The sequence below is a fragment of the Furipterus horrens genome, unplaced genomic scaffold (assembly GCF_987537825.1).
Source record: "Furipterus horrens unplaced genomic scaffold, mFurHor1.1.pri manual_scaffold_15, whole genome shotgun sequence".
Taxonomy (NCBI): domain Eukaryota; kingdom Metazoa; phylum Chordata; class Mammalia; order Chiroptera; family Furipteridae; genus Furipterus; species Furipterus horrens.
In genome coordinates, this window is record NW_028327185.1 from 6,905,476 (window position 1) to 7,038,775 (window position 133,300).

The 133,300-nt window shown below is 47.9% G+C and overlaps 2 protein-coding genes and 1 long non-coding RNA gene across 6 annotated transcripts; 2 read left to right on the forward strand and 1 right to left on the reverse strand.

Annotated features, from left to right (window-relative positions):
* Nucleotides 1–11,231: 11,231 nt before the first annotated feature.
* On the forward strand, nt 11,232–27,360 carry RRP15 (ribosomal RNA processing 15 homolog). The gene is made up of 5 exons (XM_090263496.1): nt 11,232–11,416; nt 15,215–15,459; nt 17,852–17,949; nt 20,106–20,307; nt 27,223–27,360. The coding sequence occupies exons 1-5, from the start codon at nt 11,272–11,274 to the stop codon at nt 27,358–27,360; spliced, it is 828 nt and encodes a 275-aa protein (XP_090119622.1). The 5' UTR covers nt 11,232–11,271.
* Nucleotides 27,361–31,020: 3,660 nt separating this feature from the next.
* Nucleotides 31,021–39,503, reverse strand: LOC149992325 (uncharacterized). Of its 2 annotated transcripts, none has more exons than XR_016508267.1 (3): nt 39,015–39,503; nt 36,569–36,637; nt 31,021–31,119 (listed from the first exon to the last, which is right to left on the reverse strand). It is a non-coding gene; the product is annotated as an uncharacterized LOC149992325 (long non-coding RNA). The 2 variants fall into 2 exon arrangements; XR_016508268.1 differs by having other exon boundaries at nt 38,893–39,503.
* An 852-nt stretch (nt 39,504–40,355) lies between these two features.
* On the forward strand, nt 40,356–102,556 carry TGFB2 (transforming growth factor beta 2). Of its 3 annotated transcripts, none has more exons than XM_090263321.1 (8): nt 40,356–41,318; nt 55,302–55,385; nt 82,233–82,396; nt 94,275–94,407; nt 94,529–94,639; nt 96,397–96,574; nt 97,685–97,838; nt 100,705–102,556. In XM_090263321.1, the coding sequence occupies exons 1-8, from the start codon at nt 40,973–40,975 to the stop codon at nt 100,861–100,863; spliced, it is 1,329 nt and encodes a 442-aa protein (XP_090119447.1). In that variant the 5' UTR covers nt 40,356–40,972; the 3' UTR covers nt 100,864–102,556. The 3 variants fall into 3 exon arrangements, with proteins under 3 accessions (XP_090119447.1, XP_090119449.1, XP_090119448.1); XM_090263323.1 differs by having other exon boundaries at nt 96,512–96,574; nt 100,705–100,793; XM_090263322.1 differs by lacking the exon at nt 55,302–55,385.
* The last annotated feature ends 30,744 nt before the right edge of the window (nt 102,557–133,300 follow it).

Here is a 133,300-nt window from a genome sequence, read left to right on the forward strand (position 1 = left end):
TTAACAGGCAGCCTGTGCTTTGTAAAGTACGCGACAGTTGCAGTGAAGTTAAAAGAACATTTCAGATCTTTTCAGATGAACGTTTCAAACCGTTTCAGATGGCTACACCAACACTTTCATTTTTCAAATGCTTTGAGTTTGTCCTTATAGATGAAAAAAACCTGTCTGTATATATTTCCAGCCAGGTGTTGACTGGGAATAATGTAAGGTTATCGTTGCCCAACTAAGTAATTCATTCCAAGCCCCAAAAGAGAGAAAATGTTGGAAGCCTGAAAGAGCAGTAAAAGAGAGACAAGGAAATCTGCTTCTTCAGACATCAAATGCTTATCGTTTCTAGCTAAGATTATGCTGGCCAATAAGAGGAGGGCAATGCCAGCATCTGCATCCTTTGAAAGCCATTCTGAGCTAATAACGGTCCTCTAGTGCCTGGCACGTTAACTTGACCTGAATGGATGAGCATGGTAACGATTAGGTCAAAAGGATTTTGTCTGGATGTTACTCTGACCAACTCTTGTAATAGCTTGATGGAAATAGTTTTAAAATTGAAAAAAAAAAAAGCAAAACTGAATTTTGTCTAGGGTTGACTAAGCTAGGGAATCAAATATTTTGGAAAGTTTCGATACCAGTAAAGGTTGATAATAGCTATTTACAAGCATTGTGCAATTTCATCCCCCCCGCGATGCTAGGGGCATCAGTGTTGTTATTAGCCACACAGAGAGGATGCAGCAGGCCGACCGAGTGCCCACCTGGCAGAGTGAGTCATCAGCAGAGCTGCGGCTTGAAGCCAGGTGTGCGTTATCCAGGCCCTTCTCCACGCTGGCCTGACTCTTCCTACGCTACAGCCTGTTTCTCCATTGACTTCCTAAGGTTCTTCTATTTTGCTGATTCTGGTCATCGAACCCCAGGACGATGGCTTAGTTTGAAAAGATGAAAAGGGACTGAATCAACTGGGAGCAAAATGAAATACATATTAATAGCAAAGCCTACTTGCTTATCAATGGGGGAGTCCACTGCCAACCTGCGTGAATGGCCAGAAAGAGTACCAGAGCATTTCTTTTCAAAGGAGAAATTAATCCTCCAGACACACTTGAATTTGCATATGAAGATGTAGTATAAAGATGTAATATTGTTTGAAATAGTAAAAGAAAACATATTTAGTGGGGCCAAAGGAATAAATTACGACAAATGTATGTAATACTGTGCAACCATTAAAAGAAATTAAATAGATCAATGTGTGCTAACAGACATCAGTGGCAAAGACATACTGTTAAGTGAAAAATCAAGGTGCTCCCAGTATATCTAGCATGGTACCAAATAGAGAGAGATACAAATGTGTACACAATAGAATATCACTGGAAGGATCTACAGGATACGAGCCTTCATTGTCTTTGGAGAACATAACCATGAATCAGGGAAAAGAGACTATATTGTGTAACTATTTCTGTTGTTCTAGTTACTTCTTATCATGGGCATGAATGACTTAAAAGTATTTTAACATTGATAAAAAATAATAAGGGCTCAATCAGTGTTTGTTGACCTGAACAATGATTAGGACACAGAGATCGTGTTAATCCAGAAGCACTGGCCTTGGAGATACACACAGATTTTAAATCGGGTTCCGTCGCAGACTAGCAGGACGGTTTCTTTGTGTAAAGTACTTATTCATTTGTGACAGTTTCACTTATGGGAAATTGGTGCAACAGTATCTACCCTCCCCCTCACAGGGCTGGATAGATAACAGACAATAAGCATTCTCTAAAGTGTAAAAATACAAGGCATTGTCCCTGTTTATCGATGGGGCAGGCTCTGGTGCCAATAGGAGGCCATGAGTCACAAGGGGCCAGCTCAACATGTACAGTTTTGGACTCACTTCCTCAACCAAGTATTTCCCAAACAGCCACTCCCCTTGGTACCACATTCCCATTGCTCTACCACCAGATGTAGAAATATCATTTTCCTGTTCGACAGCGTAGACGTTTGTCTGGAGAAATGCTGGGGGGTCGTGCGGGGAGAAGGCCAGCCTGACAGGGCCTTGCTGAGGTAGAGGGACACGGTCACGTGTTCTGGGAGAGGAGAGACGAGATAAAGGCTGAGAACAGAAAAGATCAGGGCCTGGAATGGGCACCCGCCACCAGACCACGTTCCTTGAAAACCCACAGAATGGCGGAGGTGAGTAGAGCCCAGAGGAGGCCAGTAAAAAGGAGAATTGCGGGATTTCCAGGGACTCTCCAGGCAAAAGAGACAGAGAACGAGAGACAGAGAGAGACGCACAAGGAAGTCGAAACGCAGGGTCGCTCAGGAATGAAAGAGAGAGTCTTGGGCCATCAGCTGAGCGGCCCGCACTGAGACCTGGGCCAGCTTCACCTTAGATGTCTAAGCGGCAGGGGCCCCAGCTGACTTCAGTGCGAGCCATGACTTCCCCAAACAGAGAGGCAGCCATTGAAGTTCAGGACACGCTCATGTTAGACTGAGCTGACGGAACGACACGCCAGTGGACAGGTCCTCCACAATCAGTGGGATTGTTCCCAGGGGAAGGGCAAATAGCTTCCCGGGGGCTCGACCCTTCCAGATCATGACGATAACTGCCGCTGTGCCCTGAGCTGGGCTCATGAACCACTCAGGGGTCCACGCCCGCCCCTCAGGAAGGCTTCCAAGGCATAGGGGCTGCACACACCTGATTGTGACAAATGACTAGTTTACCTGCTAATCAGGGCACGCTAGTGGTACTCTGTCATATCCGTAAAGCAGAGAACACCACACTGCTCACCTAAAAAAAAAAGAAAAACAAAACAAAAAACAACAAACCTATAGCTTCTCTATATTTCTGGTGAGACATGAAATCAGTTCAATTTTAACCCCATAAGCAGTAAATCAAATATCAAATTGAAAACAATGAACTACAAAGAGCCTCCTCAAAGTCACTTAGCATTGATAAATTAGTAATGTATTATTAAATTATTCATATCTTTTTTTTCCCTCTGCACCGTAATGATCTACTGTACACAGCACGGATAATTTACTTAGGCTGAGTCCATTCATTTAATTATGCTGCTAAACTTGGTAGGCCAATTGGTCATCATGAGAGTTTTCAGGCAAGCTAATCACAAATATATAGAACATGTCCCTTATTGTCCCCAGCGGCTAAGTGCTGAAATGCTATTTAGTGCTCAGAAGGTTAATGCGCTGCTTATGTAAATTGTCCAATTTAACATTCAGCGGCCGTATCATAAATTCTGGCTCCAGAATTTCATTAAACGTATGTTCAAACTAGTTGACCTTAAAGGTTAACAAGCAGAAGTTGAACAGGACAATTATTTCACTCGCTTCTTATCAAGAGACCGGAGCGGACTAGCCATCGAATAGCTCCACATACTTCACAATTAGAATTCTTATAAGGTCTCCGGGAAAACTGCAGGTCATGAATCTTCATAAGGGTGTCAGATAATAACTATTTATCTGAACTTGTTTTTCTTTCCTATAAACTTAAACTTTGATCTCAACATTCAATTAGAAATGACTCTGCAGAGAAAGACTAGGTGACTCAAGGAGCCCGTGTTCGCTTTCTCGTGGGTTCGCGCAGGATTTCAAACATTGTATCTGCATTGTCATCAGTAGAATTTAATGTAAAAGAGTCAGACACTCTCTGTGAAGTGGGCACAGGTGCAGGGAAGTAACTGGCCCAATGCGGAGTTGCAATATCGCTTATTGTTTTTTGGACATTAGAGCAAACATTTGATTCTTTCTCTCTCTCTCTCTCTCTCTCTTTCATTTACTTATTTATTTTGTTGTTTTTTTCAGTTGTCACAATTTCCCCCTTTGTCCTCCTCCCCCCTCCCCTCCCCCTCCCCTCCCCTCCCCTCCCCCTCCCCTCCCTCTTCCCCACCATCAATCCCCACACCGTCGTCCACGTCCATGGGTCACTCATCCACGGTCTTCAACTAGTCCTTTCCCCTCCTTTCCGCCATCATGCCCCTTCCCTCTCCCCTCTGGCCACTGTCAGTCTGCCCCCCAGAAGTCTATTAACCTGCTGGAGAACATGCATTCTCCTTTGCATTTCTATTATTATGCGTTTTAATATAATATACAAGACAGGTTGTTCAAAGCATCCTTTTCCGCACCAGCCTGGCTTTTTCTCTTGGCTCTCGCTGAGCTTTGTGAAATACGGGCAAAGCTCAGGGGCGTGATGACCTCGGCCCTCCTACCTGTGGGCCAGGACGACGCACGGAGCCAAGTCCCTGGGCTGGCGTTTCCAAACACTGCTCGCTGCGGCAGGACCCGGCAAGGGCTCTCAGGAGACATTCAGTTGGCACCCACACACGAGCCATCGCAACAGCTGACAGTCACTGTACACCAGAAAAGGCGCAGCAAGCGTCCTTCACAGGTTCAACTGTCCAGACTGCCTGCTGTTGGAAAACCCCTTAGCGAGGAAGAGCGAACAGGGTTGTATTAATGACTCGCCAGCTGGCTTTCTGGTAGGAGCTGCAATGGAGCAAAATACGTCAACTGGGTACATTTATTGGGTACAAAATAAGTAATTTTAAAAACGTGTAATGTTCGTTAAAAGTAATGAAATGCAATGATAGAGAAGAAATAAGGAGATGATGAAGAGATAGATATAGATCATAGATAGATATTAAGTAATGCCTATCCTTAGCCCAGTTCCTCATTCTTCACTCCTTATTTCCCTAGAGCTTACTGGATTGTTAGGAACTTTTTAAAGAAACAGCATAAGAAAGAAATATTTTCCAGCATGAAAAAACGTGACAGTGTTTTATACCCTCTTCTGCTGCTCTTCATCCAAACTTCATCTTTTGAATATTGGCTTCGAATCCTGCCTGAAAGGGGACATAAATAAAGCGAAATGGCTAATGGACTAAAAACACTCATGATCAGGTTTTCATAACTAACATTATTGATAGCTTCTCTGGCACGCGCGCCCACGCACGGTGCAATATCCATTTCTAAAGTAAGATTTAGGGCCCTATTTGCAATAAAAGCTGAGCAGATGCAAATAAAGAACTGGGAAGTGGGGCCGGCGGGGCATTTCCCCTGGAGAGGGAGAAGAGAGCTTCTTGGGAAACAGAGCTGACCGCAGCAGGGCGCGGGGGTGGGGGCAGAGAACACCTGCAGATGCAGGCGCGGCTGGGCTTTCCACCTCCTTAAGGGACACACAGCTGTTAATCTGGGGAGGGCCACTCCTTTCTGCTTGATGGCATCAGTATGTGAACTTGGCCATGTAAATAGGTTTCTATGTCTGGCCATTAAAACAATAACAAGATTGCCATGCAGGAAATGTAACCATGCAAACAAGGAGGCCAGACGGGGATATTCTCATGGGGATCTGGTGCTCCCCATGTCCGTTTTAATGTGCTCTTCTGGTTTCATTTTTACCTCTTGAAGTTCTCGACTTTAGCAAAGGTGATTGAAGTGAAGCTTTTCCAATGCCTAGAAATTTATTTTGTGCTAAAAATTTCATATAAGTAACTCTCTCTTTAACGATATTTTAGCTGGAGTCACAGTGAAAAGATGTTAAGCATTTTATCTGCTTCTTGCTGCTTAGATCAAGTTTTGGGATCATAATTTTCTTCTATTTTATTTATTTTTTATTGACTGATTGAGAGAGAGAGAGAGAGAGAGAGAGAGAGAGAGATCAATTTGTTGTTTCACTTATTTATGCCTTCACTGGTTGTTTCTTATATGTGCCCTGACCTTGAACTCAACCTTGGCATATCTGTAAGATGGCATTACCAACTTAACCAGGGAAATTTTCTTCTATTTTCTTTAGTTCCTATTATTCTAATGTCAGCAAAAAGTTTTTTTTTCTTCAAAAAATTAAGTTCAGATTACACAGTAAACTGTAAATTATGGCTTTATAAAATTAAATCAATTAAAAGGAGCATATGACTTGTGCAATTGATATCATTACTCGTGTTTACAGCTTCTATTACAATAGGATCCCCCTCCTTTAATTATATCAACAATATGGAAACACTGGAATCCTGGCAACTGTCCCCCTTGGAACTGTGAATTAATGCTACAGATTGTCACCTCTATCCTGCCAAACTTGCTGGGATTGAGACCACCGGGCCACCAGGCCATTGCAGAGTCTTGTAGGCCATGTGAGGAACTGCCATATTTATCACTATTACCTGACTTGCATTTTGAAAAAAAATTGTTCTATCTGCTGAGTACATCCAGGGAGACCAACTGGAAGGGGTGGGAGGCTTTGCAGAAGGTCCACTGGAGGGCTAATGAAGGTTTTGACCAAGATAGTGACCCCAGCATGGAGAAGAACTGAGAGATCCAGGAGGGGTCAGGAAGCAGAATGCAAGGAGCGTGGACAGTCTTCTTTATGACCGTGTTCACGGTCTGCGTGACCCTGCGCCAGGCCTGGGAAGGCACCAGCGCTGCAAGGGCCCTGCCCTTTCCCGTCGGATTTCCATGCCTTGCATTCCCGTTCACACTCAGGAGACTTCTTTGCCTGTTACTTATTGCTCATCCCTGTAATTCCTCACTCAGCACTTCTTAGTATTAAGGTTGACCTTGGAACTGACTGTGTTCTGAAGGACGTTGTTTGCCTTTGCTCTTAAAGGGACATTCAGGCCACACCAGCCCCTTCTGATGATCCAGCACACTTGCTGGAAGCCCGCCAAAGCAGCTGCCACCCTCCATGGTACAAGGAAAACCCAGGGAGGAATCCCACGTTCAGAAGAAAAATATCATGATGCCTCTACTGCAGTCTGAGCAGCCGCTGAGGTCAACAGAATGGTCTGGTTGCTGCACAGAAAAACCAACAGCCGTCAGACTGTATTTATGACCGTCCTTAGTGAGCAGCAGTAACAGTCTCATTATGACCCCCTCCTCACACAGTGCAAGGCCTTTTCCATTAGCAAAGGAAGGAACAGAAGGTCAATGTTTCCCTGCAACTTCTAGGCACTAATTAGAGAGACCCTCTACTGGGGGAGGCTGAACATAATCGGGCCATTACTGAATCCCACCATGAAATAAAAACTATGCAGTTTCATTCTTGTTGGTTTTCCTGTGAGCGAGACCCAGATCATCAATGGATGTTCAAAGTGCAGCAAGAATATTACTGATGGGTTTTCTCAATGGGAGATCCTACTGCCTGGGACTCCATTAATAATCCTCCTGTTAAAGCACCTTACTGAATAGGAGGACCTGCCTACGATCCATTCCAAATATCCAGTCTTATGAACATCATTTCATGAGCTCACCAATTACTATTGACACTGAAAATTCATTTCTTTCAGGAACAACGCCAAGGTTTCCTTAAAGGCAAAGATGTTTCAGGGGCAATTTAATAAGACCCTTCCAAAAACATCCATGGGTATAATGCATGGAAACAGAGCGAGTGGGACCCACTTCCACCTTATATGTACAGATCTGGGTTAGCACCTCTGAATCCGGCCTGAAGTCAAGGAAAGGACCACCTGCTTCATGGAGACATCTTTTTTCTGAAGGTGAAGTTAGCTACCACATCCTCTTGCAAATGCCAATCTTTCCCACCCCTTTCTCTTCTCTCCTGTGCAATGCCAAGGCCCCAGTGCGAAGCATTTGATGTATAAGCCCAAGTTGTCCAGCTTGTCTTTAAAAAATTAAACTTCACATTTACCACTTTTGTATGCATGAGTCCACTTGAAATGACAAAATGTGCAACGCTTGAGAGAAAACTGGAAAAGCAACATGCTGCAGCTTCCTTTGAAAGTATTCGTTGTGATAATGGCCTTATTTCCATTTGTTGTCATGATGGCTACAATTAAGTTTGATAGAATACTTGACCATGCCCCTGTTTCATATTGATAGTTCTCTATCAATATCACAACAACTCCTCAAGGTAGTGGAGCCCTCCAAGAAAATGGAAAGTCAGTATTTCAAAAGCTTGGGTTCAACTATCACCATGGGAAGACAGGGGCAGTCCCCTGGATATGATTTGGGGTACACTTTCTCCTAACAGAAATGAGAATCTGAAGGTCTGGAAGGATCAAGGTAGGCCACTTCTCTGTTTTCTCGGTCATTCAGAAATCCTGGGCAAATCTTGTCACTGCTGCTGAATCCCACCTAAGAGACAGTCAGCTCCCATGGCAAGGTGAGTTTTCAATGAAAAGGTTTTATGCAAAAGGTGACATATACCCTCCTTGATGTATGCAAGTGCCCAGCTCACTGATGCAGGCTCCGGGGCCAGGAGTCCACGAGCAATCTGTTCAAAGAAATGGAGCCTGCTCATCTTGCCAGGATTCCCCAACCAGACGACGTCATCTGTCCCTTTCTTGTTTACAGGAATGTTTCTAAAGAGACAAACACTGCATCAGTCCGGTTAGGAATAATGGGGCCCCTGCCTGAATCTTAATGGTACCACAGGCAGGAGCTCAGCACTGGAGGAGGGAGAGAGAAACGGGGAAGTTTCCTCTTTGTAAGGACTGGAGTAATGAGGGATTGGCTAGTAAGAAGTTAAGTCTGGAGAATATAGTAACAGCAGATACAAGGAGCTGAGACTATTCCCAGAGTTGAGAATCAGCCTCCAAGGAAGAAGCTCCTGCCCCCCCCCCACCCCTTCAAACACACACACAACTGAGGTCCTGATCTGGTTGGACTGGGCATGGCCATGTCTTATTGATTTGGGGCATGGTTAAATGTTTATTAAACCAAGCTTTTAAATTACATCTACCTACAGTCTGTAAACACAGTACACATGTGAGGAAAAGGCTCTTCGATTAGAACAAGTGCAAAAGCTCAAGATCCATTTCTACACGGGTGCCTCACCACTTCCTGGGCTGATGTCATGTGATAATTAATTGAGAGGTCACTGAAAAACTAGGAGTTCAGCTCAACTCCACCTGCTAGCATGGATTCCAAGACCCACCCGCGTTCCGCGTTATGGTAGGCTGGGTAATAGCAAGGCAGCAGCACACTTTTTACACTCACAGATGGGCTGAAATAGTACAAACTAAGCTGCTTTTCTTGCTGTGTTCCTTCCCGTTACCACAATTAGTAAGAAATGTGATGTGTTATAAAAGAAGTGATGGACCACAGGTAGTTACAAAAATAGATACGCCATAGGAAAAACAAAAAACAAAAAACACCCCTGCAGATAGCAGAGCCCCGTCTTACAACATTTATTTTATAAGAACTTGCTGGATATCCAACCTCCAGCACTTTCTGGAAATCGATGCCCTTTCAGGTGCCAGAGGAAGTTGCTCCCTGGCAGGTGTCCCCCTGCAGGCACTCTGCTCTGACACTGCCTAAGGGGGTTGCCTGGAGAAGCTGCTGGCCGCTGGATGCTGTGGACCACTGTGAATTGTGGGAGTCAGATGCTGGAGAACCCCCTGTGCTTCCAGGAGGCTGCAAACTGAAGCCCCCTGTAACCAGGAAGAGGGGTCCTTCCTACAATGTCACTCTAGTGCCCTCTACTGACAAAGCTGAACATCCAGCCGGCCCAGGCAAAGGGAAAATATTGAAAGGACCCCACTGAATTTTCACAGAGCAGCCAAAAAGGATGAATGTGGCGCCGAGAGGCGACAAGCTGATGCCTAACACAGGTACTATCACACAGAAGGACATTCTATTTGCATCCCGTCCATGATTCTAGTTCATCGCGAGGGCAGGGATTTTCTTTCCAATGTACGAATTCCAGTGCTTGGCGGAAATGTCCAATTGTCTGTTTTCAGGATCCATTTGTTATTTAAATAAGTGCGACAGTCCGGTACGGTAGCTCTGGGGCTGAGCAAACCCTGGAGCGGGCTGCTTAGGTTTGAATGTGATGCCACCGCTTACTGTCTGTATGACCTTGAGCAATTATTTCATCTTTTCTGTGCCTCAGTTCCCTCATCTGTATAATGGGAATAGCACCTTACTCATCGACTTATTGTGATACTTAAATAAGCTAATACAGAAATGGCCCACTTAATTAATCCCTTTATGAAAAATCAGATTTCTGGAGGCACGCCTGGAGCCTCTGTTTTGTTATTTTTAAGAAGAAAAGCTTGAATGTATAACAAATCAACCAACCTTACCCCTCCAAGCAACTTCTTAAATTGAAACTAAACAGAGGAAATCCCTCGACATAAATGCTCAAGACATCACTGCTGATCTCACCTTAACACACGGTGTTTCATATGCAAGGACATCTTCCTTTCCTCTGAAATCGTTTATGTTTCTCACTTTGCTTCTTCTCTAAACATCTTTTTCAGTGCTTTCCCAACTTCGTTTTGAACTTTATAACGCCAGGCAAAAACAAGGGCTAAACAGGAAAGTCGGCAGGGCACAGGTTCAAGACCAATGTGCATTGGCAGGTAAAGGTTAACACCGAGCAGCGTGGTGAGGGCTTCCCGGCACCAGCAACATCCTAACGGCCCCCTCCTGAGCTGCGCCCCTTTGGTTGCCAACAATTCCAGTTTTCAAAAGGTTCGTGCTGGAATTTGGTATTTTGTCCACTGCATTTGAAATGAAATTTTTCCTGCACACGGTTTTGCTTGAAAAGGCATTGAATTGGGAGGCGGGAGGATGTAAATACTTTTTCCTTATATAAACAACTAAATGTGACCAGTGGAGAGGTTCCTACTCCATCAGAAAGTTTGGGTATTAAGAACCAAGAAACTCTCTACCGCTCAATCTGGAAGCTCAGGGTTAGTCTTTAGGGTCTGCCTGGCCTCCAGGACGCAATGCGAGGGTTTCCTTGTCTTATTCGTCTGACTCATTGACCTTATGAATAGATTCATTCATTCATTCATTCATTCATTCATTCACACCTTTCTTCTTTCCAAACACACGTGCGGAGCTCCTAATGCAGGCCCGGCCTCCATTGCTAGCCACTGGGGAGAGGGTGAAATGGTGGATGGGGCACGGTCCCTACTGTCAAGGGGCCGACAACTCAGCGGAGAAACAGGGGCCGGCGGTGGCGGCTGCGTGAAGGGAGCGCGGGCCGGCGGACGCAGGGGAGAAGCGGACCGCGGGGAGAAGCTGGCGGGGGAGCGAGGCAGGAGCAGCCACGGGGAAGGGACCGGCGGCCGCGCACCGAGCGAGACGGCTCGGGCAGGATCCCCCAGCACAAGGGACCCCGCGGGAGCGGGGCGACATGCTATTCGGTTCGCAGCTGGGAGCCAGACCCCCCTCCCCGACCCACGGCCGAGACCGCAGCCCGGAACCCCGACTGGAGGCCCCGCCCCGGAACCTTCGGTCGCCGGAACTCGCTGCCGAAGTTCCGTTCGCTCCCATCGGACGCAACTCGCAGGGGGACGCTTCCGGCGCGGAAACATGGCCGCGGCCATGCAGGACTCACGTGGGAATGTGAGGAAAAAGCTGAAAAACTCCCTAAAGAAGAAGAAGAAGATGAAAATGGTAGCGAAGGCTGCAGCCTCGGAGCTGGAAGCCGAGAACAGAGACCCGGACGGCACTGGAGGTAACGCACTAGGACCGAGCGCTGGCTGCCGAGAGGGAAGGCCGGGCTGAGTTTGCGGGAAGCCGGGGACGCGACTGCCTTTGCTCCGAGCCCCGAACGTCGTCTGCGCCTGGCGTCCAGGGGGCGACCTTGGCCGGGCGCGAAGGCTTGCAGGGAGTGGCGGTCAAGGACGGGACGCTGGCGGCTCTTCGAGCGTGCGCACATTTGTTCCAGTAGAGGTTCGCAGGGCCACTCTTACTAACTGACACGGACGGGACTGCTGCTTGCGGTGGCGAGAGGCGAAGGAGGGGAGGCGTTTTGACGGGACTAGACGGGGCCAGGTCTCATAGGGAGCGCGGGACCGAGGGCCAGGACAGGGGACCGAGGACGGGTCGCGTGCGTGCGTTCAGGAGGTAAGAGATCACGTAGCAGTGAATGAAAGAGTTAGATGGTTCAAGGAGAATAAACAGCGGTGGCTGGTAACTGTCTCTCGCGGAGACGCTTGAAAGAAAGGGGAGATGTTTTGAGGTCTTCGACCGTGCCGCGTCTGTCCTGCTCCCTCTTCATCCTCATTCTTGGCACTGCCGGTTTCTTAGGTGGCAGGGGATTGCGGACGACGCCTGACCTCCTGCAGCCAGGCGTTGCTGGAACAGCTAGAGCTCCTCTTGTCCTGTACGTCCGCTTCTGTCACTTATCTTCTCCAGGTGATCCGTTGGCTTCCTAACTCATCGTAATGTCCCAGATCCTTAGCCTGTGTGGTCTAGCCCAGGTCATCCCTCATCATCTGCCGCTCTGTTCATTACTAACCACTAACTGTGATCTAGCCATGGTGATGGCCATGTGCTTCTGTTGAACACATCAAACATGCGCCCACACCAAGGTTTCTGCACTTGCTGGCTTCACTGCCGAGAATGCTTTTCGGATGTGAGCATGGCTCGCTCTCCCTCCGTCCCTTTGTCCCTGTAGTCTCTGATCAGGTGGGTTATCAGCACGACTTGTCCTTGACCGCCCTGTCTACTGTACCAGCACTCCTCCTTGCCTGCCCGCCTTCACTTTTTGACTCATTACCTTGCTTCATTTTTCTCAGCATTGCCCAAATCGTCTGACATTTTAGAGTTGCTTTGTGTGTCTCTCCCAGCTGGGATTACGTTCCTTAAGAGTAGAGATTGCTCTGTCTCCGGTGCCCAAAACAGTGCCTTTGCATAGTGGATCATTCACAAAGTTTATGTAAACAAGTGAATAAACTTGAACTTCCAGGACCAAGGCGAAGAAACTGTGACATGCTGCTGCTGACCCTGCGTGCTTAGAGTCCTCGTTACCTGCCCATGGAAACGGCTATCCTAGATCAGATATCTGTGTACATGTGGCCGTGGCAGAACTCACATTTTTTCAGATAATTGACACTGAGAAACTAAAGGCAGAGGATTGAATTTGGCTTGAGACCCAGGAGGAATCAGTGTGCAAATTATGGGGTTATTGTGTATCTGCTTATTTTATCAAGAAATTGAATCAGAGGCTTATCTTTGAATTTTAATTGGACCCTAAAAATTGATAGGGCGCCGTCTTATTATATCCTTTTGAAAGTAACTTTTACAAGATTTCCTAAAGTTTCTTAAAAACATGCAGGTATAACCTGTGTGTTGTTTGAACTTCATTTTTCATCTTTTGCCTTTAATTAATTTCTTCTGACAGTTGTATAAGAAAGGTAAAGTATGCTTTTGTGGGTGTCACACTCTAAAGTACTGTATGTCGGACTGCAGAGGTTCTCCTCCTGTGCAGGGAGGCCTGTCAGCTTGGTGGTGGCTCTGCCTCAGGGCTTGGCGTGTAGCATGGAATGGCCACGTCCTCGTGGAGTCGACTGGAAACTTCTCTTACTCACATGTACCGGGTATCATTGAGGGTAAAACTAACAGAGGTTGTATGTGGTGTCAACTTGAATGATAGCACAATGATTCAGAATGGGTTTTTGGTAAATTGTCATGGTCTTCAGTAGGGTTTGAAATTTGTTCATAGCAAAATCACAAGTGAGCATGAATCAGAAATCTACAGAAGGTAAAAGGCATTTTAAGTAAAAAATAAATGTCAGGTGTTACCAGGCGAGATGACACCCGAGTTAAACTTGAACTGCTTAGCTTTATTAAACAGATACCTAGTTCCAGGTTTAGATACAATGAATATTTGGCTCTTAAGTTTGTAGCCGTTAAAGTACACATGCACAGCCCCCCTAGTCAGTAAATCAGCTCAGGTCAGGAAATACTAATATTGGTTGGTGATCGCAAGTGTTACAGTGCTACCTTCTCTACTTCTGAGTCATCCCGAGCTCCTTAGAGTTATTGAACTTACACATTGTTAGCGGTTTAGACACCATGCTAGCTTGATTCTAAAACTTGTAGTCTTGCAAAAAAAAAAATTATATAGTCATTAAATCAGTCCAGGTCCAAAAAGCCTTGGTCATTATCCGGTGCCATGAAGTGATTGGCCCATCCCATAGAAAACGCCCACGTATGTGACCATGAACTAGTAGGGAGGAATGATAATGACATGTCTTTTGGATTGTTCTGGTCACATGTATGCAAAATGGCCATACACTTCTAATTGGTAACAGTCTTCATTTTTGACAAACTACAAAGCTGTATTTAAGATGCAGTAACCTAGCAGGTAGATGTGCATTTCCTTAAATCGCAGCGTAGAGCCTCCATCATTTAAGTTACTTACAATAGCAAAGGGACATGCCTAAGGAGGAAGCCCGTCATGGTCCCACTTGAGTGGCTGAGCACTTTCTAGGACGGACTCAGGGAGCAGACCACTTTCAGGGTCCCTCTGCTCAGGCCCAGACAGCACGTGGAATCTCATCCGGCAGCTTGTCCCATGGCAGCAATTTTACTTTATTGCTGGTTATTTTTATGGAAACCTGGGATGGCTTCATGTTTTTCAAAGGTAAGTGCTTCTTTAAAAGTTTCAAGGCATCAGTTTCAAATGTTCTGCATTTAGTAGCGATCAGCAGGAAAGGCTGCGCAGCTTGAGCAGAACAGGTGACTCTCTGCCGGGGTGGGCGCAGCAGCTGCACAGAGCCCGTGGCACTTAATTTATATAAAAAGCATCATTTCCGTCGGCAGTGGATGCCTTGCTAAAAACTTCGGGGCCACAGCTTCTTTTAAAAAAATAAAATACAAATATGACTAGCAAATTCTTCCAAATTTTTTCTTTAATTGGTGGGGTGAGTGTTGGTTCATAAAATGGTGTTACAAACTTTTCTGCACAGTTATTGTTTCTGTAATACGCATATTGTGGTCCTCCAGCTGCGTAAGTAACGACAGCAACAAAAAGCCAGAGTCTGGAAGTGGAGAGTCGAGGGGCTGACACCTGCACGGAGCCTTTGGCCCCTTGGCCGTGCGGCTGAAAAAGGGGAAACCAGCTGCCGTGTGTGTGAGTCCCCAGGACAAACCACTAGATGTCAGTGTCGTGCCTCTGACATCTTACCTGTGGCTGGTCAAGACCTGCTTCCCATGCGCGGGGCATTCTTCACGGACAGGCTCTTAATCCTGCCTCTTTACACTTAGATACACGCTTCCGAGGAGACGTGCTCTCCAAAGAACTGTGTCTTCTTGCCAGTGCCTGTGCAGTGCGACGACCCTGTAGCACGCAACAGGTGTACTATTAAGACATTTATTTTCCAGTGACTACATTCCCCGAACTTTGTTTTGCAGTGTACTTTCCAGGGAACACTGATCATAGGAAGGTGATTCGGGGGAGGGCGGGGGTGGGTCCCTCTGGAGTCTGGCGTGTAGTAGACACACACATTTGTCTCGGGTTCTCCAGGAAGGTGTGGCTCTGATGATGAAGCAGGAGAGGCTGACAATGAAGACGAGGTCGAACCCTGTGGCAGCGACAGGGAAGATGCTGCGGACGCCAGGATGGGGACTGACGCGGGCTGGGCAGACGCCATGGCTAGAGTCCTGAGCAAGAAGACGCCCAGGAGGAAGCCCACCATCCTGGTCAGAAACCGGGAGCTGGAGAAGGAAAAAGAAAAGTTAAAGCAGGAAAGACTGGAGAAAAGGAAACAGGTGCGTCCTCCCGGCTCTTCCTCGATAAGATCCTGTGTCCTGTCTGCTCTGTTAGTCCTTATCTGTACCCAGGGTTCCCTGCGGCCTTTTTCACTTAACATTCCAGCGTTTAACTTTTTTTTTCACGTGGGGATGAGGAGCCACAGTTCTGTTCAGAATCCTGGTCTAAACTACTCTGGAGTATGTTCACTTTTTAATCTCCTATACGAAGCAATAGAAATATAAGCTCCAAGGACATTTCTCCTTTTAAAGTCAAGTAGTTACACCTGTGCCCAGCACCCCTGTCATTTCACTTAGCTGTTTCTGTGCTAACTTGACTAGGGACCGAACTAATAGTCATACTAGTTACTTTTGCTAAAACCTATTTTATAATAAAAATCTGTGATGCCGTCACGGTGAGGGGTTCTGAGCACCAGCTCTTCTCACTGCTGTTCAGTAGAGACACACCAGTAACACCTGTTGTTAAAGCTCTGCATGCACGTAGACGCTGGAGTAACACAGTCTCCATTAAAGCCCCAGAGTTAGACTTTAGTTTGCTGTTGTTTGTTACAAAGATAAAGAAGCAATAATAAGGTTTTTATATCCTCTCCACTTGAAGAAGTATTTTAATGTCTGAATTATTTGGTTATTGAAATAAGTATTACCTTTCAATGCAAGTAAGTAACTTTTTTCAATTTTACTGGCAGTACAAAACTGCTGATTTCCTAGAGGCTTGTGTTAGGTCAAAAAGAAAGAGAGCAGATAGGAGCTGGCATCTGTTTCCTTTCAAGTTCATCGTCCCCGTCTCTGTTTCAGGATGAATGCCTGCCTCGTTTCTCGCACTGCGCACGCTAGAAGGCCAAATAAGGAGGGGACTCCTCAAGCGTTGCTCTTAGAAAAAGAGCATACTCTGTTATTAGTTTATAATCTCATTGAACTTTAACATAAACCCTGGCTCCAAATCATAGTGAAAACTTCTGAACTGAAAATCCGATTCTCACCGTCTAGCAAAAGCTGGAAGAGGCCCTGAAGATATCAGACTCCTTAAGCCCTCGTCCCAGGGTCAGGGAGGGAGCCGCACTGGAGGCCAGGAGCAGTGAGGGCCTGACTCTGCGCCAGGCCAGAGCCTTGTTGAGGGGACATAGCCCACGCCATGCAGGGTAGCACATGCACTGCCCAGAGACACGGCTCAGCCCTGCAGACACCGTCGGTCTGTGTTCTGGGGAGAGTCTGCGGGAATTGTCACTGTTAATTCATGTCAGAGATCACCGGTTTGCTGAATAAACGTACTTATTTCTAATCACAAGTATAAAAATGTACTTACTACTTCAAAGTTTAAAAATACTTTGGGATTGTGCATGCCTGTCCCCCCTTGGGTGCTATAGATAATTCAGAATCAACTGCTTTAAACCTAAAAGTAGCTTTAAAAAAAAAATTTCTGGCATAATCTGCTAGTGAATTTCATGGCAGTTAAATCATCTGAAGTGGGGAAGAACCTATTCCTTTAGAAGGAGTCAGGCTAATCCTCATAGCGACAGCAGCACTTTGGTGTCACTGTGAGACATTCTCGTCACCGGAAGCTGAGAGAGTGGGTGAAGGGCGGGAGGAGCAGAGACAGGAGGCCTGCTCCCTGGGTCTGGTCCCACGCTCGCCAGCCCCTTGGTTAGTCGTATTCAGTCTGCTTGCTGTTTGCGGGCAGGTTTCACTGGGAAGAGGCAGTTTTATCACATTTGGGTGCCTAGGGTGGAGATTCCACCTGAAGACAATTTTGACTTAGATGATTTTATCTGTGGGGTTTCCTTATTTCCTGGCTCCCCTCCTGCTTCTCCTTGATGACAGACAACCAGCGTGCTGTGGTTGTGACGGAGAGGCCACGGGGGCAGGAGTAATGGTCAGATGTGCCATCAAAGGAGTAGATTTAAATGCCTGAGAAAAGAAAAATAGTCAGTGTGTCAGTAGGGTACATCTGGGTAGGATGCTACTCATTTAAACGCTGATAAAAATTCCTAGTAATTCTGACTGCCAAGGAAGTGGGTTCCTGGAAATAAAGAGGAGCAGTGCTTAAACTCGGGGTTACCGAGGAGGGCAGTTTGGGGTCCTGATGCCGCCTCTGCCGGTTGGAGAAGGCAGCTGAGGACCGTGGCTCCCGCCCCTCCCCTGTCCTGCCCACCGGCCACGCGCTGACCGCCAGGCCCCTGCGGTCAGAGCGCCCGGCAGAAACCCACGCCTGCCTCTCCCATGACCCGCTGAGTGCTGACTGCAGGCTACCCTGGAAGTGTGGGGCCTTCAAGTCCCCTGGACAGATGAAGCCAGACTGACTTATTACCTTCGTCCTCCCCCAGTGTCGTATCCAAGCGTGCTGCACTTGCAAAAATGCCTAATACTCTTCCCTATCACGGTATTTCTAACACAGCTGGATAAGAAGCGGGAGTGGGAAATGATGTGCAGAGTCAAGCCAGATGTCATCAGAGACAAAGAAGCAGAGCGGAATCTTCAGAGAATTGCCACGAGGTAAGACATTGGTGTTGCCCCTTAAAGTAAGTGGACCCAGCTCTGACTTGGCCGGTGTGTGAGCTGGGCCTCCTCAGCGCCAGGTGGCTCTGTGAGCTGGCCCGTGTGATGCCGAGTCCAGCTGAGCTGGCCCATGTGACGCCGAGCCCTGCCTAGCTTGCTTGTGTGATGCTCAGTCCAGCCGATCCAGCCTGTGTGACGCTGAGTCCAGCCGAGCCGGCCCGCGTGACGCTGAGTCCAGCCGAGGGTTTTGCAGCTCTGGTGCGATGAGAATAAAACGTGTCAAGTGTGTATTGGGAGCAAACTATTTCAGGTGTTGTCGCAGCCACAGGAACCGTGTACTCAGAGGGCTGCTGGTTCTCTGAGGACACCTGTCTGACTGTATGGCCCTAGATGACTGCGTCTGTCTGCCGTCATATTTGTGGCATAGCAGATTCTACATGATGGTGGCAGCTTCCTGCTGTCCTTCCATTCTGCATTTGCATCATCGACAGCAAACATAAAGATAAATAGAATCTGGTGGCTTTGGGGTGGTCCCTGCCACCCCTCTGGAGGGAGAGGACAGGCACGTGCCATATGTCAGGGGCATAAAACAGGGACCGGGGAAGGTTCACGGAGGCGGCAGCGTTCGGGTTCCTACTGACGAATACAAGGGGTAGCTAGCAGGCGTGCTCCAACTGCCTGGTTGCCACTCTGGCCGCTGGGAGCCGTGCGGGGGGCGGCCCAGCGTGGGGGGTGGGGGGATGTGACGGCAGAGACGGCTGGGCTCACAGGCAGCGCTGACTGCCGAGCTGCATGTCCAGGGCCTGCCACTCCATGTCTCCCCGTGTCAGCCCGGTTCCCTGTAGGACCAGGAGAACGCTACACTTCCCCGTCGGGTTCCTCTGAAAATCGGACAAACTAACCCACACGCAGAACTTGGGGCAGTGCAGGGTTGGGGCAGGAGAGTGAGCACCTCTTGGATTTTACACCCTGGGCCTTCTTCACCCGGCGGGGCCTGGAATCTGCCGTCGGTAACCTGACAGGGTGGCCAGGTAGTTTCTGGGTCAGAGACAAAGGCCCTCAGCACCCACGGCAGCGGCAGCGGCCAGAGGTCCACACCCACTGGCTCCCTCTGTCCGTCCGGGCAGCACAGGTGCTCTGGGTGGGTGTCCGCGCCGCAGCGGCTGGGCCCGGCGGGGCGCTGCGCCTGGGACTCGGCTGCCTGACGGCCAGCGGTGACAAGCCTGCTCCTTGTCGGGGGGTAGCCACTACCTCGCCTCCCAGCGCTGCGGGGCGGCCCGGGGCCCGGGCAGGCAGCGCCCGGCTTCTCCAAGCGCCCCGCCGGCACGTGCAGAAAGGGCCTGGCCCATCGCCTCTGGCCGTGCTCCCGTGACAGGAGGACCGACAGCTTACAGAGTCTGGGGGCTGGAAGGGTGCCAACCGCTCTCATCGGTGCTGTCCAGCAGAAAAGTCACGGGGCCACCCACCAGTGGGATTCTCCAGTAGCCGCATTGAAGAAACTAAAGGAAAGAGGAAATTAATTTCAGTAATATGTTTTGTTTTAACTAGTGCATTCTAATATCAGTATAAAATAGTTATTACTGAGATTCTAAAATTCCTTCTTATACTAAGTCTTCAAATAGATGGTTTTAACATTAGTTTTATGTCATGAGAGTTGCAGGTAGTATAGCTGACTACTTTTTAAGCTACGTGGGTATCACTTCTCCCATTTCCAGGTGAGATGAAGGACCAGAAAGTCATTGCCAGACGCAGGGGCGGTCAGACAGCTGGCTGTAGAGGCCCCGCCCTCTCAGGACACTGTGACGCCTTGGCCACTGTACAGTCACGGTGTGAGAAGTAGCAGTTGGTGTTAGAAGTAACTCTTGGTTCTCGTTGCGCAAAAGTTGATTCAGAAAGACCATTGCTGAGGAAAACATTATATACCAATGCACATACATTCATTCTCCTAATAAAGCCCTAAACTTACACTCATTCATTGAAATGCATGTTCGGTTTTCAGAAGCAGCTACCCGCTCCGCCGGCCTCATTGGCCTGCCGGAGTGCCCGCCCCCTCCCTAGCAGTAGGAACGCATGCCCCTGTCCTCAGGACATGTCCCCATGTCCCCGTGTGGCCGCTGCTTAAGCGCACTGTTCCGGCCCTTCTGTGATCGCAGGGGAGTCGTGCAGCTCTTTAATGCTGTTCAGAAGCATCAAAGGAACGTTGATGAAAAGGTGAAGGAAGCCGGGGGCTCCATTAGGAAGCGTGCGAAGCTGATATCCACCGTTTCCAAGAGAGATTTCATCAGCGTTCTGAGAGGCATGGACGGCAGTGCGGACGAGCCAAGTTCAACCGGAAGGAATCCAAAAGCCAAACAGGTGAGACTCCCGTGCAAGACCCAGTGCATCAGACTGTAGCTTTGCACGAGCGCACAGCAGAGGGGCAGACATTCCGGATTGCATCACCAGCTGACACCCCCCGCAGCCTGGCATAGTTTGGGTTCTTGAGTTCCGTGACGGTTTCTCGGTGTGGAAATGGCTGGCCGTGGCTGCCACAGCCTCGCTGTCAGCGCGCACCAGCCGGCAGACTCAGGTGTGTGTCTCGGAGGTGGAGCCACAGCTGCCCGTCCGCAGCCCGGCCCTTGGTGCGTTTTGGAGACGAGGAGCCTCCATGAGCCGTGCGGCCTCCGGGTGAGCTGTTCCCCCACAGGGGGGCTGTGGTGGTACGGAACTTCTAAACTCGGGGGGGTCCAGGGCTTTGGGGAGCAGAGCGGAGGGTCCCCTGGGCCGAGGCAGCCCGGCAGCACCGGGTCGGGGATGAGGAGCACTTCTCATGGTCTCTGGCATCAAGACGGCGCCTCTCCAGCACTCCTGACCGGTGGGCCCGGCAGTTGCCTCTTCTCAGGTACAGGTGAAAGGATCCGAAATGTGCTTTAATTGCAGAAGGACTGTTTTTTAAAAAGTCAGTCAAGCAAGGTACGTAGTTGAATTAGCTGGATTGGTTTCTGTTGCTGACACAAAGCACCTCAGTCGGGAAATGGGCGCCTCGCCCCAGTGGGGTTCTCTGGGGTGTTTTGGGAAAACCATTGAAACGCTGTCAAGCAGAGCAGTTAGGAATCTCAGGCCAGCCTTCGGTTGGCGTGTTTTTCAAGTTCCTTGACTTAGTGGCCATTTTGCGTAGTTTCAACAAGCGTTGGAGGACCAGGTGCGTATCATGTCACCCGGGTGCACACTGGCGCTGCTGTTGCACCGGCTCGTCGTAAACACGTGAACGCTGGGGGGGGGGGGGGTTACTTTGCAGACGGGCTCTCCCCAGGGACGGTCCAGCGGCGATGGGTGAGGGGAGCTCGTGGAACCAATGGCGTGGCGATCCTCTGTCCACTGCGGTGTCGGGGGACGTACCGGAGAGGCCAGCCCGGGCTCCCCCTGGTTGGGGACTGCCCAATGTCGGTTTCTGCAGCCTGCCTTCTGGCACCCTGCGCCCTCCTGGGGAAGAGTCTGTAGCCTGCGCCTGCAGTGAGCGCTTGCTGCTGCCCTGCTGGGGCAGATCGCAGGGACTGCCATGCTGGGCGCTGGTCCTCAGTCTGGCGACGCCCGACCACTGGTCAGGAGGCACCGCCTGGCCGTGAGCTGGTACTCTCCCGAGGGACAGGCTCTGTGCGCGGGTTCGTCGCCGGGGACCTGCCGGTGCGCCACGGCCGTCTTTTGTCCAGCGAAACCGCAGTAATCGGTCTGCAGGAGAGGGGACTGCCAGCTAGTTTCCATTAAGCAGGGTTTCCTTAGTGATTGCAGGGTGCCAGAGTCCCGTGGAAATCTCTGGGTTACACACGTCACTGGGAGAGGCCAGGCAGTTATTGATCTTGCTGCTTAGTGACAGGAGCTCTCTGAGAGTCAGGCAGAAGGGGGTCGGGCCTGTGTCCCTCACATTCCTCCCAAAGGGCAGCCACGCAGCTTCCCCAGAACCAGGCGTTTGGAGGGGGGCGTGCTCCTGGGGCACCCGGCTCCTGGGGTGTCTTAGTAACTCAGAGCCAGACTCACATCGCTACACCCCTGTGTACGTACGTGTTCCTCCTGCGCATGGACTTCCTGAGTCCCTGCTCCCGAAGGAGAAGCTGGGCGTGGAGGGACGCCCCACCCTGGTCCCCCCGGGGCTGAGGGAGGCAGGCAGGGTGCCCCGCACTGCGGAACGGGTGTCACTTGCACAGAAAGCTGCTCCAGCAGGAATGTGTGGGATCCTGACTTTGTAAATAACTCAGCTTAATGTTTGTTTATAGCGAATGCCCAAAAAGATGCGCACTGCGACAGAAGAGAGACCCCCCTGTGAAGGGCCCGCGGCTGCTGAGGAGAGCGCTGGGGAGCCGGTGTCCCGTGGGGGCCCCCCTGGAGGGGCCGCAGGCGGGTCCTGGCCTGGGCAGCGGCGGTCCCATGCGCCCCTGTGCGCAGCGGGGTGCGTGCAGCGTGCCGGCCGGTGGCAGTGCGGGGCAAGGGGAGGAATCAGAGCCGGGCACAGACTGACGGTGGGGATCTCGGTCGCTCTCAAACGTGGGTACAGGGGTGCCATGCGCCCCCTGGCCCTCCGTTTGAAGGGGCTGCCTGTCGAGGGTTCCCATCAGTGAGGACGAGGCCCTTTGACGAAAATTTAATAAGTGAGTCTTGTACCACGTATTTTTTGCACTTAGGGTGCATTTTTAAAATTTGGAAGAATATTTTACTATTTCTTGCTAAAAACAAACGTATTTGAGTGGCGGGAGGTTGAGCAGGTTCATGGCGCTGTCTGATGCGTTATACACACACCAGAGGAGGGGACGTGCCGCGCTCCCGTGTGGGGAGGGGCTCCCTGAGACGTCACCCCGGTCTTTCCGGTCAGTTTCGTCACCTCGGACTCACTAACGGTTCTCAAGGGAACGTAAACTAGGCGGGATCAGAGCTGCCTTGTGTCTCCCGCAGCCGCCTCCTGCGGGGCGCCAGGTAGCGGCGGCGAGTCAGGGGAGCCGTCACCGAGGAGAGCCCCTCGGAGCGAGGACCCCGGTGTGGAGCTCCCGGTGAAACCCAGGGCTGCCAGTGAAGTGAGAAGGAAGCGCAGTGCGGGCGTGAAAGCGGCCCGCGTGGCAGGAGCGTGTTCTTCGGGAGCATTGGGCCCGGGCTCTTGGGGAGCTCGGACGCTCAGGGAAGGTGACGCTGTTTCAGCGCTTCCATCTTCTGTCCTGGGCTCAGGAGGGGAGCTCAGAAGGTAAAGATCGTGGCCTTCGTTACAGTTGAGAGGCATCAGTGACTAACGCAGTTGCTGTTCCAGGAACCGGGACCCAGGCCTCGGCAGCGGAGCCTCTGTGCTCTGCGGGGTCTGCGGGAAGACACCTGAGCGGCTGGCTGTGTTCCCGGGAGGGAACGCCCCCGAGCCCGATAAAGAATGATTTCTTGATCAGTAGGCAAAGAAATGCTAGGAAAACCTCCGCAACTCTTATCTGATCAACCTTTTTCCAGACCGCTTACCTCCCCTGTTCTCCTTACTTAGAAAGTCAGCCGGTTCAGGAGGTTGTGGGTGCGTAACCCGCCCTTTTCTCAGGTCGCCCCCTCTGAATAAAGCGCCCAGGAAGACTCTGTCCTTGTCTCTCCCTGGACTTCGTAGAGACAGGCTGCACAGACGCCGGCTTACGGTTCCAGGATGTCCCGGTAAATGCTTTTCTAGTTTGCGTGGATCTCAGAAGTCACCCATCTGGGTTTGGAAACTGAACACAGAGCCAGCCGACCGGAAGCCCACGGGAAAGGCCCCAGTGAGACAGGAAAAGTGAAGCGGGTGAAGGAACGGACCCAGACCTGGAAGAGCCACCCGTTATGCGCGCTGTCAGGGTCGGAGATGGGCCGAGCTTGCTTTGGCGTGGGGTCTGCCCGTGGCCTTGGGCACTCCAGCCGAGAACTGTGAGCCCTTCGGGGTCACTGGGCAGGGGAGCGGCCCTGCGTGGTTAGGAAGCACTGACGTTCCTACTCAGGCTCTGAAGGTCCGGGGCTGGGTTTCCCTCCTGTTGATTTCTACCAGATCCCCTCTTTGAGGTGATGGGCTCCCCCACGAATCTTCCGTCCCCCAGGAGAGTTTTCAGGGGGCCTTAGTCACCGATGGCGGAGATGACCCACGACAAACAGCCTGCCCGGGCTTGGCAGCGACAAAGGTATTAACGTGCATTTAGCCAGAGTTCCAAACCTTTTTAAAATTTAGATGAAACTAAAAGTGAAAACTGGACACTCTTTTAGGGCAAAGCAAAGAAACCAAGTATTGCTGGTCACCAGCTGGAGGTGGGGTCATGTGGCTTAGTTTTCTAGCATTAGGCTTTCATGTCCCCCTTCAGAATCGGGATGAGGCTAGGCTTTTGTCCCTTGGTGCTAGACTCACGAACAATTCCAAGCCTGTTTTCAGTTCTCTTTGCAGTAGCTGCCAGCCAGGTTTGCACCTTCAGGTGGAGGCTGATGAGCCTCTCTAAGGGTTGTCTTCTGCTTACAGGCCCACACCGATGCTTCTGGGCGGGCTTGAGATAGTTACAGAAAGCGGAGCGGGGCTGCTCCCTTGCCTCAGGTGGTTTGCAGGAAGCCTTACGTTTCATCAGTTCTCCCCGTCAGTTTGGTGGGCATTGGCAGGTACCCTGAAGGTCGCCTAGGTCACTGAGCCGGCGCCGTCTGGGAGCCCTGCTGGCAGACCCCCCGAGCTGCTCAGCCTGACCATGTCCGTCTGTGCTCAGCTGGTCATGCACCATCCACGGGACGGTAGGAAAAGTGTGTAGTTGGGTGAACTGTCCTGCTGTGTACACACGGGTCGCCCCAGGCTTCAGCTGCATCAGCGCCTCGGGGTGCCTGATGAAGCCGAGGGCTGGGCTCTGCCCCAGCATCTCTGGGTCAGCAGGTCTGGAATGGGACCCAAGATGTCACAGTCCTAAGAAGTGGTGGCGATGCTGATGCCTGACCTGGGACCACATGGAGAAAAGCTGGCGCAGACTATTGATGCTCACAAAACAAAAGCACCTCTGCCAGGAGCCCCGGGAAAGCTTTTCTTCGTTGTTAGTCTTCATACTGGACAATTAACAGAAGCTTTGAATTTGTCCTGTTACTACCCTTCGTGCCAAAGATACGTGTTTACATAATTGCCTTCCAAGACAAGCCTGTGCGGCCATTTTAATGAATGAACCCTCCCCTCTGGCCCTCTGTCGTTCCCCTTTTCTCTCAGTGGCCCCACCATCCAGTCGCCTGCGGTAACCGAGGTCCGAGAATATCAAATGGAACATTCCACCTCCCTGCGCCCCGTCCCGTGGGCTCTGGATCAGCTCCCGCTGTCCCCTGGGCGCAGGACAGTGAGAGGTACTGAGAGAGACACTGCCATCACTTCCAGTGTGTGGTTGGAATGCTTCTGTTTCGTTACTAATTATTGTTAGTTTGCTACTGCGCCAGGTTTACCATTGAACTTGGTCCTAGACATAGATGTGAAAGAACGTAGTATGTCTTCAGTTCCAGGCATCCCCTGGGTCTCGCGCCCTGTGCCCAAGGATAAGGGTCCTGTGCTTGTTTGAGGGCTTGTCCCTGTTCGCCCCCCTCCTTTTTTCTGGGGCTCCCAGTAGAGGAGTGACTCAGAGGCCAGCAGGGGTAGCTGTCTGGGTGGGTGCCTCCTGTAGCCCCACCCTGCACTGAGGTCCGTGCTTCAGGGGCTGCCGACCCTGGTGGTACCATGTTGATAGCATGTTGTGTGTAGCCTCGTAAACATGGAGGCTGCCTCTGAGATTGCGCCTGTTCACGTGTAAGCGCAGACATCCAGGCTGGGACAAGTCTTGACTTGCCAGGAATTCGGGTGTGGGAGCGCGCACTTTGCAGAAGTTAATGGAAAGCTTTGAAGGACGGATTTGGCAGGAGAGGTGTTCTAATTGTTGCTCCAAGCGGATCTCTGCGCCTTGGGTGCAGCTCTTTCTCCTGTTCACGGTGAGAGGGGATGGCAGAGAAGCCTGGGGCTGGGTCAGGGCACGTGCCTTTTGTCCCTGGTGGGTGACTGACTAATCCAGCAGGAGTGTCGGGCGGGGGGCCGCGCGCCCGGGGGCTGTGACTGGCCTGCGTGCGTGTGTGCGGCCTCCGCGTGCGGCCCTGGCCGCTCCCCTGTCGGCCTGAGCGGGCACAGGCGGTGTGTTGGTTTCTCACGCGGGTTCATTACAGTCGGGGGCTGTGCGGCGCCCTGGGCCGGCTCTGCAGCCCGGCGGCCCGTCCTGGGTCACGTTCGGGCACGAGCTCGCTCTGGTCCCCATCTCGGGAGGACGGAGGGGGTGACGGGCGGCAGGGGTCCCTCGGTCACAGCAGCCTGAGGCTTTAAGTGGGGTGAGTGCTTCAGGGCCGCTCTTCTTAGTGCAGAGGCGGCTTTGGCAGAGCTAAGGCAGCGATCCCTGGGACCCCGCCGGGCGGCTTCCACGTCCTTTCTCGGCAGACTCGCTCCGCGTGGGGTTTATAGCCCCGTGAAGATAGTGCCGGCTTCTCACCAAATGCCAGGGGCCTTGCGGATTTGGGGAGACTTTCCCAACACTGCGCACTTCTGTGGCTGAGCGCCGTGAGGACGGGCTTTGTCTTGAACGGAGACGGCGCTCGGGAAGCCCCGGGCCCGCAGGAGTGCGTGGTGCAGGGCCCCGTCCGCACCGCCAGAGGGTGCCGTTGATCCGGGAACGCGCGCTGTCCCGGCTCCTCTCCCGAGCTCCACACACCCTGTGAGCCAACAAAAGGCGGTGACGCCTGCTCACGCTTACCGCCTGCTCATATACTTACGTTTTTGCATGTGACTAGCCTTCTGATTACACAGGTAGGTCAGGCAGTGAGGTCATCACCTAAACGAAGAACATTTGGTTCCCATTTTTGTCAACTATTAAATGAGATCACATCTGTGAAAACCTAGCACAGGGCCTTTAGCTTCCTTTTCTCTCTTTTCTTTTGGGTTAATTTGCCAAAAGTTTTAGTGAATTATCCATGAACTTGAAATATGACTGTTTTGTCCGAAGACTTTAAAAGTTGATATCAAGCCTAGGTCTCACTACATTTTCTCCCCATTGCAAAAATCATTTTGCTTCCATGATTCCTTTGTGAGGGTCCGACGTCTGTCGGGATGCAGCTCCGTTACCTGCCCGCGCAGGTGCAGTCACAGCGCACAGAGGAAGCCCGCCCAGCGTGCTCCTGCTTTCCCTCCTGCTGGAAAAGCTGGGTTGGCAGCGTGTTTTGTGGCTGGACTTTGCCCATTTCCCGTGGTTGAATCGGCTTCTGAAATGTTGCTTCTGTGATTGTCCTCAGACCGAAGTGAAGGACGCGGGCCCCGGCTGGACCATCCTCCGTGATGACTTCATGATGGGAGCATCCATGCAGGACTGGGACCGAGAGAGCGACGGGCCTGGGGGCTGCAGCCCGGGGCCGGGCAGTGACACCGCGTGAGGCCGGGCAGCAGGGACCTCAGGACGGTCGTTTCCAAGGGAAGCACTTCACGCTCCAGAGGTGGGGGTGCCGCGGGCTCCGTGTGTGGGCAAGCCAGTGGACCGACCCTGTGACAGCTCAGAGGGGTCCCCTCTCCGCAGGAACCTGGCGAATGCTCTGTGTTCATGCTCTGTATAGTTTAAAGCCTCGTAGCTGCTGGTCCAGCGAGATGCACACTTTGCCACGATTGTTTTAGGTTGACGTGTTAGTCATGGCCGTTCGCTGTTTTGTTTCATTATTACCAGTGCTTCTAGAAATGCAATGTTCTTTATAATTAAAATGGACTCCTTAAAGTTAATATTTTTCAGCTTATAGACCTGCCTACTTATAGCTTGGGGGGGGGGGGGGTGGCTGGTGTTCGTTCGGGTAAGCTAGTGAGAAAACTTATGGACTAAAATTTTAAATTATAGTATTTCTGATTTGGAGCGATTTTATTTTCTAAGACATTCTGGACAATATGAGATACGAAGTATTAACTTTTTATATTGTTTTTTATATGGTAAGTAATGTCTTAAACGTAAGCGTTGGGATAGTTTTGCCTGAGAGAGTTACTGAGGTGGAAATCTCGTTCCACTTACGCAACGAGGCGTCATTTGCAAGGCAGCATGTTCGTCACGTTTTAGTCCTCCTCCCTTTTGTGAAGACGTCGGTTCTCTGCAGTTCTCCTCTGTCTGGCCGACCCGGGAACCAGGAGGGTCAGCGCGCAGGCAGTCTGCGTCAGGATGGCCATCCGCCTCGAGACTTGGTTCTGGAGCATTGCCTTCAAGGTTCCTAACGTCAGTGAGTTGTAGGGTCTCCCTGTTACACAGAGAGGTGAGGCTGAGGCTGCAGTGACGTTCCGAAGTTTCTCTGAAGCCAGGCCCAAGCTCTGACTTTGTAGGGAAATCATTTAATAATTTGTGATCTGTTCCTTTTCTTTCTTTTTTCTGAAGGCTCCAGCCTCTGTCCATCTTTCTGTAATAGATTTCTCCTGCCGCCCACCTGCACACGCCGCCCCTGTCCCGCGCGAGGGGAAGGCCTCCGTCAGCGTCTGCCGGGGAGGGGTGTTCATGTTTCTGAACCCGGTTGAGGGTGGCAGGTGCTACATAACTAAGGCTGACCAGGTGCGGGCCGGGAAGGGCGGCGTGCCCGCCAGGTCCCACGTGATCAAGCCAGCGGAGCGCAGATGCATTTTCGTGTTTGTTCCGGCTTCTGAACTTGAGGGTCTTATTAAATTAGGGGACTGCCATTTTGTCAGCGTTCTGTAAACAAACGGGAACGAATATTCATCAGTAGTAACACAGGAGGCTAGACATCCCGTGACAACTGACCCAGGTAAATGTTCACTTCGTTATCACTTAACACACAGGTGATTCTGAAAACAAAATATTTGTAGCACCTGTAAGCTTTCTTCTCCCCCAAATTAAAGATTATGCTTCATTATGTTTTTCTTGTTGTTCCTCTCTTTCTGTATCATACTAAACCTTTGTGAATATTCTGAATAGTACCTTTGATTGATAGAAACTAGTAAATATTGTTACTTCTCATTGATAGTTTAGTTTTAAAAAATTGAACAAGATTTTCAAACTGAAGGTAAGGAAGAGAATATTTACAGATTTTTTCCTATCCAAAATTATTTTATTTCAAAATAAAATTGAATTGTCACTGTAAAAGGATATATTATGGTAGAGGCTATAAAGCTTGTATAAATTACATGAAATAAATTATAAAGATGGGATATTTTGTATGTATTAATATTTCTGCATCTTAGCTGGAAAATATTTAAGCAAAATACATTACTACCATATATGAATATGAATCTAAGGATGAGCATACTATTTTAGAAACTGTATCTTTAGGTGACTGGTTTTCATAATTTAACTGTTACCACGACCCTAAATTCTTCTGCTATCAATTAGATAAATAATCCTGCATCTGTTCCATTTTTCTACCTTGTCATTGAGTTCCTTGAGGGAAATAGAAGGAACTACATTCCCGCTCCCCCCCCCCCCCCAATTTATCTAAATATAACAATATTTGGATTTAACTTTGGCAACTATTTAGAGTAATATAGTAATAGAAGTTATTTGTTTACAAAGAACTATGCAAAATAGTACCCAGGTACCTAGTAACTGGACGTTATCTTATTCCCTTATCTGCATATTTAGATGGCTGGGAAGAATGTCTCACTCATTATTAGCATTGTTTAGTATTGGTTAGTAATTGCTTTTCAGCGTTGACACCTCAAAGTCAGAGATTATACCTGTTTTTGATGGAAAGTAACAATCATCTTAGTAGTTTAGCACTTCAACTTGGAGTTGGATTAATAGATTTATTTTCAAGTTACCCAGCATTCCTTTTAGATCAATTGTTACTCTGCTCCTTGAAACCCATACCTTGGAAGCCCTTTGAATGGAAGAGCTCGAAGGCTCTCCTTTAGCAGTTCAAGCCTAGAATGATTCAGTGGGAGGTTCTGGAAGGTTATTTGAGGGTAAGTCCAAGTTCTTCAAAATATTTTGTCTTTTACAGCAAGTGGATGAAAATGGACTTTAAATTCTGCAAAAACCTCTTAGGGCTTTTTAGTCACTGTTTTGCACATATGAATAGTCGTAATAATTCAGTGGCCGCAACTAAACTAACCCACATCCATGCTGGTTTTCGGGCCATGTGAGAACAGTACTTAGTGAAAAGCCACCTGGTTACAGCTCACAGGTGTCCTAGTTAAACATGCAATAGTTCTAAAGTCAGGGTGCAGAGAGAAATGACAAGCTGAAGACATAAATTGTGTTGCCAAGGAGTTAAAGGAATCACGAGACTAAGAAAAGGCCTGTGAAGGACTCTTCAAAGAGCATGAATAGCTCTACAGAAGAGACAGGAGAGGAAATAAATAAGTCGATACTTTTGCATCTTTTGGACAACTTTTTTCTCCATGTATGTATTATTTCCTGTACAATTTGAATAGTGTGGCAGTTTGGATTAACAGTGATAACTTGAAATCAATCAGTTACCTATATATGATGACTTAAAAAATATTTTTATTGTAGTGCAATCTAGGTTGTACATTAATAGGGGCCCGAGGAAAATGAAGGTTGTCTAGCACTGTGACTAGGTTAGTTTGTCGGCACTCTGTTGATGCGTTACCTCCGTCTGTATTTGGGGACACTGCAGAGGGGGCTGCGTTCGTTCTGCCCTTGCCGCAAGTTCATCTGTTGGCATCAGCGTGACTGATGCTCTGTCCCGTCTCCCCACGGAGCCTGTTAGTGACAGGGAGGGTGGGTCCGTGGAGCCCTGCAGATATTATGAGCATGAAGGCTATTTGAGGTGAGCTGCCATTAAGAACAAACTCTGGAAGCAGGAGAGAGAACCACTGCATGCCCACAAAAAGCTCTCTCATTCCTTCCCCAAGAAAACGGGCGTCTGAGCTCGGGCCAGCCAGCCGGTGCGTCCCCGATTCCCGCAGCGGAGGGCTGGGTGGGCGTTTCTGAGGCTCGGCCCTCGTACAGCAGCAGGGTCAGTGAGCAGACTGGGAAGTGGAACGGCATGGCGCTAAGCGCTCTTTGGGATGGTGGCTAATTTAACAAAGTCCTGGGAGTAGTGACGAACTGGGACGTGACCCCCATGCTTTGGACGGACGTTGGGAGCCTCCCTTCTACGTAACACCTGTCTTTGTACAGTAACCCCGGGAGCGCCTTCTGTTGTCCAGCTGACTCCAGCACGCACTCGACATCTTGCACGTGGAGGCTGCAAATTTGGGCAAAAAACAAACAAAAAACGGAGCACAGTGAGCATTATTATTATTATTAGCACAGCCAGTTTAAACTGGTGAGGTGTTAACCACATTTGTACAAATAACAGTTTCTCTAACCCTTGAATCATCCTGCGTTTTTAATGCAGTCTGTTCATAAACATCAAAGCAAGAACACCAAAGCGGTGTGGGGTCAAGGACGAGCTGGGGCTCTGCGTGGGGACATGGCCGTGGGCCGTGACCTCGGGTGGCCTCCCCCCTGTTGATTCACCCTCGGCTGCTAGACAGTTGCTTCTCTGCGCCTGCAGATTGAGGCTTCAGTCTTAGGTACAAATGTGCCCCCTCCCATGGAATGGACATAAACAACAGGTTGACATCAGCTCTCCAAACATCACGAGGCAGCCAGACACAGCAGTGACCCTGAAACACGGAGTAGCGCCAGGCGTGACATCAGGGTCCTTCCTACATAACAGTTGTCTTTGTACAACCGCAGCGGCTCTGCTAAGTATATTGTGAATACAAAAGCTCGGAGTCGGAAGGGTTCGGGGGCTCCTGCCCTTTTCTGCAAACGGGAGGGACTCCGAGGGGACAGACTGCACAGCCGCCCTGTTTCGGGCCTTCTGACAACTGAGTGACGTTGTACTGATGTCAGCCATTTTCAGAAATAGGATTTATTGTTCGATGATAAGGCATGATTTTGGAGTCATAGCTGATTCGGGGTTCAGTTTGGACTCTTAGCTACATCTCTCCTCGAAAATTTTTAAACTTTTTGAGACTAGCATGGAAAGCAGGCATGCGGTGCCTTCGGTCTCACATGGTAAGGGTTTGAAAAAGGTCTGTACAGTGTCCAGCACAGTCCTGAGACCTGGTAGGACCTCAGGAAGTGTCCTCTTACGCGTTTGGAGGACGGGGCGCTGGGCGTGGAGATGTGTCCATTCCCGACCCGTGTGATTGTAAACGTTCCTGTTCTGGATGAAGGAGCTTCCAGTCAGGTGGACAGTAGATAGTTAGAGGCCCACTAATTCTGCTTCTAGAAACCCTCTGTAGGAAAGACGCTAATTACAAAAAATCAAGCTGCGTGAACAGTATTATAGCCTTGTTTTTAAAAGCGAAGTTTTAGACAGCCGAAGTTCAGTGCCATGAAGACCCGTAAGGAGACTGGTACTTTCCCTTCCTGCAACCGTTGTAAACTGGTTATGAAGACTGGCGAAAACATACATGTCAGTGATACGTTAACTGAAGAGTGAGGTGAAAAACATGGGTAGTATAAGGAATTTTCTTTTAATTCTAAAAATTTACTACCGGAGTATAAGAACACATTCTTTAAGAAAACAGTTTTTGACAGCGTGCAAGGACAAGTCTCACACTAATTAAAAAGGGACCGACATTTATTAAAACTTTTTTGCCTACATAGGATGTTCCAGAACCCAAACTATAAATACTGCCCTGATAGAACACGTCAAGGGCTGATACGGAGAGGTGCAATGATGACTGTCTCAGTAGTCCTATTTGCTAGAATTCGAGTTTTTCTTTTCAATTTTAGTAATTACCCTACTTTAAGGATTGAAATAAAAAAAAAGGCCTCCTTCCCTCTCGTGTATCACCTGTTTGTCTTTTTTGACAAATAAAAATCTATTTTAAAGTAAACCCATTTTCTTGATTGACTAAGAACATTTTTTCCCTATGTTTGCTTTCAACCCTCTTATTTTGAGAGTCTCATCAATCATCCAAGTAAAATTTGGAACAGAAAGTGTCCTCACAGCAAACATTCAAACAGTAATTATTATGTGCCGGGCAGGGTTAAAGGTTTTTATAATGCCTTAATTCATCCAGGGAGGTAGGCGCTGTATGAAGCGAGGAAACAGACCACAGGTGAAATGACTCGCCAAGGTCACACAGAGCTGCTGTGCGCAGCGGTGATTCCTCACCTTTCAGATGACAGTCACGCCTTACAGACCTGAGTTCCAGAAACTGAACTTGGCTCTGGAAAAGTAGTGAAGGGGGCACATCACATCTCAGCCTCACTGACGAACGCCGTGACCCTCTTGTTTGTGACCAAGCGGCAGCCACCATGTGTCGCCCAGAGGTGAGCGTTTCTGGCAGCGGGTGCTGCGTTGTCAGCCTGTTGTCACTACTAGAGTGGCTTCCTGTAGCTCGTCTGTTGGGACGCAACTTGTCCTTTTATACTGCTCTTTGCGACTTCACGACGTAACGTACTAAAGTCTTAAGTGCTGACATCTTTTGCTGCTAAGAATTTAGATATTCTAAATATGCTTTACAAACGAAGGCTAGTTTTAGATGAGAATGTTATTAGCTATGAGATAGCAGGCAACCAAAACTTTATCGTTAAGAAAGTCGTTATGAATCTAGGATTTTTACTAAAAATACGTTTCCCAGTCTTTATACGGAAATGTAGTTTTCATTTTGTGTGCAGGAATTTGAGTTATCCAGTGCCTTGCCTCCAGCAGACCAATGGACTGCGTCCTTGAGGTGAAACTCAAAACTGTGAACTACAGTTTTAAGGACGGATTCACAGCAAAATGACGTTGTACGGTTGTTTACCAAGCTGATGAAGACACCCAGAGGAGAGCGAGCCTGTGGGTTTCTCCCAACAGGTCCTCCCCACTGCTGTCCTCTAGGTGGCAGGCGTTGGACTGTCATTGAATTAACCGACCCCGTTTTCTTCCCCTGCAAGCAGATGAGTGGCTTAGGTTCTGAACAGTCATTACAGTCGTGGCATTGATTCGATTTAATTGTTACCACGAGCCAAATAGGCAGATGGGTCTTCTAACTAGTCTGCTATTTAAGGACCTTAATTAACACCACAAACCTCTTTAACAAACAACAACAACAAAAAAAACTTACTTCTAATAACCAGGCAGCCAAAATCATTTCTCTGAATTCCTGAAGTTTCCTTGGGTCACAGCACACACGCGTTTTTAGGTTTATTTCTTTAGTTTATAGTGCAGAGCTTGCTATTTGATGGGAATGTAAAGATACTGATTTTGTGCTTTAAAGGACACATAGATCTAACAGATACTCTTTAAAAAAAACGAATTGTCGGGATCTCGGTCATAAAAAGATTCAAGGTGATGGGAAACGCAGCCCTCTCAGTTGGGTGATGCTCACTTCAGGTGTCCCCGCTGTTGTGCAGCCTTAAATGTTTACTAAACAGGAAGGGCCCACGTGTCAAAAGTCACTAGTGGGTGCCCCATAAACACCAAGGAGAAGCAGAAGGCCCCCTGTTCTCTCCTTCTGTTCACTAACATGGGAAGGGGGCGTTACTCATTGCCGCTTTTTGGATTCTTCATCTATTGTTAATGTTCCAAACTTTAAAAATGAATTTGGCTGAACACAGACTACATGAAATGCTCCTGAGTCCCCCGTCATTCTTACCTTCGTCCTCCCTCTCCCCCTGTGGCACGTTGGCTGTCGTGGAGCTGAAAAGAATCCTGACCAGGAACCTCGTAGGGGCGTCCGTTTGGGGGAGTTGCAAGGTTACACAAACGCTAGAGTTGTACAACAAGCGTTTTCAAATTACAGCTCTGGTGGTGATTACTCGACTGTGCCGCTTAGGCGGAGACAACAAAAGGCTTGGAAGTAGGCAAACGAGATCCCTGTTGTAACCAAGAAACTGTGAAAGTCTGGTGTGTTCTGCAGATTCCGATTTTGAAGGGGCTTCATTTTAAATCGAATGATGGGGGGGCCGTCCTGGTCCGCCCCTGTTGCCCTTCCACGTGTGTATTTACGGATCGTCCCCCCTTCAGTTCCGAGAGCACTCAGGCTGGTGTGATCAGTTCTGTGGTCGCCCTCGTGACAAGGACAAAGCTGGCCACCCATCTCCCGTTGTGTAAATCAGAACAACCCATCCAGCTCTGCTCTTTAAAGTCCTTACTAAAGCGTACGCACACGTGGCTTTTTAAGCTACTATGTACTCCTTTTTTCTTCTAACAAAAAACTACCTGCAGGTTTTTCCTTTATGTGCACTTACTCTGGCCTATTGGTTTTTATTTTTTCATCTTTTAATTGCAGAATAATGGAGGCAGCAGAAAGGCAAGGTTGTTTGAAATAAAGGTTGGTAGCATTGCTTATGGAAATTTATGCCTTGGGATTTTACACTGCTCGTAAAGCCCACTGAAATGATGGCAGAGAAATCTATTTAAAGATTGCGTACCTTAAAAAAATAAAAATTGCATTTTATGTGACCATATCACTAATTTTAATGTCACGCTCTTTTAATTATGAGAACATAATGTTTTTCTCTATCATTTGCCTTTTCCTTTCCTTCCTCCGTTTTTTATTTCTTCCTTGGAAGCATCCTTCTCTCTCTCCCTGTCTCCCCAGCAGCCTCATTCTGGCTCTTGCTTTGTGACATGTGTCTCTGGATCCTGGATGGTTAGCTAAGTGAAGCTAGAGCAGAGATTCTGTAAGGCTGGGTGTCAAATTGCCCTAAAAACTAAGGAAAACTGCTGCCGGCTTCTTATTAGGAACATTAGTATTTTATTAAGCTCATAGCCATATTATACTGTCTGACAACTGTCCCCAAAATGATGATGTATGTCAGTCACTAAATGCTATTTTCTTATATCAGTCACTCAAGCTAACGGGGCAAGAAAGCAGAGGCTGCAACTGATTTCAGTAGGCCTTGGGGCTGACAAAGCCCAGGCCACTGAGAGACACCTCCTAGAGAAAGACTTCCTTCTGAAATATCAAGACCTGCAGAGACCTGAGGGCCCTACAGTCACAGCCAACAATCCATCAGCTAATCACAGCCCCAGAGGTTAAGATAACTGTTCTCACGGTGTTACATTAAAGCCTCAAACCCGTGAGGCCCCTGCGTGGTCCTGTCCCATTACGTATCTTTTACCGCCTCTGATCTTAAGCCCCTCTCCTCCCTGCCTGCTGTCCCCTCCTTTCTCATCACCTCTCTCTTAGATTAACCTGCAGACACAGAATGGAAATAATAACTGGACTACTTTTCCAGGGCAAATCACTAACCTTGCCGCTTCATTGTCGAGAGCAGAAACTTGTTTCTCTAAAGAAATCTATAGAGAACCTGAGATAAAAGTCGTTACAGACCAAACATTGTTCTCCAGTTATAGCAAATATCAAATTATAAATGAGAACTTAAAAGGCTTTTGGTATATTTTCACATTAAAGGGTTATGTTGTTTTTCTCAAGCGTCACTATTTAGAGCAATATGTAATCAATCACAGTGGGTCCATATATTTCTCTCTCCTCATCCCTTGGTTTTTAAGGCTTGAAACCATTGCAGAAAGCTTTCGGCATTGTTCTAAATGAAGTTGCCCTTTCATCCGAGCTGGGAAGAACCTGTTAGACCTTCAGCTCTTATGATCCATAGACATGAAACTCCAGGACAGAAGGAGCAGTTGGCTTCCTAGCAAACATTTGTTTCGCCTCTGGTAGGAATTCCACATGACTTACGTGAACAGGCCCACGAATGAGCCGAGCGGGGCCAGTGGCCGAAACAGCTGCGCCCTCTGCTTCTGTGATCTGAGAAACAAAGAATTCCGTCTTAGAGGGTTAAATAATAAGAGACCTTCATCTTCCATTTGGACACAACTGGACTAGGATAGAATTCTATTAATCAAAAGTGTATTTTTTTTTTTTTTTTTGTCCTTTCTTCCTGCAATTACTGGGGGCAAAATAATTTTTTTTCGAAATATCATACTGTTTAAGAGAACTTGACCTTGTACTTGGAGAAATTGCTAGGAGGGATAACCATGAAGCAAATTCTTATTGGCAACTTGCCAGGCTTTTTCATTCTATTTACATCTGAGAAAGGGTGGAGGCCACATGCTTTATTCCACGTCCCTGACCAAGATGAAGTGAGAGCTTAAGAAACTGGGAAGGAGCATTTACTGAGCACATCGTAGGTGCCAGGCTGTTAGAAGTGCTTTCTGTACCTTGTGTGGTTCATTCCTCACAAAAACCTTACATTGTTGGTACTATAGTTACCCCATTTCACAAATGAAACTAACACAAAGAGCATGAGTCACGTGGCCAGGATCACAAAGTCAGAAAGGGACAGAAATCTGAACCCAAGAAAACTTGACTTTGGAGCCGGCCCTTTTAACCACTGTGCTCTCCTGCCTCCTTGAAGTAACCAGGTCTACCTGGGTTAAATACCCTTTTACCATGAAGACTGTACAAAGCCCCTCCTACATACTAAGATCTCATTAAATAGAGTGAATGCTGACTTTTTCGAATGTAGAGATGAAAAGACTCCAGAAGAGTTATTTAACCAAGAAAGGATTCATTTCTAGTTACAGGGAGAGAGCTCTTAACAGTCTGACCTGCTACATGTTCAGAGGATTGCTCACCTGAGAGGTAGAGAGGGGCTCACCTACATCAGAACATTTCACAGACCCCTCCCCTGTCCTACCTCCCTGGCCTTTGGGGAAATTAAATGTAGCCTCTTAGGAATAGACCGAGGGTCTAAGGAATTATAAACTGAGTGTCCAACAAACCAGGAATCATGGGCAAAAGTATATGTTCATGTTCGGAAGGGGTGGGGGGCGGGGTTTGCCAGAAGAATTTATGGCCTAGGCTGTTTTTCTAGAAGTGGCATAGATGGGCCTTCGCTGCTCTGACCCCACTCTGATCTTATTCCACTAACCTCAGGTGTGTGTGTGTCTGTGCCAAGAAGGGGGTCTCCCTGGCTTGAGGGGAGGCTCAACCTCCGTCATCAGCATTGGCCCAGCATAAGAATAGTCACTTTTGTCCGATTGTGTGCAGCTACATCATTGCACTTCTCAAACTGAACTCAGAGGGTGACAGCTTCCTGAAACTCCTAACCGTCCTTGAGTGTATTTGGCTTTGCCTATTGGAGTGGTGACCAGTAATCTCCTTTCAAGTCACTTCCATGTGAAGCTGACCTCAGGCAAAGCCCCCTGCCCACACTGACTTACATGTAACTTCCAGAATTATTCAGAAGTGGGTTGGAATAATTCATTTACTCCAGAGTTTTCCCATGTGGAAAAGGGGGAAAATGCATGTTCATGGGAATTTGGGTTAAAGAGTTGAAGAGTTTTCCAAAAAATTCTCAGAGCCTTTCATGTAATGATGGGGATTGTGCATCTGTAACAGAGCACCAGTATGTCCCAGACTCAACATGACCACAAAATCCACGTTTGTAAGGCATACCCTGGCACTGCTGTGTCTCAGAAGTCCATAGTGACAATGGATCCTGACTGCAGAATGCAGCTGTACTACTTCCTGTGGTCTCAAACTGACCACTTAATTTCTCCACAACACAGTCTCCTCTTCTACAAATAAGTGATGACGATCATCATCATCATACCTCCTTTGTAATGCTGCTGTGAAGTCTAAATGACCAAATACATGTACCGACCTATCTCACGAGGTGTAATACGTGCGATGTTATGACTGTATAGCCTTCTGTTTACGTACTAAAAACTGAGGCCCCATATACATGGAAAGTGTACATTTCACAAGTGAAAGGAAGTTCCTTCTGACCTTTCTGTAATAAAAGGAACACGTAGTCAGGGAATAATATGGAGGCTTTGGGTTTGAGGGAGAACTCAACAGTTTCCAGTTTCAATCATCTGTCCAGTCAGCAGGGCCTGTCACGACGAGATGCAAATGTGGACTGTGAGTAACTGAAGGCGAACAAGAGAGAAAGGGAGATGTGAACAGTGGCAAGAACGCTTGTATCCATCTAATGTGGGCCAGGTTGAAAGAAAACGCCAGGCTATGTGTCATGCATAACAGGAGACATCAAACACTATTCCAGCTTCCTGGATGTATGTTACGGGAGGAATGAAGTTGGTGGGGACTGTCTAGCCGGATAAGAAGGTGAAGAGAAAGCCGTATCAGAAATGTCTTACGCAGCAATTGAAGAAGATACCTGTTCATTCCAACAGCCCAACACACCAGTATGCTTCCTGCTCTGGGTACAAAGCACAGAGGTCTGTTTGGAGCAATTCACAGTCAAACGGAGGACGAGACTGTAACAAACGAGAACAGATATGCTTCAGGACACGGCACTAGACTCGTGTGAGGGGACAGCAGAAAGTATGCCACCAAACAGGCAGGAGGTGACTGTCAGGTGGGAAGGCATGGGTCAGGGCTAGCCTGGCCCAGAGTGAGCTGATGCTCACTTGCGTGTGTGTCTGTGCAGAGTACACAGCACAGGAGGGAAGACTTCCACCGCGGAGCAAGGGATGGGGAGGCTGTGAGCGAGCCAGCCCCACGGACTCAAAACGGGAGGCTTGATAGCGCATCCTTCGGCGGCCGGGGCCAGAATGACTATATAAAGTGAGTGCCGCAAATCAGCGTTGTCGGGGCGCGCGCTCCCCCCGCCCGTTCCCTGCCCACACACACCCCCTCCACGGTTCAGGGCGAGCCCACGGTCTAAGGGAGAGAGAGGGCTCCTGACTGTAATCCTAGCACGTCACTTTGTTGAAGGCAAACACGTGGTCCAGAGGGAACTTATAAATCTCTCCTCCCAGGCAAGCCCGTGATGTTATCTGCTGGCAGCAGAAGGGTCGCTTCGAGGGGAGCTCCAGAAGCTCCCAGCGAGAGAGAGAGGGAGAGAGAGAAAGAGAGAGAGAGTGAGTGAGAGAGAGCGAGAGCGAGCGAGAGCAAGAGAGCAAGAGCAAGCGAAGGAGGCTGGGGAAAGAGATGGGGAACTAGTGTAACGGTCTAGGGAGCCATTCGGGGTCCAGCAGAGAGGGTGCTGGCTGCAGAAAGCAGGAAGGTCGATTTCAGGGTGCCAAGTGCCTACCTCCCCTGAGCGAGGAAGTCCAAGGGACAGAGAAACCAGGAGAGGTGGGAAAGGGTGGGCGTCCAAGGGAGCCCCTACGCAACCCCCTTAGGAATAAAACTGCCCCGCCAGAGGTCCCAGGTGGTGAAAGCCACGGCTGCGGCCGCCCGCCGCCTGTTGCCGGTTTGGCGTTTGGAGCGCAAGGAGAAGGAGGAGCAGGAGAAGGAGGGAGCTGGAGGCTGGACGCCTTCGCCAGCGGCGGCAGCAACGTGGAGTAACCGGGCGGGTTGGCGCGCTCCGGCCGGGGTGGAGGCCACAGCGCGCAGCTCCAGCACAGGATCTTCGCCTCCTCGGCAGGCGCTGCGGCCACCGCGGATCCGAGCGCGTCCCGAGCGCCCCGCGCAGCGCAGCCACCTCCCCGCGGCGCGCCAGGCTCGCCCTCGGCGCGCGCGCGCGCACCCCCCCCCCACACACACTCACACACGTGTGCGCTCCTCCGCTCCCGAGCTGCAGCAGCTGCTGCTCCCTGCGCCGCAGTGGACCGCGGGGCCGAGCCGCTCAGGCTTTAAATTTATAAATTACGGCCGCGCGGCCCTCGCGCAGCGCTCCCGGCGTCCCTCCCGCCTGCCAGCGGCCAGGCCCGGGGCCTCTTCATCTCTTCCCTCTTGGCAGGAGGAGCCGGGTTCAGATCCGCCACTCCGCACCCGAAACTGACACACTGAACTCCGTGTCCTCCTCGCAAACCCATTCCTGCCTAATAGCCCCTCGACTCTTTCCCTCCAGCCTCGTCGCTCCAGGAAAACTTTTTCTTACTCCCCCAAGTGAGGGTTCCCCTGCCCATCGTGTGTTAATATCTCCACTTTGGGAGCTACAGGCATTTTCTTTTTAAAGGAATTCGAGCAAGATACCTTTTTTTTCTTTTTGTCCTATTGGACATTGACTCGGTTGTTCGCAAAAGTTTCGCATTAAAAAACAGACAAAAAACAAAAAAACTACCTGATCTGTACTTGGAGACTGACTGGTTTCCTTTCTTTCTATTTTTATTTTTATTTTTTTGTATTTTTATTTTTACTTAATTTTTTTTTTCACCTTTAAAAAAAATGCACTACTGTGTGCTGAGCGCTTTGGGGCTCCTGCATCTGGTCACGGCCGCGCTCAGTCTGTCTACCTGCAGCACGCTCGACATGGAACAGTTTATGCGCAAGAGGATCGAGGCGATCCGCGGGCAGATCCTGAGCAAGCTGAAGCTCACCAGCCCCCCAGAAGAGTACCCAGAGCCCGAGGACGTGCCCCCGGAGGTGATTTCCATCTACAACAGCACCAGGGACTTGCTCCAGGAGAAGGCGAGCCGGAGGGCGGCCGCCTGCGAGCGGGAGCGCAGCGACGAGGAGTATTACGCGAAGGAGGTTTACAAGATAGACATGCCGCCCTTCTTATCCTCGGAAAGTAAGTACTGTTTTTTGCTTCTCTTCCCCGAGGCTTAGCGCTGCCCGAATCTCTCCAAACGGCCACCATTCCAGGGATCCAGGCATCGCCCTGCCCTGTGCCGCCCCGCTCGGTCTCCTCCTGCCCTTCCACCCACCCGCCTCCTCTCCGCTTCTGGGCTTGAGAACTTCAGCCTCGGAAGCGTTGCCTCCCGACTGTATTTCCTCCGTTCCTCCCTTCCCCTGCCTTCGCCTCCGTCCTTTCTAAGACGCTTTCCTCTCTTCCTCGCCCCTGAAATTCTGTGCTCGGCCACCACTAGAAGTCAGCTCTCTGTCACCCGAAAGGCGCTCCCTGGGGCCGAGTTCAGCAGGGGAATCTTGGTGGGTTTCTTTTCTTGGCCCCGATGGGCGTGGAGACGGTCCAGCTGGTGCATGAAGGGTTAAAAAAAAAGGTGGCTCAAAGCTAGGCTCTCGGGAAGGCGCCCCTCTCCGTGCCGACCTATCAAATGGCTCCCCCCGGCTTCCCTATTGTCTCGAGCTCCCCCCAAAATATCAGCATCGCCAAGACAAACCCGGTTTGGTGAAACCCCTCGAAAAACCCACCTCCGAACCCCCGATTCTTGGACCTATTGCCACAGCTAGGTGTTTACGTTCCCCAAAGGCCAGCTCTTGTAACCACGGCCCCTTTTGATGTCACCTGGAGTGTTGGGAAGGACAGTTTTGTTTCTGACGACGCTGAAAGGGATTTGACTTCACGTTATTTTCCAGAACCCACTCAAGTCTGCGTCCTTAAGCCCGCGGTCTAGCAGGTCATTTTTCTTACGCGTTTATTTTTCTCCCTCTTGAGCCCTGGGCTCCTGCAGTCATTTGGGCGCATTCCTGAATCTCAGATAGAGGAGAACACAGCCGATTTTAAAAAATAAAAATAAACCGGCTTCTCTGAGGGCAGTGTCTTCAAAACCAGCTGGCAGACAGTAGCAATGGGAGTGAAATGATTTATTGGGGAGTTCCTTGGGGGGGTGGAGGTGGGGGGGGCAGTGAGCTTAGCTTTAGTTCCAAGTTCTTTAAAAAAAATAAAAAAGGAAAGGAAAGAAAAGAAGCATCCAGTGGTACCTGAGAGGGTTAAATACCAGGAAGAAGAAAAAGAGAAAGAAAAGAAAAGCTTCCACATTTGCTTAGCCCAAACCCCAAGCTGTAAACTTCTCATTGGTTGCCCACTTCTGCCCACCCAGTTCCTTGCCCTGTATCTTGCTGGCCGCCTCCACAAAGTCTCTGTGTCTTTCCTAAATAGATGATATGCCCATCTTGATCATTTGATCCTCGAGGTTCCAGTGGCGGGGTGGAGCTCTTCTTCTCCAATACTTATTTTTAGTTTGACAAGTCGCAGCTCCGGGACTTGTCCTGCCTCCTCCTTGATGGCCTCAGGATGCCAGCCCACGTAGCTCAGCCCCATCCTCCCTCGCTTGTGCTGGGGCTTCTCCTCTTGTCCAAGGGCAGAGCAGACGCAGGGGACCCTGGCAGGCAGGACAATTTTATGACTGTCATCATGGCACCATCCACTGCAGTGCTGATAAATACACCCCACCCTGGCTATGCCCTGAAGGAAGCAAAGCTTTCTCTCTGGGGTGGAGCCAAGGAGATATGAGGCAAGAAAGATTCATTGTAATTAGTCCAAAACCACCGAGACCGGACAGGGGTTGAGTCAGTTTGCTTTCTCCAGCACGTGCACACGTTCTGCTGGTATTTGGGCAGACAAACAAGTATGTGGTAGAGAACCTGAACACGCCATCCCTCTAGGGTGTTTACCTGCAGAATCGCTAATGAGTTGCCAGCACTTTTTAACTGAGGAGGTCTGAAGTCGTCATTAGATAGGTGTGGAGAGAGTAAGTTACCCAAGAGGCTGCTCAGGCTTTGTTCTTTCTAGTGTATTTCTGTGCAGAGAGAGGGCTGATGATCTGACCCAGGTTCATGGTCATCACCGAACTGGAAAAATCCTCCCAGTGTTAGGATTTCAGAAGATGGCATCTAAGATAAGCATATGGATATTCTTCCCTCCTCCGCCCCCAGCCACCCAATAAATTAAAACTTCTAACAAGTCCAGTGTAAAAAGTATGTACTATCAGCTTTCATACAAAAATACAGGCTTCTTAAAGCCTGGCTTGTGTGTGGAAGTTTAGGAGCAGAAAACCATATTAACAGCAGACGCGATCTCACTGTGCGAGGGCTGGGGACAATTTTATAGAAAAGTAGGTTAACTGATTTTCCAGCACTTTCTAGTTATACTGGAGTATAGTAAACCCTTCCAAAAAAAAAAAAAAAAAAAAAAAAAGGAAGAAAAGAGAAAATCACTCCACCATATTTTTTAAAGAGCAAATTGAAAGGAGAGCACCAGCTTGTATACCAAGCTCCCCCCGCCCCCAGGACCTCAGCAGTAGCTCTGGGGGGCAGGGTGGGGGCAGCTGTCATGCCATGCAGTGACTTGGGGGAGGGTCATAAGCCTCGGGGCCGAAGGCATGGGAAAGATCACTGGTTCATTTTTTACCACCAGCTTATTAGTGTTCAGGGAGTGACTGCAGCTCAAATATTACAAATATGCTCTAATTATACTCAATGAGCTATATATCATTATGGATTGCTGATAGTCCTTTGTGGGACATTTTATACAGCTCAGACAAAATATTTTTAGCAATGTGGATATTTAAAAGTAAAAATATAAGAGATATTATATATGCCTTCAGGCATATTTTGTCTTAAATATTATCCTTGGCCCAGCGTACTATATAAATACAGTAAATATGAATAGAACTGGCCAGTTGCCAATCTCCTAGGATGAATTTTAGTCAAGAAAGGTATTTATGGGATATAAATAATACTGTGTCAACATTTAAAGAAGGAGTATGATTAGTTTTGAATTTATTCATATTGATCTTTTCACATGCTGTTAGTTTGAGGCTCAGAGTGGAGCTGTGTTCGGTTTCCCGATAGTTTACCTAGTGGGAACTGGTGGATTTCTTGTTCTTTTGACAATCCGTTTGAAGTTCAAGACACACCCATTCAAAAGACATTGCACAAGGCTTTAGAAATTTAGCGAGAGGAACTTCCTGAACCAGACAAGGTGTCAAAGAATTGGCCACTGCCATCTGTAGAGACTGGGGCAGTCAAAACCTGAAAGAAACCCAAAGTTCCATTTTCTGTCTTTCCTCTCCCTTTTTCACAGTGACAGATCAGGCACTTGTTGTGATTCTAACTGTGGTGACTTCACACACACACACACACACACACACACCAGTCTCGGGGTACATTTGACAATATCCTGAGACACTTCTGGTTGTCCTGACTGAGAGTGGAGAGGGGCTATAGACATTTAGTGGGTAGAGGCCAGAGATGTTGCTACTCACCCTAGAATGCACAGGACAGCTGCCTCCCCCACCCCACCTCCCCATAGCAAAGAATTAGCCAGCCCGAAGTGTCCTGTGGATGGCGTCCATGCTGAGAGGCCCTGATGATCCCACTAGTTGTTTGGGGTTACTGAATTCTGCTAGGAGTACCATTTTGTAAGTAATCACCTAAAAATAAAATATCTTTATGATCAAGGGGACCTTAAAATGAGAGCAGTGAATAGAAAGATAATCAGTTAGTTATGTTAATTAAGTAAGAGTATGATTTCGACCATTTTGTATAGTGTATGCTTTTTTAAATGATCCTAAAACATCTAAATGAGAGGCATCCAAGCTTCCCATTCATTTAACCCAAGGAAAGGCACGGCCCCGCCCATCCGTAACTTCAGTCAGCAACAATGTGTGATGTTAGTCAGAACAAAGAGGCGTTGAGAAATTATCTTGGATTTTCCTTGCCAAGCAAATAAGCAATACATGTTCATGAAGAGTGGATTCTCCAAGCCAGGCAACCAAAGAAAGTAACGAATCATGTTGGTTTATTCTATCGTATTGAATTAGATAAACTAAAATATACAGCCCCAAACATCACAGTGAGGTTTCTTTTGTCATTGTTTCACGTGAACGTTAAACACTTAATATCCAACAATGTCCTTTTCTAGTTCCCCTGTAATTTTCCAAGAGAAATTGTGGGGCATGGGATGAGTCCCAATAGCACTATGTTTGGGGGAAACGAGACTTCAGATTCTATTCATGGGTATGTCTTTCTGTGCACAGATTGCCGGCCTGTGGGCCAATTGCCCAGTGAAGGAAAATCTTAGCAGTTGCTGGAACATGGTAGTATTTTTGCTGAACGTTCAGAGATTTCATTTTTTAAGGTTCTCTGTGTGGGAGTGTGGGAGAAGGAGAAACAGAGAGAGACAGAGAAACAGAGAGAGAGAGATCAAAGACTTGCACAATGACTGAGTTATTAATAAACGACAGGCCAGCTTTAATTCTTGCATCTTTCCTGCATCATTGCTTGTACTAACTAGTGCCTAACTGTGGTGCCTTTAACTTAGGCCACATCCTCTGTCAGGAACTCCTCTCTTCTTTCCTTTACTTTTCAAGGAAGGACTAGGAAGAGCCCTCAAAGGAATATACTGTTTATAACTGAGGCAGCCGGGCAGTCTTTGTTGTCCAGCAAGGCAAGCCTGCTTCAAGCCTCTCCTGAGGGCCCCCCACCGCCCTGGAGCCTGGGCTGGGCAGTAGAGGGGTGCAGGTGGGGACCCCTTGACCTCCCAGAGGGACCTGAAGCCCCTGTGTCTCCACAGCGGCCCCTGGGGTCGACTTCAGGAGCTGCACCTTTGCGTGATGACTTCTCCCTGGTGCAAAAGCAGATGAAACTTAGTCCCAGCACCCTTTGAATAAAAAAACGAAAAAATGACAGATCAGCATTCCTAGAGGACACAGAGACGTGAAAAAAGGGCTAATGACTCACTGTTGATTCGCTGTCAAATCTGGGTTAGGACCGAGGAGGTCCCTGGGCTCCCAAGCCTTCGCCCAGAGACGGCAACACACTTGAGGTGGCATTTCTTCAGGGTTAGTGGAGGACTCGGGCCCCAGGAGAGATCTGCAGGCCAGCCATAGATTTGGGCTCTGGGCCGACCCCGCCTTCCCCACGCTGCCACTCCCCTTTGTGGGTTTAGTAGGGAGGTGAGCTGTATGCAAAGAGACTGCATGAAAGAGCCTGGAAACAGCGCCCTCCGTTTGCCTTGAGGTAGCATTTCCGGTCCTGGAGGATGCTGGAGAGAGAACTTGGACTTGGCCCGAGGTGCTCGCTCTCCTTAGGAAGCCCTGCTGCGGCTGGAGGGTGGGTTCCCGTTTGCAGATCCTGAGTAGCTCCGTGAGATGTGCCTCTGGCCGGAGGCACAAAGATGTTTCCATTGTCATTTTGAAACCTTAGGGTGTGCTTTTTCTCAGTCTTCTTCAAACCAAGATCATTTTCTGACCTTGAAATTCTGCTTTCCGGCTATTGCAAATGGAATGATGTGCGAGGGAGTCTTTGATGGGTTTGCTTCACTGGCAAAGCGCGCTTCTGCCCCGAGTTCCGGGGAAACTTGAGGCGTGCGCGTCCGTGCCGCGACGCCCGGTGGGGGCCGTCGTTGTCCTCGGTTTGTTCCTTTCCGAGCCTCTCATCTCTGGAAGTGCGTGTTGAATTGTACCCCAGCGTGAACACCACCCTCCTTCCTGGGCTGGCTCGGTGGCCTTGACACCGCCCACAGCAGCCCCTTGGCCTCTTCTGCACCATCTCCAAATTGCTTCTTGTCCTTCGGCAGCGGGAGGATCTGCATGGGCGGCGGTAAGCCGCCCTGAGTCGCTTCCCTTGCGAAGATGAAGCCGAGTCCTGCTTTCCAGGGTTGTAAAAGGACTGAGGATGGCAGGTACACAGCCCTTAGCGCCGTCTCTGGCACTTGGGAGGCCCGCTTTGCACGGCAGCTGTAATTCAGTGCATCTCCAACACCCTGGATTTTAAGATGCACCGTTATTTTATGTGCCGCTAAGGGCATATCACTGACAACGCACTGGGTGCTATTGATTATGAGGTATGGAGAGAGAGATTTTAGACATATTAAAATGTGACTTAAAATGGATGTTCTAGAATCCACTCCCACTAGCCTGGGATGTCTTGGGAACTTCATCTCATTCTTCTCCTTGTAGGTTCCACTCAATGGATCAATTTCCCTCGCTCATTCAGATTGTTCCTCAGGGGACCTTTGCCACGTAAGGGGCTGGGAACAGAGAGTGGCAGGGCTGGTAAGCCACCATGTCTGGCTCTATCTAGACAGCTAAGAAGCCCTTGAGAATTTAGCCTTCTTAGGTAAGCCTGCAAATGTCTTCGATAACTGCAAGACTTTTCAGGGTCTGGCCCCTCCTCCTTGCTCAGCCCCACCTCTCACTAAATCTCTGCTTGAAAACTACACTCCACCCACATCACCCTCTCTGCCTTTACCCAAATGAGCAGCTTATTTTCGTGGCCGTGGGCCTTTATTTATTTATGCCATTTCTTCCACTTGGAGATCCATCTTTTAACACCCGTAAGCATCCTTTGAGGTTGAATCAGTTGCCACCTGCTTATGAAACCTTTCCTTTTCTGAGTCCTATTTCACAAGCTCTTCTTCTGCGCCCTCACGGCGCTGATATCCGTCTCTAACGCAGCCTCTTTTCTTTTGCCGCTGGAAACATCCAGCTGTGTTCTGACCTGTCTTCTTCCTTGGTTTGTGAGCTGCCTCAGAACAGGAGTGGGCTCGGGCTTACCTGTCCTCTTAGGGAAACGAGCGCATCGTGTTTGCTCGGCAAATGCTTGCTAAATGAACGAGCGTTTCCTTAGACAGTCAGATGGAAGCGCCCGGAGGAAGACTGATGAATTCCGAGCCTCAGGACCAGGAGGTGGGTGGAGATGAAGCGCTGCTCTCCTTCATTGTCAGGGAACCGTGACTGGGTTATGTCACTACTACGTGAAAGGCAGCGAGGCTCAGCCTGACCCTACAGGTCCTCTTCCCATCCTCACAGATAATTATGAAAAGGATGGTAATGATGATGATGATGAGAGCTAACCTCTGTTGCGTATCTACTACGTGCCACGCACAGTGTTGAATATTTTACATGCATGTACTTATCTAATCCTTATAAGCACCCTGATCGGGTCCATATTGTCATGTGCCCCATGGCACGTAAGGCGATAGATATCTCTGTTCCTATCAGTGATGCCTTGCTGAGAGGAAGGCTTTTAGTTCCCACAGGTAACAGGGGCCCTAGGACAGAGACCAGGGAATGGAGAGCCTGCGTTTCCTGCCCTTCTGCCAAAGGACGTGGCACGTCCATGAACCAGTGGTGCCTCTCCTCTGCTGCAAGCAAGCACGTCCCCCAAAGCTCTCCATTCTTTCCCTACAGCCTGACATCCAACCCTGGGCCTTTTCTCCTCCCTCCAGCACATCCAGCCTTTGCCTCTGCATTTGGTTGACCAAAAAAAATGTGTGATTTATCCAGTCTCTTGGTCTTAGTCTTGAGTGGCAACCATTTTCTTCCCCTGAGTGTTGATAAATTTGATTGATAGGGGATTCATCTTGTCTGTTTCGGAGACTGGATTTATTTGGGGAGGCAGGGTCGTGCAGTGGGCTGAGCACAGAGTGCGGACAGACAGACCTGATAAGCAAATGAAGGAGAATAAGGAAAAGGGAATCTCAGAGGCTGACAGGGAAGAGGTGACATCAGAGACAAGGAGTCGGACCTCCTTGGACCCAGCGATGGCAGTTGTGGAAATGTGGTCCTGCTCGGATTCGGAACTCGGCACTCTCACGGAAAGTTATTACAGCCGCCTCATCGACACTGAAGCTGCTTCCTGCCCAGCTCCGGACTTGGCTCTGCCATTGTGGATATTGTGGCTGGGTCGCACCTGGCCTCAGTTTCTGCCCTTGTAGAGATGAAGAAGAGAACACCTGCGCCCTGGGGCTGTAAAGATCTGACAATGACAGGGGCAGAGAAGTGCCCGGTGCAGCTGCCTCTGGAGCTTAGTAGGCCTGCTTTGCATGGCAGCTGTCACTCACTGAGCCTCAAACGCCCTTGACTTTAAGATGCGCCATTATTTTATATGCCCCTAAGAAAGAAAGATCATTGCCAATTAATGATAACAGGCCACTGATGAGAAGAGCGTTGGGCTTTTGGTAATATTAAAATATGAAAGATACATAAGAGCCATGGAATCACATACGTGTTTGTGGAATAAAAGAATAGCGGTCCATGTGCACGTTGTCCAGGGCTCTGTCCTAGAATCACAGAGAAAATAAAATGACGTGGAGGCCCGATCGCTGTGTTCCCAAAACTTTTCTGGCTAGTAAACTTTGAGAGCTGCCAGCGGGCATGACCCACCTGCGGAACCAAAGCCAGAAGCCCACATTGGCGATTCCTCCCAGCAAAGGCGTCTTGCTGTGGATGCTCAGTGAATCCATTTCCATTTTACTTTTTTATTTTTGGACATCTCGGGATGTTACCAGCTGTTTCAAAGGGTTTATACGTTTTCAGGGGGAAACGGTTAAGTTGTTTTCACTGACCCCTCGGAATGAGTCGCCTCTCTCCCTTCCTGGGACATCAAACCTGAACTCCAGCAGAGGACATGGTGCACGTTTTCCCCGGTTCTCACACGCATGGGGTGCTTCTGGGCAACGCGCTCCTGAGCCCGGGGCAGCCCCGGTGAGCTCTGCTCGGGAGGAAGCCAGGGCACTGGAGTCTGGGCTGAGGCAGGGCAGGCCCTGCGGGACTTGGGAAGACCCTCGTCTCATCTCCAGAGCCTAGCGCCAGCCAGTCATGGCAGTTTCTTCGCTGTCAGGTCACTCGTAAAAAGAAAAAAAGATACTAGCAGACGTCTGGAAGAGGAAGCTGGGGGAGGGGGTGGGGGAAGGGAGAGGGCGGCTGGGGTCGCAGCAAAGGGGTGGCGGGGGACATGGCAGCTTGGGGGCGATGCGGGAGAGGCGGAGCCCCAGGGCCCGGGGTGGTTGTCAGCAGTGCCAGGCGTCCTCTGGGGCAGGGGGCGCCCCGCCCGAGCCCCTCACCGGAGGGAGGAGGCGTTGCTGCCGGAGAGGAACCTAGTTTCCTGGGCTCAGCAGGTTGGATGGGGGAGGCCTGCGGTGCTGAGAGAACCATTCTGGGGGGTGGGGGGCAGGACGCCCGCATTCTCTCAAACGAGCGCGTGGGTGCGTCCCTGCCTGTAAGCCAGAAATGCGGGTCTCACGTGTTTCTTCAGCTGCAACGCCCCTCGTTGGGCACGTGGAGGAAGCTCCCTGGATACGAGGCCCTGACCTTCTGGGAGTAGCTCAGGCGCCTTCCCCACCTCCCCGGGCAGCTGTTCGCTGTCACACGAGCTTGTCACACTAGCTCGTTCACAGGGCGATGTCCCCCCTCCCTCGGGCCCTCCCGCGGCCCCCTGTGGGTCACCACGCACCAGGCCATTTCTGAGGTCAGCGTGCAGCCGTTTCAGGAAACGCTGTCGCAGCTTTCCAGCCTCCTGAAAGGAAAGGAGAAGTGTCGTGAGCTAGACGTTGGCTCTTCTGGTCTAGCCAGCACCGCACCGACAAATGCCACGCCCGCCTTAACCGGCCAGCTCACGACTGCCTCCTCATTCGTGACTCCGGGCTGCCGTGAGCGTCCTTAGCCGTCACTTCATCTTGTGAGCGAGAATACGAACGTTGTTTTCGAGAGAGACGCCGACGTGACCGCAGATCCCCTGGGCAAACTTAAGAAATACAGCATTTATTAATGCATTTTGAAGAGCACTACCCTCTTGTTGCCAAATTCTAAATCGGAATTTCCTGGGAAATATAACTTAATTTTTAAGTTTAGGGTTCATGTCAGTATTGTTAAGTCAGCGCTGCTCAGACTAAGTTCGTTCTCCCTCTGCCACACGGAACAGTAGCTTTATCGTTCTTCCCATTCGGGGCCTTATTCTTACTTGGTCGCTAATTTTCCTTTCCATTCATTGACTTAATCTCGTTTTCACTTCCACTTTGACATCTTACCGACTATACCTTTGGAGTTGCATTTCTTTATCATAAACTCTTAGAATTAGGTTGTCAGCTGAAAAACGCCAAAAAAAAAAAAAAAAGATGAATTGCTTATTCTGAGTCTACTTCAGAAGGAGAAGAAGTATCCCAGACTGAGTCCGTTTCTTTGCAGAAGGTGGATGATTTGGTAAAGGTCTGTCGGGGTCTCTGTGGGGAAATGTTTTCACCTGCAGGCTCTTGGCTTGACATGCGGGGGGCTGGGAGTTAAGGCGTGGGAGACAGATTGGAGCCGGGACGCCTGACTTTTCCCCGGAAGTTGCTGAGCAGAAACAAAGCTTAATTATGGCTTCACCTTAGGTTCTGAAACAGCACTGGCAGTCTTTGATATATCTGGTAAAAAATCATAGCGAGCCCTGGCTGGTGTGGCTCAGTTGGTTTGGAACATTGTCCCACAGACCGAAGGGCCACAGGTTTGATTACTGGTCAGGGCATGTGCCCAGGTTGCAGGTTCGATCCCCAGTCAGGACACGCGTACAGGAAGGCAGCCAACTGATATCTCTCTCTCACATTGATGCTCTTCTCTCTCCTTCTCCCTCCCTCTCTCTCTCTCTCTCTCTCTCTCTCTCTCTCAGCAATGAAAAATGTCTTCCGGTGAGGATTAAAAAAAAATCACATCGATTTGAATAATGACTTAGTCCTTTCTTTGTACCTCCTCCCAGGATTAAGCCTTAGGTCGTTAAGTGCATTAATGGTGGTCATGGCCAGGTCTGTGCATGACCTGGTGCTTTTCTCCTGCACAGAGTGAGAGGACCGGTGCTAGTTTGTCCTGGAGAGAGCGAGATTTCAGAAGAATACCACTGCCAGAAAACATCACCATCAGTGATGAAACGATGTGCATTGCATCGTGTCTAATTGCATTAAGTCTTCGGTGCTAGTGCTCAGATTTTAGAAGGTGGGTCTTGAGCCACGGTGACCCCTAGGCATTGGGGTTAGCAGTTTGCTGGGAATTCTGAGTCAAAATCCCGTGTACTATAGTGTCGACAAGAAAAATTCTGCTTGTGGAATTACTGTCATCACCAGAGAGGTGTTCGTGTGGGGGTGGGGGAGGCGGGAGAACATGGAGGTCAGGAGCATTTCCAATGACATTGACTTCTGCTTAAGGAGCGATCACAACAAGACCGACCGTATCTTTATCTTATGGACACTTTCACACCACGCAGAACCTCTGCTGACTCACAGCAAAGGGCCCTCGATCCACTCGGTTGGGTTCCTTTGAGGTCAAGTGAGATCTGGTGACGGGCCAGTGGTTCTCGAATTTTACCAGGCAGAGAATCCTCTGTGCTGCTTACTACCCATGCCGGTTCCCAAACCTCTGTCCCCTCCCCTCCATCCAGATTTTTGTCCGGTCATTTTAAGGTGGCTCCAGACATGCAGGCCAGGTGATTCTTAGGCAGATAATTCAGAAAGACACCATGGAGACACTGGGTCCTTCTCTTGTGCTTTAGTGTAGTTTGGTCATCATAGACACATGTGACCCCAGTGCTATTACAGTCAACTTCATTGTCTTTTCTCTATTTCTATTAATTGATTTGAGAGAGAGAGAGAGTGAGAGAGAGAGAGAGAGATTGATTTGTTGTTCCACTCATCCAAGCATTCATTGATTGGTTCCTGTAGATTCTCTGACCAGAGATTGAACCCACCACCTCGGCATATTGGGACGATGCTCTAATCAACGGAGCTACCCAGCCAGGGCTTCACTGTCTTTTCATTATCTTGTAAATTACTTTAATTTACTATCTTACCACTGCTGTGAGCCACATAGGCCCCCATTAGGAATTACTGAGTACCCAGGTACTTCTACAAAGTGCTATTTCTCTAAGACTATTAATGGCTCAGATTTTTCCTACGATTTTCCGTTTTAAAAAGCATTTTACATACATGCAAAGCCCACAGGGCCACTTCAGTCCCATAGACTGCTGAAAATTGATTTTCTTTTAAACTAAGAATGGCTTTCTTTAACTTAAATAATCACTATTTGCATCACTTATATATCCTTCCAGTTCATGGTTTTCACTTCTGAAGCACTGGATTGTCCCCAGAGCACCCCATCCTTTGGTCTGCTTTAAAAACAAACAGATGAACAACGATAGATGATAGAAAGAAAGAGAGGATTTCAAGAGGGTAGATTTAGAGCAGAGAGAAAGGCAACCAGAGGTGCCCACCTGAAGCCTGCTTGTTGGAAATTGCAAATGACAATAGCAGCCTTGCCTTGTTCCTGCACATTCCTTTGACCGTGGTGACCCGGGACAAGTTCAAGGATCTGAATCCCATTCATAGCATTGTCCCACAACATCCACTGGCCTGAAGAAGGTGCTGGTGTTTCCTAGGAAAAGGAGTTCAGTCCCCCCAAGAAATGCACAGGGCCGTAGTCGGGAGAAAAAGTCTACGGCTGATAACTGTGTTTTTTATGGAAGATGCCTTTCAGCCTGTCTTTTTGGAGGGCAGATATGAGTGAGAAGACTTTGACGTGCTAATCCTGTGACAACCCATGTGTGCCCAGCGCAGCTTCCTGTCCTTGCTGACTGGTTAGCTGAGGGAATCTTCTCCCTGGGAGACTGCGGGGAAGGCTCTAAAAACAAACAGCAGGATTGCTCATTGGTGAGCACCTGTGCGCAGGTGTCCCCTAGCACACGCGACAGCAGTGTGTCACAGAAACCCGGGTGTGGGTCATCCAGGGTCCCATGTCTCCACTAGAGAGGGTTCCTACGGGGAGGTATGATCCCCACGGGTGAGAAAACATGTCACTGAGATCTTGTTAGTGGGCCAAATGCAGGCAACGGTAAGTTACAGGGGTTAGAAGGAGTCTTTCCGACCTATTTTAAATCTGAGAGGTAAGAGGGACAGATCTGGAAGAAACATGTGAGGGGAATCCATAGGGGCAGGGTCTTTGTCAGAAGAAGTCTTTGGGTCAGGTCCCAATAGCAACGGGGCTATTTCTAGAAGGCAGGGCGGGTGCCTGGACAGGCGCTCAGTTCGTGCCGGCAGGACAGAAGCCTATCCAGCCAGGCCTGCAGGGCAGTCAGGGATTCTTCTGTCCTCTAAGTTAGGTAACTAATGTGTTGCAGCCTTTGATTATATTCTCTTTGTCAGTCTCTCTTTAAAATATCATCTCATTTCAATCTTCTAATAACCCTCCAGGGTTGTGTTATGTCCACTTCATTGATAGAAACTGGGGCCAGAGCACGTCAGGGAACTCGCCCTAAGGTTCACAGGACATCAGCGACAGAACAGGGTTTTCCATCCACATCTTCTCAGGCAAAAATCTTATATTTATAATCAACTTTATCGGTGACCCCAGCAGCCTTGGAACACTGAGCAGTGCCGGCTCTTCCATTTTGTGGTATAATTTTCGAACAAGAATATGGTGGGCGAACGCAAGATCTAGCTGCTGTTACTTGAAAGGGAGTGAAGGGCCAAACCTCAGGATGTAATCATGATGATGGAAGATATGTTCTGTCCCATCCAAGGAGCCCTAAATGTTTCAGCGGGAGCTCCGCAGCCCCAGACCAACATGCACTTCTGTTTCTGACTCGCTCGAGAAGGAGCTTTCACATGCGGGTGAGAAATGGTGACAGGTGATTTTAAGAAACCCCAAACCGAGGCCAACCAAATGAAAACCAGACCTTTATGCTTAATAGGTAGGCTGCCTTTTGTCAAAGGAGGTCAAGGCCTTCCCTGTTCATCTTTAGTAGAAGTCAAGGTATTTATTTTAACATTTCGGTGTATAAATTATACATTGTTATTTTAACACTATACCATGTTAAAGGGGAAAATGAATTCAGGAGTCTGGCTTCTGGTTAAGGGGTGCCAGAAATCTGGGACCAGAATCCAGAAGCCACCTGTAGATTTGTCGTGACGAGTCCCCAGGCCCCGAGTATCAAGGCCCTTATATTCCTGGGGGAGAATGATAAGAACGTTCATTGAGTTCCTCTTCGACTTTGAATCTTTGTATAGCTCTGTGCAAGGCGTCTGCTCAGTAAAATAGCTAATGACTGTGCTTTTTAAAACTCCTAGCTGTCTGCCCAGTTGTTACAACACCCTCTGGCTCAGTGGGCAGCTTGTGCTCCAGACAGTCCCAGGTGCTCTGTGGGTACCTTGGTGAGTACTCTTGTCTGCTTTATACCTCATTTGACGCAGTGATATTGCCTTTCTCTGTGGTGTTTGTCGCCGGTGGGGAGCCGGTCAGGGGCACAGCGCAACTCTGGAACGCAGCCTTGCCGCTGACCCGTCACAGAGGTGCCCCTGACTGTCCTAGTTTATGTGAGAAACGCTCATGAGTAGCTTTGAAATCACGGGATGACTTGATTGGTGTATGTGACAGGATGGGTTGTGGGGTGTATGCGAGATGTGTCCTCGGGGTTACAGAGTGACTTGAAATATTGGTCTTCCCACCCCCATGGAGAATACTCCCTGGAGGGCTGAACCGTATGGCCCAAAGGCCAAAGGGCCTCCCTTTTTTTTTTATTTTTTTTTTGTATCTTATTTGTATCTATTTCCTTATTCCTGGTACGTAGTAGTTGCCCAATTAATGAGAAGGAAATAAGGAGATTTTTTTTTTTCTCTCCTTGGAAGCTCTAAAGGGAGGCTTGGGGGAGTGTTATGTTGATGTCATTATTTGTGACCTTGATGTTATCATTTCTGGGGTGCATGAGAAAATGGGTTGTTGTGGGGTCAAGACTCCAGCTGACTGGGCCTGGACCCTGGCCACACGCTCACACCACTTAGCCCCGACCCTGAGAGCCAGAGCCACGTGCCAGGCTGGGGGGTACCGAAGCCAGAGGCCTCACTCTGCTTTGGAGCACTCATTAGTTCAGCCGGCATTTATGGAGCGCCTACTATATGCTGGGCTAAGAGAAAACCACCAGGAACAGGGTTTAGATGTCCCTGACGCTGAAGAACTCAGTGGCCCAAGTCATCCATGGGCTGAGCCCAGAAAGAGCGGAAGTGGGCCTCTGATCCGGGCACTGGGTTCACTCGGAATTTTTGAGGCCCTGAGAAGGTTTGGATTATATTGAATCTCCACGTGGGCAAAGGTCCCAGATAGGACAAAAGAAATGTTTTTTATTACCCTAGAGATGTCTGATTCTCTGGCCCCACCTGCTCTGTAATTGATCCTGCTTCCCCCTGCTTCTCAGGAATCGAGGAATAAAATGGTTTATTTACAGTGGCCTAAACTGGGGTTTCCTCAAAAAGCACTGCTTCTGTTGAGATTCCACATTTACTTCAGTCTGGAAAGCCTTGGAGTGGCTAGCTAGAAGCCGGCGTGGGAATAAAAAGGATGAAAGGGGTCATCCACGCTTTTAAAGTTCTCTTTTGTGAGATCTATTTTATTTTATAGTCAATCTCGAAATGTGTATTTTATTTCGCTGTCTGAACCAAGAAGTTAATTGTCTGATGTTTTTGGTTTGGTTTTGTTTCCCCTCCTAGTAGCTTTCTGGAAAAGCCCAGGGGAGGGAGGGAGAGAAGGGGAAGGTTGTTGAACACCCTCCCTGTCCCTGTCACTTAACGCGCGTCCTCCTGGTCCTTCCCACGCGGTTGGTCGGCCGGGAGGGGCCAGGGGGACAGGAAGCTGCGGCTTGGGGAGGCACGTGCCTGGCCCTCGCTCACCCAGCTAGCTGGCGGCCGAGCCAAGGTCCGAATTCAGGTCCGGCCTCCTGCTCTGGACCACACTGCCCAGACCCCAGACTTTTTTTTTTTTTTTTTTTTTTTTGCATCTTCCTTTTGCTTTCCCTTTGCAGTCCTGTCCCTCAGTTTTATAATTTTCTTACCCTCTACTTTGCATTGATTTCCTCTCCCCCGCCCCCTCCCATAGCAAACACACGGATGGGCCCACCCCGGTTCTCTGCGTGGTTTTGCGTCTCAGACACGTCTCACCTGGGGTTACTTTGGGTCATTTCAGGGGCTGCAAGCATCCCTCTTTCCTTGGTGAGAAAACACTGGAAACCCACCCTGTTCCAGGAAGTCTGGGGGATCAGGAGTGTCTGGTGGGGGGGTGGGGGGCAGAGGGGACCGGAGGAGGCCGCATGTGGACGGACTTCCCTCCATGGGGTGGTTGGGGGGCTCCCACCGCACCCCGTGTCCAGGCCTGTGGGAAATCCTGCCGACCCCCCCCCAGACCTTCCATGTGAGACTGCCCAGCGGTGGGGCTCCGCAATTCTGGTTTTTTTTTTTTTTTGTCTCTGTTCTTAGAAATAGTAATTGAGTAAAAATGTAAGTGAGCTGATGCCAGGCGGCACCCAGCCAGGGTCAGGGTGAATTTCTCCGTGCGCAGTGGAGGCCGGCCCTGCCAAGCAGCTCCAGGGCCATCCCGGTCGCCTTGCGTGAACCCCATCTCCGTTCCAAGGAGACATGGGGAGCGGCTGGCGGGATGAGGGCCTGCGGCGCCTCTGGTTCCTCCCTCGCTCCGGCCTGGGCGTAGCTGACGGGACTGTTCTGCCCCGTGATGGGCCCGGGGCTCTGCAGCCTTCCAGAAAACCCTCTGCCAGGGGAGATCGCTCTTGCCCCTCAGAGGCCACGGGGCTGCTAAGTCATTCTTCTTTTTTTAAAGTCACTATCCTCCCCCACACCCCCACCCCAAATATTGGTTAGGATGAGGTTAGTCTGCCTGAGTTTCTCTCATACACCACACAAATCCAGAAGGTAAGACCAGCAGGAGTCTGTGTGTGTGGATGGGTTTAAAGCCGTGAAAGTCATTTCAGGTTTGTGGGGTTTTGTTTGTTGTTTGTTTGTTTGTTTGTTTGTTTTCCAAGTATTTGCTGAGCAAAAGGCTTTAAGCGGCTTGGGGAAGATTTAAGGGTTCTGCAAGCGGGAGGGGTCATGGGGCGCGAGTCCCTGGCCCATCGCAGACCTGCAGGACAGCGGGCCGGGCCAGGCGGAGCCGAGGGCCCTGCATGTCCGAGTGGCACTGCCAGTACCTCCCCCGTCACTCGAGTTTGCTGCTGCTCTGCCGACGGGCTGCCTCGTGTTGGACAGACCTGTCCAGGGTGGCCCCCAGCCGGGACTCTGTTTCATCAGCTGGTCTTGCGAGCGCGGGGCCCTGAATTCACAGCACGGCCACGTTTTCACCCTGGACGGTGCGTGTTCCCAGATGCGTGCAGATAGCGAGGCAGACTGGTTAGTCGCTCATGTCACCCCAGAGGAGACAGCAAGTGCGTGGAATTAACTCACTCACTGGCAGGGAGGCTGGGTGGCTAGTTTGGAAGTTATGCATGGGAGTAAGTTCCCCCACTCCGGGGCCTTCAACTGGGCCATGCTGGAGGGAGCAGATTTGCAAAACCAACGTCTAGTCTAAGTGACACGTATCATATAACGTGCAAGCCAGTGGATAACGTTTCACTCCCTGAGGTGGTGTTCGGTCGAAGCACAGCCGCCCACTCCACGGCCTGAACCTCGTTCTGGGACATTCCGTGGGGTGAGGATCTAGCCAACAGTGGAATGTAAACTCCGCTGCCTCGGCCAAGCTCTGCTCTGAGTAACTACAGCTTTCGCTTTCCAGATAGTGGTTTTCTCCGCCAGAGGCTCAGAGCAGGTGAAAAACCGGACCCAGCTCTTCAGGAGAAAAGTTAACGATAAATTACTTGGTATTTTCTTTGTGCAACTGTGTATCCCCTGTTTTTCTGATGCTATTTGGGGACCATCCAGTGTTTCGAATTCAACCATCTAGTATGGATGTTCTGTAACTACGCTGGTGTTTTTGGCCATCAAACTATTAGAGAAATATCCTCTTCCACATGGCCTGTATCACCAAGCAACCCACGTGGCTACTGAAATATGAGAAGAATGATGGATGGATTTACTTCTGCTGCCCAACAAGCCTTCAGTGAAAAGATGTCTAAATTAACTACAAACATAGCTTTTTAAGATAAATGTCAATTGTAGGCAGAGCTCGTGGGAAGACAGAGGGGAAGAGAAGACATGCTTGTGATAGATTAGTTCATTCAGTAGTATTTATGGAGTGTCTGCTATGTGTTAGGCACCAGTCTGGGCACTGATGATACTCTCCGTGTGTAAAACAGCCAGAAACTTGGCCCTCGGGGAGCTTCACATTCTGGAGGAGGAAGAGAGACAATACGATTAAGAATGGTAGAATTTGGTCACTGTTATGGGGGAGAACCGTAGAGCTGGGTTGGGGGATGGGAGATGATTTGCAATGTTAAATGAGCTGGCCTGGAAGATCTCTAGGAAGGTGGCATTTGAGCAGAGACTTGAAGGAGGTCAGAGGACAGCCTGGACTATGTAGGGAAGAGCGTTTCTGGCAGAAGGGACAGCTGGTGCTGTGGCTGACATGTTCAGGGTTAGCAGAAGCATCCTGAGAGACGAGGTTATAGAAATCATTATGGAAAGCTGTTGTAAAGTCTGAGACCTATCCTTTGGTGAAATGGGGAGGAGGGTGGTTTTAACCAAGGAGTTCCCAAGGCTGTTAAATAGAGAAGAGTTAGTGCCCAGGGAGAGGGAGCAAGGTAACAGCAGGAAGCCCAGGTATCTTTGTGATACCCGGAGAGGCACTTTGCAGCTGTGTTTCCAGGGGCAACTGGACTTGACCAAGAATCTCCAACAGACCTCACTTGTCCTGAGTTCGTTCTCTAGCAAATAATTTGAATGCTAGACAACCATGGCTTCTGTGTGTAGAATACTACAGAATTATTGGAAACCCACCCCCTTTTTTTCTGGAAAGAAACTATCTTTGCACCCTTCTGTCTATGAAAAGAGCCTTTTGGGTCTCCCATCTTGTGCTCACAAGTGTGGAATGACAGCTGTTGGAGTCTGTGCTTGCTGTAATGGCCAGGCTCAGCCATCTGCGCCTCGTTGGCCAGGGACACAGGGCACCACACGGGTAGGTGACCACCCATTGGCCTAGGAGAATGACAGACCGCCTTTCCCTGTGTGATGTAGAGTTGGGCTTAGCAAGGTCTTTGGATCTGTCCAGCTGCGCTTAGTGCCTTTGCCTAAATTTTGAAATGAGGTCATAAGCCAAGGAATTTGCACAACTATGTCTCTTATCAGTCAAAAAACATTTCTGTTGGACCAGAGTTGGCTTTCTAATTTTTAAGTTTTGAACATCAAGGCTTTACCCTGGGAAGTTGATATCATTCCTTCATCCATCTGGACAAGAGAAGTCTAGTGAGTCTACAGTGCTGATTGCCAGGGGCTGCGCCAGGTGCCGGTAGGTGGAGGAATATCGCATAGACTCTGTTTGCAGGAACCTGCAACCTAGTGAGGAGGTCAGGGCACCAAAGCAGACAAACAAAACCAAGAAGCCAACACCGTGTGGTTGATTACAAGGAAGGTGCTGAGAGGTCAGAAGAATTGCTTACTTTGGTCTAGTGAGGTCAAGGAAGGCTTCTTGGGGGAGGTGATATTTGCTGCTTGAAAGATGACTGTTGAAATTGCAGTTTGGCAATCACCCAGCAGCCATGGGAAGCTGCTTATGTTTTCTGGGAGGAGAAAGTTTGCCCTTTTGTGTTGCTCTCTCCCCCTGCGAGCTGGCATGACTGCCCGCTTGATGGACCACGAACAGCAGAAGGACGTAGTGTAGTCTTTGTAGAAACTGATGTGCTCCTACAGGAGACCCACTTGGAAATACTGAGGCTGGAGAACAGGGCACGGTTGTCCTGTCAAGGATTCGTGGATACATTCAGAAGATATAATTGACCTGTCGCATGTACCGTCCATTCTGCCGTGATGTGCTGCGGTATCGTGGGACTGTGTGGAATATAACATTAGTTTACAAGCCCAGGGTCACTGCCTGGAACTCTTGGCTTCAGCGCTCTGGCCTCCCACAAAGATGGAACTCTCACTGCTGCTCTGTGCAGTGGGGGTTTGCTGTGGCACGGCTCTATGACATCTTCATTCTGGGACCCAGGCTGAGGGGACAGTAAGGATCCAGGCTAAGCCCGCATGAGATTTTAAGTCTATAGTGCTTAACTGTTTGCTGGGAGCAAATAAGAGCGTGACCTTCCTATGTCATACCTTTCTGTGCGAGTTCCACGCCAGTGTAATGATTTAAACATCGTGTGCCATGTGCTTCTCTAGAATCCTATCTAACCCGAACCTGGGTCTCCTGACATAGACCTATCTGTAGATTGCGTAGACCCGTGCTCCTTCCGCTCTGTCCAGTGAGTAAACTGGAGAGTAACCCTGGCCGGCATGGGCTGTCTCCTGCGTGACTCCAGCACAGTGACAGCCATCCATCCGCGCCGATGGCCGCTGAGCATGCTTGGTGCTCGCAGAGTTCATAATCCCTTCCACGGCCTATTCTTAGCAGCAGCAGATGCCGAGATTCCGCATCCTGCTCTTGGGGATCGGCGGCGGGAAAGAGCAGGGAAAATGGAAGCATTGTTGTGCACAGGGCAGGACAGGGCAGGACAGCTGTGTTTCTGAATCGCCCTGTTGTGCTGCGTGCGTATCCTGCAACTCCGGGAGTTGTTCTGCTGAATGTGAACTTTGTCCCCCGACCGGAGTCTAAATTGGTTTTGGATCCTTCTGAAATCGCAACGGTCAGACCACATTTTTCTAATATGCGGTTGGATTGTGTCTTTGCTCTGAAGTGGAGCTGACTTGTCTGCGTTCACGTCCACCGCGGGGGTGGCTTCTTTATTTTCCTGGGCTGTGCGGCTTGTTTTCCCAAAGCTGCCATTTACCTCGTCCATTGTCCATAGTGAGGAGCCGGGGAGGGCAGCTCCCTGGGCACCTGCAGCCACGGCGGCTTCCACGACTGTTTCGTCTGCCGTTATTGTTAGGGAGAGAGCAGCCTGGTTTCCAGAAACTAAACAGGAGGCACCAAGAACAGCAAACCTTCTAGGTACGCCGGTGCCGTGGCGAAGACTTGGCCGTGGCCCGCAGGTAGCAGAGCGCGCTGGTCCTCTGTTGGAAGCGCTGACCGTCAGGGCTGTGGTCTCTGTTTGGTAGCTGCAGGCCAGAGACTCCAACCTCGGGGTGCATCAGAATAAGCTGGGGTCACCTTTAGAAGGTCTGGCTCAGCTGGTCTGGAGGGGGGCTGGCATGTTTAGTATAAAAAAGCTCCCCGGGTGATTCTAATGTGCAGCCAGAGTGGAGAACCTCTGTTTGGGGGGTGCTTCCGTAGCGTTTGCTAAAACTGATGTGTTTTTTGGTTTAGCTCTACATGTTGTAATCTGAGTGAGTTTGTTCATAAAGCAGAGGCTCGTGCATGGGTGGGAGTGCTGATGAATGGAAAGGCATGGATTCTGTCTTTAGGAACCAAGTGAACGATGATAGTGTGAGCCATCAGTTATTGAATACTTATATTACATTATATGCTAACCTCCATATTAGCCCTACACGGTAAACACTATCAATCATTGGCAGTTTTATGGGTAAGAAAACCACGGCTCATAGAGATCATGTAATTTTCCCAGAGTCACACGGCTAGTCAGTGGCAGCGTCAGAACTTGGTAGGCTCCTCCTAAGATGATGAACTTTAATATAAATAAGAACATTTTGGCTGAAAGCTTGAGAATCAGAAAAGGAGAGGCCACAGAGTGAAAAGAATATGTCCCTAGGTTAGCAATGTTCAACCAGTGCGCAGCAAGAATTTTTAAAACATGCAATACCTGACTATTTAGTCAGGGACAGTGACCTCTTTTCCCTGAGACCAGGGGTTCTCAACCTTCCTAATGCCGCGACCCTTTAATACAGCTCCTCATGTTGCGGTGACCCCCACCCATAATATTATTTTCGTTGCTACTTCATAACTGTAATTCTGCTACTGTTATGAATTGTCATGTACATATCCGATATGCAGGATGTATTTTCATGGTTACAAATTGACTATAATTAAAGCATAGTGATTAATCACAAAAACAATATGTGATTATATACGTGTTTTCCGATGGTCTTAGGGGACCCCTGTGAAAATGTCGTTCGACCCCCAAATGGGCTGCGACCCACAGGTTGAGAACTGCTGCCCTAGTGTCGGATTGAAGATATGAGAACAGCCAACACCGTAGCCATCTGGTGGGAATGAATCCAAATTCTACAGTTTTCTTGTCAGATTGGCAAAGAGTATATTTACAGGTGACCCGCAGGACTCCAGTCACTAGTCATTGGGCACCATGAGCTGGACCAGGTCGAAAATTGCCAACCTGGACTATTAGGAAGTTCTTCCTTCCTGAAAGAGGGGGGAAATATTTGGATACGGTGTTTGGGTGTCTTTGTTTCTCTTCTTTAAATTCAGTGTTTCTTTTCCTACAAACCGATGAAAGGCCCGGGCTGCTGGCAGAGCCCCAGGCCTCAGCTGCTGGCATTGCCCTTGCACAGGGGCTTCTAAGCCACGCTCACCTCTGCCCTCTGCGTCCCTCATTTGGGTGGAGATGGGTTCTTCTGAGGTGGATGTATAGGAAGTCCGGTGCGTTCGGACAGGGATTCTCTTGTCTGGGCGGGGCGATCCCTGATGTGTGCAGTACAAAACCCTAATGAAACCCTAGGAAATCCCACCTTCAGTTCCCGGTGGTCCTACCTGCCCCGATACTTATGAAGAAATGATGCAGGTACCCAATAAATATTTGTTAAATGAAGGCGAGAATGAATTTTGCAGACAGGGACCATCATAAAAGCAGTGCTTCGTATATTGCTAAGGACACTTGGGGTAATGAGAGGGGGCTTCACCCATTAGCTTGCCCCCAGTTTCTCCAGGAGGCCGACTCCCAAATGCCTCCCCAGGGGCACCTCCTGTACACTAAGCAGAGCAATATAAATAGCCTTTATAAGAACCTTTTTTATCATCGGCCTGTTTCTGACTTTCATTGAAGGCTACTGACTTTTCACTCTTGGTAGCATTTTTCACAGGATGACTTAGGAAAAGTTCAAAGTCCCCAGGGCATCTGAGGAGCAGGAGAGAAGGTATTGGTCAGCCGGTGGGAAGGAGAAGCCCAACTCTGACCCATCTTGCCACAGGGAATCCTGTGGACATGCCTGAATTAGACCCTGCTCCCTCTGTGAGTTCAAGCTGCTGTCACTGGAGTTATAAAGGGACATTGAGGCCCGTGTTCCTGGGTCTTTAGGCAGACAGTGCCCGGATTTCCAGGGCTCTTCTTGTTTCAATCTTACTTCTGCCTGAAACTCTTAACACAGGCAGGCTGTACCAAAATGATTTTTAAACGACTCTCTGGGTCGTGTAGGAGGGGTTGGATTAGTACTACAGCCTTTAAGCAACTTTTTTTTTATTGCTAAGTATCCAACAGGCTGAATGGAGGAAATTCAAGTCTAACCCTGGAGGGACCCCGTTTAGTCATCTGTCTAGACAGACGAGTTCATATAATGGGCCTTTCTGTTTCTTTTGCTTTGTTATAGCAGATGGTGGTCCCTTTCTTTCAACTTGGCGAAGATGTCAACATTTGGTGTTTTTGATCCCAACCTACCGTTGATAAGCCAAGAAAGTGACTCACACACGAGCCAAAGATGACTCTGACTGTGACACTTAGTCTCTGATACAGAAGCGAGAAAATACAGGCTCCGCATAAAGCAGAGCCGGCCAGAGCCCACTGGGGCAGCCCTGGGCACGGCAGCCACCCTCTCGGACCCTTATTTTTCTCCTCTCTAAAATGGGAGTTAATTTTTTAAAGCCTACTTCTTGATGGCACTTTAAGAAAAGAAATGATCTAATACACAAAAGTGCCTTGTATATGGTAGGCGCTGAATAAACTCGCTTATTCCTTCATTCCTTCACTTAAAGGCTTTTCTCTTTTGAGAGCCACAGAAAGCCACAAATCCAACCCAATGTTTTTAGGATCAGGTTGACTGACTTACACTGAGATAAAGCAAGTGCTATTTTTTTTTTTTTTTTGAAGTCCAGGAAAAAAATTAAAAGTGGTACCAATTTCTGTAAGAGGAAAGTAATACCAGAGATCGTGTTTAAAAATTGGTGGAAGTAAATAAGGTGGCATGACCTTCCCTGTCTTATCCAGGAGGGCTGAAAACTCTCTGAACTTGCCTAAAAATACTAGCTGTGTCAGTAACTATTTCTGCAATGAAGCCCTGCCTGGGTTGTCCCTGAAAACAATGATGTGGGAATTTTTGTTGTATTCTGTTTAACTCAGTAAATATCCACTGGACATATATTGCCTCAATGGCTTTCTCTCCACCTGAATCACACAGGTGGAGAGAAAGTGAAGCAGGTAGGGATGGGTCCCTTCCTGGGGGGCACAGCACGGACAGCCCCGGGAGTCCCTGGGGCTACACACCCAGGTAGGACAGAGGCCCCACTGTCTCCAGTTACATAACATTGGATTGGGCTCGTGTCCCTCCCCCCCTTTTAAAAAACATTTATTGATTAGAGAGAGAGAGAGAAAGGGAGGGAGCGAAACAATTCATTGGTTGTTCCACTTATTTATACACTCATTGGTTGATTCTTGTAGGTGCCCTGACCGGGGATCAAACCTGCAACCTTGGTGTACTGGGATGATGCTCTAACCAACTGAGCTACCCGGCCAAGGAGGGCCACATTCCCTCTTTAAGCCTCAGTTTCTTACCTTCCACCAGAGTGGGATCATTCCAGTGCTTACGTGACACATGGTATGCCCCTCAAAACCAGCAAACCAGCTTTTGTTACTTTTATTCTTTTTATTGTTATAATTACGTATACTGCCCTCAAGTAGCTTATAGCGTATTTGTGGAGACCCATTTGTAAACTAACTACTGTACCCAAGCAGAATAATAATTAAAAAATCACTGAGTGATATTTACAACTAAAGGACAATGGAAGGTCAAAGGCAAGGAGGTTGGTTAATGAAACCAATTTTTCAGAGACATGATCCCTCACGTACCTCTTCCTCAGCTGGGAAAGGACAGAAGCAGATAACGTCCACGTTACTAGCAAGCTCTTCCCACTCCACAGCACAGTTCATGACCGTCGCACTCATTGCAATCCCATTAGGACCCAGCGCTTTACACGGGCCTGAGTCATGTCTCTTCCCACGCAACTGCGATCGATAAACCCCACCCGCAAGCGCGGGGAACGTCAAGGACATCGCTCCTCACCGCCACCACCCCTAAGTCAGCAGGGCGACTTGTCCAGTTCAGGGCTCCTTCTCCTCTTAGGCGTCCTATTCAGGGAGACTTAGGCTTCTTCAAGCCCAAGGAGCCCCGGCCCTGCCCTTGTGCTGATTGCCTGTCCCCAGACTGCAGAGCTTGTCCCCCTCCTGACCCCTGGCAACCCAGTCCTGTCCCGTTGCTTGGGGGGCTGTGGGTGGGGAGAAACTGCCCAATGCCAAGGGTATACAGAATTGATGCCTCCTAAGGATGCAGTCTGAGGTCCCCAGGGGCCTTCCCGAGTACAGACCTCTGTCTCTCACTGCCAGCCCTCTGGCTCCTCCCTGCAGCCTCTGTGACACGAACCCTGAAATTGGGGGTCCCCCCAAGAGCTCGCCCCTCCTCAATTGTAATTCATTATGCATGCTGCAGTGTTTTTCCTTTCTTCTTCTTACACGGAGGGGCTTAGGGAAGAGTGAGTGGTGCATGTGCAGGGCAGGCTCCGGGGGGACAGAGGGGAAGGAGAGGAAAAGAGGGGACATACAAAAACAGGCCTGAAAAGGCCCTTGCCTGCCTGCTGTTAGGACCTGTGGCCCCTTGAACTGCACCGTCCCCGGCCAGCGAAGCCACGTGGGTGTCTGAGTGCGACTCTAGCTGTCATCCCAGCATCCTTGAGACCTGGCCTTCTGTCACTCACAGGGGAAATCTGGCCTCACTATTACCCTAAACTGTAAAAGCAGACCAAGAGAATGTGTTCTCTTCTCTTTATTCTTGGGCAGGTGTTGAACCTTGGGTCCTTCCTAATGCTCAAAGGCAGCCTCATTGTCTTCCTCGGGGATGCCGTGGGGAGAGGTCTTAGTTGCACGTTCTAAGGTTCTAAGGTTAGCTATCTGGAAGATGCGATGAATCCCGTTGAAAACAGCATCCTTTTTCTGTTCTTGTGTTGGAGGCTGAGTTCAGTCCTGACATCTCAATCCTCGAAGGCCAGTGTTTAAGTCACTGGCTGTGATGCAACATGTTATCATGTTCTCTCCGTGCTTTTAGTTCCTAGAGAAAGGCGGGCCTAAATCATCTCACTGCATTTCACTTCTTTTACTGACTTAAGGGACAAGTTACCCTTTGCCAAGGACCTCTGTCTACTTTCTTTTAGTCACACTTACTCAATAACAACAATAACAATGACAAGAGTAATGCTATTAATTACTTCTGCTGATGCAGTGCTTCTGCGACTCCAGGTATTCTCAGCGCATTAGAGGTACCGATCCATTAATCCTGGTAATAAGAGAGGCATTACTACTTCCTCTACTACATATATTAAAAGAAAAAAAAAACCGAGGCACAGAGAGAGATGAATAACCTGCCCAAGATCCGTGGCTGTGAAGTGGTAGAGACAGGGCACACGGCCGCCACAACTACCACTGGAAGCTCCTGTCCATCACCAGCCGTGTGACCCAAAACACAGCCGTACGGTGTCGTGGTTAAAGGACACAAGCTCCAGAATCAAACTGCCTAAGTCTGCTCATTTGAGGGAAGGGGAGTCCACTTGGGAAGCGAGTCCACCTGCCTAAACCACATAAATCCTTTATATGTCAGACACCAATGCCATGTGTATCCAGGCGGCGCTCCTAAGGGTCCACACGGAAGAGCCATCGGCACACCATGTTCTCTTTAGCCGGCTTTAAAGAAAAAGAATCCCTTTGATTAGCAAACAGTACAAATGTTTATAGAGCTGTAGGATTTTTAATATCTTTATTTGAATTGCACGACGCGGCCAACTGTCGTTTGGCCCTGGGCTGCTGTGTATACGTGTCTGGGTGCCAAGAAGCAACTGAACTCCGCCTGAGATGCCAAGCATTCCAGACCTGTTACCTTGTAAGTGTAATATTTACCAGATTTTCACCTCATCTGCAGATGAGGAGCAGAGCTGAGCGGAGTGGGGGTGGGTCGGGCCGCCGGCAGGGGAGCTCGGTGTGCAGAGGGGGGGTCCCCGAGTGGGTAGGTGAACAAAGATTTGCCAGAAGCAGCCCTTTGGCTGGAAACTGGGCATCTAAGAAAAAATAACAGCGCTGACGTGTTGGGGTGTTTGCCGGGGGGCCGTGAACAACGCTGTTCTTGCATTCCTGTTTTATCCTCACTGCTCTACAAAGTAGAGACTGGATTGTCCCCATTTTATAGACAGGTAAAGGCAGTTCTGAGCTAGGCGGCTGGCCCACTGTCCCGTTCCAAGGCCGCTCTTGATTTTCGCTTCAGTAAAACGAGGGTAGAGAAGGGGTGAGAGTGGCCACATCAGGCCCGGATGGGCCACGGCACTGAGACTTTGGTTCTCACTTCCTCTAACCTCCCCCACCCTGCTGCAAGGTGGGTGCCACTCGTGTTTCACAGCTGGGGAAACTGAGGCCAAGAGAGGTTAAGAGGTTTTTGCCCAAGGCCAGCTTTTAAGGGGCCAAGCCGGGGGAATAGAGTCTGGAAATGCTGAGTCCCAGACCCGAAGTCTCTTTGCACTACAGCACCACGTGTTCTGTAGATGCCAACACCGAGATTACAAAATCAGACCAAACCGTAACTGTGGACGAGGACGGCCCTCTGTCCACTTGCTAAATGAGAAGGGGCTTGAGGCAGAGTCCCAGACACTGCGCGGAACCCTGTGTGTCAACAAACAGAGCTAGTAAATGAGATCATGTCATTAGGAGTGTGTGTGTGCGCGCACACAGGGCAGGTTTTCGGCTGGAGCCGGGGAGAATCATTTTCAACAAGAAGAGATCAGCAGTGGTCAGGGAGGCCCGTGTCATGTCCCATATTTTAGTTTCATCATCACTGTGTCTGATGAGGAAATCAATGGTGACAAGACCCCCACGGTCAGGAAAAGAAGATGCTAAAAGCTGGCTGTGTCCTTTCTGCCCTGAGGACCCTCAACATAGCTGTCATTTTTCGAGGGGGAGGAGTTTTGCGTGGAAACTGAGCCATGGCACCAGAAACAGCCGTCCCCACCCCACACCCCACGTGCTCAGGGCTGACCTCCCAGGAGGCTGGAAATAAAAACCGAAGAACCTTCTTGCCCAGAGGCCCCCGGCCAGAGCCCTCATTCGCAGACTGTCGCCTTGGCTTTGGGGAGATGATGCTTCGGTTGCCTCTCATCCCAAACAGTATTTTTAGCTGAAGGTGGAGCCTTACAAGAGCAAGGGTGTGCAGTGACGTGTCCCCTAGAACAACCCCCCCCCCCTCCACGCTGCCGCTGAGAGCATTTGCTCCAAGGCACACATTCAGGCGGGGGTGGGGGTGGGGGGGTGGGGGGTGGCCCTGCCACTGATTCATCCAGATGCCAGCCTTTAAGGCGTGCGCGGCTTCCCTTCCGAATTAACATAGGTAGTCCGGTTCTTTCTCTGTGGAAACTCCAGGTTCTTTCCCTCCTGGCTTTGTCACACCACTGTGCCCTGTTGGGCCTTTGGGCGTGGGAACAGATCCAGGGAACGATGTGCCCCCCTTGCAAATCCCGGGGCAGAAGAGAACGGGGTAACTAGCCTGTAGTAAAGCAGGCGCTAAGAGCACCTTCAGGTGCCCCCTCTGGCTTCCCGTGGGCTCCGCTTCCTCACTGTTTGCAAGCCCCAGGGGGGCCTGGAGGCTTGCCGGGCTGTTCCCCTTCGGTTTGCTCATCTCCTTTTTGAAAATAAATGCATAACAGGATGAAGAGATGGTCATATGGCACCAGCCGCGGAGCAAACTGGGTTTAGAGTCTTCTCGAAAATAATGGGGATTTTGAATTAAACACTAGATGATAAGGAAAAGTTTCAGCAAAGAATACGCAGTGAATGGAAAGACAGACCCCAACCAGGAGGGAAAACAAGCCACGTGAGGGAGCCTCAGACTTTTAGATCTTGCCCAGGGGGGTTGCAGGACAGCTATAGGAACCATTTAGGGTGCAAACAGCCTTCCTGGGAGCCACGGGCCGCCCACGTCTAGAAGAGACCTGAACCCTCTGCTTTCTCCATGTGTAATCCCCCCGGGGTATGTAAGGGATCTCTAGAAGGGACCAAAATGCAAGGCGCAGATGCACGTGTCTTTTTAAAATGGCTCATGGATGGTAAATATAGGTCTACATTTAAAAAGAAACACAAGAACAGTCTGAAACGCAATAGCAAGACTGCTGACTTGCTCTTCAGAGGTCCCTTCTCTTTTGATGGGAGAGCAGGTGGCATGGGGGAGGGGAGTCGCAGGCCTTCAGTGTCACACGAGGTCCTGCTGGCTTCACAAGCAAATAGGAATTCCTACCAGGAAGTGGCTGTCCTTGCGTAAACTGTTCATCTGCTTCACCACGGTGTTTGGGTGTTTTTTACTGAAGAGTTTTGACACAGGCCAGAGGACCCGTGGGATTTGGTGACATGTCCTGCCCCATGAGGCAGGTATCAAGGAGTTCGAAGCTGCCACCAAATGAGCCACAAGCTTCTGAAGAACTTTCCCTGAAAGGCGTTGTTGAATGAGGAATGCTGCTTTTGGTTTTTCCCACCTAGAAAGGTAGAAAGCAAACACGTACTGACAAAAAAAAGGAGCGCAGTTTGGAGCCTCCCCAAACTGGGGACATGACCCCCGAACGCCTTCCCATCATGCTTTTCTTCATTTTGACACCACGGAGCTTGTCGCCCATGGTGTGACCATTCAGTACAGATGAGATAGCGAGAAAGTTTACATTAAATAATATAAAGTCATTTGCAGGTTTTCCCCCTTCTCCTCCATCTTGATTTATGTCAAAAAATAGCAGAAAAAAGGAGTAAAGTACTGGAAGAGTTGTGAATGCATTGCGCACGTGTCTTGTTTTTAATGCCTGTGTCTTGTCGTGCATTGTTTTCTAAGATTAGAAGTGACCATCTTTCTCACGGAGGCCGTTAGAATAGCTGTGTGTGCTGGGCTAGGATGACAATAACTTGAGCTAGTGCTTCTGTGAGATGCCACTAAGGTTATATACACGGGATTATGTCCAAGGCAGCACTCTGTCAATCGTATGTGAATGTGGGTACTTTTAATAGCGAAAGCACTAGACGTTTCCTTCGACATCTGCTTTATGGGCGAGTAATCCAATGGGTCAACAAATCAAGCGGATGCAGGAGTGGTTTCCTAAGACATGTCCTAGTGAACAAGGCTCACATGGGCCCACAGCTTCCTGATGCGGAGGGTTGTAAACCGAGGGGCGGAGGCTGATCCCAGGGCTGTGCCGGGTGGTGTGGCTGGCTCGCATCCCCAGCGTCTCAGGTATGGCTGCCCATCGGACACACGTGACCCTTTCTTTGCTCCTGGTTGGGACAGTCTCACTGGCACCCGCTTCTGAGAGTCGGTACAGGCTCTCCTCCGCCCCCAGAGGTCCCTTAATAATATAAGCTTATGTTTATTGAGTCCTTGTTAGGCTCAAAGTCATTACCTAACTTCACGCTTTTTAGCCATGCTTGGAGACAGGAGTTAGTGTGATCATTTGAAAGCTACAGGGATGAGTCTGGGTCCTGGCTGTCCTGCTGCTCATGTCCCCTCACAGCCGACCCGGTCACTATCCAAGACCCATTCGCACTTGACCATCCCCTCTTCTCACTCACACTGGACTTGTGAGAAAAGGTGGTCTGACCGAGGGCTGAGGAAGCAGGGCTAGACTCCATGGAGACCAGCTATAGCTGTAGCTGTAGATGGATATTAGACTCATAAACTGCTCTCAGGACTCTGAGATCCTCTGCTGAGATAGTCTGTGACGTTCGTGTCTCTGTGTCCTTCCCCTGCCCCAAGTGCCAACCCCATCTGTGTGTTTCTTCATAGAAATGAGCACAGTCTGCAAGGATCAAAGAGCTCTTCTTTGACAAGGACGTAGTTGATGCTTTTTGAGAGGTGGAGGAGGGCCATTGGCTTGGAACTAAGGAAAGACAGTTGTCACATCCCATCTGCACTGCTGTCCTAAGAAAAGCGACTGAACAGAAAACTCCAGAAAGCACCTGAGTTTGGACCCCTGTCATTAGCAAACGCTTCTGAAAGTTTCTAAAGAAAATAGAGAGGGGTGTAAGACAGGGCTGAAGCTCCCCTAAAGAGAAGAAACTCTTTTTTTTCTTTTTTAAGAATTCTCTTTTCTCAAAACTACCGCACCTCTCAGTCTTTGCTGGGGTATAAAATAAATCGGAACTGGTGCATTAACTCTTTGGACACCCGGGCTGTTGCTGTGGAGTCCTGGTGTTCCCAAGAGCAGATTAAAATGGTCCAATTTATAGCTGCTATCCGTCAGAATCACAAGGCTGAAGCTCAACTCCAGAGCTTGCTCTCAGATAATGAAATTAAAATGACACGCTTCCACATCTTCAAGTACCTCGCCATGGCCAAGTGTGCAGGGGAGAGTCTTCCTTTAAAGACTGTTTTTATTTCCTCTCACAAACGGTGGCCTGGCCTTGAGCAGAAAGCCGCTCAACACCCAAATAAATGCGATTTCTTAAAACCAGCACCGCCCACGGGGCTCCATTCCAGAACACGCGGGCCCCGCAGTCCACCTAGATTCCTGTGATTCCTGCACAGCCCCGTATCTTAATTGCCCATAGCTGTTCTGCCAACACAAACAGGATTGGGGAAGACTACACGCCCTTCACAAACACACCTACCAACCCCAAGAAAGCGCCGTCCTCTGAAAGGCTAATGGCGTTTGTAAGGTCCTGTGTGACCATGTCCTGAAATGCTAAGAAGGGTATCGAATAACCAAAAATTCCTTTAGTGCAGCCCTTACTCCCTGCACCTTTCCCGTCCAGCTTCAGGGCCAGCATTCGGCATAAAGAACAGTTCAGACCTTCGGCCCAGCTTTCCCAGGCGGCCTATTTGGAAACTAACCCTCAGCGTGTTGATGAATGGAGGGAGGATAGGCGTTCAGGGTGAGGGGGGTTCTAGAACCTTCCTCAGCCCTGTCTCGTGGGCTGTTTTCCTTGCTGATGTGCAGTAGGACACACCTGGCCAGCTCAAGCACATGGAAGAAAGTGTGCCACTGGGGGAACGATTGTGTCATGACGATAGTGTGGCTGCATGGCCCAGGGGCCCCCGTCCGTAGACGTGGCTGTCCCCAGTCGAGACAGCCGCATAGTGGTGGGGCCTGGTGTAGAGAAAGCCCCTCGGCAGGAAGAAGTCCTGGTCTGGATTCCGGCCTGTCCTCACTTTAATCTTAGGAACTCTGCTCAGGATCTGTGACTCTAAGTGATTGAATGAAATAAACACTAAGGAGCTTCCTGAGTTTAAGACTGTCCTCTGAATATCACTTTACAAATGAATGCACAGGTTTACCAAATTAGACTCTGGGTCCATCTCAGTGTATTTGAAGTGAGGGGTCCAGTCAAATACGTACACACGGAATGGGGTATGTTGTAAATTTTGCACAAAAAAACCCTCAAGGCATAAAATATGAGATGACATCTGTAAAATAGTTCGGAGGGAAAAGACCAAAGACTTGTAATGTGTTATGCCTTCAAAACAGAAACTATGTTATGCGTGCAAAGGTTAAAAAAAAAGAAAGAGTAATCAAGTGTTGGGATGCATTAGTAAAAGTATAAGCCCCACAATAAAGAAGGTGATAATTCCACCCTATTCTGCCTTCAGAATTATGTTCAGATTTAAGGGTCCCGTTTTAAGATTGGAGCACAGAGGACATCCCCAAAGGGAAAAGGCCCTTATGAACAGTAATGCAAGGAAACAGGGATGTTTGCTCAGAAAAGAAAGGAAATGGGGCTGGGGGGGAGGCAGCCTGAGGACTGGCTTTGAAATTTCTAAGTAGGGCCACGTGGAGCTAGACCCACTGGGCAGACCTGTGGGTAAGCGTCTCTGAGCCCAAGACAGAGAAGAGACCGTAGCAGGCCATCTCCCTGAGTTCTGAGTTCTCTGGGGGTTCTGCCCTGTGGATAAAACTGTAATCAGAGAAACTAGATGCCATTAACACTGAGAGAGCACAAAACAGATGCCTGCTGATCCCTTTAGGGGCTTTCCTTCCTGAGTGCAGTGATGAGTTTCAGAGAGACTGAATATTGGCTGTATTTGCTTTTTTTTCTTTCAAACGGGATAATCCAGACCATGGATTCCTCTTCATATTTGTCACTCCCAAGTCCTGATTTTAAGACAGTAGTCATAATAGCCCATCCCATGCGATTAAATCGGTAAATAGCTTGCAGTCCTAGCGGGGTGTGCCCTGCTCCTTATTGGCTTAGCTTTAGGGCAAAGCAACCAATCCCTGTAGTGCCTCAAAGTGATCAGGCAGTAGTGGCCTTACGGAGAAGCTGGTTGGAAACACAGAGGAAAGCTCACCACGGTGCAAGCAAGACATGCATTGGCCACTGTGTGCGTCCCTGCTGTGATTTTAGAAGATCAGAGAAAGATTTGCAGGCTGGTAAGGAGTCACTACACCCATTAAGCATCTCAGAAGTCCACACCAGTCCTTATTGAGCTGCAGAAAAAGCACATCATTTCTGGAAAGGGGGAAGGGGTGTTGAAGTTTGCTTGTTTTGGGATGAGTGTCCTCTTTTTGCTGGGATGGATAAGAGTGTCCAAGATTGTGCATTTTAATTCTTAGTTTGCCAGTGGTTTTGCATCATCCTGGAAAGATTTTACTCCTCGGTTTTTCAATCTGTAGAAAGATTAAAAAGAGAAAGTGCTTCTAATCCATTAAGACAACGATTGTCAACGTTTTTCTTCTCATGGCACACATAAACTAATTACACTAGAATTCTGTGGCACACCAAAAATATATGTGTTGCCGATCTGACAAAAAATAGCTATACTTTTAATTTATTCACAATGGATGGCCATGGCTGTGGTGGCTGCTATTATTTTTTAATTTGACAGTCTAAAGGAAAGAGGTCAGTGCCCCTAAGTAACTAGTGCATGTTTTTAAAATTCTTGCGGCATGCTGGTTGAAAATCACTGCATTCAGAGATTAAAGATGCTATTCTAAATTTCCAAGATTAATTCGTTAGTGGAATCAACACATATTGCTTTCCTGCTGTTGACCTTGAAGGCAGCCATTGCTGAATGCTAGAGTAGTTGTATGGATAACAATGTCCTGGGGCCAGTGGCCTCTTTAAATGCCATTCATGGACCGAAAAAGCATGACTCACTCCCAAGTCCTGAATTTAAGATGTTACTATTAAAGGACTATTCTGCCCCCTGTGTATTATAGATTTTTTTGAAAAGCACAGATTGAAGAGAAGTAAGAAAAAGAGGAGAAAAAGAATGTGGAACAAAGGAAAAAGGATATGAAGGGAGAGAGGAAAAAAAAGAAAAAAGAAACCCCAAACCAAGAGAGCTTTATGTGCTTTAACAAACAAGACACAGAGGACAGAGAGGCTTCAATTGCCTGTTCCAACCATCAGGACGGCCTTCCACAGGGAGGCCATTCGAAGAAGGATGTCACATTCACGGTGCACCTGCTGCTTGTCCCTGGCAGTCCCCTCAGCCAGCCACCAGCCTCCCAGTAGTTGGCCTGCCCGTTTCCACAACCAAGGGTTTCACTGCTAAAACCCAGCACCCCCCCCCCACTCCCCCTGCAATGCAAATGGCCTCCGGCCTGAGCAGGACCAGAAATAGAGGCCTTTGAAAAGAACTAGGTGTCTCCCTGTAGGTGCGGCTTTACGAGGGTGCTGGAAACTTTGCAGGAGAAACTAGAAACCCCGAGTCCATCACAGCTCAGGAAAACCAGCCGCCCTGGGTCGTCACCACGGCTCTTTTGCTTTGGTCGTCCCGTGTCAGAAGGGGCCCGAACGCTCCCGCTGACGGCCCACACGGCCTCCAACAGCAGCGACATGAAGGCCAAGTCCCTTAAGCGGATGCTGACACAATGGGACTGACTCCCAGTTGCCAACGGCACTCAAGTCTGACACCGGCCCCCACGTGGAGACTCCCACTTCCCATCAGAGGCTTCGGGGCTGTGTTACATTTAGGAGGAGGGATGGCGGAGGGAGCATCGGAAGCTGCCGCTTGATGCGCTGTTTATTCCTCGGTTGTTTTGTGTGAAATTGCTGTGACTTGAATGTCAGCAGTGTTTGGGATGTGGTCGTGAAATAAAATCCATCTCCGGCGTGCCAAGACAAATTTCAGGAAACCCCAAAACACAATTGTCTTGGTTTCTTGCTGGCTCTGTCAGTGCGCGCACCCATAGAGGCTGCTCTATTGCCCTCCAGCCGTTGGGTGGCTTGCTTGTCTTGCTGCCCCCTGGGGCATGTCTAATGGACCCCAAACTACTTTCCTTCACACTGGGGATGTCAGGAGCGAGGGGCCACTGCACTCTTTAAGTGCGTCAAACGTCCACGCCAATTACTGTAGAGCTCCAGGGAAAGTTGAGTCATTTCTAGGGAGAAGGCCCTTGTTCCTTTCCTTCGAGGAGCTGGGAGGTGAGAGCCAGTGTGTGCTGGGGGTCGCAAGGGTCCTGGGCATTCTGGTATCAGCCAAATGCCTCTGATGGAGAAACTTCTGGACTCGGTACGGCCCCCAGGGCCATTCTTTTCAGGAGTATCACTGAACATCCTGGGCCCTACATTCAAGTTTCTCGAGCTTTCTTGCAAGGTCAAGCTGATCTCTGGTTGAAAAGGAGCCATTTTTTGTGCTCGTTTTTTGCAACAAGGCTCCAGTTGGGGAGGTGGGTTGGTATTTCTTCCTGGGGTGGTATTCATGCCTTCAGCTCAGGGGGTTCCCCTTTCTGGAAGGCAGGACATTGTAGTGAAAGCCACAGGTTTGATTGAAAGGCCAGCCTCACCTTGACCGTGCCAAGAGTTACTTTATTCTCCTTGCTTTCAATTTCTTTACCTGTGAAATGGGGATTAGAAGCTCTTTCTTAGCAGTATGTAAAGCTGTTATAACATGGGAGAGGGGATCACGCAGTAGAAGTCTGAGGCCACAGTGAGGCCAGGTGATTCCTTTTCGGGTGTGGATGGTGGAATGGAGATCTTTTATTCACTCCTCACTAGTTTGTGACACTGATTAACAGTGGGAAGGGAAGCCTGGCCAAGTTCATTGTGGTTAGACCATAGTCTAGGGCAGACACGATCAAACCTTCATGCAAAACGGAGTCTCACGCAGTTCACCCTGAAGGCCTGGGATGGAGCCAGGTCATAAGCATATTAATGAGCTCCCTGGGGGGTCCCATACAGGGGGTGAGTGACAATCCTCTAACTCAGAATTTGGGGGAGAAAACTTGTTTTTGGAGGCTCAGCGCTGGGGAGCACCAGAACCAGAATGATGTTGCGGCAGAGCTGTGGGGAGGTGGGTGGTCTTCTAGCTCCACCTGCCCCCAGACTCAGGACCCCCCAGCGTGTCACAGGGGACAGGGCGCATCTCCAAAGGACATGAGTTCTCCTGTGAGCTGCTGAGTGCTCCCAACGTTGCTGGATGGTACAGTCCGGTTTTTTCTTTTTTTCCTTTTCAGCTTTTCTAAATCATCAGAAAAATTCTTTACATATTGAGCCAAACGTGACTCCCTGGCTCTACAAAAAGTAGGAACATTCCATGTGAAGTATTTGAACTCTCCGAAGAGATCTGATGTCTCCAAGTGGCGTCTTCTATGAGCTAGGGGTTATCAGTGCCTTTCTCTGAGGGGCTCTCCCTCCAGCCCATGCATGGGAGTCATCTTAGGAGCTTAGGAAAGTCCACCCCAGTCCAATGAAATGGACTCTCAGGGGCTGGGTCCCAGGCATGGGTATTTTAAATGTTCTTCAGTTTGAAAAAGATGGAAGGGATTAGAAGCACAAATACCCAGCCATAAAAATAGTCATGTTGGTGTAAGGTACAACCTAGAGAGTATAGTCACTAATATTATAATAACAGCGTGTGGCATCTCATGGGTACCAGACTTACTGAGGGATCACTGAGGACCGCGTGGTGCTCACAGCCCCATGGGGCGTCAGACTCCCCTGGGTGACCTGCCTTTGCCACAGGTGCCACGGGAGGTGGTCGCTATAGGCCCACAAAACTCAGAGACCCTGCGCTGAAGAGCCCAGTGCCAGCCACGTACGTTCTTCCCCGGCCGTTTTGTGGTCTAAGTGCCCTGCCAGTAATAAGCGACAGGTAGATGGCTGGAGCCTTGCCCCTAAGGGCTGGGGCCTGGGCATCCTGGTGGGACTCCTGCCAGGCCTCACCCCTCCACTCTCTGTCAAAGCCCGTCACATATTGGTGGTATAAGGAAGACCGTTCTCTAGCCTCTGTGCGTCACTCACTACTTGTTTAGCTAGTGCGAATCCGAGCATCACGGGGAGGTGGACTTGCTTGATGCAGAGATGTTTGGGGGACAGGTGAATCTCCTTGTCACCTTTTACATTTTTATTTTTTTGTAAAACAGGTGAAACATTAAAGGATGGTGGCGTGAGTCTGTGAGAATATGTTGGTGACTATAATTTCTCCCTGCAGAGGAGAGGACTTACAGTATATAGACACATTTATATACTGCTCTAAGTGCTTACGTAGGGAGAAGATAATATACAATGAGCGGATAAAGTGTCTGGAACAGATAAATGAACATACGATGCTTATAAACTAGTTTGTGATGAAGCGCTGTAATTAGACTTTCTGTGACTTGGTAAATAAATAACTCGTTCGATTTCCTCATATTCCCTTCCTCTGTCCATTCCCCAACTTCAGTTCAGCAGGGATGTTTGGCCTGGGATTAGGTGAGGGAACCCCGTTCACTTGATGACAATCTGGAATCTTCTATGTGCAAGACCTTCCCTGAGAGAAAGGTACAGGGCAGAGCAGAGACAGGACGCAGAATCAGCCTTGTGGCCTGAATCGATCCAAAGGGTGGAAGGAAAGCGATTTGATTGAACGAACAAACAGAAAAAGTGTGTCAGAAATTGAGAGGAAAGAACCGGCCAGGGGAGAGTGTGGGTAAGTTAGCCGAGGCCAAGCACAGGCGCCTGTCTGCCCGGCGATGGACTAGGAACCGGGGTAGGAATGACAGAGGACTTGAGGGAGAACTCCCGTTCTCTCTAAATGAGTTCTTGGAGGAGACAGAGGAAAAGCTCCATCCTCCAAGGGGACGCGGGTGAACCAGGCCCGGCTGGGCGCAGATGGGCCACTGTCGGCCCTCCCCACGCCACGCACCCGAAGTCCTGATGAGGTGAGAGCCGGCCACAGACTAGGCCAGAGCCATATACTGTGTGACACCCCCCCCCCCCAAATGCAGAAACATTTGGCAAATTGTTCAAGTTCCTCCGCTGGGCAGGAGGCTGGAGACCCATAGCAGATGACAGCAGGGGACAGCTGGGACCATGGTTTGTCAGTTCTTGGTCAGCCAGAGCCCGGGTGTGGGGGAGGCTGCGGTTTCCTCCTGGCCTGGGAGCTTCGCTGTGGCTACAAGACCGAAGCAGAGCCTCTGGCGGGGGCTGCCCGGCTGTCTTCTCACCTTGCGCAGTAACCATTCCTGCGTATAAAACAAGGTCCAGAGATGTGGATTTGTAGTATCAGGCAGTGGAAATAGAGACAGTCGGCGTGGTTAGAAGAGCCAGAGGGGAGGAGGGCCGCTTGCCAGCGCAGAGGGAGCAGAGCCGGGCAAGCGCGCTTCACTATCAAGCTACTCCTGTAAATATTTGCAAACGCCCCTTCAGAGCTTGAAAGCCTGGGACAGGCTCACTGCATGACTTGCTTAGAAGAAGAAGAAACAAAATTGACCCAGTGGTCCGCAGCAGCCATAAAAGAAAGAGTGTGTATGGGCAGAAGACCAGAAATGGGGGGGAAATAGCTCAAAGTTTAATAAACACGCAAGAGAATAAAAATAAATCTAAAGAGCACTTACTTACACACTTGATGGAAGGATGAGATGAGGAGGGTTGAGTGTGAAAAATGGGTGTTCATGACACAGGCCTGGGGGGAATGAGCTAGATGTTTACGCTTTCTAATGGCAGGGAGCGCAGTAGATGAGCTTCGCTCCCCCAGGATGCTCGTTCAAAGCGTGTTTGCAGCTCCTGCTGTCTCATGGAGAGGCCATGGGGCGGCTCATGCAGCCACGAGGGCCGTGGGAGGGTCTGGCCAAACTAGAGGGGGTGCAAGGACAGCGCACGGGGCCCCAGCCCTGCCTGGGCTTCTGGTCTGAGCTGGTCAGGCTGGACCCAACCTGTCTGATCACTCAGGGAGGGCAAGTTCAGAGGAGAGAGAGATCGATTTCTACTTAGCAGGTACCTTTTCCAATTGGGACGCTGGGGACTCCCAACGTCCCTGCTTGTGAGATGCTTGCCCACCTGAGAACCGTCCACCGGCTATTTCAGGTATAAGGCAGTGGGTCGCCACTGTGTTCGCCTGTGTACTTCTTTTTCTCCCAAACCTGGAGGCTTTAGGTTTGGGGGGGTTGCTTGTTTTTTTGGTTCTGAGGCCTCTGGCTCATGAGCGACAAAGCCTCAGTTCACACGGTCGTGTCCGAAGCGGCCATCAAGCAGAGCATGGCTTGGAATCGCCCACTTCCCCGTGAGTTGCTTTCTGAGAACCCAGCACGCGGGGAAAGGGGGGTGGGACCAGGCTCTCAGGCTCAGGCGGTGAAAAAGCAAAGTGCTTCTCAGATCAGGAGATCTCGGCGTGTTCCTAGCATTTTTTTTTTCCCCCGTGGCATCATCAGGGCATGGGTTTCTTAAGAAATCACGAAAGGTGTTTATTTCTGTTTTAAGATGGGCCAGATGGCTCGTGCATTGAATCAGAACTTAGCCTTGCTGATAGCAGGGTGCCTGAGTCTTTCAAGGCCCCCGCTGATGGCCGACGATGCAAATGTGGGTAACGAGTTAGCTGCGCACGTGCGGAGCCCTGTCCTGGGTGCGCAGAGAAGAGGAAAGACTTGGCAGATGCGGTCTGTGCCCTCAAGAGTCTCAAAACTGCATGGGGAGGGAAAACAAAATGAGCAAACATGAGGCAGGAGTAATGAAGCCGTTTGTCCAGAGCCATTGGCAACAGTGAACGATTCTGTCGTAATGAAGCTGCGTCACTCAGGAGAGGCTAGGAGAGTCATGCAGCCCCCAGAGTTGGCTAGAGTGTTCTGGAATAGGCAGTGTGTGCAGGGGGTTTTGGAAGAGAGTGGTAGAAACATCTGTCCCAAGCGGCCTGCCCCGTGTAGGTGCTCAATAAACGGGTGCTGTATAGGACGCATGGGGGGAATTGCACCTGCTTTGTTTTGGGTAAAGCCTCAATTGCATCTTCAAAGCAGTGGCAGGTGACTACAAAATAACCACGAAACTAGCCGCCCACGAGCCTGAAACTGTTGTGGGTCTTACGTGGCTCACACCGACGGAATTGGGGCTGATTCTTTCTCTTCATTAGCCAAGACCCCCTCCCACCAGTGGATATGATTCTCAATAGACCGTTAAGACTGATGGAACCTTGTATAGCCAGTGAATGTTTTTGTTTTTGTTTTTTAATTCAAATGTCCTCATCCGAACTTAACTAGAGGGTGTATTTGGTCACATGTGTGTTAAAAACCAAACTAGTGAGGTCAAAAGAAAAAAAAAAAGATGCTTTACATGAACCTGGATAGAGTAGAATATTTAGATGCCAACATTTCAAGGGGGGAAAAAAAAATACCTGGGCAAACTGCTTGTCATTAGGAGCTATTTTCTTGGCACATGTGATTAAAGTGTGTGCGAGTCTGACCGTCCTCTCCAGCATCAGCTGTCACGAACACGCGCCAGTGCATGGCCGTCCCACAGCCATGTCGGCCTTCACAGGACAGGCTTAACTGCGCGCCCGCACATGGGGCTGGAGGTGGTTTGTTAATCTCCATTAATCTGTTACTCCTGTAACCAAAGGCGCATGTTTATTTTATTTTTATTTTTCTAGTTAAATTGCTAATGGAAATATGAAATTGGCCATTGAAAACAAAATCATCCCGTAGATATTTCCCTTATGGTTTCTCGAGACCGTCCCCTGCCGCACGTTTGTCCCCCCCCCCGCCCCCCCGAGAGAGAACAATGGGTTTGTATCGCCTTCAATGACGGCCCTGACTTTTTCCAGATGCCATCCCGCCCACTTTCTACAGACCCTACTTCCGAATTGTCCGGTTTGACGTCTCGGCGGTGGAGAAGAACGCTTCCAACTTGGTGAAGGCCGAGTTCAGGGTGTTCCGTTTACAGAATCCCAAAGCCCGCGTTCCTGAGCAGCGGATCGAACTGTACCAGGTAACCTTGGCGGGGCTCGTGTCCGTGGGCCGTGGCTCAAAGACTTGGCGTCCACGTCTTATTCTCTTCGACTTTCTGAGCCCGACGGAGACCCTCCTGTGTGTTCCCGGTCGCGGGACAGGCCCTCCTTTGTTACTCCTGGAGGAAGAGGCTTTAGGGGGGCGCACCTCTGAGCAGGCTTCTTCAGCAGAGGGGACGGCTGGGGCACCCACTCTTGGGGGGGGTGTTCTCTTCCGGAAGGTTACCCCTAATTTGCAGTCAGATAACGCGGGTCCAGCGCCACCCTGAGGCGAGAAATCACTGTCCTTCCTCCCCTCTCCTCGTCTTTCATCCCCCTTCCTAGTTTCATCTCTCTCCCTCCCCTTTATTCTGATTCCTTCCTCTCTCTTCAGTGGCCTCATCCTCTCTGCTGCTCTCTGCTCTCCCTAGGCCACCCCCCCCGCCCCGCTGGGGCACAGCCCTCTGCCTGGGCCTGTCCCCTGTTATTTCAGGCATCCCCGCCATCGCCCTCACGTCCCTACGTGCAGTCTCTGGCTAGTTGGGTCAGAAGCTGACGATGGTGACTGAGATTTCAGATGATGCACCCAAGTGGCCCCCATAGGCGAGAGCCTCCGCGTCCCCTGGGAGCTGTGAGAAACGCAGAGTCTCAGGCCCACCCCACGCCCCCAGAGTCAGACCTGCATTTCTAACAAGGCCTCCCGGCGATTCACACCACACACCACGCTGTTCATGGCACGTCTGTCCCTTTCTCTTCACCTCCGTATCAGCCCGAACAGAAGAAAAATTAAAACTAACTTGGCCAGCCAGAGGGGGCAAGAAGCAGAGCCTGGGTTCTCTGGAAAAATAAGTAAATAAAAGCTAGTTCAAAGGTAGGCAGCTACATTTCCAAGTGATTTTGGAAAATAAAAACAAAACTATGATTCCAGGTCCTCCTTTTGCTTCTTTTTTCAGTTAAATCCCTCTGACCTGCCCCTCTGCCATGCATGGCCCCCAGCCCTGTTCTAGGGTCTCTTAGTTGCCTGTAACATAAGCCGCTGAATCCCTGTTCATCTTCGGCCTTGACCTTCCGCTCTGTGGAGTTGCCCTGGAGAGCAGAATCCCTGATAGCTTGCCTCACCGTCTTTTCTCCGGGAGGGGATGTGTCCTGTATCCCTTGGGCTTGGCCATTTGGAGGACCTTCGTGAGCGCTTAGCGGCCATGCCTCCTCAGAGTCGCTGTCGCGGTTCATGTATCATAAGGCATCAGGAGGAAAATGTCAAGTTTTGCACCGGGCGGGTGTGAGGCCACAGAAGTTGGTGCCGGAGAGCCCGGTAGAATACGATCGGTGGGTGGGTCTCTGTTAATCAGCAGGTGAATGTCCCGAGGTTAAACTCAGTCACTTCAAGGGAACTTAGATTTCCTGACGGGGGCCGGAGGGAGAGCCAGGCAGTCGTTCCTTTTTGTGGAGAAACAGACATCCGGTCTCAGCCGACGTCACTGTTGCCTTGACACAGAAGCTCCACCCTCTGCAGAACACCCTGGAAGAGCTCTGACAAAGGAGAGCGGAATAAAATCTGCCCTCCTGCTTTCCCTGACCTCTCCCTTGGAGGCCTGGGTTTCCATGCTTATTTCAAGTTGCATTTAGACAGTCATCAGTTTGTCAAATGGGATGAACTCTCATTTTCAGGGACCAGGATCTACGAAACAGTGGCTGGATCCTAAGCCGTTCATACCTGTTGATTTTTGGCTTCAAGCTGAATAGTAAATATCAAATGATGAGTCAGGTCTGAATGGGTGATTATGGAGTAAACTGAGTAATAAGCAAAGATGTTAGCTGGCGGAGGGAGTCCCCAGCCGCTTGAATGACCGTTTTTACACATATGTAGCATCTCTGCAGAAGATTTCATGCTATGCCCACGCCTGACGTTGGAAAGTGAAAGTCAAGGTTGATGGTGCGGGCCCACGTTTGAAGGGACCCTATTGCTGCGGAATGCAGGTTGGGGATCCTAACATTTGGGGGAGCGTGGCACCAGTGGAGTTAATGAAAACAGTCCCCTTTTACTAACCCTGCACACACACACACACACACACACACGAGTTCAGCTTTTGGGTCTCATATTGCCCGAGGGCGTATAAAATAAAAAGAGGGCAGCCACCAAAACCGAGTGTTCGGTTAGACTTTGCAAAGAGCGCTACTAGGAAGGAAAAAAAAGTTAGACTGTGCTGTTTGTCATACAGAATTTTATAGCACCCAGTGTCCTTAATAGTGACCCTAACCCCGGCGCCACCTCAGAGACACACCCAGTAGAGTAACCCACTTAAAAAGAAGCCAGGAGGTATAATAAACACGCTGTTTGCACAAGGCTTTTACTCTGTCAGGTTTTTTGTAAACCTGATCGAATGACAAGCTTGCCTCCTATGGAAATCGGAGCACTGTCATTTGCATTAGGTGTGACGTTCCCCTGGGTCTTGTGAGCAGACAGAACCCCAACACTCATGTGAACGGTGGTTCTGTCATACTGTATTCAAAGAAATGTTAATAACTGCGATTATAACTAATTTTCTATGTTCTTGTAGTGTGACTCAGTGACACTGTTGATTATCATTGCTAATACAGCTTACCATGCGCAGGGCATGATTTTTAATGCATTATATAGATTGATTCATCTAATCCTTTTAATAACCCTCTAAGGTAGGTACTGTTATTATCTTCAACTTATAAATGGGGAAACTGAGGCACAGAGAAGTTAAGAAACCTGTTCTGAAACTCGTCCTGGCCATGCAGCCAGGAAGAAGCAGACCCAGGATTCGAACCCAGGCAGTCTGGCTCTGGAGGCCATGCTCTTGGCCACTTTACAAACTAGTGGAAAGAACCCAGGCTTTGGGTTGGGCCAGTGTGGGTTCCAGGCATGGCTCTGCCCCTTTGGGGGGCGTCTGAGGGAGTCACATCACTGAGACGATTTCCACACCAGTCAAATGCGGATTAAAGGCACCTGCTTGGCAAGGACTGTGTGAAGCACGGAATCCATGGGAACTCCTAGCAGAATATCGGTCTCCTCAATGGTTACCATTCTTACTGTTATTATTATTCAATACTATGACAGCTTCCAAAGCATCAAGTTTGAGCTTTTTTAAGAAACAGTCCCTTAAGTTTACAATCTGCTCAAGAACTCTTAAAACTGAAAATTCACCCTGGCGCCATTGCTGCTGAGTCTGGGCTCTCCGTCACTGCCCAGCGGCTTGCCCCTCCCTCCCCTGAAGTCCTGACTTCAACTCCCTCTGCGTGTGATGGTCTCACTCAGGTGCTGACGGGGAGCCCAGGACAGGAAAGAAGAGAAACGTTGCTGCCCATCAGCCCTGGGGAGTCTCCTTCCACCTTTTCCTTTTATTGGCTTTCTGGTCTTACAAATCACTCATCAACCTGAGCCTCGGTTTTCCATCTGAGTGGTGATCTGGGTAGTGCTTGTCGTTGGGAACATGGGTTATGTTTCTCCTGGAGCTGGCTTGTGATTATAAAACAATGCTATGATGATAGCAGTCATCTCTGATGGATGCGGTCTCCCCTGACGCAGCGTCATGGTAGCGGCCATTCGTTTATTTGGATTTAGAAATTCTGCTACATTTGTTTTAAAGATGTCCATCTAACTATGTATAAGAAAAAGAAATACATACATACATATATGTGTGTGTGTGTGTATGCCAAGTCTCTGTTATTTATTCAGAGCTAATGTTGGTTAAGTGGGTGACAACTATGTACTTAAAAAATTATATAATAAATTAAGGAAACTCATATTTTTGGGTAACCTGGAAACATGGCATGTTCGTAGAAAAACCAGACACATTATCATTTTCTTAGACTCGTGACTTTATAATCACACCTCCTAAATCAAAGTGCTCAAAATGCTCAGCTGGATCTAAGGAGGGACTTAAATCACAGAAGAGGCCGCCCGTGCTATTGGAAGCCAGGAAGTCGGAAGGGGTGTGAGAATTCTGCTCCCCGAGTCGGAGTGCAGTAGTGTCCTGTCAGAGTGGGGCTGGAAAGGAAGATCGAATGAGAACATCAAGTCCTGTCAGGGAGACTGGTTCTCCACCGTGGCTGGAAACCACGGGGGTTATCCGAATCCTTTGTCCCAGTCTGTGGGGCTCGGCCTGCGGGGCTGACCTGACGCACGGGCCTGACTCAGTCTCCCTTCAGAGTCTGCCATGGACGGTCATGCCACACATCTCTTGCCTGTGCTCATGTGACTTTTGCTGGCTGACTCTCTTCTTGCTGCGTGATTTATAGACCATGTCATAGGCACGTGACTGAGCTGCAGCTTCCACGGGACTTCTGATCCCACAAAGGACGCCTTCAGCCCTCGACCTGCAGAAGTGAATTCACTGGTTTACGCACGTGTCTGGTCCACACAAAGGCCCATCTGCAGAGACGGCAGAGAGAAAGGAACAATAGAGAATTATAAGGTGTTTTCATCACAAAGGAGAGGCTTGCTTGTGTGTGTCTTGATGTATTTTCTTCATAAAGCTCTCTAGGCCATGCTTTATTGTCCCTGCCCGTGGATAGAGGTCCTACAGGAACTATGTGGGGAAAAAGTTAATAGACCGACTCAACAATGAAGACACCTGCGCTCTGGAGACGCTGTATTTTTCTGTGCGTCTTTCTTGGGAAGCTGGAGTCGATTCCACGATCTAGTCTGAGGCGGTGGCGAAGCTCCTGTGAGGCGTCCCTCCCTTACTACCTCCCAGGGGGACGCAGTGGCAATGACAGGGCATGGCGATGGGGAGCCAGGGAGGTCCCTGAGGACAGTCTGTTTGAGGGCCTGGCCTCGAACTAGGGCACTGCCATTAGACAGGAGTGCAGAGCTATGTGTGCGCCCCAGTGGGAGAGAAGCCAGGTCCCTAAGCTCGGGGTGTCTGGAAATTCTCTTTCCTGGTTTTTCTTCCTAATTTTCATTTCAGAGTGCAGTATATTAACGAGAAAGGGTAAAATACAGTATAAAATTGCTTACACTATCTGCTGATTCTCTTTGTTTATATAATGTACGTTATATATATAATCTCTGTGGGCTGCGTGAGTGTGTGTTTTGTCAGAGAGCAGTAGGCTCCGCCCCAGTCAAGGAAAGCTTTCTGGAGGATGAATGTGGAAACATGTGCTTCTGTCTGTCCGCATGAGCATAACTGTTGGTCTTACCAAGGTGTCAACCCAGAGCGTCAGGTTCCTCCCAAATTAAGGCAACGAATACCAGTTCTTGAAGCTGCTAGAGTCAGCAAAACAGAACACAGGGTCTGATGAGATTTCGATGCTTTTGTTTCTCTCTGTCTTTTCAGAGCTAGCGATCCCATTGGAAGGAATTAACATTTGCACACACACGTTGAGTGTGCAAACACACACTGGTTTACTCTCAAAGCCACTGAGTGCCGTGGGCTAACTGCTCAGCACAGCCAGTAACTGCTTGGGGAGCTAGGACAAGAACCCTGACTTTACAGAGTACAGGTTAAATTTTTATTATTTTTACTAAAAATTTAAAAAAAAAATTTAATTTTATATATTTCAGCTGGACTGAAGAAATAATAATAGAAAGATTTTTTTGTTGTCTGATTTGTTTTGTTTTTAGGTAAAAATCAGAGGAGGCGTTCTGGTAGGGACAAGAGTCTAAACGTAGCGTTTGGGACGTGAAATACCTGGTTTAGGGACAGTGTTTAGATGGGGCTTCCAGAAATGCCAGGAGTGTCTAGGATGATAGGTTAGTGGCAAGTTGTGCCTTAAATGCTGATCTCAGGAATATGACGTTTACTCACCAGACAGTAGAAGTTTCTGGAAGATTTTGACCAGGTAAGACATTTGATTATAATAATCATTCACAGCTATTGAATACCAGGCAATGTGATAGGGTGCTTTGCCTTCTCTGAGTCATTTAATTCTCTAAAAAATAATAATAATAATAATAATAATAATAATATGAGTGGGTTCCATCAATCCTTTCATACATAAGAAAGTCACAGATTCAGGAAGTACTGGTAAGTGTTTGCCTGGCTTCAAAGCCTGGGAACCTTTTTACGACACTCCTGATTTCTACGTGCACCTGGCTTTTTCTAAGAGATCTCAGGGCCCACAGACGAGATGGAGTGGCCGGTCAGCCGGCCAAGAGAAGCAGGGTTTCTCACACCTCGGGAGACTTCTGCAGGACAGAGGTGCTGGAAAATGCCTTGTATTGCTTGGGAGCAGGGAGCTTCCGCGTGCCTTTCTGTCGCTACGACGCCATCAGACTGAGGTTAGTGACTCGGAGTCAGGCTGACCTGAGAGAATGGCGCTCAGGGCCAGCACAGTGAACAGTTGGTTCAGCATTTGTTAATCCACGTGAGTCCCGGCAAATATTTACATTAACTGCACTGAAAACAGTCAATGCCTTTTCAGAGAAAACAAGAGGGGCTTACACTAGCAAAGCTGGGGTCAACGTTCCTCTCCAGCCCCACTGGTATACGTCCCTTTTTATCAGAGGTCTGGCTGCCTTCGATCCTTGGCTTTCCTGTAGGTCTGCTGATGTCTGAATGTGCAAAATAAAATGGCATGTCCAACGTATTCTTATAGTCTCTGCAATGTCTCCAAGAAGTAGAAGAGGTGTCCTTCATGTCTAAGCCAACTCCTGAGTTAATTTACAGCCTTTTTCCTTGAACACTAAGATTTCCTCTAGCTGTAATTTTGCATCTAGACGCCTATTTCTTTTATTTATTGTTGCCCCCAGACTGTTGGGTAACACCAGTGGCTTTCGCCTCTATCCACTCCCTGATTGGCTGCTTTCCAGTGGCAGAGAGATGAATGAATCCTTTTGTGTAGGGAGTTTTGTAAATTCAGTGACGAGCGCAGAGCCTCGCCAAAGGCGCTCTGTGAATATTTTGCACATAATATAGATAATGTGGTGAAGGTAACACTCAGACATCACCGTGGGTGGTGGCTGAATGAGAGACGGCTGCATCTCTTCAATATATCAGAAGCTCTCTTTTGAAATTCAGTAAGGAATGATTTTGGTTTGTTATTTAAAGAAAAACATCAATTAAAACAAAGGATTATAGAAACATAGGAGAGAAAGCAAGAGGATGCAGATCTTAAATATTTTAACTTAAATCATATATGTGTATATACATGTTCACACATGCACACTGAGTTTTTGTTATAGAAGACCAAGGACTTGTCTTTGACTATGACTGCCTACTGCCAGTCCTTGTATTTTTTGCTTGAACCACATCCATAGTGCATTCATCCCCTGTGGTTTCTAGTTCTTACTTCCTTTAAAGAAGAGAAAAGTTTCAGGACAATATAATTGTTGTGCAACCCATGTGCAGGATCCTTCTAGGCTTTTATCATATTATCCCTCTTGTTATTTCTTTTATAGCTGTCTCTGCCACATCTAAAATTAGAAAAAAAATTGCGGTAAAGTATACATAACGTAAAATTTACCTTTGGATTCTACAGTTCTGTGGCATTGAGGACATTCACAGTGTTGTAGAATCCTCACCACCCCCCATTTCCAAAATGTTTCCATCATCCCAAACAGACACTCTGTACCCTTGAAATAATGATTCCCCATTCCCCCGTCCTCCAGCCCTTGGTAACCTCTATTCTATTTTCTATCTCTATCAACTTGCCTATTCTAGGGACCTCAGGTGAGTGAAATCATAGAATATTTGTCCTTTTGTGCCTGCCCCGTTTCTCTTGGCATGGTGTTCTCAGGGTTTATCCATGTTGTAATATGTGCCAGCACTTCATTCCTTGTTACGGCTGAGTAAAATTCTACTATGTGTATATCTGCTGGTGAACACTTAGGTTGCATTCGGCCCTTGCAGACAATGCTGCTGTGAGCGTTGGTATGGAAGTCTCTGTCTGAGTCCCTGCTTTCTGTTCTGTGGGTCTATGCCTAAGAGTGGAATTGCTGGATTATGTGGTAATTCTATGTTTACCTTTTTGAGGAACCACCGAGCGTTTACAAAAAGATTTTTTTTTTAAAGCAAATTGTCTTTATGAAGATTTTTCTAAGACACTCCACTTGAGTGAAAACAAAAAAAAAAAAAGCAATAGCTTTCTTTACTCTTGGTCCTGCATTTCATCAGTTTCTAGGCCATTGAATTAACCCGTATAATTACAATAGCAAGTCTAACTATCCTAAACAGGTTTAGAAACATACACAGTTGATACCTGTTAAGCGTTCAGCTGAACTAATGAGGCCAGACGTGCTTGGAACTTACTAGGCAGAGCTTTCCAGCAATGAGCCCCAGCATTCAGTGGCATCAGCTAATATATATCACAGAACAAACAGAGCATTCTGGTGACCCTAGCCAGTGGTCAAGAGAGCGTCTACTATTCAACCAAATTTTCTTTGTCATGTAAAGACATATGAAGACAGTTAGAAACACCTATGGCTGTACAGAAACTGTCTGTGTATTCACAACAATGTTCAACACACCTGTTGAGAGACTAGGGAAAGGCAAAGACAGCAAGTCGGAAATAGGATGGGAAGTTGACCGATCTGGTCATTTTTGTATAAATGATTGAATTTGAGAAAGGACTGATGGGCAATAGCAGCAGGTTGATTTTCTTCCCTTACAGTTTAATTTAGCGTGTGTGATAAATGGAAGGTCAACAGGGAACTATAAGGAGGTTATACCTATTCTTAGAAAAAAGATCCCTTTGAAGTCAAGACTAGAGACTTGGAGACATGATTAGAAGGTTTTCTAGCCGGTTCTGAAGGGAAATCAGGAAACCGTGGGAGGCAGACTTTCATATAGCATCCTTCATCCTTGTTAGAGACCCACGTGATTCAAAGTTTAGGAAACTGCCCCTCTAAGTACCAGCTATCAAAACTAGGTTTATTTAGCTGAGGGAGGGAGGGAGAGAGAGGGAGAGAGAGAGAGAGAGAGAGAGAGAGAGAGAGAGAGAGAGAGAGAGAGAGCACATGCTGAGGAGGAGTTAATAATAGTCTCCAATAATATGAGGGCTATTCTCTGAGTGATGGAGAGCAGCTGTTTCCTGTCTGCATGGAGGCCCAGAGCAGAAGGAGTGGTGTTGAACTGCAACAGGCAGGTTTAAGAACTCCTTGGCCAGGAAGTGTGGGAGGGCAAACCCACTTCCACGTTTCGGAGCTCTGCCGCTGGCTAGCTGTCTTTCTTGAATGGTTGCAATTCGCTTGGTCTTGAACAGATAAATAGATACAGAGGACCTTCCACCCACGTGACAATGCAAAATTGTTCATTGTCAGAACCCACCAGTGTTCGTTCTGTGCCTGAGAAAGCACTTACCTTCTAATGAGATTTTACTAAGAAAAATGTTTCAGAATGTTTTTGCTCTCCTCTAATCCAGCTTTCAAGAAAAATCATCCAGATTTATTCCTTCTCTATAAGCTGAAGAATTTCCATAGATCTTTCTAGTGTGTTTACTGCCTATTCAGTCAATATGGTCATGATTTGTTTTTTTAATTCTGTGTCTCCAGTAAGACTACCTATACTTATATTTATTATATTTATGTTTAAACATGTGTATCATAGATATATTAATATATTATAATTAATTCAACAAAGAAAGCGATGTTTTGTTCTAGACAGTATGTAAGTGTTGAGGATATGAACATGAAGAAGATACGGTGCTAATCAGGAGCGAAGCAGACAGACAAAACATCCTAAAATAGTGCAGCATTATAGGAGGTCAGCTAGGGGAAGAAATTGAAAGAAAGAAGAGTGAGTTCTGGGTACGTGTGTAGTTTTAGGCAATGAGGCAGATGGAAATGCCTGGAAATTTCTCCACCATTGTTTTATCCTTGTTATCCTCGGTTAGGTTTATCAGACTCTTTATTCTTAATTTGCCCAACTGGGAGTCTTTTCAAGGCAAACTTTGATCTCCAGAGGACTGGCAGCTGTTACTTAGGTTTGGTTTTTAAAGTTACAGGTTCACGTCAGCATTCACTTGGCATGCAGTTCACGTTTTATATTTTCATCTTGTACCAACATTGATTATCATCTTATTAAAAATCTTTGCCTCAGTCATTTCATGTTCTCTGTCACCTGGAAGAGGGTAAGGGGGACTCGTGTTCCAACCCTGACTTCCACGACTCCGAGGCCTTCAGAGTCCAGCACCGACGTGGGGAAATGGTAGGACTGCTTTGAGACCTCTCTCCCCTTGTTCACCGTGAGACACAGGGCGAGCTACTTAACCTCCCGGAGTTCAGTTTTCTTAATGTAATTTCCAGCAGTGTTTTGAGGGTTAGATTAAATTAAACTAAATAACAAGTGCCAAGCCCAGAACCCAGCATCGCCAGGCCCTCAAATCATGTGTATTTGCTTCCTTGAATTCACAAAGAACACCTCTTGCCTGTTGGAGGAACCATGATTCGATTCTGTCCACTTAGTGGGGTTTGCTGGACCTTAGGGGCAAGGTCTGCCTAGTAGGGTTCGCCTAAAATTCATGCCGGCACCTCAAAGCCCAGTTGTATGGATCTCATTCCTTTTGTAGACTTGCTTAATCCAGAAAAAGAAAAAGAAAAAAATGACTCGACTATAATGCCAAATATTCTAGGATGGATTCGTTGCCAAATGCCCTGAGACAAATCATATATACACACAGAAAAGAAGTGTATTTTAAAATCCACGGGAAGAGGATGTATGTTTGTTTTACAAGGAATAAAGGAGAGTAAATAAATCATCTAGACATTCAGATAGTCATTTAATTAAATCGAGTGCCATGCTTTGAAATGACATCAGATCGAAGACGTGATCCCTGCGGGAGCTTATGAACCTGTTGCTGAGACTGAAGCCATCTGTGTGAAATGACCACGGAAGAGTTAGGCTGGAAGTCAGGGGGGTGATATGAAGCAACATAATGGGCTTGGACCCCTAAGCCCCGAGGAAAGGCGGGGTGTGGCTCTGGGTAGAGAGTTATTGTTGCTCTAAGAGACTTAGGATCTCGGCTTGGCTGGTGCGAAAACACTGTGTGTGAGGATTGCCAGAGGGAGGGGGGTGAATGGTGATGAAGAGAGACTGGGTGGTTTGGGGTGGCGAACACGCACTACAGTGGACAGAGCATGTGTCGTGGAGTTGTGCCCTGAAACCTTGGGTTAACATGTCACCCCAAGATGGTCACTAAAAAGGAAAAAAGCACTGTCATTGAAAGACAGAATTTTTTTTTGGCCCCTAAAATGTTCACTTCCCACAGAAATTCAAGAACCTCATGCAATTGCTCTTTATTTATTTGAAATAGAAACGCCTCCTTCTAAACCTCAGTGCCCAGGCCAGACTTCTCCTGCCCAAAGCCGTTCTCAGCCTGCGGGATATGGAATATCTTCATAAATCATAGCGAGTCACACTGAACGTGAAACTCCCAGCTCGAGACTTTCCTAAAGAGCTGAGGCTTGCCGCGTTTTTTAATGCCAATGGATTTAGGAACCAGGGTCAGGATCTTTCTCTCTTTATTAGCAGAAGATTTATAATCCAGGGGCCTGCGGAGGGTGAGCCTGGGCCCTCTGACCCAGACCGCTCCCCACCTCCCAACTCCCCAAATTAAATGTCAGGAAACAGAATAACAAAACCATTAACTTCGTGGTGTAGAATTTATGGCCGAAGTCTTGCAAAGCTTATGTCAGCAAAGTAAAATAATTACTGTCACTTTCTTTTAGACACTTGGCTTTATGGGTCCTGTCACCTTTATCCTAACACACAGCTGATTTAGTAGCTCTGTTTTTCATGGCGAAGGGCCTGGTGCGACGTTGTTCCGCACGTGGCCCTGCTTTTGCGAGGACGCCGCATGGATCCGCTGCAGTGGAGCTAAATTTAGATAGTGAGCTGGGATCCCGTTCCCGGCCCTGGTTCTGTGCTGTTCGTACGCCAGCTGAGCTCTCTCCCTCGCTCTTCCCCGCCCTAGATTCTCAAGTCCAAGGATTTAACGTCGCCCAGCCAACGCTACATCGACAGCAAAGTCGTGAAAACGAGAGCAGAAGGGGAATGGCTTTCCTTTGACGTGACCGATGCCGTTCACGAGTGGCTCCACCATAAAGGTTATCCCCACCCTAGCTCGCCCCCCGAGATCCCCAGAGACCCTAACTTATTACAAGTTGACTGCCTGTGTAAGGGTGTAGACGCGCATGCCAATGACCTCCTTGACTTCATGTTTTCCAGACAGGAACCTGGGATTTAAAATAAGTTTACACTGTCCCTGCTGTACCTTTGTGCCATCTAACAATTACATCATCCCCAATAAAAGCGAAGAACTAGAAGTAAGATTTGCAGGTAACTGAAACTTGGTCGCATGCGATGAGGGAGGGGAGGACCTCGTGTTAGCCTCTGGTGGGGGAGGGGAGGAAGTCGGTGTGCGTGTGAAAACGGGATTGTTTGGTGAGGCCTGGGGCGTTTCATCGGTTTGGGCAAAGCTGTAGTCGGAGAAAGACATGCGGAGGCAGAAAGGACTGGAAGAAAGGGATCGCTTCCTCGTGTGTGGTGCGCGGTGTGCAGCGCTGACTTGGCAGTACTAAGCGACTGAGCAACCCTCCACACCGCTCAGCCGTTAAGCTCTTTATTGTCCATTTAAGCAAACCCATTTTCCGTCCATGCTAATACTGTAAAAGAAGGAGAGAGCATGCATTCAAGGAAAGCCCCAAACCAGCCTCAGGAACCCACAGTCGTGTTTCAGGGAGGAAGGACGTCCATTCGCTCCACAGCCCCTTCCGCTAACCGTCCATGCTGGGGAGCCCTTCGCCGTGACTAGCTGGTGCCCAATGTTTTGAGAGTCTTCCTTATCAGATTTGTATCATAGTTTATAAACTCATAACAAGGTTTGAGATTATGGCTGATACTATAAACAAGGTTATGAGTTTATAAAGGCTCTGGCTCACCTGTTAGTGCATCAGCCAAAAAGTCAAGGACAAGAAGTGTCCACTGTACAGAGCTCCCCCTCCTCTCTCATCTTCCAGTGGCATGTTACCGTGTGTTCTGTTCATCCTTGTCCGAGGATATGTTTTGTGTTGATTTCAGAAAGCAAGAAAGGGGGAGAGAGAGAAACGTATATGGGAGAGAGAAACCTCGATTGGTTGCCTCCCGTACGCGCGCCAGTTGGGAATCGAACCACAACCTTTCTGTGTACCGGGCGACGCGCACACCAACTGAGGCCCCTGGCCAGGGCCGGTGGCTTGCTGGATAATGTGTCACTGGATGATGATGAGAGGCTGAGAGGGAAGTGGGTGCCGTGTGCAGGTGCAGCACCGCCAGGTCGGGGAGCCGGTTTCCTTTCCCTCGGTGACACCGCCCGGGGCCTCCATCCATTTGCAGAAGGCTCCCGTGGCCCTAGCTCAGGGAACAGTCCTCCCGAGTTCGGGAGGTTTATTTCAGTCTCTAACTTCATCAGGATTCCCTCGGGGGTAGAGATTAGATGCTTTAACTGGCAGTCTCCGAAGAGTGCTTTGGGGTGACTGAGTTTCCAGATCTCTGATGGAACCAGGGAAGTGTTAAGGATACCATAAACTAAATGAAAAAGCCCTTTCTTCCCAGCTTCCCCAAATAGCATTAGGTGAGGGTGACTTCTGTTTCGTTTGGACCTAATTCACTGCCATTTAGTGCCAGTCTTAGTTTACATTCATTAGGAAGGGCCTTTGTGTTTAGCAGCCCCGGGAAGAGAGCAGACCTGTGGCTGACAAGGCAGGTGGGTGTGAACGCAGCCTGAACTGAGGATTGACTCGGATTAACTGCCCAGGTAGTCCTTGGGCTGGAGGTCAAAGACTTCTTCTGTGGCGACTTTCACAACCCACCAGCCCTGTCTTGGAGCCTGAACAGCCTTTCTGACAAGAGCCCCATTTAGAAGTGCTCGCTGTCACCTGCTGTGGCTGCTGTGCCGTATCTATTTCCGTGGGGAATGACTGTTGCCAGCCGATGCTGATGGTGTGGCCCTCGCTGCTATTTGTGACAAGTTACAAATGAAAAAATATATTTATATGGCTGATAATATTTGATGAAGGTAAAGCTAAATGTTTATTACCCAAATGCATTTTTTCAAGGTATTGATGGCACCTCCACATATACCAGTGGTGATCAGAAAACTATAAAGTCCACTAGGAAAAAAAACAGTGGGAAGACCCCACACCTCCTGCTAATGTTGTTACCCTCCTACAGACTTGAGTCACAACAGCCCAACCGGCGGAAGAAGCGCGCTTTGGATGCAGCCTATTGCTTTAGGTAAAGAAAAGAAAAATAAAACCAAGTCACTGCACCTGCTAACCCTCGCCTTGCCTTGGCCCGGTCTTTGGCTACAAACGGACTTGACTCCAAGCCAGGCGTAAAACAGGGCGGCCGGCCATTGCCTCTCAGCACATCCTTCTTCCCAGGGGCTGCGGATAGTTATTTCTGGGTTGTAATCAGCTCCCCTTTCCCTCCCAGTCCTCGTGAAGGGCTTTGGGGCTGAAGAAGAAAATAAGCTCTCTGCTCCCCAGAGCAAGCGGAGGTTTATTTGAAGGGCGTGATGGGAGATGGGCCGTCTGTACAAAGCCTTTGTCCTCCCTGCAGAGGGCCCACGGTCATGACGCTTCCACAGGGACTTAGGTGAGGGAGGGGGAAGAAGAATGCTCTCTGTCAGGTCTGTGTTGGCAGAAGATGCAGGAAGTGAGGGCGGCACAGATTTATTCCCATTCCCGTGAGCGTCCGTGGAGGGGGAATGGGAGTGTCCTTCCGTGGCTTCTTGTGCTAAGAGAAAGGCTCTCTATCCCCAGAGCCGTGGGACAGATGCGAGGGCTCTTCACGGGTTAGGTGCTCCAAGTGTCGGGGTTCACGGATGAAATGGCATTTTGGGGGCTGCCAGGGCCCGTGTTGGCACGAAGCAAGAAGCTGTGTTTCTTGATCTCCTCTTCATGCCTAGATCGAGAAACATGAAATGAAATAAAGGGTTCGTTTTCAGAGGAAGATGCCAGAGGTGGCGCTTTGGAAATAGCTGTTGCGTTTCCCCATTTTATACCAGAGGCTGGGTAGCAGTGCTGTGCGGTGTTGGTTGGAAAGAGGCTAGCCTCCAGCAGCCACCTCTCTGCTTCTATCTAGTCAGCCATAGGAAAGGCTTGATTGTCAAGGTCACAGACTGGGGGTCAGGGTAGAGAATTACAAAGGGAAAGTCATCCCAGCCCATCACCCTAACACCCCATCAGGAAAGTCACTTAGATTACCGTAAAACCTTTAAGACCCGGCCCGCAATATTTGCTTATAAATACGTGTTGAATAAATGCATGAGTCGCTTATCTGGTTGGGGTGAGGGGCAGGGGGAAGTCAGCTTTAAAATCTCCGTTGCTCTTCTTTCCACAGAAATGTGCAGGATAATTGCTGCCTGCGTCCACTTTACATTGATTTCAAGAGGGATCTTGGGTGGAAATGGATCCATGAACCTAAAGGGTACAATGCCAACTTCTGTGCCGGGGCATGCCCGTATTTGTGGAGCTCTGACACTCAGCACAGCAGGGTAAGCATCTGGTCGACTTGCCTTTTCCATTCTCGCGTTGCTAACATCTACCAGCTGAGAGAGATTGACCCTTGAATAACGTGGGGGTTGGGGACACTGAACGCCCCCCACGCAGTCGAAAATCCATGTATAACTTTTGACGTCCCCCCAAATTTAATGTCAGTCATCCCTCTGTACCTGCAGGGGGTTCGTTCCAGGGCCCTTCACAGATGCCAGACTCCGCAGGCCCTCGAGTCCCTTCTGTAACAGGGAGTAGAGCAACGCCTGTGGGCGGGCCTCCCCATCTGTGACTGGTTGAATCTGCGGATGCGGAGTCTGGGGTGCAGAGGGCTGACTGTGTATGTACTGGAAAATGTGCATGTCAGTGGACCCACGCAGTTCACATGTGTGTCGTTCAAGGGTCAACTGTATTTCCAAGTGAATTCTAATGGTCCTGGTGCCTACACCAGGTGACAACATTGAAAGGAATGAGTCACCAGCATAGGACAATTATAAAGTCATTTCACTTCTTTGAACCTCAATTCTTATCAGTAGAAAGGACTGTCTCTTCTAAAAGTTAGGTTTAAAGTAAATAACGCCAAACTAGAGCGTGGGCGGGGCTCTGACGGGCTGCTAGGGGTTCCCACCCAGATTAGCCAAGGCTCTGTGCGCGTAATAATGACCTTTGCTCCAAATGCTTCTTCCCGGTGCCTGATGAGGAAAAGGACTTCCTTCTCGTCTTGTCCAAACCTTTCATTTTTCCCAAGAGGGGTCTGTATCACGTAGGTGACTTGCCCGAGCTCAGACAGCTAGTGACAAACCAAAGCTTGGAAGGCAGACCCCGCGTTTTATAAGTAGGCCCCGCTGTGCTCTGTCTTCCTGAATTTCATTCCTGAAGTGTGGCTACCATTGGGGTTACGCCTCCGTAAATCTCCTTGTTAAAGAGGCATTAGAGAAATCGCCTTCACTGCAGGGTAGGAGAACGAATCTGCCGCCAAGATCACAAAATGCATTGGGCGGCACTCAGGACTGTTGGGTTATCAGTTATTTTAGACAATCTGTGTTTTCCAATTCCTCTTTAATTCCTACGAAAAATCATGCGTTCCTGGAACATGAAGTCTATTTAGTTATAAATGCCTCCATATGCTAGGCTTTAAATTGACAAATATGCTACCCCCCCCCCCTTCCTTCAGCTGTTTTCCCAAGTCCCCTGTAGATTTTGGCACCGGGAGCTGACCTCGTGCTCGGCCCTGCAAGGAGAGCTTGCTCATGCCTGTCCCTTTGTCCGGGCTCTCTGGCCAGGCGGCTTCATCTGGGCGGTGGCAGCAGGCGCTGTAATGTGGGCAGGGTCCCGCTGCCAAGTAGAAACAGAATTCCCCCTCCCAGATACACAGAGGGAGTGTGTGAAGGCAGAGACCATGCTTGTTTTTCAAGGAGAGAGGAAGAATAACTGTCATGGTCACAAATATGTGGTTTGGACAGCTACCCAAGACGCCAGAGGTAGCTTAATAAAGTAGCCAGTGTTGCTGCGCTGAACAGATCTTCTGTCCCGGGCTGAAAAAATTGCAGTGAATCTCGAGGAAAAGGTCGCTTGCTGTTTGCCTAACACATTAACGGCATCCTTGGAAATGACCCTTTATCATCACCGGCAAACCTGCATACTTCCACTGGGAAAAGTCATGTTCCCTTTGGGAAAGAATAGGGTTCGGGGTACAGGACTAGCTGCAGAACTTTCTCCTCTTTCTGTTCTAGGACTGGCTACCTGCTGGAAAGCTAACTGGAGGGTAGATTATCGTTTTTATTATTTTTTAAATGTATTGTTTTTCTATTACAGTTGTCCCATTTTTTTCCCGGTCCCGCCCAGCCCATCCCCCTCTCCCACAGTCGTTCATGCCCATAGGTCATTCATACCCGTTCCTTGAATAGACCCTTCCTCTTCTTTCCCTCCTTCCGCCCTGCCCCCTCTCCTCTGGTCACTGTCATTTTTACTATTGTTTAAAGCAAAATGTAAAGAAGTGAGCAATTAAAATATAGATTGCTCTTGATGTATTTATGAAGCAATGAAAAACGAAAACTTTTTTCATTTTTTTTTTATTTACTGAATTTATTTGAGTGGCATTTGTTAATCAAATTCTATAGGTTTCAGGTATATAATTCTACAACACATCCTCTGTATAGTGTATTTGCCACCCTTATCTTTTTCTCATTTAAATGAAAATGTAGGGGACATTAAAGTGGCCTAAGAAGACTCTTAGCCTAGAAAGATGTCACACTGCAAACAGCTTTTTTTTTCTATACCTCAGGGTAGACTAAAACTCTGATGGAAGTATTAGTAAAAGGTGTTATTCTTCTATTTATCCGTGTATTCATTTCTTCACCTCACGCATGGGTCTTATTTGTCCAGAGAAGAATTACTAGGGCTGTAAGGTAAGAACATGGGAACTCTGTCTGAATGGGAATGGAGAATATACATTCATGAAATAACGTTAGTTACAAAGACACATAGGAACACCAAATATGAAGAGGGAACCATTTTTTGTGTCAAAGCCAAAAATGCATATGCAAGAAAGCAGTGATCAAAGTGAGGACTTATTGGAACAACTATAAAATCCATCAAATGAGCAAGGTGGCCCAATCTGACTTTGAAAGCATCGCTTGTTTACCATGTATGAAGAAAGGATTCCATAGGAAAATGATGAATTCATTGACCACTAGGGACACATGCCATGTCGATCATGAGTAGCAGTTAAGAAAAGGAAATTGTAAACCAAAAATTACTTAAATTGCCCATTCAGGGCTGTGACTGATAAGGTAAGAATTGGGAATGGTTCTTTAAAAATTAATTGCCTTTCTTTGTTGGGCTTTCTTCCCTCTGGTGTGCTTTCAGGTCCTCAGCTTATATAACACCATAAATCCAGAAGCGTCTGCTTCTCCTTGCTGTGTGTCTCAGGATTTGGAGCCGCTGACCATTCTCTACTACATCGGAAAAACACCCAAGATCGAACAGCTCTCTAATATGATTGTCAAGTCCTGCAAATGCAGCTAAGATCCTTGGAAAGATGGCCAAACGGAAATCACACAATGATGATGATGATGATGATGATGATGATGATATGACAACCATAGCAATGTTTGTAACAAGAAACATAAGAGAGCCTTGCTTCATCAGTGTTAAAAATTTTTTGCAAAAGCGGTACTAGTTCCGACACTTGGGAAGTTTGTGTTCTGTTTGTTAAAACTGGCGTTAAACAAAAGGAAAAAAAAATGTTGAAGGTTTATTCTACATTTCACCTACTCTGTAAGTGAGAGACAAGAAGCAAACCTTTTTTTTCTTAAGAAAAAAATAAATAAACACTGGAAGAATTTGTTAGTGTTAATTATGTGAAAGAAAAAAAAACAAAACAAAACAGGAAAATCCCGGTCAGTGGAGTTGCTGTACATACGTTTCTAATCCCAGGCCTCACGTGATTTTTCTGTATTGCTATGCAGTAGGCCCCCTTCCCGTTTCTCCTCTTAGAGTTACCAGTGAGTTATTTATTGTGCGTTACTATATAATGAACATTTCATTGCCCTTGGAAAATAAAACAGGTGTACAAAGTGGAGACCAAATCCTTTGCCAGAAAACTCATGGATGGTTTAAGGAACTTGAACTCAAACGAGCCAGAAAAAAAGAGGCCATACGCATTGGATGAAAACCCAGCGGAGTTATTAAGTGGCCAAGCCAGTCGGTGTTCAGATAGAGACCCCGAAAACAATGCTATGTACCAGCTGCCTACGGAAGCTTCTTGTAAGGTTCACAACCGAAAAGGCTGTTAATAAAGGAAACTTTCCGTCAGAATAAGTCTGTAAGGCTTTTTTTTCTCTTCTTTTTAATTGTAAATGGTTCTTCGTCAGTTTAGTCCACCAGTGAAATGTTGCAGTGTTTTGATACATACGCGCCACACTTCAGACCTAGAACTCTTGCTGTCTAGTTATGCTATAGGTTTTTCTGTTTCCGTGTATGTAACCATACCTATATTTTTACAATAGATGGGTGTAGAAGCCAGTATAATTGGAAACACATCTGCAGATTTTTTTTTTTTGCAAACTATTAAATCAAAACATTAACTACTTTGCGTGTAATGTGTAAATTTTTACCATATTTTTAATGTTCTGTAATAATGTCAACTCTGATTTAGATTGGACTTAAATTTGGGCTTTTTTTTTTTTTTTCTTTTTAATGATGGCTCAGAACTGTGTTTCTTTCGCTGGCTAGAACTTTTGAGTAAAGCCCCTAGATTTTGACTTGCACTAAAAATACATGTTTCATAGTATTTGCTCCACTGTGCTTTATAAATTGTCCATTATTATGACATAAGCTACCCGAGTCCACTTGTGCTTTTTTGTTTTACAGAAAAGGTAGGCTTGAGTCCAGCTGTCTTCCTTCATCGTGAAAGCATCGTTACTGATCATTTCAGACATTAAAAATCTTCTGTTTTAGGAAAATTGGGAGTAATGTAGCTACAGAGACAATTCAGGTGAAATGTTTCAGTTATAAGAAGGGCTTACGGATCTCACTGAACCTTGGTGCCGGAGTTAAGAAATGTTTGTCTAATCTGGTTCAATCAATATTTTTACAGATTCCTATCATTATCAAAAAGCAGACAGTTCATAGGAAATGTCTTTTACTTTAATTAGGCTTTTGATATTCAGGGTTAAATAGAAAGATTTACCTTTTCATTAATTTTTATTTAAACAAAAACAAAACAAAACAGGTTAGCATAAGTCATTTGGTTTATTTCACTGAAATTCAAGTTGTTACAGATATTCTAAGCAGGTCGAAAAGGCACAAACCAAATTCTCCCGTGATCAACAGCTCATTTTTTTCCCCTGTGAATGAACATTCTCTAGATCTGAGGCTAGAATCTACTTTGCTTTAATAAGTGATTTGCTACATCATTGCGGAGGCGGTAACCTGACGTCAGAGTTTTGGAACATGGCAGTTTGTCAGTTGACGCTTCTTTAGCTTTAAGATAAAAACTCATAGGCTAAACAATGGAATCTTTGCAGTTTCACTTTAAAAGCAGCACAGTGGGGGTAACTCCAAGGGAACTTGTTGGATAGAATAAACTTTTTCTTTTTTTGGAATTTCCTATTAGTGAAAGTGACGAATTGGATTTCCAAGTTTGAGAACTGGAAAGGCAGAAGATGGGGCCGCAGCAGTAAACTGCCCTCGTGGTGGGTGTAACCCAGCCCCACATGTGAGAGTGCCGGTTTATTTTCTCTTCCACTTCTCTATGAATTCTATGTAAATCACTTTCATTTCTGCAGGTATTTTCTTCTCAGATAAAATGACGTTTTGTTTCGTATTATTTTGACTTTCCTCATGAATGCACTGATAATATTTTAAATGCTCTATTTTAAGATCTCTTGAATCTTTTTTTAGTTTGGGGGTTCTATAATGTCTTTATTTCCCATCAGTAAATGTTGCCATGGGAGGGGAGGGGAGGAGAGGGAATGGGGAAATGTTAGTTTGCGGGGTGGGGGCGGGGCAGTTTTTACGTGTTAAGAGGGAATTCAGTCTTCTGGTTGGCATGGTTTAAAAAATGGAATATAAGAATAGCTGTTTTGTATTTTGATGACTGATAACGCTGTATTTTAACACAATGTATGTCTGTTTTTGTGGTGCTCTAGTGGTAAATAAATTATTTCGATTTCATGTTGATGTGTTTTTTCTGTGGTGGCGCCGTGGCTGAGACAAGAGAACACCTCGAATCCAATGACAATGCCCGCCAGCTGGAAAAGCCAGACCATCTTTGTGATGGTGCTTTTTTTTTTTCCCCAGGTTCCACACTTCAGAAATGTCACACTTTATAACTCAAGAGCCAGGACTTATCTATCAAGAAGTGAAGAAAGTCCTGTGCAGTCTTTTTATTCTCTTGTTTATTGCTATTTGGTAATTGTTTGAAATTTCGTTTCCATCCAGCTTGACTGTCTACCAGAAAAAATGCGGAGAGATGCTTGGCCCATGCTTTGGCTTTCTGGTTCCCTGTCCTGCCAACCCCAGGGCCAAGAGAACTGGTCTAGACAGCATTCCCTGTAGCCCCATAACTTGGGTCGTTGTTGAGCCAGCCAGATACAACAAGAGCCACGTGCTCTTTGGGGTTGGTCTTTGGGAGCTGCTACCCCTCTGCATTTCACCCATACCACTGCACCAAAAAAGCCTATTTCTTTCCACAAATTTCCTTGGCTGCTCCCCGCAAGACCAGACTTAGCAAGCGATTTGCCAAAGTCTTAATAAAAAGCACTAATAAAAAAAAGTAGTCGCGGCTCCATCTGGTTGTCCTACTTTATCTAAGGAAAGAACTCATCCGTACCTGTGGTCTAAACATCACATGGAAACAAACCATTCATTCCTGTAAGGGTGTAGGTGCACTAGAAAATGGTTCCCTTTTCCACCATCTGGGTTTCAACGTTTATACTCAACGCAGAGAGAAAGTGTTCCGCTCTAAAACAATGAGTTCGTGCTTCCATGCTTCTCTGCAGAGGGCCAGTGCCGGGCCGGTCATGCCAGCCCACGTCACCTTGTCAGCCATGCTCAGCCTCTGTGTCTTCATGTCATGAGACTCCCTGCTTTCCGGCGTTTTGTGTGTTAAGTTGATTTGTTGGGACGTAAATGGACATTTATATTTTTTATAAAATACTTCGCTTAGTGTTTGGCCTGACACTGATAATCAGTAAATGGTAGTCCTAACACTTACTTCCCAAGCTATTCTGTTTTTGGCTTTTTGGTGGAGTATTGCAATGAGCTTTTTATATTCAGGCTGCTACCTGGGCCCATACTTTTCCCTCTTGATACTGAATGTGTAAACCCCCCAGACTCTAATCTCATAAATGGGTCAAGCCATGAGTTATCCAGGAGAATATTCTGCAACCCCATTGGTTCGCCTTTTGGTTACATGACTGCCCAGAAGTTGTTTACAACAGTGGGGATCTGTTCACTTTACATATTGCTTAAGTCCGCCAACTGCAATTCCCTTTCGTGAAAGAGGCCAGGTGGCTAGCTGAAGGCCTGTTTCCTACGACGATGATAATGACAACTGAGGTTTGCACCTCCAAGGTATGGTCCTCTGTTAACCTCGTTAGCCTCTCATTCCGCCCTATGATGTAGGTTTTAAAATATATAACTCCATTTTATAGGAAGTGAGCGGACTCAGAATGGTTAAGTTACGTGTCCAAGGTCACTCTGTTTATAAGAGGAAAGTCTAGAACTTCTTCCCCAAACACTAGCTACTAGCCATAAGTGGTTGGGAAGCGACTAACATATGAAAACATGGCTACTCTGAACAGAGATATGTCAAGGTATGAATGACATGTCAGATTCTGAACACTACAAAAACATGGAAAATGTCTCATTGATTTTTATATAGATTACATGTCTAAAGAAGATTATTTCTGATATATGGTATTAAATAAAGTGTATTACTGAGATTAATTTCTCCTGTGTCTTTTTACTTTTTTGGTAACTACTAGAAAATTTTAAATGGCATATGTGGCTCACTTACCTAAGTGAGGGTTTGTGGGTTTTCTTTAAAATCAAAATTACAAGTACAAAATTAGATTCAGAGCCTCAGAAAAGGCCCATAAAAGCAAAAAGCCAAAACACTGTACGCTTCGCGAGTTTGACTGCAGATCGGCGTCTGGGCTTGAAGCTCACGCATGTCTGTGTTTCTGTTAGACTGTAACCTTGTGATTCCAGCAAAATCTGGATCCCGTCTCTATTGCTAATTGACGAAATCAGCTGTGCCCACTCTCTGCCTTCTTGTTCTGCCACCACAGACTATGTGCTGAACAGAGAAATGGAAGATCCCGGTTTTACTAACATTCCAGGCCAGAGGCAATACAGAAAAATGTGATTTTTATATACCTCTTCTGAACCATCGTAACTAGATCCTAGGAGATTGGAGAAATCATTAATAGAAATATCACATCATTGCATCGATAGAAATGAATAACTTTACCCTTCTTAAACAAAAGCATCGCTTTAGGTTTCTTCCCTGATTGTGTCTCTGTTTCCCTGAAATTGTTTAATTCAGCAAGTAATGGCTGTTTGGAGGGAAAATGAATGTTCCCGTAACTGGGCAGAGGCCTAGTAAAAGGAACAGCACGTACTGGGGAGACTCTGTGCTCTGTGATCAAAATGAGAAAAATCATTCAGCCTAAGAGAACAGACATAATTAAAAAGCAAGGCAAAACATTAGTGGTAAAGAAAAAGGTCCCAAATAACCTCACAGGCTTTTCCACCAAAGTGGATTTTTCTCTCCCATAGATGCCAGCCGGGCTAAAGGAACACAAATGGAACTCTCGGGCGACGTCACAAAGGCCTGGCCAGCCCTGGCAGTGGACAACCCCCCACCCCCTCCAGCCCAGGCCCACATCTCCTCTCTGAATCATATAGAAAGTCCCCAACCTCGGGGCGTTGGGGGCAAGCAGGCTGAGAAGTTATGCAATCCGATTCTGCTCGAAAGGCGGTGTGAAGTCACGGAGTTTGGCTCAGTCCCCAATATGGGTGGAACACTAATGTCTTCATTTGCAATGAAGCTAAATTAAACAGGACAGAAAACTGAGCAGAACCTTCAACCAAGCGGTGAAATAGCAGTGGGTGAAATAGCAAATTTCACGTCACTGCGTGTCCATCCCCCTGCCTTGTTCCAAGAAACCATCAGCGGTGTTCCGATTCCTAAAAAAGGTGAACCACAGATAGAAGCTGGTGTGGCCACCCTGGGGGAGCTCCAGCAAGGTCCGGCAACCCCTGAATGCAGCCTGCCTGTTGCAGCCTACCCTGCGGAATCACTCCTGTAGGGCTTCCCGAAGGAGAGGTATACATACATACACAGTCATGTGTCGTTCAATGGCAGGGATGCGTGCTGAGAAGTGCGTTGCTAGGTGATTTCACCCCTGTGTGCCCAGCACGGTACACGCACCTGGGCAGGTATCTGACCCCCAGACACCAGGGGGGCACGTGCCGCTGGGAGAATGGCGCCGGGAGAGCTGCTTGAGGCAGGGTGGCCATAAACCTGCCATTTGCTAAAAACTCCATGTCTACAAAGTGCAATAACACGAGGGGGGCCTGTGCGCATGTGCATGTGTGTGTGGGTGTTAAATCCCAACAGCATTAGGCACGCAGCCCAGGAAAGAATTCCATTACAGTTTACAGTTAATATTATTTTGTATTCGTTTCAGGTGAACAGTGTAGTGGTTAGACCATCAAAGACTTTATGAAGTGTTCCCCTGGATATACCCAGTACCCACCTGACACCATACAGAGGTGCTACAATATGACTGACTCTATCCCCTGGGCTGTACCTTACACCCCCATGACTGTTCTGGAACTGCCAGTCTGTACTTCATCCCAACACCTGGTTTGCCCCCCGACCCCCACCCCCACCCCGCCTGGCAACCACCAGTCTCCTCTCTGTGCCTGAGGCACTGGGATCGATTTTGATTTATTGACTCTTGATCGGGAATGTGGAACAGTGAGACAGTTGACCAGTTTTGAAAGGGAAGAGGGGACACGGGGCAGGGAGCAGGGAAGGGAATGGGGGACAGGGAGCACCTACTTTATGTACAGTGCCCATTTAGTCAAGAGTTTGATGTCTGTGCCTAATGGCAAAGCAGCTAAACAAATGTCATGAGAAATATACAGAACACATTGGTCAGCCGGGCTTAACCTCCAGCAGCAGGTGCGAAGGAGGAATCCCATTGTGCCGTCGTCTTCCTCGGGGTCTTGAAAAGCCCAGCGCTGGCTGCATACGTGAGGTGACTGGAAAAAGTGCCTCTCTGTCCTCCGTCTCTCTCTGCCCTGCTGTGCTGGGTTTTGGGAAATGGCCACGTCCCACCCCGGGGGTCTTCCTCAGAACCCTGAGCTGTCCCAGGGTTCTCATTCTGAAGCAGGCTTTACTTATCCTGTGTTGCCAGCACCTGGTACCTAATTCAGCTCCTGGCAATTCACCGAATGTTCGTTCAATTGAGCAAAGGCAAAGCGTGGGCTTATAGCCCCAACTCTGCCACCGACACACAGCCGGGGACCCAGAGGAGTCACTCCATGTTCTGGGTGGCTCTTTGAATAAAATGTGCTGGATTAGGGATCTATAAAGTCCTTTGCAACGTTTTCTATCCTTTTTCTGATTCGGTAGTTGCCCCCATGTGTTTTTTCATGATTGTATCAAGGAGCAAGAAGCAGCTCTTCATTGATTCATTCCTTCGACAAGTAATTACTGAGTATACCTTATAGGTCAGATTTTCTTTCAGGTTTAAGGTTCTAGGTTCACAGCAGTGAACAGAACAGGCCAAGCCTCTGCCCTCTGTAGATGACGTGTGAGTGGGGATTTCATTCCGGGGCCCTGGGTTACCACCTCTGGCGAAGGCAGCATCGGGGGGCCACGGTTTTGGCTGGATTTTGAGACCGTGGAGATGGAAGAGCCTTTCTGTCCCAGGACCCTTTCTCCACCAGAGGCTTGGAATGGGCAAAGGCTTCCATTCGCTGGTCAGAGACGAGGCTGGACTACAAAGCCCTGTGTGGGAGAGAACCCGACTCTGCCATGCCACACAGAAGAACGGATAAACTGCTTTTCTCCCTGAAGAAAGACTAGACGGAGGTGGTCTCTGCAGACAGAGGAACAGCTGATGAGGCTTCTGTGTTCACCCCTCGACAGCCGGGAGTAACGGGTCTGCTCCCTGGGAGCTCAGAGGCTGGAGTAGAAGAAACAACCACCAAATTATTTTTATTGCCATTGCTTTGGCTGCCAGCAGTAGCATCCCACAAAATCATCACTACAACTTCCTAAGCGTGTCTATCTTGATTTACTTGTTCCATTAAGGCCAGTGGTTCTGAACAGCAGGCACCTTTGCCCGGCAGGGCTTGTGACAAGATCCGGAGACATCGTGGTTGTCCAGACAAAAATGTCTACATTTGGTAGTTGTCAAGTATTTCACGAGACAGTGAAGAATTATGAACATATTTGCATAAATGAAGTGGGACCGGCTCCAATGAGCTTCTGAGATAACCCACTAGCCACACAGGAGCTGATGTGAAAAAGTTTCTGTAAGCATTTACCTTAATCTGAGGGTCTCTTAAATCAAATTCTGCCTTAATTTGTGTCTATGATCAGGCAGAAGTAGGGAAAGTAGGCTTCAGTGTGTTATAGTCAAGGTCATATTTCCCTCACGGTCTTTAAAGACATAGGTTTTGGGATCTGTATTTGACCACTCAGCAGAGGGAGTTGGGTCGTCATCTTCATTAACAGGAGTATTTATTGGAGGGTGCATAAGCATGTCCTCCTCTGCCTGGCTATTGCTTAAACCCTTAAAAATGATCCCTTGGGGGCGCCTCGGTTCATGCTGTCCTGAGAAGAAGCAGGTCTGCCTGCCTTGTACCTTGTCCCTTCTGTTGCATTCTTTACGGATCAGCCAGAGGATCTCTCTCAGCACCGCTCAGCTATGTCGGTCCTCGCTTCAGACCCTTCGGTACCTTCCTGCTGCTTGACAGCAAATTTTAACCCTTAGTGTGGTTGCTATGCATTTTACGACTGTGTATTCAGATGTGAAAAAAGGCATTTTGTGTTTCTGCGACTGAAGCCACTTAACTGATGAGCCTCTCATTTCATTTGGGCAGCAGAACAATGAAGCCTGCCAAGGCAAGATAACAACATCACTTTAATTTAAAAGCTGACTTTTTTTGGCTAACCACTCAGTCCGTTTTCTACTTTTTTCATGTATTGATTTGAGAGCGAGGGAGAGAGAAATCGATTTGTTGTTCCACAACAGCAGATGATTCTGACAAAATCATTAGGTTGAACCACATGAAAGTGGTTTTTCTGGTAGGTCAGAGAAAGAGAGACTACTGATCCTTTTAAATGAGGCCCACAGGATCAACAGAGTGGTCAGATTTGGGGATCAGTGAGGATCCATGAAGCCCTAGAGGGCCGGGAGGCAGGAAGGCGGAACCGACCTCCTGCTGCAGAAACAGCCGGTAGAGGCGCTGCTGGGCCAGCCAACGGCGGCCTTCCTAATGCTTTCTCCACCTGTGCCTCCTTTACTCAAGACGGAAAGTTCCAGAAGGAAGCATCCTATTGGCTAAGTTTAGATCACGTGCTTACGTGGGGTTTTTAGAGGAAGAAGCTGGTTCCTTTGGCTCTGGGGTGCGTAGCTGGAGCCAGTTACCGCCCCAGCAAGACCGCTTACGGTACGAAATGCTAATTACACGGGGAAAGTTCAGTGCACCAGGAAGGTAGGTGGAGGCTGGGCCGCTCAGTACCGACCAGGGTTTCTGTATTCCTTTACTAGGGCGCTGTAACAAAGCACGACGAATGGGGTGGCTTCTTTCTGATGGCTGGGAGGGAAGGTTCTGTCCCAGGCCTCTCTGCTCGGTCGACAGGTGGCTGTCTCCGCCCTGTGACTCTGCACTTCGTTTTCCTCTGTGCCTCTGTCTCTGTGTCCACGTTTCCCCTTTGAACAAAGACACCAGACGTATTGGACTAGGTCCCACGCTTGGGACTCCATTTTAACGGAAGTCCTTCTGTAAATACTCAACCTCCAAATAAAGTCCGGTTCATAGGGGCTGGGGGTTTGAACTCCATCCTGTCTCTTTTTGAGGAATGCAATTCAACCCGTAACAATTTTAACTCCGAAGTACAGAGGGGAATGACTACTTATTCCCGTGGAAGTTCGAGGAATAATTAACTGTATTATACAATGGACTTAACAATCTGCTAATGGTTAGATATTTCTGCCAAAAATAGAGAAAGGTGTGAACCAGTGAGACCAAACTCTGTTACCCAGTCTCCTTTGTACGACATTTTGAAAAGTCTACAGTCGCAGGGTAGAGTGAGGCTCTCACACTCCCATATGGATGGAGGTCCAACTACCCTCGGGGATCCCAAGGCCGGGTACACAAGAGAGTCAAGTGGAGAGTTTTTTAAATTATAGATGCTTATGTTCACCCCAGGCCTACTGAATTAGATCATTTTTTGGAGATGGGAAGAAGATTTTATAGGAAAGAAATCTCTTCCAGATGAACCTCCCACTGACATAGTCCAATGGCAGCATTTGTCAATTACTGTCTAAACAAATGGATATGAATTTATGAAAAAATGTTCATAACAATGGGACCGTTCCAATGAGGGATCGTTTCCAGACACAACAAATATGTAAAATACCATCGATCAGAAAATGAGCATCAATAATGTCATCCCCAGGGATCTTGATTGTCTTGGCTTCGTTTTTCTCCGAGGAGAGATGCTTGTATATCTGTCCAGCTCTCTCAAAGCAATACCTCTAGAAAAAAGAAGCATCTTTATTTCCATTCAATTGTGTGGTGTGGGTAGAGTTGAGTCTCTTGGGAAAATGTGAACTATCAAACATGAAATGTTTAGAAGACCACAGTTTGTCATTTCCCAAAACAGATGTATCCCAGGACGAAAAGAAGAATTGTTTCTTCGCATGATAGTGGCTGCGAGAATTTGAAATGGAAGTTTGGCAAATGGTGTGGTCTGTGATCCGTCATCTCAACTAGACATTTCCTGTGGGCCTGACTTTTTCTCTGGGAACTTTCTCAGGAGTTTCTCTGGTAGAGAAGCCTTCTCTGGTGGCAACTCCTGATTGTCCCTAACTGCTGCAGGGTCCTGGCTTTGCTATTGGTCTCCCGTCATTTCAGATCAACTTAGTTTTGCTAATTTTTCCAAAAATTATATCAGTCAATGGTTGATTAGTCTTAGGTAGCCAGAGTAACTCTTTTTTTTTTTTTCTTTCAGTAATGTTCTGGTGTCTGCCTGTGCATCCTTAGTGAGGAATGTTTCTTAAAGCAAGAGAAACATTATCTGACTTTATAACTTAATGGAACATTTTCCCGATAAGGGGATAGCACGTGGCTCCAGCGTTGGTTTTCCTCCACCAGCACCTGCCTGCCAGGTGCGGAGAAAAGCAGTGTGAAAAAGCAAAGCCCTGACTTGTCTTCTGCTCAGTATTTGCTGCTCCTTGGACCGCAGGAGCCAGGTTGCCCTAATTTATTTCTAAAGAAAGCAGACCCTGCCAGAGAATGTGAGTGCTTAACCTCTGGAGTCCTGAGATACCGTGGGTCAAGAGGCCAGCTCAGCGCTCGGCACATCAACCCACTCAGTAGATGGTGCTGCTCTTTCCCCCTCTCCCCAACTGCGTGACATCCTGACGTGATGACATCATTCTTAGTGGCAAATCCCCCCTCTTCTGAGCTTTCTTCACACCTGTTCCAACCTGGCTGGTTTGACAGCTATTACCTGCCCGTCAGGCAACACCTGTGTACGTGGCTCGTCAATTAGGAGGCTCACCCCAAAGTAAGCCTAGGTCCACAGATCCCTTGCCTGTCTTCAAAACTCTCCAATTACCCACTTATTTTGGAATGCTGCCCCGGTTACCACTGCGCCAGAGGACCCCCAGAGTGCCATTGGCCATGGGCTGCTGTCCTCGGAGGGAAGAGGAAATCTGCATGTCTAGGGACTGGGGGAGGGTAGCAGCGTCATGGCACGTGGTGAAACCTCTGCATTCTGGAAATTCACTCAACTGGTTCTCTGAAGGACTCTTGCCCCTGACCATGGCAGAAGGCAATTGCTTTTAAGGAATGTTTGGATAAAACATTTTCCAGGCCACATCGATGCCTGTGCAGGACTATGTTATATGTGACAACCTTCCAGTTTTGAGGCATTGCTTGTGCCAATCCACACAGGCAATTAGAGCTGACACATTCCATGGGCTATTGGTCAAGTCTTCAACAGACCAGGAAGAAAACCCGTAACAGAAAAACTTTACCAATAAAGGCAACCAAGTGGGGTCACCCATGGAGCCTTAGAGTACGAACTTCTTTTTCAGCTTGTGTACTGGACCTAGCCCGACTCCAGGAGACCCACAAACAGTTCGACCTTTGATCCCCAGCAGGGCTGCAGGCAATCAAGATGGAATCTGAGCCATGGTGCTCCTGTGAGAGACGCTCACATCTGAAGAACAGCGGTCAGCAGGTGACAGGATTCTGGGAACGTAGCCGGCTGCCGCTCTTACGTGATTAGCTTTTCCCCCTGAATTCCAAACCGCTTACCTGCCCTCTTCTTAGAAAAAAAAGGTCAGCTTGAGTGAGAGGTGAGACACTGTTTAAGATACATATCCCACCATCTTCTCAGATCACGAGCACATGAATAAAGCGCCCGTAAAGATTCAATCCCTGCCTCTGCTTATCGGTTCTGGCAGACAATGCCAACTTGTGTGGTTTCCCTGGCCGTCTGGTTCCATGGGCGGGGGGGGGGGGGGGGGGGCGGCTTTGGTTCTGGGTGCAGCTGGAGGTCACAGTTCTCCCCTCTGTGCGTGCCTCCTCAGCATGACTTGCAGTTCTGGGCTGTTGGCTCTGAAAAGCAACCCAGTATCTTGTTAAACAGGAAAGGACCGTTGTGAGCCGGTTCTGCAGCTGTAACATTACTGCTCTACTGACAAATGATTTTTATTCGGAAGGCAAAACCGTACAACATCCACACCCTAAAGCTATGAAGCCTGCCTGTGCCGTAGAGGTCAGTCAGAATGAAATACAACCTTAAAGGCCCTCAGGTTTTGTAAGGAAATGCAGCAGTTTTGCTAAGGTTGCTCTCCACGGCGGTGGGGGTGGGTGGCACTGGATTTTTGTGGCTGACTTTCTGAAGAGCCAGGAGGCAGAGGGAATGAGGCCTGAAAGAAGTGGGTGGAGCTAACTTGGGCAGGTCCCTTGACCAGTGCGTAGCAAAGACGCAGAGGAGAGTGAATCTAGGCTATTAGGGGGTAAGGTCCGCTCTCCCCAAGCCCCTGGCATTGGTTCCTGGGTCTATTTCTCGTTTATCTGCTGCCTGAAGTCTGCAAAGGGTCTTCTTCATTAAAATGAGTCCCTGCCTTCTCGGCCTAAAAGTGAATCAACATCATCCGAGTTTCTGACTCTCTCCTGGTCATCACCTGGAAGAGCCCCGGGCAAGGCAAGAGGAACTGCATCACGTGAGACCGTAGCAGCGTAAGTGACCTTGTCCGTCCGCACATTGCTATAGAAACGGGACTCCCAACCAGACCCAGTCCCAGCCAGCTGAGGAGCCTCACAAATCCCAGCAGGGTGCTCAGCTGACATAGCTTGGAGATGACTCACTACCAAACGCTTCCTAAAAGAGACCGGTGAAGTTACCGTAACATTGGAGCGCGGTGTTGATAGCGCCAACAGAAAATAGGAGGGCCGAGTGTTCTGGCTCGGGCTTCTTCTGTGCGCCCCCGTCACCCCACTCTTTCTCTCTCTTGTTCAGCTTTCAAGTCTCCTTTGGTCCCTGACCAAAGTCAGAGCCTACAAGAGCCTTCTCTCACACCCTCTGGGTTCGGCAACAGCCCCCCACCTCAGCCCCTCCAGCTGGACCCTCTGATCTGCTGTGTTCCTTCCAACAGTTCTCTTCTGTGTGTTAACAATTCAGAGGTCCTATCCTGGAATGAGTGGAGATGCAGAGGTTATTTGTGCCGGTCCCCTTCCACTGTGTATGCCCCGTTTCCGTGGCTGGCTGTTGGTTACCTAGGATACGGTCGGGGAGGCAATGGATTGGCTGGGAGCTGGGCTGGATTCCCTGGGAGGCTGCACAGCAGGGCTTCATGGGCCGGAGGGAGGATGCCCTAATCCAGGGCCTGAGTAGCCTCTCAATGACCCTTTCCAGGCTGCCCTCGCTCCAGAACTCCAGGACCCCCACATACACACCCCTAGTGGGATTCTTCCCTGATGGGTTGTATACTTTTATATTTCTGCTGACCACTAGGCTACGGAATCCTTGAAAGGCACGATCATATATGATTTTGAATAATGCCCAGAACAGTTCAATTCACACAAAAGCTGCTTCATATATGTGGCTCCAATATATGCGTAAATGAACACTAGTTCTGTTTCTTTGGAGTTTGAAATAAACTCAGCATCTTATATTCCACCTATGGTTTTGCTGAAAACTAAAACTAACACTCATTCACCTGCTGCGTCAGGACTTTTTAAGACATAGTAACTTCTTTAACTTTCACCTGTGAAAGGACTGAGGTCAAGGAGATAAGTCATTTTGCTTAACATCGTCTGAGAGTAAGTGGTGAAGCAGGACTTGGGCCTCTGTGTGCGTCTTCTTTACACTGCTCCGTGATGACCCCCTCCCCCACACGAGGCTACAAGCTGTGTCAATTAAACTGGGAAAACATGCTTTTCTGAAGGAGTCCCTCAAAGAGTTGATATGGAAAGTAAGTGAATGGCTACATACAATGTTAGCTTTGTATTATGGAAAATGTCAAGCCTACACAGAAGTAGCAAGAATAGTACACTAAACGCCCGTGGACCCTCTATCCCGCGATAACTCTTTTCCCTACGCGTCTGCACACTTCTCCCCCCCGGCTCCCCGACCTGGATACTTTTTAAAACAAATCCCAGATCTTGTGTCCACTGAATAAGACTTTAAAAATCCATAGCATCACGATGCTCCCTCCCTGGAACGAAACCAGACTCAGATAAAACCAACCAGAGACACGGATTCCGTCCAGGTGCAAACAGTTCCCATTATCCTCAGACCCCATTAGTCCCTTAGGGGTGCCACGTGTCCTAGATTAGTGGCAAACAAAAGCTCGGTTCAAAGGTGCCCCATATTTTACACCGAGCCACGGGTTGGGAATGAGCTGGCGATTCGGCTTGTCCCCGTGGGGCGTTGGAGCAGCGCTTACATCAGCACAAACGAGCGGAGCTTCCAAGTCCTGTTACTTTCTTTCCGTTGCGAATTTGACACGCCATATCACGGAAGGAGCTTTTTTCCATTCTCCTCAATGGACTCTCTGTCCATTTTTCAGAGGCCGGTTGTGGGCAGAAATGACAGGAAGGATGACATCCCCTGCGTTTTCCCATTACACCGGCCAGAGTTCAGAGCTGCTTTGGAGAAACAACCAGTCTTCAAATGCTCATAGAAAACTGAGCATCCACCCCAGCAGTTTTTATAAATCATTTGGGAAGGAAGCCTTAGCAAGAATGGTCTTTCATCTGCAGGGAACAGTGTAATATTTCTATTCCTCGTCATCGTTTAGGTTATAAACTAAATTAGAGATGGTGGCTGTGGGGTTTGATAGAGTGGTCTGGTGAGTGTGTGTCTGTGTGTCAACGCACCAGACCCATCGGAGTGCATCTGAGACAGTGACAGGAAGTGCACATGCGCTAGAATGAGAACCGTTTTGGTATCTGTTGCTTTATATACTTCGGAATGTCAAGTCTAAAAATAACCCCCATTTGGACCCCTTGTTGTTTATCAGTATCCTGGGTTTTCCCATTCTTAAAAATACCCTGACCTGCATATAAAGACTGAATTCCAAAGGTTAATGCTCCTTAATCCTGAAGGGAGTGGTGAGTAAATTCTTTATAGATCAGTCCAAGAATAGGCTTGGAGCTATTCTAGTGGATATCATAATGTGAGTGTGGTTTTTTTCTTTTTCGTATTTTTATTATTTTAAACAGTATGCAATTGTTTTTAAATTTTTATTTTTGTTTACTGATTTTAAAAAGAGAGGTGTGGGGGAGGGAGAGAGAAACATTGATTTATTGTTCCACTCACTGATGCATTCATTGGTTGATTCTTGTATGTGCCTCGACTGGGGATTGAACCTGCAACCCTGGTGTCTCAGAACGATGCTCTAACCACCCGAGTACCCAGCCAGGGATCTTCTTTTTTAAAGGAAGTAAATGGTAATGGATGAGGAAGGAGAGGATCCAAAGGAAGAGATGAATAAAAGGTTTCAGACAAAAGAAAAATTATTCTTTACATTCGTCTATAGCTTAAAAGAATCATTGCCTAGAAATGGTTTTATCTGAGAGTGGAGGGGAAAAGAAACTCTGGGAGAACATTCTGTCCACTAGGACATTTCCATCTGAAGTCCATCCCGCAGACTCTGGAAATCAGAGCAGAGTGAACACTTAAAAGCAAAAAAAAAAAAAAAAAAAGGCTGCTTTCCACTCTGACTTTCTGGACCCAGGAGATTCTGGTTATTTCCCCTGCACGCAAGGATGACAGGCCCTCATCAGGGCCAGCTTGCCCTCTCAACATGAAATTCTTTTCGTCTCTCTGTTTCCGGCAGAGTGTCTGGTGACCAGACTTTCTGAACCACGGTTGTTTCTGCACGGCTGCTCCCAGCATGCTGGGGTCCAGAAGAGGAGTAACACAAAACAAAAAATAAAATAAAATGAACTCAACCCGGCTGGTCAAGGTGTCAGGTAGACCCCAGTCTCCTCTCTGAACTCACCGCCATTCTCCCTGTCCCTTTAGGCCCCTGGCCACCACCCTGAGCTGATGGGTCACCTCCGACTCTTCCCTCACAGTACCTGTGTGTGTGAATTAAAAGCAAGCCACGTTTTTAAGCGGTATACATCTGAACAAGTTGGAAAGGTCAACTCAGTTTTGTTTTTGTTATTTTTTTTTTTAAGGATGTATTTCTGTATGACTCACACTGGGCCTTCTCTCTTCCTGCCAGAATTATTACAAAATGAATTTGGGAGACAATAAGCCTGTTGAAGACTTCATGGAATATTGACAGGCCTGCTACAGTATCGGGCGCCCCGTTGCCAGTGGGCCTGTCCCTCCAGAGTCTCCGGCAAAGTCACCAATTGTGCAAAGATAACAGTTTCTTCTCCCCAGCTGGCTCATTGTGTGAGGCATTTTGAGAAAACTAGTGGCTCCTGGTGATGACTGAGACTCTTGCTCACGTGCCTCCTGCAATCACATTGCTTATGGAGACTGTTATTTGGACCTGTGGTCTGTAATAGGAAAGTATGCTGGCACTGTTTAGAGCTCAAGTTCATAAGCACAGTCTCATGGAGTCAGGAGAGCGCTCTCTGCTCCTCAAAGCCTCTTATGCTGGTAGCCTGGCTATAATCATATTTGTTCTGGTATCATGACTATAATCACATTTGTTGAGGTCATCTTTGCTTAGATGACATGATCCCCAAGACATTTTCCAGCCATGTGTTTGAGTTTCACGCCAGCCAAGCAACATGCAGAGTAATAACCCAGATCCTCAGCTACTCAGTACCTGCGAAGGCATGTCTCAGCTGGGAGGGGCACGCGGTCCAGACGCCGGGCATAGCTATCCCCTGGAATAAATCAGTACATTGGCCTTTTGGTTTCTACATTCATCTCCTATGGTGAGCTTCATGTATGAGTCTCTCCCCAAGCTTCTGATTACGTCTAAGGTCCATCGAGGGGCTGCGAAGGCAGAGGACCAGGCTGGTCTGACTCATGCATCAAAGCAGTGCCATGTTGGAAGATGCCCGACCAATGGCTGAAGTCCTTCTCCCCTGTGACATCCTTGTTTTGCCTCGAGCCTTTTTTTTCCAGCTTCAACATATCTTTAACATTGTGAGATTTCAAGTCCCATTCCAGATTCTGGAATTCTCCTCCCCCCACCCCCAAAGCCCTTTGAAAATTCCATTCATATTTTTATTTAGAGATATTCTGGTTGGAAAAAAACAAGAAACCCACACGCACCTTCTTCTTAATAAAGGAAACTAACTGGGAAGGTCACACTGCCCTCAGAACTTTTTATAGGCCTGGCAATGCTGGTAACGTTTCATCATTAAACAACGTGCGGCAAGTTGCTGGGACCGTTTACTGAGGGTTTCTCAGGGACAGACCAAGAATAGAAAGGGGATCTTTTCTAACAGACTCCACGGCTCGACTCAATTTTCCCGAGGACAGCTCGCACTAATTAGAAATAACTTACAGCTTGTATTAGTTACATTTGAGTGTTTGTTAACAAGCTCTTGTACGCACAACAAAGATAGATTTCAACTTGATTCATCACCCTCGCGCTCTTTCCGTGTTCTGCTCCATCTCTTCATTTAAATGCAAGCGTTTCTTGTTTAATGCCATTCATTAGCCGAGGAAGTTGGGATGAAAATACCTTGAATGCTCCAGCTAATTATAACTCCAGTCATGAATGCTGGAGCCGATGTGGCTTCTTAATAAAAAGAAAACACGGCAGAACAATATTATGCAGTTTATAAATTCCACTGAACCACTCTACAAATAAACAAGGCTACTGAATCACACAACAAATCATCTCGCAATTAGGCCACACAAGACCAGCTGCTTTGCAAAGGCGACGTGAGCCAAAGGAGAACAACTTTGAAGATAAATATTGCCATATGTGAAAAGAAAAAAAAAAAAAAAAAAACCCTAACAAACCTTAATTGCACGGAGCATCATTTGGAAATGATGTTTGCCGTGGGAATAAAGGATTTGGTCTTGTGACCCATGACAATTGTAAGCACTCGGCTTCAGGACAGGGGATAGAATTACGGATTTGATTGGAGGCAGCGGGGGCCTGGAGGCACGTGAGGTGCGTGGGATCCGTTTCTTCTTTTTTTCCTCACCCTACTGGCGTTTCTCACGACTCAACATATAAAATCCATTTTCCGTTCATTGGTGCGGATTGTCCACGTTGGACCCCCAGTGAAGAAAAATGTAAAATGCAGGCTGACCTCCCACAAGGACGAGTTGTGGGTTATCCCCAGGGCGGAGACGCATCCGAGCGCTTGTTAGAGTTCAAGGAGAAGACTTCCCGAAGTTGATGATCGATTCCAAAACGTAACATCGACGCTCCTGGCTTGACTGCAATTCTTGGAGTGTCCTTATGTGTGACAGTCACTGCAGCTCTTAGATTATTCTTGTCACTACCTCCCTCCATTTTATTTTTTTAAAGCCCTGACAGTAACTGCACTTCCAGCGTCAGTTCTCATTTATGTCAAAGACTAGCCAGGTTGGGACAACCGCCGCGGGAACATCAGAGTCGTTTCCAGGATACCAGAAGGAGGTAGGAGAGCTCAGGTGTGCAGCCTCCGCCTCCACGGGGAAGCCCGGGGAGTAACAGTCACCCCAAGAACAGAAGGGGAATTCCTTGGGTTGTCTCACTCTGCTTTTGATACTGTAATCCCTGTAAAGGCAATACGTGGGGAGCTCTTTGAATGAAAATCACTCCGCCTTCTCACCGTCTGTGAAATGTTGACACACCTACATCTTTATCACAGGTGCACGCTTTCCTGCTTCCGTGGCGTCTTCCTGTGGTCCGTGGTGGGTAAAATAGCAGCATTGTCAAAACTCTGCATTTACAACATCATATTTGCATTCTGTTTCCTAAAAGAAGTTCTCCACCCCCACCCCCACCCCCACCCCCACTCTCCTCAATCCTTTAGGAAGCAAATGCTTTGCTTTCCTTTTACATTCTCCCGTGGTGTAGATTCAGGAATCAAATCTTCCAAAATCAAATTCAAACCTCTCTAAGGAAGAGGCAACCGAGCCTATCAGATAGTTACAGTTTATAACTTTATAACACTTGTCAGAATATGATGCCGCGTGTTTTAAGGTTGATTGGTGCCACAATGTTATGTTTTTAAGCCATTACCATAGTTTGTATGTTTTATTTTAGAAAGCCTGAGAAGAAAATTAAAGAGTTTGTTTGCAATGGGAATGCATCATTAACAAACAAACAAAAAAAGTTGGAGAAACAGCTATTTAGTTAAAAAGATGTTTAGACTGTCAATTCTATATAATTTGAGAGATCCTGTCTCCTGTATAGTTGCTGGTCACAGGTCATTGTCTCCAGGAGCATAAATCAGGCACCTGCCATTACCATTTTCTCGGGTGTCGCTCGGGTTGGAGCTCTTCCATGACCTTCGCTTCGTTTTTGGACTCAGCAGTCTCGTGACCACTGCAGTCAATGTCTGGGGTGATGTGGAAAAGAACGAAGATGACCCACTGTCTCCTCCTCTACCCAATATAATAATCCCAGGACAGTACAACAGTTAGGGTCACAGGTTGTGAAGACACACATATGCCGGTCATGAAGTGGTATGTGCGGAGGTGTACCCCATCTCTCAATGGCAGTGGCGTGAATGAGGTCAGGTTAAAGCAGGTCCTGAAGGCTAATAGAAGCGGCGTGTGCAGAGGCACAGGTGCCGGGGATAATCTTCTGGGTACATTGCTTCTTCCCTCTTCACACAGACTTGTGGCTCAGGGGGGGTCCCTATAATCCGTTGACTGAGGAGGGAGTCATTTAGGTTTCTAGATAGTTCTTGGCGATATGCTGGCACCACCCAGAGTTACTGTCCTAGTCCAAATTGGTTTTGTACGCGAAGGATTTCAGGTGCGGATGTCTTTATTGGCACTACAAACTCCCGAGGTGATCTTCGGGGTCCGCAGCTTCCCTTCTGTGGTTTCATGGCCCTTGTTGATATCTTCATCCAAGGGGTGGCAGGGAGAGTAGGGAGAGAAAGGAAGGGGGAAAAAAGTTTTCAAATGTATACCATCCGTTTTTAATGCTGTTTCAAATAGTTGTCTCACAGTAGGTCTGTTAAGGGCACGTAACACGCTTTGTTAGGGATTAATTAGTCAAAGTTGATTTTCTCATCCGTGAGCCAGGGTAGCAAAGATGGCGTTTGTCATCTCCTGGGAAAGGGGGAGTCCGGGGGGGGGGCGGGGGAGATGAGAGAGAGAATAACCTTTACCTCATAATTTCCCTTCCCCTCCTCTGTGTAAGCCACATGAATCTCTCAGTAAAGGTACTTGGAGAAACTTGCTAAAATTTTCCCTTATGCTTGAAATTTACTTACCCTGGGTAACAGGAAATGTGGACTCTTGTGATGTAGATTGTTATACCAGATGGTAATCTTAGCACATGCTATTTATGTAGATCAGCCTGCCTGTGAGTCATCCATTTGGGGCTGACCTCAGCCACTGTGACACTGGGTTCCATACCACCGTTATTAATAAATAAATAATAATAATAACGGTGCTGATTATGCACCGTTCTGATGCGCATGTCAGGAGGCCATTACCTTGATGTGAAATTAAATATGGAATTGATTTCTTTTTCTGAATAGGACTTTATTACCAGTGGGCTCCATGGTTAGATTTCTGTCCCTTTCAGGCAAGGGCAAACATCAAAAACTCAGTTAATTAGATAATTAAGTAGCTGCCACTTGCATCCAGCTCTTCTCCACAGCCCTGAAGACTTTGTTCTGCCTTTCAAACAGGTCCCTATTCTTATGCAGATTGTCCTCTTCCAGGCCCTGTGACTTGAGTTACTACTTTCCTGCTGAAGACCATTTGAATTCAAGGGGAGTGATCCCAACCCTCTCACCCTCTCTGGCATTTCATCACCGGCTGCTTTAGTTTCCCATTAATTACAGCTTCGAATAAGGGCTTCCGAAGATACAAGAGCAACTCTTCGAAGTCAGGAATGAGGTTTTCTTTGCTTTCAGCTGGCTCTCCATTCAGCCTTTCTGCCTTTCAGCTGGACGTGTCTGCTGCCTCCTTTCTGGGCCCTCTTCCCTCAGCAGGGCCTAGAGCAGTGCTCTGCACAGGGGGGCCCTCTCTCCTTTGACCTTGTGATGGTCTGCAGGCATTCTGCAATGGGAGCGCGGCTGTCCGCTTGCTCACCAGGCTTACCCCTGCCACCCTGCCTTCTCATCGACACAAGAGGAGACACGCCCTCACATTTCATAGCATCTGAACAATGTGTCTCTCCTGCATTCCCAGCTGTGGCTCACTTCACCACTGGGTCAGGGCCATGGGGAGCTGTGACTGCCCGCTGCCTGAGGCCTCCTCAGCCCAGCTCTGGCTCTTCTGTGGCTTCGTTCCTGGTCACATTCTTCCTGGGACTTCCTTCTCCGAGGACTCCACCTTTGCCCTCTGCTCTTCCTCCTTTTCTCGGGATGGCGTTCAGAGATTGTCTGCACGGGCCATGACATGGGCCCATCCCACCTTTCTGGGAGATTCCCTGCTTGTCTTTCTGAGAGAAACACCATCATCTTCTCTTTTTTTAAAATGTATTTTAGAGACAGATAGAAGAAGGGAGTAGGGGGGAGAGAGAGAGGGGGGGGGGGACGTTTGTTTTGTTGTTCCACTTATTTATACACTCATTGGTTGATTCTTGTATGTTCCCTGACTGGGGATTGAACCCACAACCTTGGCATGTTAGGATGATGTTGTAACCAAATGAGCTACCCAGCCAGGGCCATCTCTTTTCCTGCTTGGTTTCTCTTACCCCCAAAGAACTCCTCTGACTCAACATGGTTAGTATGAGGGTTCTAAGGTTTCATGGTAGTGAGTTTACATGCATTTATTTTTTTTTTGTCTTGGCCTTTGATTGTGACCAGAGTTTTTCCTTTGCTCACTGAATTTGGATCAGAAAACAAAGATAGCACGTTCCTAAGGGGTTTTCATCCTTACAAAGTCCCACTGGAGCAACATCATGATTAAAGGTACCAAAGAGACACGTTTCAATGGGAAGTAAGAATCATCAGTTTGCTCTTTCCGGGGGGAGTTAGGGATTAAACTGAAATTGTGCTGCCAGTGTCGGTGATTTTTTTTTAGATGCCCTACTGAGTGAGGCACAGAGCTCTGAGGTCTCTGGGATTCTTGCCAGTAAGGTCCTTTATCATCAAGGACTTTCTAAGCACAGCCATCCCCAAGGTCCAAGAGTAGATGTGGCTCTCCTGGGAGCCCCCTCCTACCTCAGAGGGAACAACTCTTTACCCTTTACTAAGGGTTAAACGGGGGCTCATCTGAGACCGTGACAGCTCCCTGCTGGGAGAGGCTGTCTCCCCCAAATCAGCACAGACAGCAGGCTCTGGAATCAGATGAATGTGGGCAGGAGTTCCAGCCCCGATCCCTGTAACATCTGAGAAGTCGCCAGGCCTCTCCTGGCCTCGGATTGCTCACACATTAAACAGGAATAACAGAGCGCCCATCTTATAAAGTGCCTGGGAGGATTCAGTGAGAGAGTCGTGTAAAGTACCTGGCACCGGCCGATGGCAGCTATTTTTATCTATGATCCAGTAGGTAGAACATTTCCGTGCTCCCTCCAGCCTGAAATGGAGATGCCTTTACATCATCCTTTGTGGCTATTCTTCATTATTCTTGTCATTTGGCTTCTTAGTGCCATCATGAGCTTTTAATTGAGCCAAATGTTTATAAAACAAAATCAATAACAATTACAGAGACGGTCTCTGCAGAGCTTTGGATGCTGAAATGGTGTCATCATTTCCAGATCATCGGTGATCAAGGCTACCGAAGAGCAGAGAGTTTTGAGTCTGGGATTATCATCAGTGCCCACCACCATCTCTCCCCTGACATAAAACGCTGCTGAGTCATACAAGACGCCTGGGTGGTAACACACGCGGGCGGAAGTTCGGGGGTCCAGACTGAAGTCAGCAGTTGCAGGTTTCAGGGTTGGCTCTTTCAGCCCTAAATCTATCCTGTGGTCTGTGACAGTGAGCTCCTTAGCTAGATTATAAACTCCTCGAAGGGCTTATTGATTTCTGGAGGGAGGAAGGTAGGGGTTAGAAGTTACAGTGATCTGAACCGGAGTCAGTTCGTTCACCGCTTCCTGGGATTATCTGAAAACTCCACTCCTCTCTGAAAGTGAACGGGTCTCCCCACTTCCTGAGCCTGACTGTCATCTCTACATGCAGCAAGCAGCTTTGTCGTGCTCCAGGGATCTCTTGCGCACAGACCACACTTCACATTGATTGCAAGGTGATTATAATACTCTAGTTAAAGAGATACACAGGTCAACCTTGAAACATAAAAAGCACTTATCATAACGCAATTTGTGAACATAGTACTCGCTCCCCCAAATTTTCCTTAACACACAGAGCAAAGAGTGAAGACTGTTTGTTTTGCTCTTTTCTGAAGCTTTTTTTAATTCACTTATTAAACTCCAAAACAGCATGTCTATAAGATGCTGTAAGAATTAGAGAATTCTTGAGCGTGATTATGAGCATCTATTTCAAAGGATAATGATTTGTTAGTTTAAGGTTCTATGACTACGGAGAGCAACATGATGGTCCTGTTAGAAAATGCCAAGAATTCAAAGCCGCTTGTGTCATGAGTCATTGTCATTCAGCTTCTTCCACAAATGGGCTTAACCCGAGCAGGCCTCTCACAGCAACAAATGGCAGTTGCTAGAAAGACATCTGCAATTTAACATGATGCAGTCATTTTTTTTTTTTTAAGTTTCTGCTCATGGTTCCTTAGCCAATAGCACGAAATCTGGAGTCTGAAGGACTCAGAGATGGACCCCATCCTTATCCAATGCATGAACTCCCTCACACTGTTCATGATTATCCTGCTTCTGTTACTAATACATCGGCACTGTCTACTCAAAATAGAATATGAGCTAGTGAAGAGGCCTCATAGGTAACTTTAAATTTTCCAATGGTCACATTAAACAAACAAACAAACAAAAACAGGTGAGATTAATTTTCTTAGCATGTTTTATTTATTTAACTCAGTATGTCTAAAATATCACTTGAGCATGCAATCATTATACAAATTATTAGTGAGATATCTTACATTCATTTTTTTTTTCCACGCCAAGTCTTCAAGTGCTGCACGGTCACACATACTTCATATGTAGAACAGCACAGACCTATACAGACACAAAGGAAGAATTCACTCCCATATCCTCTGAACCTCTTCCAGAAACTCATTATGTTTTTCAACAGCTCCAGGTATCAGAAAGTTCTTTGTGTGGCATTGAAATCAGCTTACATTCAATTTCTACCCTTAGTCTTTGTTCTAATCATATTTTTTAAACCCTCACCCAAGGATGTTTTTTCATTGCTTTGAGAGAGCAAGAGAGGGAGAAGAGGAAGAGGAGGAGGAGGAGAGAGAGAAAGAGAGAGAGGAGAAGGAGGAGGAGAGAGAGAGAGAGAAAGAGAGAGAGGGGGAGAGAGAGAAGGGAGAGAAACATCAATTAGCCACCTTCTCACACACTCCCGAATTGAGGATTGAACCTGCAACCTTCTGCCGTAGGGACAACACTCCAACCAGGGCTCAATCATACTTTTAACCCTCCTGAAATTTCATGTCGCCTTTCCAGAGTGGCAGTATATCATGATGTAACTCTGCTTACGTTCAGGTTTTCTCCTCTCAAATCACATCTCTCCATTTTTTGCCTTTTGAAAGTGGATATTATTTGTAGATCGGCTACAGAGTTGTCTGTTTTACCGTAAACCCACACTTAACGCCATGGATAGGTTCTTGGGACTGGAGGAAAACGGAATAGAACGAAACCAGTTTCCCCACAGCCTAATTGATATAAACAAGCACTAAGTTCCTAGAGCATCTCATCAACGTTACAGCTAACCAACCTTGAGTCAAAGGACATTATTCGAGGACCCGTTGTGTGTAGTACATCGCACCTTACTAGTCGGCCCATTGTTCCAGACTGACAAAAATCTCTTTTGGAAAAGAATTCTCTCAACTAACCAACCAGCTGTCCCTCTGCATTTCACTGTAGCTATACAGCGGTCCCTCTCTATATCATGGTTCTCTTATCGCGGCCTCACTGTATCGCGGGGTTTTTAAAAATATTATATTTAATTATTTATCGCAGAGTTTTCACTATATCGCAGGGTTTTGTGGTACTGTATATGTATGTTGTTAAAGTTACGTAGGTTTAAGAGTAAAATATGTTTAAGAACATAAGTAGTGTTTATAAAAGTGTGGAAAAGGTCAATAAGGGACTGGGAACGGTTTGTAAGTGTGTGGGAAGGGTTTATAAAGCCTTAAAAATATATATAAATACTAAAATAAATGTAAGAGTCCTACTTCGCGGATTCTCACCTATCGCGGGGGGGGGGGTCTAGAACGTAACGCCCACGACAGGGGAGGGAATACTACTGTATATGCCGTCAGCATACCATCTGCATCCTCAGTAATTCATCTATTAAATGGGTGAATGGGGACAGGGTGTTCCTCCTTCTAGGTTTGGCGCCCTCCATAGTCACCCCACTTACGTGACAGTCATCTGAACAGTTAAAGTCACCAAACAGCTGGTCACCTCAGTACACATTTCTTCATCTCCCCCGCAAGGACATCATGACTCACCTTGTCAAATGTCCTCCCCGGACAGTCAATGTTCTCAGTTGTCAGAACAGGAAATAAGTGCATACTTCTTGCTGAACTCAGTGAAGCGATGGCCAGCTTGGTCCAGAACCAATTTTTCTCCCTCCGGGCTTCTGTCACCTTCTGTATTCCTCATCGTTCCTCAAAATAATTGATAATGGTTCACAGTTCTCACCTTTCCCGTCTCCCCAGCGCAGGGGTTTCTATAAAATAAGCAGTTGGTCTTCCTTCCTACTTTTTCAGTGTCAAATTCTTTCCTATCGCTACTTATTCTGTTCTTTAGGTTTACAGATGATTTCCCAAGATTCTGGCATAGGTTATATGACTATTAATTTTTAAATCATTTTTACGGTTAGCCTATTGAAACAGGCTCATATGTATGTGTGTATATGTGTGTGTGTGTGAAAGAAAGGGGGGGGGGAGAGAAAGAGAATTTTCCTGTTGGTGCAAGTTTCTGAAGTCAGAAGGGTCTCCTAATTAGGGTGATGAAAAGATATTTTCTCCATGGACCAGAGGAAGAGAACACTATTTTTGCCACAGAAAGCATGATTTTCAAGGATCTATTGATATCACTCTTTTTTTCTGTATCTTTTTCTCTCCATGGACTCACTGTTCTGGGCAACATTGCTTATTCTTATGATTTTCTTCCTTTTTCTTTTAAACCAACTTGCAGCTTCTCTTTACGTTAATGGGGTAGACAGCATTGTCTTTTCTGGTAATATGATCATTGGATCTGAAGGTTTGTTTATTTAACTTTTGGGAAGCACATAAACACAACCAATGAGGGGCCTAGTAAAAGAATGCATATTTCTCTAGCTCCTTCTAAAGTCCGGCCTTATGTGTGGCCCTGAGCTAGGTCACGTCAGCTCGCCATTGACTATATTATGTTTTGGTCTTGTTATGTTTGGGGTTGTAGCTCACCGACCGTTCCGTGAATTGCTGGGTGTCAGGGGCTGTATCTTATCCATCTCGGCATGACCCGCCCCTTACACGGAATAGGCACTCCATCTATACCGTGCCGTAAGTGACTAGATGAGTAAGTGAATGAATGAACCTGTTCTAGGACACTTCCATACGACTCCTACTAGATGCTTCCTGTTACAAAATACTGCTCTGCTGGCTGCAGAGCTTTCGTGATCAGAAGCCTTTGTTTTGAATTAAACTAAAACCTACCGGCAGAACTTCCGCTTTCCCACCGACGACGTCTTTGCCATGTATTTATTCTCAATGTTAAACCAAAGGCTTCGGGCCTGGTCAAGGTAGTAATTTGGTTTCCAACAGGAAGTCCCAAGCTCATTCCTTCGCCTGCTCCGCCATCCTCATTCCAGTGGCTGGCTGGCATGCCAGCCTCACGGGTCATTTAGGGAGACTCCAGATTCCATGTAGACAGAGTCTGAACTCCTCTGAAGAGTGCACTTTCTCAGGCTTCCAGGGAGCCCGTGTTTACCAGTGGATGCGCACAGTTACAGAGAGATCAAGGACTTGGTTTACTCCGGGTCACGTCCACTGAAGTGGCCTAGTGTAAGCCAAGGAGCGCTTTCGCTCCTGACCCCTTTCCCGGGCCTCAGGCTGAAAGTTTCGCCTTGTGATCCTCCTTCCCAGGATGAACCCACGAGGCACCCCTCAGGCTGTGCCTGTCCTTTGTTTATTCTAGATTGGCGGTGCTGCTGTGGGGCGTAGCTCCCTCCTGCCCCCACGGCCAGACACCGTATATGTAACCCCGGGTCTCACACTCTGGTTCGGCTCAGGGCTGGTCTATGAATCACATGTCTGAGCAGAATGTTAAATCCCATGTTCGACACAGAGAGATGATGCTGGTGCTTTGAAATGTCTTTTCACATAAACTATGTCAATTCAGTGACCACCCCCCAACCCTGCCCCCTTCTTTCTTCCTTGCACTTTTTTTTTAGATGTTTAGAAGTTGTGTCATCTTTGAGAATTACAATTGTAGGACAAAGTATGTCAATATCTTGAATATGCACTAAAAAAACATACTGCGAGGAACATGCGATCGGCTTTGATCACACTGATGCCACTAATTAAAAATTCCACTGAGGAGAGCCCTGTGGAATCATGTAAACCCTGTGAATTACATAATAATGATAGAAATATTCAAAGCATTGGTGATTAATGAACAGATGTGAGGTGGCCATGCAAAGTTATGGGAAACCATTTCTAACGGTGATGTCAGCAAGGAACAATTTGCAGGCATAATTACTAAAAAATTATCAGAGACTTCCTTGTCAAGTATTTTGTATGTTTATAAAGCTGTTGGTGACTCATTTTCAAAGCCTGGGAGACTTACTTGATTTGGAATCAGGATTTTATTATAGCTGAGCTGTTATGTAATAGTTTACTCAGACTGATGGGGAGATATCCTTCCTCGTCAACATTGCTTGTATGTGCGCTAGTGACAGTTCCTTGTAGCTATTTCAGCAATTTGTGTCTGAATCCTTTCTGTAAGTTCGTGCCTGGGGTATACTGTCAGTCTGTAAAAAGGAGCAGAGGTGTGGATGGGCCCTTAACTGTTGAATAGACGACCACCAACTCCAGTGGCCTCGGACATTGGAATAAAGGTGCTTGCCATTGTGAAGTGGGCAATGTCACATGCAGTAATTGTCTCTGGAATGCCCTAAGTGGGATTATCAGTGTTTTGTCAGACATACGTTGTGTTATTTGACACGGGAAGTTGAAGTCCTCTGTGGCTTAACCAAGGTGAATACCATAATGGGTCAAGCTTTGCCCCCATACCCCTAAATTCCAGTGCTTCAAAGCAAAGTCACCTGGGTACGTCCAGTTTGTTCGGTGGCTGGGAAACAGTTGTTTGATCAACACCTCCAGTTGCTAACTAGAAAGGAGTATTTCATTTGGAGTTTCCTAAACACAAACAGCACCCAGATAGACATCATGTCTGCCCCTTGCCTCCTATTTTAATAATGTTGTTGTTTCCAGAACAACTCCAAAAGAAACAGCCCGAAAAATGTGGTGCTTTCCAAGAAAGGTTGGGTGTTATCTTTGCTCTGAAGGGGATAGTGTGGAAAAATAACTCAAAAGAATGAGGGGGGAAGGCTCCTGGGCTCTGTTTCTGGCTCTTGAACTCCCAGGCTGCTACTGTACCATGGATAGTTTTCCTGGTTTCTCTCTCTGCAAGTTTCTTTATCTACTGATTCAGGGAAGCCTAATTTAACCATGCAGCTAGCTGCCTAATTAATCTAAATATTGGCCTACATGGGCTTATAGGCAGATATGGGATTGTATTTAAACACTTTAAAATGGATTTATTTTATCACTGGATCTCTTTTTTGATAGTCCTCCTGTCTCTGAAATAGATATTAACACGGACAGGCTCAAGGGAGGAAGTGCAGCATAATGGAAAAGAAGAATTTGAAACAGCAGATGAAAAGTAATAGACTTGCTCCTCTGGGTAAACTAAGGTCAATAATATTTCAACACGAACGGCAGAAATGCCTCTGTTTTGTGTCTGTGAATAATGAAGAACATTTTATGATCCAGAGGAGTCACCATACAAAGGCACTACTTCCTGTTGGCCAGTTTTTCGTTTGCAGTAAACAAAGCTTCTATTTTAATTCCTGAAGCACACATTGTCATGCAAGATGGTCCCAAGAGGAAGAGATTATGCTTCCGTTTGGCATGTTTTAGACGTTCTCTAAGATGATGTGGCCCTTCCATTACACGGAGAACATCCATCCATCCACAATGGAATACTTTGTGGGGTGAGGCTGAGGAAGGGCCTCTGGTCAGCGTCACGTACACACAGTCAGAATTCCCAGTTTGCTTGCAACCCAAGAAGATGGGTTGGCAAGGTGGGTGGCAGCAGAGTCACCATGTTCTGGGAAGGGGTAGATAGCTGAAGTCTGGTCATGACACCAGCCAAGAACAGAAGGGGACGCTGGGGTCAGTGCTGGGGACAGGTGAGGAGTTTCAGTGGCTGTGCATCTGAATGTAGCTCGGCTGTTAGTGGTTCTTACTGTCCCATCTGCATGGTGCTGCCTCTCTATCTCCAATGATCCAGAGGCGGAGAAACATCGTTTATTAGCACCTCCATCCTCCTCATCTTTGCTTAAAGTGTGGGCAAGACAAATGAAAGTCACCAACACAGCCATCAGCCTTTACTGAACCTTCGCTATGTGGAAAGCATTATCCTAAATGGTTAAATGTATTACCTCGTCAGGTCCTTTCAACGGCCCTATAAACTTGCTGTTACCAACCCCATCTTAAATATGAGGAGACTGAAGCTGAGAGGGAGACACGGCCAAGGTCACCAGGCTAGTCAATGGCAGAACAGAATCCAAACCCAAGCTCTCCGACTCCAAGCCGGTGTTCTTAAACCCTGCAAAGCCCCTCTCGTAAGAAAAGTTGCAAGTTTGGCGTCAGAGCAGACTAATGTTGTTGGTCAAAATGGAGAAAGAGGGTGAAGAGTGTGATTCAAAAAGCAATCCTTGCACGTGTCGTGACCGAGTTCCTGCTTTCCTTTCCTAGTATCAATACTAGAATTCAGGTTTCCGTACCCTCTTACCTGAACTCCTTGAAAAAAATGTCATTTCTTGCTAATTATAAAATTATTATGAATGCACTGTAAAATTATGAAAAATAAGGAAAAGTAGACATCAGAAGAAGCATCATGTTTCATGAGGACAAAGTCTATGATGTATTTATTTGGGTCTTTTATAGCATCTAGCCAATTCTAAGCATACACAGGTGCTTAATTATCAAATGAATTGCTCCGGCCTCCTGGCTCTCCCTGAATACAGGAAACTATGAGTTTGTAGTAATTCTGACTAAAATTAGAATGACGTGTTTTTGGTTCCTGAGTATCCAGTATCACTCAGTTGAGGTCGCATAGGACTTTTGAAATGTTAAGATGGTTTCTGAAGTATGGAACTAGGCTATTGTTACAGACTTCCTAAGACCATGTTATGATAGAACTGTGTGGGATTTTTGCAGTGCCTAGATTTGACCATTTAATTTTATAGATAAGAAAAACAACTAGAGAGGGCGTTATCAGCTTACTACTATTAGGCCGGGGGCTGGGTGGCATAGCTCCAGGTTCTGAGGTCAGGGCTCATTGGCTACAACTTGCTGCCCCCAACTTGACCAGAACCAGAAGATCAGATTAAAACACAGGAAGTCCCTGACTGGATTTAAGTACTTGTTTGCATCTAGCTTGGGAAAATTGGAAGCACTGTGCAGCAGGAGGAGTTTCCTTTTTATTTGGTTGCAACTCTTCAAGAGCTCTTAATTTTCTGTCACTGGCATTGAAGTGGACATCAGCATCTGCAAGCAAGTCCCTGCTGCTTGAGGACACTTCACAGGTCAGATTTCACTACGAAACGCCACTTCCTTCAAAATACACTTTGAGGTGCCAGAGATTCCTTCTAGCTGAGTAATGGACATTTCTTTAGTATTAAATAATCACAGTCACTGGAGGTTAGAGAGGATCTTAAGCCGATCAGCTCCAACAATCTTATTTTATATTCAAGGAAACAGAAGTTTAAAGAGGTCCTGGCTTTTGTGACGGCCCCACAGCGTTCAGGACCAGGAACAGAAGTCTTTCTTAGACCACGTGCAGTTATCACCTTTGTGTAAAGGCTGGAGAAGATAAAGAGCGCCCCGGCCTTACCCTCATGGGGGTTACAGAAGAACACTACCGCTGTCGGTCAGTTCATTTGCTTAGGAGCATAGGAGGGGTATTTCCAAAGTTAAACAAGCAGGACTCAGACACTGACCTGACCTGGATGATTCAAAGATGAGTGTTAGAAAGATCAAGGGGAGTGGTGAGAGGAAGAACTGTTATTAAAATAATCCCATGCTCTGTCTTGGCCCCAGCTTCCAGCCAGTGAGCTCACAGATGTCTGGCACCTTCTTTCACGTCACCTCCAGCATTTGGGGCCCTGGCCTAACTCACCTTAGTGAGTGTGTGGTGGATGACGAAAGGGCCCGATAAGAGGGTGTTGGCTAAGTGAGTATAAATCTGTCATTTAAAAAAGAAAAAAGCAAAGAAAAAATAAATAGCACAATAAAAAATACCCCAAATCTATACTTCTGGTACTGGGTTGTAAGCATTTAAGCTATCATGAAATGCTTTGTTACCTAAAAATCTGACTTGAGAAACTGGCTTCAGTTACTTAAGTATGAAAACAAGGGGAAGATAAATGAATCACGTGGTAGAAACCACAAAATCAGTATGAGAGTGATCAGACTCCCTCTGCCCTCTCAGGTATATGTGTGTTTGCTCACTCATGCATCCATTCATCCACCTATTCATCAAATACCTGCCCATTTGGTGGGATACAAACATGTCAAGGTGACTGCCTTTAAGAAGCTCAGAAATTTAATCCAATTTCCCCCCTTATATCAAATGTGTATGCTATATAGTATAAAATAAAATGAGAAAATGCTGAATGAAAAACATCTTAAAGGAAGTTGGCATTATTTGTTACATGGTCTTAATAGGAGTTTGAAGATGCTGTCTACTTAATTTTTGACTTTGTT

Excerpts from the sequence above, each read along its gene's own strand:
- TGFB2 (XM_090263321.1), top strand. The coding sequence starts at position 40,973 with ATGCACTACTGTGTGCTGAGCGCTTTGGGGCTCCTGCATCTGGTCACG. Across the intron at positions 55,386-82,232 it reads GGTGCTCTGTGGGTACCTTG|ATGCCATCCCGCCCACTTTC; the intron begins GTGAGTACTCTT and ends GACTTTTTCCAG. Across the intron at positions 97,839-100,704 it reads CTGACACTCAGCACAGCAGG|GTCCTCAGCTTATATAACAC; the intron begins GTAAGCATCTGG and ends GTGTGCTTTCAG.
- RRP15 (XM_090263496.1), top strand. The coding sequence starts at position 11,272 with ATGGCCGCGGCCATGCAGGACTCACGTGGGAATGTGAGGAAAAAGCTG. Across the intron at positions 11,417-15,214 it reads AGACCCGGACGGCACTGGAG|GAAGGTGTGGCTCTGATGAT; the intron begins GTAACGCACTAG and ends CGGGTTCTCCAG. Across the intron at positions 15,460-17,851 it reads GACTGGAGAAAAGGAAACAG|CTGGATAAGAAGCGGGAGTG; the intron begins GTGCGTCCTCCC and ends TTTCTAACACAG.